We start from the raw sequence: 143,580 nt of genomic DNA on the forward strand, positions 1-143,580 counted from the left end.
AGCTGGAGAGGAACCCCCGCTCGGTGCCACCAGAGAAAAGTCAGGCAGCAAGAAGGGCTCTGCACAGCCAAAGGTAAATAAATAAATACAATGATCAAAATAAAAAAAGAATATAGCTGGGAAATCAGCACAATATGTATTGCTTGGTTTACAGATGAATGTAGCTTGTTTACTAAATACTTGCAATGTGGTCTGTTGCCTCAGGAGCAGGGCGAGAAGCAAAAGGTTACAGTTGGGAAAAGTGACTAAAAATTGGCAAAGAACTCAGCATATTTTATGACTGCCTCTCCAGCCAAGCCTCACAATTCATTCCTCTTCAGGTTTAGAAATGTCTTAACCACTCAAGAAAGGAGCTAATGGAACAGAGACATCCAGTGCCTCACTTGGTGAAGTGCTTGTTGAATGAATGAGCAAATGTTGCCACTGAAGTTCTGTCATCTCCTCTCCTCCCCCACCCCGTGTCTCAACCCTTCCTTTTTATATGGTAACTTCTTTTCCACAAGCACTCAGCCTTAGCATACTGTCTTACACATGAAAGTCGCTTAGTTCTGTCCGTCTCTTTGCGACACCATGGACTATACAGTTCATGGAATTCTCCAGCCAGAATACTGGAATGGGTTCCCTTCTGCAGGGGATCCTCCCATCCCAGGGATCAAACCCAGTTCTCCCGAAATGCAGGTAGATTCTTTACCAGCTGAGCCACCAGGAAGCCCACACTTAAGTCTTACACATAATCCCACACTTATGTCTTACACATAGTAGGCATTTAATGAGTACACTGAAATAACTGGATTGAACTGGATCTACAGCAGAATGAATACCAGGCAGTTGAGTGCTACCCACACTGAAATTCCTCATGCAGATCAAAGCAGACTTGTTGCCATGTTCAATTATCGCTCAACCCTTGGCAAGGATCTGAAGACAAACAGAAACATCTTGATCTATTTGTGCAAAAAGTCAGCTTGCAGCATCTGTACCAAATGTAAATTCTCATTTTAAAAACTGATGTCCCTGGCCTGGAGAAAATAAATTAGATTAATTTTTTTTTAACACCAAAGACAAAGGCTTCATTATCGCAAAAGGAGCTTGTTACCCATGTTGTTTAAGAAAAATATAATTGAAAATACAGCTTTATCTTGGATATATTGGACTGATTTGACACCAGACATTTTTTAAAAGGTATAAGGGATTTTTATCTTCATTATTGGAAGTACCTATGTTTCCAGTGTTTCTCAAAAAGACTGTTATTTGCAGAAATATCACCGGGTTGCTTTTCAAGAGGAAGTGAGGGCAATTTAACTCCTGATTGGAAAGGATCACCTCTGAAGTTGACATTTCCCAATTATCCTTCCCTCAGCTGGCTCACTGGGCTTCCCTGGTGGCCCAGACAGTAAAGAATCCACCTGCAATGCAGGAGACACAGGAGACACGGGTTCGATCCGTTGGTCGGGAGGATCCCCTGGAGAAGGGAATGGTTACCCATGCCACTATTCTTGCCTGGAGAATTCCATGGACAAAGGAGCCTGGAGGGCTAGAGTCCATGGGATCCCAAAGAGTTGGACAGGACTGAGCAACTAACGCTTCCACTTTTTCACTTTCAGCTGGCTCACTGGGTCTCAGGATACCAGCAAGGGCCTCCTGGGTAGCGGCTGCAACCATCAAGGGGGTGAGTGGGGGGCTGCAGTCTTGGGAGGAGGTTGGAGAGCAGGTTCCCTCCCAGTCTCCCAGGTGGAAGGTGGGATTAGTGTTCAGCCTGCCAAGAGCTCTGGTGATGCAGCCAGTGGCAGGCAGCCAAGCAATTAATGTCTCCAGGAAAGAAAGGGACCTACAAGGGACTTGGACCCGCCTGCTATTCTGAGACCCAGGGTGCCAGCCCAGGGTTCAAAGTACACACTGAACCCAAACCTGCGGTAGAATGGCTCTTTCACTCTTTAACACGTTTATTTTGGCAAATATATATATATATATATATTTTTCCTTCCAAATGACTAAGCATCACAAAATGATTTCCTCTCCCTAAACTCCAATGGGCAGCTGATACCCTCCCAACCCTACTTCCTAGGCTTAGGATTTGAGCGGATTCTAGTCCCTCCAGCCTGCATCCTGGATGGGTCAGATCTGAACATCGTGGGCAACGATAGGTCACCAGCTGGTTCCAGGACTCCTCTTTCCGATGGGGGAGGGGAGTGCACCACCGTCTGTCCCAGGATTGGTGTCAGCTCCCGGAGAACTTGTTGGCCCGGGAGTATCAGCACCGAGGAATGGTCCCTGAGGTAGTGTGGAAGAGGCTTCCAGGCTGTTTGAGCAGCTACCACACCTTCCAGTCTTTTCCAGCCTTTAGCCTCTCTGAGAGTAATTTGCGATTTCTGACCAGAAAGGGTGAAATCTGGCCAAACTGGTCCCACCACTGGGAGGCGGGCGGTGGGTGGGGGTGTTGGAGAGGGGAGAAAGGAGGCTTAAAAGTCTCTGAAAAACTGCACTCACAGGAGGCTAGCAAGACTGAACCACCAAAGAATCTTAAGGGTACTCTGTTGTTATTATTTTTTGGTTTTTTAAAATTTATTCTTTTTGGCCCTGCTGCAGGTAGGAGCTTAGTTTCCTGACCAGGGATCAAACCCATGTCCCCTGCATTGGGAGCACAGTCTTAACCACTGAACTGCCAGGGAAGTCCCAGGAATCTTGAGTTTTGACAAGTTTTAAAAAGAAGTTTTTGTTTTCATTTTCATTCACTGTAAAATAAGATACATTCGTACGGTTCCAATTCAAAATCTACAGAATGGTATATGGGGGAAAATTTCCCAGTCACCATTTCCTTCTATGAAGGCAAACACTGTCCACAGTTCCTGTTTAATAAGATTTTTTTCAAACTTCTTTTTGAAACTTTTCAGATGCTTAGAGGCAATTTAGAGGCATTGACTTGGTTCTCCATTAGAGAAGTGATGAGTCTCTGACCACCTTTAAAGGAGGGATGCTCTGTGCCAAAAGCAGGCAGTGTATTAAAAAGCAGAGATATCACTTTGCTAAGAAAGGTCCATCTAGTCAAAGCTATGATTTTTCCAGTAGTCATGTACAGATGTGAGAGTTGGACCACAAAGAAGGCTGAGCACCAAAGAATTGATGCCTTTGAACTGTGGTGCTGAAGACTCTTGAGAGTCCCTTGGGCTTCAAGGAGATCAAACCAGTCAATCCTAGAGGAAATCAATCCTGAATATTTACTGGAAGGACTGATGCTAAAGCTGAAACCCCAATACTTTGGCCACTTGATGCGAAGAGCTGACTCATTGGAAAAGACCCTGATTCTGGAAAAGATTGAGGGCAGGAGGAGAAGGGGACGACAGAGGATGAGACGGCTAGATAGCATCACTGACTCAATGGACATGAATTTGAGCAAACTCCAGGAGATGGTGAAGGACAGGGAAGGCTTGTGTGCTTCAGTCCATGGGGTGGCAAAGAGTCAGACATGATTTAGCGACTGAACAACAACTGTTTGCCCTCTTCGTCACTGAGGAAAGGTGTCCTGTGATGGGGTAGGAGCGGAGCAGGGAGAAAAAGACAGGACAGTTGCTATGGTAACTTCAAGCCACAATGCTGCACACCTCATATGTGTTTGTTGAGGTCCTTTTCTGGTCTGGGTGCCTGGTCAGGCAAGCCCAAACAGCCGGTGCTGCCTCTGACATGGGCAGCCAAATATCTTATCACACTGCAATCGTGTTAGAAAATGAAAGCCCACCGTTCTGGGTTCCTTGGCTGTGGAGCCCGCACGGCTCATGCTGTGATGCTTCTCCCAGGAACATCTCTTTCTAGGGCTGCGCGAATGCTGAGGATCATATGTCAGCTTGCTGAAGCTGACAGCTAAAATGAGTGTGAAGAGGACGCAGAGTGCAGCGTCTTCGAATTTGACACAATTAGCTAGAGAACTGTCAGTTCACAGGAAAAGACAGCCAGTTTGCTGAAGATGAGACCACACCAAATTGAGCAGACTATAGGCTATGTATTTTTTTCCCCTCGTCAATGCAGATTTAACAAAGAGTGACTACTAAATCCAGACACTGTCACATACAGCATCTTTTCGCCACCCTGGCAGTCACCTTGTTGATAAGTAGGCATTAGGATTTACATTTTACAGTTGAGGAAATTTTAGCTCAGAGAGGTTAGGCTGCCTGTCTCAGTCACACAGCTCACGTTTCCTGGCGGCCTCTTAGCCAATTCTGAGGTCTCTTGCTGCGCCTATGTAAGTAATTAGGCCAAACTGCATGAGACTGCACTTACTTTGCAAACAAAATAGTCTTCTTTGATTATCTTTGATAGAAATGGGGGTGCTTATAGAGAGAAATTCTATGTTTCAACAACAATAAAAATCTCTAGCATATTGTTGTGGGTGGGTTGTGGAACTCCAGACACACTCACTGCCTCTGAACCTTTTGACCTCTTGGTAAACTGGCTTCTGACATGCGTGCATTTTAGCAATTAACATTTCCATTTTCTCTCTCTCCCTCCCAGCTTGGTGCCATTGGGAACTACCTGACTGCCTAGATCCTTGAGACTACCTTAAAAAGGAGAGAGACAGAGTAGCAGCGACAGGAGGAGGAGAAGCCCTGCAAGGTGCAGCTGGACACCTCCATGGGCTGCACTGAGAAATACTGGTGATAGTGATGCTGACGCAGACGCTCGCATCAGACACCGGAATTGCAGACTAGGCAATTTGTTGGCTTGGCCCTGCTATTCTCAGTCCACCATTTAAAAATGCCCTGAGCCCAACATCCAGAAGTCTTCTCACTGACGACCCTCTGGACTCAAAAACCAAGGTTACAGTTTGTTTCCCCTTCATTTTCTATAGAAATGTCCCTCATTGGATGCCTGGCTGCTGACACCACATAAAGGCTGGACTTAAGCAGGCCCCCTGCTTCCACCTGCAGCACAACTTCCTAAAACGAAGCACAACTGTTTGACCGAGTGACTCCTTCCCGGCTCTGAGAGACTGATTCGTTAAGACATGGGGCAAGAGACTTAGGTTTGTTCTTTCCCCTTCTTCCATTTAGGCTTTCCTCTGCCTCTGCAGATCTCTTATTTCGCTACTTCTCACTCCAATCTCTTTGCACAGCTGCCTTCTCAACTTTTAATATACGAAACTTAAGTTTCAAATGGGAAACAGAGTATTCCGCCCCAAAATATGCCAGCCTGGCATAAGGATTATTTTGAATTGAAGGCAATTAAGAAGGAACAGACACAAGAAAAGATGTCTGTCCTCCTCCTCTCTACCAGGAAGGACAGGACGATTCTTAATCACCAGAGACATCTCTAGACTCTTAGCCCAGAGACAACACCAGAGACATCAACACAACACACTGCTAAAACCTGTATTTTCCATTTGTTTCCCCCATATTCTTACCTTTCCACAATTTGCCACTCCTGGAAGCTCAGAGTACTTCTTTGTCTTGTCACCTCTCTACAAATTTAATGTTCTTTTTTGATGCTGTGTTCGCATCCTCTTAAATCTGCGGCTCTGAGACTGATGTACCCATAGGCTAGAATGGATGTGACACTGGGTCAGGTTCCAGGCCCAGGACTCGAGACACTGGCCTGATTCTGGGGGCACTTGCCCTGGGAACTCAGCCTCTAGGCTGTGAAGTCCAGAAAGCCCTGTGGAGTGAGCAGTCCGCGTGATGAGGAATCAAAGCTCCTAGCTGGTAGCCAGCACTAACTTGTCGGCTGTGTGATGCAGCATCTTGAAAGTGGATTCTAGTTGAGTCGCCCCGCAGAGGCCACACGGAGCACAGAGAAGCCGTCCCTGCCGAGTCCTGCTCAACTTAGGATTGTGGCAGAATACATGATTGTTCTTAAGTCATTAAGGTCTGGAATGGTTTGTCACACAGCCGTACCCCATCTCCCTCCTGCGCTTGGGTCTCCTGTCCAAGAGCGCGGGGGCCCACCTGGAGGTTCCCTCTCCCACCACTCTCCTTTGCTTCTGTTTTGTTGGCTGGTGACCTGCCCTGGGCTTAGAGCAGTGTGCATACGTTTTCATGCGTGCTCAGGCCCGTCTGACTCTTTGTGACCCATGGACTGTAGCCCGCCAGGCTCCTCTGTCCATGGGATTTTCCAGGCAAGAATACTGGAGTGGGTTGCCATTTCCTCCTCCAGAGGACCTGCCTGACCCAGGGATGGAACCCGAGTCTCCTGTGGCTCCTGCATTGCAGGTGGATTCTTTACTGCTGAGCCACTGAGCAGTCCCTGGCCAAGGTGGCCTCGACAGGGAACAGGTATTAGGAGGGTCACACAGAGGGGACTCAGGCTGCCTCAACAAGCACGGAACAGAACAAACTCTGGCCTCTGAGTCACCCACTGGCAGCTCAAAGCCTGACCTGCTGGAACATAAACACATAGAGAAGATGGAATGTGTTGAGCTCCTGTTGAACCTGTCTCAGTCAACAACTGGGCAATGAGAGCTTCAGCTGAACCAGGGGACAAGCTGCCAAAGCATTTAAACAACCTGATACCTCTTTTTTTCTGTGTATTTGTTTATTTAAAAAAGTATAGGAAATGAACAAAATGCTGCCTAAAAAGTATCTACAACAAATAAATTATTTTGAGTTAAGCATTGCAGATCCACACAAATCTGTCCTAACCTTCACCAAGGTTATGTCACATAGACTTCTGCTTTTCCCCCTTGGCTCTTCCTTGAGACACCCCCAATCTTGCAAAATGGCTGCAGCATTCATCAGTCCCGCCTGAGCCAGGCTTCGTCAGAGGATGGGCGTGAGGGCAGATGCGGTGTGGAGGGCACTCTGCTGGCACCAGCTAGGCTTCAACAAATGTGTTTGGTTTTCAGTGACCCTGAAATACGTTACAGAAATGGGGCCTGAGCTTTAAAGGGAAGAGCCAGAGGTACATCGGTCCGACCCCTTCAAGGAGGCATGTTTTTGGAGAACTTTAGATCAACTTGAGGTCTCTGGAAGATAGTAATGTGGCCTGGAGCTTTGAGCTCTCGGTTACAAGGAAATGGCCACATGGGGCCCCTGCAAGTAAAGATGACGTGTGTGATGACAGCCATGCTTTGGGGACGGAATTCAGAGCGCTGAGTGACCCTCAGAAGAGGCCAAGAGGTCGGAGAAGGCAGAGAATGGAGGAGCAGGGCTCCAACGATGATTTTAAATAGTGATACAATTTCAGCGGAAGGAAAGGAGCCACAGACCTCCTCTGGTCCTTCCTGGAGGGTCTTTGCCAGCATCTCAGGCCAAGACAATGAGCCTGGCAGAGCCAGCCTTTCAGAGTAAAGGTGTCACAGGCAGCACCAAAGGCACAATAATAATAGTAATACTCCTCTTTCTGGAAAGAATTCAAGAGACCTTGGACCTCACAGCATTTAGATGATTGCAAAACTTTTCATGGAGGCAAAGTAGCAAGGGGACAAGTCCAGGCGGTGCATTTCCAAGGTGAAGTCACTGAATTCGACAACCCGCATCTATTTTTTAAAGGAGGTTTTGCCACAGAAATATTGACCTCAGGACTGTGCTGACAAGCCACAACACAATCCTTTTCCTCCTGGATGAGAGCAGGGGCCACGAAGGCAAACGCCTGCAAGAGCTGGGTTGGTAATTAGTATAAATGAAGGATGTGGGCTGGGTGTAAAAAAACAACTTTCCTGAAGCACACATCAACCTCAAGGCTTGTTTTTTTTATGTCACTTGAGGTGTGGGTCCCGAACTTTCCAGTTCATCACGAGAGAAGCAACCCTGAAGGGCACTCACCCACAGCAACAGACCCTCAGCCTCTGTGTGGGGAGGCGACAGGGACAGGTGTGGCCTGCAGTGAATGGGTGAACAGAGGAGCTCTGCTTCAACTCCAGCTGGCTGTTTTTTGATGAGCATGCAAGTCCCAGCATGGGCAGATCTTCTGATCCAGATTTGTTATGTAAACATTTGATCATTTCAAATGTTGGTGAGTAATTCTTTAAAAAGATGCTGCAGTCTAAACAAAACACATCTGTAGGCTGGAACATTCTGTAGTCTCTCCTGGGGCGGGTAAAGTGTGGTAGGCAGGAGAAAGGTCCATGTGCTAATCCCTGGAACCTGTGGATATGTTGTTACCTTACAGGGCAAAGGGGATCTTCAATATAAGTAAAGATCCTGTGACAGGGAGATGACCCTGGATTACCTGGGTGAGGTTTGTAAGTGAAAGGTCCTTGTTGGTAGAAGAGGGATGCAAACTGTGGGAGACAGTGGAGGCCAGAGGAGCCTGGTGTGCTGCAGTCCATTGGGTCGTGAAGAGTCAGACATGACTGAGCAACTGAGCAACAGCAGTGTCACAATGCCACGATCGGAGGCAACGAAAGTTGAGACGCCTCTATAAGCTGGAAAAGGCACGGATTCGCCCCGGAGCCTCCAAAGGAGCATAGCTCTGCTGACGTGGATTTTAGCTCAGGGAAACCCGTTTTGCATTTCTGATCTTGTCAGATAGGAAACTTGTGTTGTTTCAAGCCACCATGCGTGCAGTAATGTGTTGCAGTAGCCTTAGGAACTTATACAAGTGGCCACTCCTGTACCTTTCAATGTTATTTTTCTAGTATATAATTTTATTTTCTTTTATCTTTTTGGCTGTGCTGGGTCTTTGTTGCTGGGCAGACTTTTCTCTAGTTGCGGTGCTCGGGCTTCTCTTCTTGCTGTAGCGTGCAGTAGTTGCGTCTCCCAGGCTCTAGACAGCTGGCTCAGTAGTGGTGCATGGGCTCAGTGGACCCAAGGCATGTGGGATCTTCACAGATCAGGGATCGAACCTGTGTCTCGTGCACTGGCAGACAGACTCCCCACCACTGAGCCACCACCGAAATCCTCTTTCAGTGTTTCTAGAGGATGAAAATACTCTCTATACTTCTGTTTAAATGTTAAAGTGTTGCTGCAGCTGGGTGGAGCCACACATTGTAATTCCAGGACATTTGTCTTATTCCTAGATCCAAGGACAATGGGACTCAAGACAGATTTTTGCAGCGAGAGAACCACACGCAGAGCAAGACAACCAGCAAGTCTCTCATCAAAGACATGCGTCATTGCCCTCAAACACACACACATTGTTTTCCGGCTGGACAGACTGCAAATTATTCCCACCTCCCAGAGGACAGGCACATGTTTATCTAGTGGCGGGCAGAAGTCAAAACCCAGCCATCTAACCAGTGAGTGTGAGCTGCCACTGTGTCAGGTGAGAAGAGCTGCATGGCAATCCATTTGACTTCTTAAATACCTGGGACCACCCAATAAATAATGATAGTTTAAAAAGCACACTGACATTTTCATCCAGGGGTTCCCAGTGAGAGCAGGGACCTCAGTGGGCTCCTAGGGATCGACACTGTCAACCTGAAGAGGTCTAAACCCAAATGTGGGGCTTGCTGCAGCCCTGTCCTGGGTGATTCAGCCACTTCCCTCTCATTATGGGCTGGTTACAACCCAACCTGAGTTTAGAAGGACATGCCCGGAGATGACAGCATCTGGATCACAAATCATCATTTTCACTGTCTCAGCGGAGGAGTGAGTCCATGTGGAAATCAGAAGTTGGTGGCATTCAGGAAAACCTCCTCTTGTCCTTCCACACAATTCCTTGTCTTCAGGATATCTGGGTGGGAACCCTAAAGGGCGTCTCAGTGCCCTGCTGTATGCCAAGTCTTTGGGTGGGTCCCTGTTATTCCCCGGGCTCCGTGGGCTCGTGGGCGTCCAGCAAAGGAGTGTCTGTGCTCCCGTTGCTGACCTTCCCGTCTTTGGGGTGGGAGAAGGTGTACGGTTCGCTGTCAGACTCAGGAGGGGAGCCAGGGGGCGGCTCATCTGTGGCCAGCTTGACGGTCGGGGCCCTGGAGTTTGTGGGGGGTGGGGAGGGAGGGAAGTCCCCCGTGGGCCCCTGGAAGGGCCGGTAGGTGTCCACCTCTGCCTGGAGGAAGGACCCGCTGGCATCCTGCAGCAGATGCCCGTATACCATGGTGTCATCGATGACAGCATACACGTGCGAGTCGTTGTCCTTGCGCCGTTTCTGAAACTTCTTCGGCTGCATCGGCATCTGGGTGTTGACGTTCCCGTTGTAGATGCCTACAGCCGGGCCCTTGGTGATCTTCTTTTTCTTACTGAGGGAGGGAAAGAGACAGAAGTCAGGAAGAATGTGACCTTAGAGGCCCATCAACTGTATGTCTCTACTGGAATGTATAATAGATCCTTCAGGGTCTATTATACCCAGGTCTCCCCGAGTCCCAGGTGGCTTTAGCATTTGAAACGGAAACTGCTGTCCTCAGAGAACATTTAGGGGGGACCAGCTCTGTCTCCAGTTTTTAAGGTGGAAACTTAAGGAGCAGAGAGTGGTGTGGAGAGGGCACTGTCCACACCATCTGTGCCTCAATTTGCTTTGATTACCTGCATGGAGTCCAAAGTTGGAGGGTCTGATAATACCCTTTCCTAGCAGAAATGGGTGTGACTAGGCCAGCCTCCCAGGACTTTGAATTCTTTCCTGAAGCTAACACTTTAGCTCACTTTTGCACAGTTACAAGCTACGTTCATCTCGATTCTAAATGACAGCACACGAGACTCAGGATGGAAGGCTGCCTCTTAGTTTTTAGTTGGAGTTGGGGACAGTTTGGACTCAGAAGGAGCAGAGGGAGCCAGTCTCTCAGCAGTAACCTCCAACAGAGGAAAGAGCAAGAAATAAGACAAAAGTCAGCCCAGGGTGCCCGACTTCCTTCCCCAACACCAGAGATGCTTGGTTTGTAACATTCTTTGGCACTTGGACGTGGACGGGCATTAGCACTCCCTTCCTCGAAAACAAAGCCTCGCTCTCCATCTCCACCAGTGAAAAGCAGGGTAGGCTGACTTTTTAGCCAATCAGAGATTCAAATGGAGGACATCAGCTCAATCAGCATAAGGGACCACATAACGCAGTTCGCTGGCTGGCGGTTCACTAATTATGAACCCGGACTTTTCTGAGATAAAAATAAATCCAGTGCATGTAGCTTGTAACGCTAGGTTCCCCGGCCAGGATGACAGGCTGCCAGGGCTCCAGCCTGAAGCCCTGTAATGATGCTCCTCCCATGTGCTCCCACAGTGCCGTTCTTGTCCCCACTAAGCTCTCCTGTCTCCTGTGTATCCCCAACACCTCATTTGGTCCCTAAGGCCCAGAAGACCCTCAGGAAATACATGCTTTAAAAAAAAAATTTTATTTGGCTGTGCCAAGTCTTCATTGCAGCACACGGAATCTTTAATTGTGGCATGCGGGATCTAGGTCCCTGACTAGGGATCGAACCCGGGGCCCCTGCATTGGGAGCATGGACTCTTAAGCACTGTACCACCAGGGAAGTCCCAGGAAATACATGCTTAAGGAACAAGTTCAATGGCACTGTCTGCCTGTCTTCTCCCTTACAGAACCCATGTTCCCTCCCACCCTAACTTGGGGATGGAGGAGCCTTATGTAAGTCTGCCAGCCAGTAGCCTCCTCCACAGCAAGGAGGGGGCTGGCAATTTTCAGGCCGGGACTAGGGCACTTTAGGGATGGAGGCAAGTGCGGGCCCCTCCCCTCCCCACCCAATTCCCTCCTGAGCAGGGAATGCTCTCAGTATTAATGACATGCTTTCCCATCTAGGTTGAACATACTATGCACCCCAGACAGGAAAGTTTCCTGAGAGAAACCAGACAATGACGTGTCATTAAAAGAAGTCCTTTCCCCTCCTGCAAGACGTGTGCAATCCCATTTCACCAAGGAGACATCTCCCCCTGGACGTGCCAGCCCGTCCGCATCAGCAGACACATTTCTAGACAGTCTCACTGATGATCAGGAATTTCAACTGTTTGCTTGTGGCCCCAGTGAATAAAAAATTGTTTTTAGATTTTTGCTAAGGAAAATAGATGCACCCCCCGCCACCCAGGGCTTTAATCAGAAATATGAACAGAACTGATGAAATCTGGTAGCAGCGTGGACTAAGGTCAACCTCTAAAAAGGTCAACCCTGTCCTCTCATAAAACAAAGCTGTCATCCCGAGCGGGTGGAAGGTGAGACTGAGTCAGTTAACTGGTTCTTCCTTCCTCTCACCCACAGGGCTGGCTTTCTGGTGCTCATCTGGAGGCCAACAAACAAGCATAAAACAGTTTGTTTAAGAAATTGGAGGAGAACAAGCTGGGCAGCGTGCATGTGTGCCTCAAGGTGACGGGTGAGTGGGCTCACAGGCCTGGTCTGGCGGGGCTTACGTGAGCTTTTTCTGCCAACATCATCCCCATGATTCACAGGGAGCTTGTGCTGAGGCAGCTGCCTAAAAACTGCAGGCTAAAATGTCACCACATGTGTGTTTTCGTTGCTTTTTCCTGCTAGGTAGGGGATTTCTGCGCCCCACCGCCCCCAAATAATTCACATCTGGCACTATTGTTTATTTTCCTTTTTTTTTGGCCATGCCAGACAGCTTGTGGTATCTTAGTTCTCTGACCAGGGATCAAACCTGTGCCCGAGGTAGGGAAAGCTCGGAGTCCTAACTGCTGGACTTCCAGGGAATTCCCCCCCAGCAATAGCATTTAAGATTGATCTTTGGGGGGACAATGGAAAGCAAGGGAAAAAAGTCAATAATTAATGACAGCTCTGGTTTGTGTGATGTAAGGAGGTGTCAGCTCAGGAGATGAGTTTGAGAAATTCCACCTACTTCTTTTTCACGAAGCATATGATGAATCCGAGGGCAAACAGCAGTAAGGCGCCACCTCCCACCACCGCGAGGACGATGACAGTCAGGTCTGTGATCAGAGACACAAGGGAGAGAGATGAGGAGACGTGTGGGGTTAGTTTAGCCTGGTGATGAACTTCAGCAGACAGTCTTCAAAGATGGCCGCCATCCATTCCTTCCCTCCCCACAAGCCCATGCTGCTCCTTTCATATTCAGGGAAATCTGCTTCCTTTCCTCTTGAATATGAGGAAAGCTGGTGTGTGCCTAACCTTTTAGAAATGTGGAAACTTCTCGTGTTTCCTGAGGAAAATCCAGCTACCATGTAAGAAGTCTGACTATGCTGAGACCACCATGCTGTGAGGAAGCTCAAGCGGCCATGTTGAGATTCCAGAAGGGGAAAAAAAAAAAAACAACCCAAGGGTCCCAGACGTGAAAGTGAACAAAGGTGAACCATCCCAGCCCACCCCCTGCAGCTGTTCAAGGCATCCCAATATCTTAGAGCAGAAATGAGCCACCTGTTATACCCTGTCTGAATTCCTGACCCATGCCTGCATGCATGCATGCTGAGTCACTTCAGTCATGTCTGACTCTTTGTGACCTTATGGACTGTAGCCCGCCAGGCTCCTCTGTCCATGGGATTTCCCAGGCAAGAATACTGGAGTGGGTTGGTATGCCCTCCTCTGGGGGAACTTCCAGACCCAGAGATGGAACCCGCGTCTCTTTACTTCTCCTGCATTGGCAGGTGGATTCTTTACCAGTAGTGCTACCTGGGAAGTCCTCCTGACCCATGGAGTGTGGGCATAAAAAAATGGTGACTATCAAAGCCATTAAATCTTGGGGTAGTTACGCAGTGGACTGCAGGACCTACCAGATCTACTCCAAAGGCTACTTCTGGCCTATCCCAGCTGTGCTCCCCCAATTGGCACCGCCCAAGTTGGAGGAGAGAAGAGTGTAGAAGAAAGCAGGGAGTCAAAAGTCAGAGGTGAAGGAGTTAGGAGAGAGTTGTTTCATGTGTGCTGTCCTTCTCCTACAGTTGTACAGAGGAAAAAGAAAAGAAGTCAGAGAGAGAGCCCTGCACCAAATTGGGATTTAGACTTTCTGGCTTGCTCAACAAGAAAACGAAAGGTGAGATGAGAGAAAAAGAGGACTAGAAATAAATGACAGAAAATGAATGGAAGAGAAGAAAAAACCCAGGCGCTAATCTGAGAGTGTGGGAGAGCTTTTCACATGTGGTTTCCGGTCTCTGTCAGTTTTCTTGCTGCTGACCACCTGTGTGGCCTGGGTGGTCACAATCTATCCACCTGGGTGGATACACAATCTGACCATCAAAAAGGGAAGGGGTCAGGGAACAAATCTCCATGGTTCCAACACTCTGTGATGCTCTGTGACTATCTTGGAATAAAGCACAAACATGGCCCCAGCACAGATTACCTGAAACTCTCCGGTGGATGCTGCCACTCTGGGCATAAAAGCATTAAAATCCTCATCGTGGCTCTGAGGCTCACGACCGAGGGCACTCAAGGATTCTGACGTTTCACTGGACTGGATAAAAAGTGCCAGTGTCATGTATCTGTGTCCCACTTTCCAGGTCCTCACATTTGAATCACCAACTCTGAAAGCCCAGTGAAAATTTTACAGGGTAGTTACAGTCATCTATTCTCTACAGAAGGAGGACGAGGAAGGTCAGAGGGGAAAAGAGACTTTCTCTATGTCAGAAAGAGATTAGTAGTAGATTGACTACAAAAAATGCCCTATTTCTGCCCCCCTCCCTGAACCATGTCCTTTACTGTGTGATTCTGCAGCTCCTCCCACCAAGAGGTGGAGTCCACCTGTCCACCCCTTGAATCTGGGTTGACCAAACCAATGCTGTCACAGGGATGGGGTATGAGTTTCTAATCTAAGCGTCAGGCAACCTAGCATGCTTCCCCCAGCCTGTCTTGGATCTCTCTGGCTTTGCCATGAGAAGGGGCCCGGGTTGCAGGCTAAGAGACCACGTGGAGGAGAGCCCAGGAATCCCAGTTGGCCCTGCTGATCTTTTCTGGGCCCCAGAAGGTAAGAGTGTTTGGTCAAGACTGATAAAGTTCTCTAGCTCACCGGCAGCTGCCCACAGGTGCTTGGGTGAATGAATCAGACAAGCCCAGCTCAGACCAGATATGCCCAGCCAACACGTGAGCCATTACAAACGGCTGTTTTTAAACCACTGCGTTCTGGAGCGGTTTGTTATGCAGCATTACTGATTCAATAGCTAACTGATAGATGGACAGCCAGGGCTCAAATCCGTGCTTTTTGACTTGCCTTCCAGGCTTGCTCCTGACTCTTGAGCCACCCATTTGCTGTCCACCCTCCCCTGCCCCTGCAAAAGACCTTACCCGTGGTCCTCGGGGAAAGTGAGACCCAGAACAGAAGATCTAGCTGCTTCCCGCTCATGGGGCTGCAGTTGGAGATGTTGACCCAGAAGCTGTGATAGCGGAAGCTTGGCTTGGGCAGCACCTCCTCCTCCAGGCTGAAGATCTCCTCCGCGTGGGCCCGCTGCTCTTGGATGATCATGAATGCACGCCCGGTCTGACAGACCACTCCCGTTCGCTCTTTGAGGAAGGTCAGGCAAGCCACCTGGTTGCGGGGAACGCTGATGTTCCAGGACACCGAGGCGAGGGATGGCAGGCCCCGGTCCCAGTTAGGGGTCCGCAGGTAGACCTTGTTTTTCGTGTCTGAGGTCACTGTGAAGACACTTTCTTCTGCAGGAAAAGGAAGAGAATCCACTCAGATGTTGTTCCACTCAATCAGGATGGAGAGAATGCAGGACTTCCTTGGTGCTACAGTGGATAAGAATCTGCCTGCCAAAGCAGGGGACACGGGTTCTATCCCTGGTCCGGGAAGATTCCACATGTCTCAGAGCGACTAAGCTCCACACTACTGAACCCATGTGCTGCAACTACTGAAGCCCGAGCTCCTAAAGGCTGTCCTCCGCAACAAGAGAAGCCACCACAATGAGAAGCCCGAGCATCGCAACAAAGAGTAGCCCCTGCTCGCCACAACTAGAGAAAGCCCGCAGGCAGCAACGAAGACCCAGTGCAACCAAAAATAGATAAAATAAATTATTTTTTAAAAAGATGGAGAGAACAGGAAGGTGGAGGAGATGATGTTACAGTGTCCAGACCACAGAGCATCCCGCCACAACGGAGAGGCTTTGGATCAGCACTGGCCAGGAGAGTGGTCACAGCCACAGGTGTCTGCTGCCAGACTTGGAAGGTACTTGGTGTGACTGAGGAACTGAGTTTTTAATTTCATTTACTATTAATTTAAATGTAAACTGCCACACGTGGCCTGTGGCTACCATATCGGTCAGCAAAAGAATAGTCTCCAAGTAGGTTCTCAGGCCTTTTGAAAAAACCAAAACCAACCAAACACAAAACAGGCCAGTTTGCCAAACTGGTGGTTATCTCAGGTTCTTTTCAGAAATGCCCTCAGGATTTCCCTGGTGGTCGAGTAAGAGAATCGCCTTACAATGCAAGGGACGAAGGTTTGATTCCTGGTTGGGGAACTAAAATCCCACATGCCACACGGCACAGCCAAAAAAGTTAAAAATAGAAAGAAAGAAAGAAATATGCCCTCAGCGGAGCTAACATTCATCTAATGCTCTGCACCAGGGTGGGACTGGTATATACTGATTTCTATTTTGGAGATTTAGAAAACTTCAGGTTCTGGGAGGAATTCTAGAATGGCAAAGCTGAAAGGGTCTCTAGTTCACTCCTTACTTTCAGGGGAGATAAAACCCCAACCCTCCACACTGAGGACGGTGTGTCTTATTTTCAAAGACTCCCCAGAAGGAGTTTCTCTGGACACCTAGAAGATGCCAGGCAGCCTGGACTGACCTTAATCTCACCGGCCAAAGATTCATCTCCCTCCCACTCATGGCTCTGAGAACAAAACTATGGAGTAAACCTTGAATTAAACTCTTGGTCAATACAAAACTGAACTGAAAACTTTGTAACGGAGACTGTGAATTTCAAAATCAGCCATATAGAGTTCACCCATTGTGACTGATTTAAACCTCATTTACTGCCTGAGAAGATCATGCACTGGCCTCCCAGGAGGGCTCTGCTCCCCCATGCAAGAGAATGCTCCAAAGATTCATCTCTCTCCCCATATTCCTTCCTCTGTGTCCTCTGAGCCACATTCTGAACTGTCAAAGCAGAATCATAAAAATGTCTGCATAAGGATTTTTATGTTACCACCTCAAGAATCCAGGACTTGAGACTATGGTTAGTTCTCATTTATGCCCTGTCTGCTTCCAAAAAAGGCTCGAGACCTGATTATTTGTTCTGCTGCCTACCAGCTATCACCTCCTGTTGTCAGAGAGTGATGTCAGAGACTTATTTCTAACTCCTGGAATTGTCCTCACTAGCCTAATGGTAAAGTCAGGATTAGGATTCCTCACCTTGCAAAAGGAACAGCCACTCAGGTACCCCTTTCTCTTCAAATCGACAATTAAGTCGATCACAAAAGCAAAGTGAGTTCTCCAACAAGAAAGGCTACGGGGCATGGAGAGGGGGAGAGAGTGAAAGACGCCCTTACCTTTGAAGTGGGGGATAAAGGACACAGTCAGGTCCTGCTTAGAGCTCTCTTGTTGGAAGTTGGGGGCAAAGGTGCGGAGGGTCACCGAGATGTTCTCCTTCACCTGGATCTGCTCGATGGACCCTCCGGAGCAGAAGGAGCCGAAGTAAAGGTCCTGGCCCGGCACGGCGCTGGCCACCAGGTAGCTGAAGCTGGTGTTGCAGACTCTCTCGTGCGTGTGCTGCTGCAGCTTCTGGGCCGGCACCAGCGCCAGGCTGAGCCTGTCCTTGGGCACCAGCAGCTTCCAGGTGAAGTCGTGCAGCTGCAGGGGCAGCTGGAGGATGGACTGCGGCAGCTGGAGCGAGTAGCTCGTCCTGCGGCAGTACCGGTGGTCCAGGCAGCCTGCGGAAGAGGGGCGGGTGGTTCTCGGCTGGGAGGAGACCGGAAGCGCATCCTCTCCAGCTCTCAAGTTAGCCCGAGGCGTTCTCGCTCTTCCCTTTGGTCTCTCCTCTTCCTTCATTCCTGCCTCCCTGGTGCTCCTTTCCTAGCTCACCTCCTGCTCGCGTTTTCCTACTCTGCACCAAACTGGCAGACCACCTTCTGGGGAGGAGCCAAGGTTGAAAATGTCTCTTCTTGTTTGCTCCAGTTCTCATCTCTCAGACAACCTGTATCTTAGATGCTAAGTGCCACGTGGGCCGAGTATAGATTTTTTCCCTCCACCCAACTGTGCTGCCTAGCGTCCCTGCCAGTGGGGAAGCAGTTCTGCTCAGTGACTAGAGCTCTAGAGAGTGGAGCTGGGGAGATCTCAGCTGGCGTTTCAGCTCTGCTGCTTCCTATCAGGGTGGCCTCGGGCTAGCTGCTTCACCTCTCCTGGCCCCAGCTAATGCCTCGGTGGAGACCCTAAGAGCATCCATGTGAGAGATGATGGTTGCCCAGGAGGGAGGTGCCTCTAGGTTTTGCTGCTCTCCACTGATGGAACATTTCTTATGTGACGAGCACACGTCCGGCACGGCTAGTAACTAAAGGGGTTTTAAAAAATGGGAGAAGCCAAAGTTTTCGACCTCAAGACTTGCTCTTATGCAAGAGAAGAAAAGCGGGCATTAGAGTGGAAGCAGGGGGCGTGCAGATGGGGGAGGTTAGGGAAGGCTACAAGGACTTCAAAAGAGGGAGACTGGAGGCTGGGCAGGGGAGACGTGAGCATGGACATGGGGGATGCTACCTGCTTCTGAAGGAAGCCTGTCCGCACTGAGGCCGCTGGTCCTAAAAGGAGGTGTGTCTCTACCTCACTCTGTGCTTCCTGGTTGCCCTTGCTCACCCTGCCCTGCTGGTGATCAGATCACTTACAACCCACCCAGCGGACCCCACTGAGACAGGGCAGGATCATACTTATGGTTTTCTCGGCGTTGATCCACAGGCGTGTCAGATCATCACAAAGGAAGGAGATACTGTGTTTGGAGCCAGCTGTCAGGGTGAGGTTGGTGCTGCAGGTCCGAGAGTTCAGACACACGAAGCAGCCGGGGACAAACTCGCGTTTCAGTTTGCTGGGCCGTGGCTCGATGGACAGAGACATGGTTCGCTCCTTACTCAAGTCAACCACGTAGGTTTTATCTGGAACCACAAGTACAAAACAGGCGTGAAGAATGGTCAGGACCATCTCTGTGTGAAGGCAAAAATGAGCACAGAACCTCTCATGGCTGGGGAATGCCGGGAAGTTTGTTTATTAGTAAGATGACATTATAACACCTTGAAACAAAATTTAAAAAGAAAATGAGTGGACTGCATTTCTACCACTCTCATGGAAGTACTTCATTTCTTCAAATTCATTTTAGTCCTTGTTCATCTACATGCATATTACAGTGTATATAAAATTTTTTTTTATATAAAATTTTATACTCAGCTTTTACTTTATTATTTTGTACAGATATACCTACTTTACTATACAGTTTTCATACTCACTAATCTTTTAAAATATTCATTAAATCTTAGTCAACCAAGTGAGATGTAGCATCACCTATTTAAATATTCTCCTACTATGAACAGTAATTAATTGGTATTAGTACAGGGAGAGAGGATTCATAGACAGGATAGAATCACAGATATAATTTAGTCTCTAATAAATGCTACATTTCAAATAAATGACAAAAAGATGAACTACTTCATAGGCTAGGCCAAGAGAATGGTGTTTCCCATGAGTAAAAGAGTAATGTTACGCTGGTGCCTCAGAGCAGTCACCAAAATAAAAACAAAGAGATTATCTTTTTAAATGTGGAATAAACACAAATTATAAAAGCAAAAAAAAAAAAAAGATTAAAATGTCTATCTGGCTTAGGTACCATAAATAATGTTTGAAGGACAAGGCACACACTAGGAGAAAATATTTGTAACAGAATGATTGAGCAATTCGCAGTACAGGAAATATAAATGTCCAAATATCCAAAATGTGAAGGGTTCTTAGTATCACTTATAATACTGCCTGTAATTAGAGAAAAGCAAATTAAAATAAAATATAGTGGGACTTTCCTGGTGGTCCAGTGGTTAAGACTCCAGGCTCCTAATGCAGGGGCCGGGGTTCAATCCCTGGTCAGGGAACTAGATCCCACATGCCATAACAAAAGATTCTGCACATGTCAGCAAAGATCCCACATACCGCAATTAAGACCATGTGGCGCAGCCACAAAAAAAGTATAGTATAAAAAAAAAAACTCTTCACCCCTATAAATCCAGCAGTGTAACATGGGGATATATGCCCACATTTTTTTTTTCAACCATATTTAACAAATCTTTATTGGGTTGCTACGGTATGCCAGGCACTGTTGTAGACATTGGGATAATGAACAAAACATACAAAAAAAATCTCTGCCCTCATGGAGCTAATATTCTAATGTGTAGTGGTCAAATCAGACAAAAAAAGAAAATCATGAATCATATTAGATGATTAGTGATATGGAGAAAGATAATTGGTGGGGGGAAGGTGTGGATATGTGGGGTTTTTTTGAGGCGGGGGAGGGTTGCCATTTGAAATGAAGTTTGGTTTGGGCAGGTCCTGCCCAAGTTGGATGAGCTAGCCTTTATGCCCACATTTGTATACCAGTGATAGTCAGCGGAATAATACTGGAATGGTTAAACAGACCAGGAAACTCATCAGTGGAATATCACACAGCAGTTAAAAAGATACAGTATGAGGCAAAACAGCAAGCTGTAGAACCATATTTAGACTGACATTATTTGATTGTAAAGTCTCTATGTAAAATGAAATAGCTGTTTCTACATATACATACTTATATACATTTCTTTTTAAACGAAAAGAAAAAAATTTGGAGAGAAATATAACAAATTCATAATGGTGGTTACGGGCTTCCCTGATGTCTCAGATGGTAAAGAATCCGCCTGCAATGCGGGAGACCTGGGTTCCATCCCTGGGTTGGGACGATCCCCTGGAGGAGGACATGGCAACCCACAGCAGTATTCTTGCCTGGAGAATCCCATGGACAGAGGAGTCTGGCGGGCTACACTCCATGGGGTCACAAAGAGTTGGACATGAGTGAGTGACTAAGCACACACATGATTGTGGCTACCCTGGGAGGCGGTCTTGGCAGTAGGGACAATACAGATAGTCAGGCGGATTCTAGCTTTGTCTGTGATGTTTGAATTTTTAGAGCAGGAGTTACCCAATAAAAAATAAAAGCAAAGCCAACATTTAGTTAAGGGCTCCAGGTGGCTTCTGGTGGATATGAAAGCTGAAAAAGCAGCAGTGTAACTGCTTCTGCAACCAGCGTTTACCCAGATGAGTCACTGGAAGCATGTGATATACAATGCTGGAAACTCACGTCCATTTACCTTATTTGAATCGTGATAACTTGGAAACCCACAGGGCTTGAAGATACACTTAGTCTGTTGGTATTTTCAGAGCAAGTCAATGTATCTTCCAGAAGGTAGAAAATGTTAGTTGCTCAGTCGTGTCCAACTCTTTGCAACCCCATGGACTGTAGCCTGCCAGGCTCACCTGTCCTTCACTATCTCCCAGAGTTTGTTCAAACTCATGTCCATTGAGTTAGTGATTGGGGTAGATAAATGTGAATCAAGCTCTCTGGCAATCTCAGACATGGTTAAGCTGCAGGTTTGGGGCAATATAGGCTATCTGTGCTCACACATCTGGTCACAACTGGCTAGATCAGTCATTCTTCAAGTCCGGGGCAGCTTGTACATTACTCATCTTAACACACAGGATGCTTGTGGTCAAGTCATGGAAAGATAATCTCTGCAGGAGCTGTCTGGGTCTAGTGTGAGCCTAGTTCATATTTTCAGCAAAGTAGAGAGGTTGAGAGAAGGGCTTTGAGGGGACAGTCAGGTTCAATGTAGTGCTGCCTACTGTCCAAACTCATAAGCTGGGTTTTTATTTTGGCAGTCTGAGCCCACTGTAGTCAGGTCCTACTGGATGGACGGATGGTAAGGGTCTGGGGGCCTCTGACAGCTGCCTCTGCCCTTGCTGAGGCTCTGCCTTTGCAAGGTGGCTGTGACTATGGCCACCCTATGACTCAGGCCGCCCTGTGTGGCCTGAGAAGGTCTCCCAGCTCTGCCTCTGCTCCTTTTCTATGCTCTTGCCCTCGTCCAGCTTCCCTGCAGCCAGGCTCCTGCTGCCACCACTGGACGCCACCCTTGCCCCTTCTGAGGGGTGGTGCCTTTGGAGCATGCATCTGGGTCTTGAACCACTTTGGACAAGAGGCGGCCTGTTGAAAGTAGTGCAACAGAGTTTTTGGAGGGCCTGGAATGTGCTGGAAACTGCTGAGAGTAGGAAGATAGAGGAATAAGACAAGATGCCCGATGGGGAGTTTAGCAGGACCCAGACATGGACAGATGGATGATCAGATGGATGATCAGATGGATGATCGGGACATGGTGTATGATGAGCGCAAACCACTCGCATGGGGCTCCTGGCGTGGTGGTCTGGGCACTTGCTTCCTTCTGCTGGGACAAAGCAAGGTCAAGGCTCTTGAAGTCCGCCCCACCAAAACCTCCAGCTTCTTTCTCATCTCCAAGATTGAGAAAGAGCAGAGGGACTTCCCTGGCAGCTGATGGTAAAGACCCTCTGCTTTCAATGCAGAGGGTGCAGGTTCAATCCCTAGTTGGGAAACTAAGATCCCACATGCTGCCTGGTGCAGCCAAAAAAAGTAAATTAAAAAAAAGAAACAGCATAAACAGCACATTTGTGTTTCTTTCCTGTGGCCACAAGGGGTACATCTTGTCTGGGGCCTCCTGGGCAGGAGGGCCAGGCTCTGTCACGAGTCTCCTCTTTGTATCCCCCCCAAGCCTGAGGCACACTCCCTGCTCTAAATCACGTTACATGCCCCTGAAACTGCTTCTGGGGGGTTCCTGGGTAGGTGAACATGTGGAGATTTGGGGAGAGGGCCTGGGAGCTCTGCCCTCCTTCCCACATATGCATGCATCTCTTCCATCTGGCTGTTCCCAAGTTAGCATGTGAGTGTGCTAAGTCACTTCAGTTGTGTCCGACTTTTGCCACCCCACGGACTGTCCATGGATTCTCAGGCAAGAATACTGGAGTGGGTTGCCATGCCCTGCTCCAGGAGATCTTCCTGACCCAGGAATCGAACTCACGTCTCTTGGGTCTCCTGCATTGGGAGGCAGATTCTTTACCACTGTGCCACCTGGGAGGCCCTCTTCATTGCCTAGGAGAAGGTATATGTAGGGAGATCAGGAACCCTGGCACGGACACAATGGGAGGCTCCAGCATGGCTGAAGTTACTGGCAATCCATAAGAGTTTAACACAGATATGAACTGGCCAACCATGGGTACAGAACAACCACAAGTGTGGAATAACCAGCTCCTAGCACCGAACAGCCAACCACAAGCAGGGAATAGCTGACCACCAGCACTCAGGAAAGGATGGAGACGAGGACCCCTCTGCCAATACAAGTGCAGAGACAGTGCCAAGGTGGGGAAGACAGCCAAGTGGGTAGAGATGCCAGCCAAAATTTCCTCTGAAACGTCTATCATCTGTGCAAGAAAGTGAGAAACAAGACCAACCGGCATTTGTTACCACCAGCTGACACTGAGAGGGCATGAAAATAACAGACAGAATTGGCTGGAGCAGAACCAAGAGACCCAGCCCTGAAGATTCTTCGCCCATCCCAGTGCTGCAGTGTACCGGGGGTCCTGGGCCCCTATGGCGATCCACTGCAGCCCCAGAGGAGCCTGTGGAGAAACGGCCACCCACACGGTGACCATACGTTATACCAACAGGGCACAAAGACTGCAATTATTACAATAAAATCAACAAGACATGAAAAGAAAATAGAAGAACCTCCTCTGGGAAGGGACCAACAGCACCCTACAAATCTCGTCTGCCTTCTGGATTGCCCGCTAACCTCTAAGGACAAGTGCTGTGTCTTATTCGACTCTGCCTCCCTTCCCTGACCTGGCACCCGGCAAGATAACATTCAGACAGTGCTTACGACCTGCCAGGCAGTGCCGCCTCATTGCATCTCACAGCGCCCCTACGAGGGCAGGCCTACGAGCTCCACTGGAAGATGGACTGAGTCACACAGGAGTGAGGTGACTTCCCCGGGCTCACATAGTTAGTAGGGGAGCCAGGATTTTAACTTCTCGGAGGCCAACTCCAGAGTGAGTGCCCTTGACCATCGGGCTATGCTGCCTGCAAGACAAGCTGTCTTTAGACATATTTATAGAACCTGACAAATGTGTGAGTGCACACAGCTGGCTGCCTTACATAATGTCCTGAAATTTAGGGTCCACGTTGGGTTTCAAAGATGGAGATGTCCAGAAACTCAGAGCGCTCAAGGCACCCAGCCTCAACTAATTTTATCTCTAAAGATACTTCTGCTGGACATCTCTGATGGTACAGTGGGTAAGAGTTCATTTGCCAACGGAGGGAACACAGGTGTGATTCCAGGTCTGGGAAGATCACACATGCCGAGGGGCAACTAAATCCATGAGCCACAACTACTAAGCCTGTGCTCTAGGGCCCAGGAGCCGCAACTACCGAAGCCTGCGTGCCCTAGAGCCCGTGCTCCAAAACAGGAGAAGTCACCGCAGTGAGAAGCCCATGCGCCGCAACCAAGAGTAGCCCCCGCTCGCCGCAACTAGAGAAAAGCCCGCCCAAAGCAGTGAAGACCCAGCGCAACCAAAAATAATCAAATCAAATAAAAAAGGTACTTCTGCCAGCCAGGTTCACTCAGTCGTCTAGAAAAACGCAAACCCTGCTTGATGTAAAGCCTTGACGCGGCTAAACACATCTAAAGTGCAGTTAACCACTATTTACCTCAAAACTAAAGCCGTATCCTTCTTGATGCTGGTAGCAGCATGCTTAATGATTTGATCAGATGTAGCTTTCAACCTAGCTGATGTCACAGGAAATAGAATTCATCAGCGGCACTTCACCAAGACTGAGATGGTAAACAAATCCCTCCGTCTTCTACAACTCAAACCCAGTCCATTTCTGATTCCTCTGATGGCTGTTTTCAACATTCTGCTAACATTGTGACAATGGGGTCATCAATGGACATACACACACGTATATATAACGTAATGCCTTGTACACGGTTCTTGTGAATTAGAAGGAATCTCGGGTCAAGATATGATGGAACTGAAGCTTCTCCAGGAGCCGGGCTCCAAGTGGGTGCTAAGCGGGCACTCCCAAGACAGCATCAGATGGGCAAATCTGGGAGTGGATCCCGTGTGGTCACTTGGCAGATATTTACCAGGCCTGCCAGTCCAGACTCCGACTTCATTTTCTCTGCCTACTTCCCGAAGCAAATACTGATAAAAATAAGGATGAGAAGCAGCCTGTGAGCAGGATCCATCCTTAGCACATGTCACAGAGGTCCTGGTTCAAGGCCACTTGTCACAACTCACTATGTTGTGACTCCAGCTCATAGACAACCCCCCAGAAGAGCCCCTCTGAACTCATCCTATACCTTTTTCTCAACATCCACGCCACTCCCCTCCTATGAGGCAAGGGAACCCAGGGAGCAAGTATTAAGGAGGTGCTTGCTGTCAGGGGCTGACCTCATACCGATACAAGGGTAGGGGCTCTGTGAGAGTGTGCTCCTCAGAGCTGGGGCCTCCTCCAATGCTGTGCCCTGGGCACATTGCCTTGCTGTAGTTTCGGCCCTGACAGCCCTTTTCTAGGTTCACGGCATCTCAGTAAATGTCTGTGGAATGATACACAACCTCACTGACCTGGGGTTCTGTGTGGTCCAGAAGCACAGGCTTCAGGCTCTGAGCCTGCTCTGCTCCTGGCAAGCTGTGTGATGTTGGGCTAGTGTCATAACCTCTCTGAACCGTCTGGTTTGTCATCAATAAATGAAGATAACTCTTGGGACTTCCCTGCAGGTAAAGCAGGTAAGAATCCGTCTCCCATGGATTGCAAGAATCCAATGCAAGGGACACAGGCTCGATCCCTCTTCCAGGAAGAGCTTGGGTGCCACTACTCATGAGCAACTACTGAAGCCCGTGCCCCTGAAGCCTGCACTCCCCAGCAAGAGAAGCCCTCACTGTGAGAAGCCGGTGCGCCACAATGGAGGGTAACCCCCACTCACTGAAACTTAGGGAAAGCCTGCTTGTAACAGTGAAGACCCGCGTAGCCAAAAATACACAAACAATTTCAAGTGTTACTAGCACTGATTCACTGGAGGGTCAGTCAAGATATGAGCTCTAGAAGGTAACCTTCCAATGTCTTCATTAAAAACAACTCAGCACCCTGAACGCAGGATCGTCTCAGCTTGTTGTGCTGAAATGGCGGCATGCTCCGCGTTCACCCAGTGACCTGGTGTCACTGCCTTAGCAACGCACTTCCTGAAAGTCTTACAGGGTCCGGAGTCCAAGTGTGACTGACTTACAGACGAGAAGTAGGAAGGAACCTCACCCCAGGCAGAGATTCCAGGAAGGAACGAAGGAGGAGGGGGCGGGGAAGGAAGGTGGGGCTCACTTACTGCTACCATTCTGTGGATGTTGGATGGAAACTTGAAACTGCAGCCGGAGGATGCCTGGATTCTGGGCATCCTGGTCACAGCCCTGCAGAGAGAGGTTGAAGTTCCCGGCCATGTTCCCGGGCTGCTGGTCCTCCAGCTTGAACACCTCGGGGTTGGTGGTGGAGCCCGGGATGTAGTACTCCACCCGCTCCTCCTTCTTCACGCAGTTGGAGACGCTGAACTGGAGGAAGGAGACGCTGGCCCGCAGAGGCGCGGGGATGACGAACTGCCACGTCATGAGCTCGTCCTCTGGGAAGCCGTCTGGGTAGTTGGCGGACATCAGAGTGGCCGAGCCCTCACCCTCAAACACAGACTCGATGATGCACAGGCCTGTGGGGGAGGAACCCAAACGAGAGAATAGGAGGTGATTACACTCTGCCTTGGTCATTCATGGCTGGAGGGACCAGGGTTAGAGAAGAGGTGAAGGGCAAGGTCTCAGATCTTGAGCACTGGGTCTGGATATGGCATGTTTATACTCAAGGTAGAGGAGATCAAATCAGTCAGTCTTAAAGGAAATCAACCCTGAAGATTCATTGTGAGGACTGATGCTGAATGAAGCTCTAATACTTTGGTCATCTTTCATTGGAAAAGACCCTGATGCTGGGAAGGATTGAGGGCAAGAGGAGAAGGGGATGACAGAGGATGAGATGGTTGGATGGCATCACCGACTCGATGGACATGAGTTTGAGCAAACTCTGGGAGTGATGGATAGGGAAGCCTGGCGTGCTACAGTCCATGGGGTCGCAAAGAGTCGGACACAACTAAGCAACTGAACAAGAGAGTGAGAATGAGGATACATCAGCATGTGTGAGTAAATGTTTAATAACCAGCCCAGCAGGGGCAAAAAATAAAGCCCTAATTTGTGGTGTCTGCCCACTTCCTTGGTGTAAAGACTCCCACTATTGCTGTTTTCAAACTGCCAACAGAAGATGGATGAACGTGGAGGTGGGAGGTGATGGACAGCCTCTCCCATAACACAGGGTTTTTACCATACAGATCCAATCGGCATACTCCCCCTCAGAGCATAGAGAAGAGTAAACTGCAGTACATTAACTAAGAAGGGATGAGCTTCAAGTTCTTATCACCTTTGGTCCTAATTTATCTAGTTAGAAGTTTATATAGTTTTAGTAATTGCTCTGTTTACTACCAGCTCACGAAATTACAGAACACTTAGCAACTTGCACTCAGAGCTGCTGTGAGCCAGCTTTGGCACACCACCACCGATATGATTCTAGAAAATAGGAAAGAGACAGAAGACAGGACAAAGACAGGAGAAGCAGAGTCACGGAGCGGTAGGTCTGTGCAGCCAGTCCCGTTCTATTTCTTGAACACAAGTCTCACATACCGAGGACAAAGGAAAGAGTCACCACCTGGTCTGTGTAATAGAGAAGGGTGGGTTCACTCCAGGCGGCCTGCGTGCTCACAAAAGAGTGGGATGTGCTTTAAGGGCTCAGATGGAACCACAAAACTGCCACCATCAGACCGTTTCTGATGGAGAGCGAGGCTGATTTTGTAGGTTTCAACCTCAACCACTAGTGGGGGAGACGGGGGTGGGCCAACTCACGTTTTATCGACAAGCGGTTTGCGATGCTGAAGCCAGAGACGTTTCTGTTGTGGAACCACGGTAGGTCTAAGGCCAGGTTCACCCCCTCTTGCATCTTGATCCGGGACACAGTGCCGTTGCCGCAGAAGGTCCCGATCTTGACCATCGTGCTGGCGTCGACGCGGCCGCTGATGCGGTGAGTGACTCCATCCGGGCAGCCCTCCGCCGGCCCGATCTGCCTCAGGCGTGACAGGGAGAACTGCAGCTCGAGACTGACGTTCTTGCTTGCCTTGATGTCCCAGATGAAGGTTCTGTTGAGGGTGGGCAACACCGACGTGGAAGGCTGAAGATGAACCTCCCCAAAGGGACACTGGCCCGACACGCAGTCTGAAACACAGTCACAAAACGGCCTGGTCACAAATGCTACTGGGCCCCCCTCACTGCCCTCCTCTTCAGCCCCTGCAGTGCAGGGGTCCCCAACCTCTGGGATCTAACGCCTGATGATCTGAGGTGGCGCTGATTTGGTAATAGTAGAAATATTCATGTTGTGTAGCAGGGAAAAAAAAAACCCTGATGCTGGGAAAGATTGAGGGCAGGAGGAGAAGGGGGCGGCAGAAGATGAGACGGTTGGATGGCATCACCGACTCAATGGCCATGAGTTTGAGCACATCTGGGGAGATGGTAAAGGACAGGGAAGGAAGCCTGGCATGCCGCAGTCCATGGGGTTGCAAAGAGCCAGACGCAACTGAGCGACTGAACAACAAATGGCAGAAGCCAACACTACGCTGTAAAGCAATCATCCTCCAATTAAAAATAAATACTTTTTTAAAAGATAAAAAAATCAAAATAAAGGCTAAAAAAATAATAGAAGTAAGGTGCACAATAAATGTAATGCCCTTGAATCATCCCCAAACCATTCCCCCACCGCCCCCAGTCTCCTGGCTATGTGAATGTTGCCTGCCAATAGCTCAGGAGGGTGTCCCTCTCTGGGGAAGTGCCTTGGCTGGAGGGAACTGCTCCTGAGAGATTTCCCTGTCCCCAGACTCGCATCCCCTCAGAGGGTGGCAGCCCAGAGATCTTCAGTTGTGTCCGACTCTGTGACGCTGTGAACCACAGCTCACCAGGCTCCCCTGTCCATGGGATTCTACAGACAAGAACACTGGAGTGGGTTGCCATGCCCTCCTCCAGGGGATCTTCCCGATCCAGGGATCAAACTTGCGTTTCCAACGTCAGCAGGTGTGTTCTTTATCACAGGGCCACAGGGGAAGCCCCAGTCACCACCCAGCCCGAGTGAAAAGCCTGATTCTCTGCCCCTTTTCACATGACCCAGCCTGGCAATTGCCACTCAAGCTCCAGTTCAGCCTGCAGCTAAAACCACAAGTATCCCTCACTTTATACATTTTATCCTGTTTCCTCACTTTTTCACAGGCTTCTTCCAAGGGGAACTCTCCTTTTTTTAAGAGGTTTTTTTTTTTTTTTTTCTGGACCTTTTATTTTTTAAAGTCTTTATTGAATTTGTTACAATATTGCTTCTGTTTTATGTTATGGTCCTTTTTTTTTTTTTTTTTTTTTTTTTTAAGCTGAGAGGCATGTGGAACCTTAGCTCTCCAACCAGGGATCAAACCTGTACCCCCTGCCCTGGAAAGGGAAGCCTTGACCACTGGACTGCTAGGAGAGTCCCTCCCCCAGGGAACTCTCTTGATACTGACTTAAAGACAAGAATCCCCATGTCAGGCTTTGCTTCCAGTGGACCAGACCAAAGTCACCACCTAACTACATGTCTCCCCCACTTTTTTGCAAGTTCGCTTTATACCACTTCACTTTTATGAAAGACTCACATTAGTAGGTGTTTCCACGAACCAAAATAAATCCAAAGAGAATTTTTGCTTTTATGAAAAAAGGTGGAAAGCGAGGACAGCGTTTGGCATTTATTTTGCAGGGAGCCATTAGAGAGGCAGTGGGCATGGGCATTGCTCTCTCTCCCCTGGAATGACACTCAGCCTCTCAGCATCAAGCCGTCACAGCTCTGTACTGTATCTGTGAGCATCTGTGCTTTATTTCAAATTACTCTGTGCCTCCATGAGCAAAATATGTCCTATGGTAATTGCTGCTTCCAGTTACACCATTCCAGCTTGTGAAAAAAGTGTCACAGGAACTCTGCTTTTGAAGAGCAGAAGAAACCAGCATTGTTTTCCAGATTAAGTTAGTGGAGTCCAGCTCGTGGCTCCATTATCAGCCCCCCAGAGGGGGGCTTGTGCTTGGGGATGTCCTACCTCCTTGATCCCGAAGGAGTCATTACTTCATAATTTTTCAGGCATTGCGCCAAGCTCTACCCTTTAAAACTGGTTTTGCCATGAGTGCAGTCATCAACAGATGGAGCATGCCCTGAGTGTACAAGCCCTTAACGGCTGGAACCCAGAGGCCAGGTCATCTTCTGGCCTCCTGGATTTAATGCTGGTATGTTATTACCACTGCTGTTGAATCCTTTCCCCCAAGGCTAATGCCTAATGACATCCTTTGATGTACTTTGTTTCATAAACCTTTTTAAAACAAAGGGAGAATTTTCAGTGAGGTGGATTTAACTAGACTCTGTCTTTACAGAGTAAGTCAGAAAGAGGAAAAACAAATATCGTATATTAACGCATATATATGGAATCTAAAAAAATGATACTGATGAACCTATTTGCAGGACAGCAGATAGAGACGCTGTCAGAAATAGAGAGTGAGGGACAGGAAGGCCTGACGTGCTGCAGGCCATGGGGTAGCAAAGAGTCAGACACGACTGAGTGACTGAACCACAATAGAGATGCAGACACCGAGAACGGACTTGCGGACACAGCGGGGGAAGGAGAAGGTGGATGAACTGATAGAGGAGCATTGACATGTACACACGGCCGTGTGCAAAATACATAGCTAGCAGGGAGCTCAGCTCGGGGCTCTGTGATGGCTGAGAGGGGTGCGAGGGAGGCTCAAGAGGGAGGGGGTGTATGTATACACACGGCTGATTCACGTTGTCGCCCGGCAGAAAGTAAGACAACAGGTAAAGCAATCAAACTCCAGTTAAAAGAAATTAGAAACAAAAGCAAACAACGGGAGAAAGGTTGTCTCAGGGAGGCGTCGAGGAAAAGCAGGCAGTGTGGCTTTTCTTGTCTCGGAGCACAGGCAATCTGAAAGGTGCAAAGCACTCTGGCCACTGTAACAATCATCGGCAAGTTTTTATTGCTGCTCTGGGGGAGTATGTGAAACTACTGCCAACTCGAAAAGGACTTACGGGAGAATTTCAGAGCTGTCAAGGACCTCTGCGGTCACACATCAAGCCTCTCATTTTTTGCAAAGAGCCCTGGAGTCCGGGTGGCTTGTGTGGTGCTTGCAGTGCGCACGCTCCCAGGATGAAAGCCCAGACTGTTGTTTGTTACTTGTGCTCCTGCCTGTGCTCTGCACTGCTCAAGTGATAAAGCAAGGTTAGATAACGAGGTGATGAATGCAGCTAAAATTAGGTTTTGTGTGTACGCAAAGACAGTATCAACGTTTTGGAGCTCACAGAAACGTCACTGTTTGCATTAAGCCAGGTCTACTTTTCAGCTACACCTCCCATGTGGCTTGGAGTGGCTCCTACTGGCTTCTATGTTCTTATGGCATCACTTAACCCAACTAAGGCAGTGATTCTGACTTAATTCCATACCAAGTACCTGGAGCAAAAAAGCTCCATCTCTCAGCCGCAGCTCTGCCACCAGTCATGTGACCCTGCGGGTGTCAGGTTGTGTGGACATTTTTTAATGTGTTGCTAAGAGCTTTGTTTTCAGAATGGACACACAAGTTCAGTTCAGTTCAGTGGCTCAGTTGTGTCCGACTCTTTGCGACCCCATGAGCTGCAGCACACCAGGCCTCCCTGTCCATCACCAACTCCTGGAGTCCACCCAAATCCATGTCTATTGAGTCAGTGATGCCATCCAACCATCTCATCCTCTGTCGTCCCCTTCTCCTCCTGCCCTCAATCTTTCCCAGCATCAGGGTCTTTTCAAATGAGTCAGTTCTTCGCATCTGGAGGTCAAAGTATTGGAGTTTCAGCTTCAACATCAGTCCTTCCAATGAACACCCAGGACTGATCTCCTTTAGGAGGGACTGGTTGGATCTCCTTGCAGTCCAAGGGACTCTCAAGAGTCTTCTCCAACACCACAGTTCAAAAGCATCAATTCTTCTCTGCTTAGCTTTCTTTATAGTCCAACTGTTACATCCATACATGACTACTGGAAAAACCATAGCCCTGACTAGATGGACCTTTGTTGACAAAGTAATGTCTCTGCTTTTTAATATGCTGTCTAGGTTGGTCATAACTTTCCTTCCAAGGAGTAAGCATCTTTTAATTTCATGGCTGCAGTCACCATCTGCAGTGATTTTGGAGCTTCCAAGTCTTCAGTTCCCCATCCAGTGTAAAAAGGTTTAAATAACTCAAATGATTCCTTATCCAGAGGATGGAGAAGCGTCATTTCTGAAGTGAGTCACACCTCAGTTACCCAGCACAGACCTCTACTTTCATTAGCTTTAATGGAGTCATTCAAGAAGGGACGACATTGTAAATCAGTTATATCTAATATAAAATAAAATTTAAATTTCTTTTTTTAAAAAGAAGGGATGACAGCAGAGGGGCTAAAATTTGAAACTTTCAGAATGTTTATTCAGAAGGGTTTTTAAAAACCAGAGGTAAGCAGAACACTGAACTTGATTCCAGTGTGTAGATTTATAATTCTAAAAATGTTATTTTCATATCATTTTCAAAAATTGCGAGCATGGGTTTTTATTATTCAGGAAACTGTGTGTGGTCTCTGTGTTAGACGGGTCTCATGAGATGTGTCTTGTGAGATGTGATTGTGGAATCTTTTTCCTTTTTCAAGATGGCAGTCATTTTCTTAACTGATTATAAAAGCAATGTCTGCTTGTAAAAAAATGACATTACAGAAGAACAGAAAGAAGACAATGGATGTCACCTGTTCCCCTCCCCTACTCACTAGAGAAACAATATAAGGATAGCATTTTGGTGTTTAACTGTCCAAACTTGAGGCTCTGTATGATTCTATGTATTTAATTAAGTAAAATTAAACTATACAAGGGCTTCCTTGTATAGTTTAGTGGTAAAGAATCTGCCTGTCAAGCAGGAGACCCAGGTTCAATCCCTGGTTTGAGAAGATCCCCTGGAATAGGAAGCGGCAACCCACTCCAGTATTCTAGCCTGGAAAATCCCATGGACAGAGGAGATTGGCGGTCTACAGTCCATGGGGTCCAAAATGAGTCAGATACAACCTAGTGACTAAATAACAATAAACTATATGAACTATTCTACTGAAAGTTGCATTGTTTTGCATGAGACAAAACGACCAGGGGTATCTTTCCATGTCAAACATTAATACATAGATTTCCTTCATTCTTTTAATAGCAATACACCATTCCTTTGAATTCTAAGTATATCAATAGTCTCCTCACCTATGCAAAAGCTTCATTGACATTTTAATTGTAATTGACTTAAACTCATAACTTAATTTTAGAGAGACATGACACAAAAAAATACTGAGATTTTCATCAGGTACCATGGGAACATCTTTCCATTTACTTACGTTTTCTCTTTGGTCTTTCAGCAAAATTGTATATTTTGCTACATATACATCCTATGTATTTGTTAAGATTATCTCTAAATACTTAAACAGAACTTTTGAATACTGGTGACCAAAAGCATGCACAGTGGGAATCCTTATGTTGTTCCCTGTTTTATTGGTAACGCTTCTATGTCTGACAGTTAAATATACTTGTTATTGGTTTTTTTTGGCCACATTGTGCAGCAAGCGGAACTTCCCCTATCAGGGATCAAATCCATGCCCTCTGCAGTCGAAGCATGGAGTCTTAACCACTGGATCGCCAGGGAAGTCTCTGCTGTTGGTTTTTGATGGATACAATTTATTAGATTAAGAAAACATTCCTCTATTTCTGGGTTACTAAGAGTGTTTTTGGGCTTCCCTGGTGGCTCAGCGGTAAAGAAGCCTGCAATGCAGGAGATGCGGGTTTGATCACTGGGTTGGGAAGACCCCCTGGAGGAAGGCATGGCAACCCACTTCAGTATTCTTGCCTGGAGAATCCCATAGACAGAGGAGCCTGGTGGGTTATAGTCTATAGCGTTGCAAAGAGTCGGACATGACTGAAGTGACTGAGCATGCACGCCAGAGCATTTTATTAAAATCATTTAAAATCATCTATTAAGATGATCAAGTGTGGGCCTCCCTGGTGGTCCAGTGGTTAAGAATCCATCTGCCAATGCAGGGGACACGGGTTCAATCCCTGGTCTGGGAAGATTCCACATGCCACAAGGCAACTAAGCCCATGAGCCAAAACTACTAAGCCCATGTGCCTACAGCCTGTGCTCCACAACAAGAGAAGACACTGCAATGAGAAGCCCGAACACCGCAATCAAGAGTGACCCCCACGCTCTGAAATGAGATAGCCCATGCTCAGCAACGAAGACCCAGCACAGCCAAAAATAAACAAACACAATTGAGAAAAAAAAAAAAATCAAGTGCAATTCTTCCCTTTCACATACTCACATGCTGCAGTACATTGAGTTGATTGGCTAATGGTTAGAACGATCCTGTTTTCCAACAAGTCCTCCTGCTCTTGTTGCTTTGGTCTTTCTATGCAATTTTTGGATTTGATATACTTCTATTTTACTTAGGATTTTGGTGGCAAAGCATATTCATAAGAGATGAGTCTATTTTCTTTTTATGCAGTGAAAGAGTTTGACATCAGGGTTTTAAGGACCTTAGAAAATGAACTGTGAAACTTCGCCTCTTTCATTGTTCTAGATAGGGGTTTGACAAACCACAGCTCATAGGCCCAATCCAGTCAAACATCTGTTCTTGTAAATAAACACAGGATGTTCATTGCCCATTTGTTTATCTATTGTCTACGGTTGGTTTTGTGCTATCATAGCAGAGTGGAGGAGTTGTGACAGACACCATCTGGCATATAACGTCTAAGATATTTACTCTCTGGCCTTTTACAAAAAAGGTTTGTCAACCTTCCTCTGGAATTGTTTAAATAACACAGAAATTATCTGCTACTTGGAGTTTTATAGGACACATCTGTGAAATCATCTCTGACAAACCCAAACCCTTTCTCCTTCACATTGGACATTTTTTCCAGTCTCCTCCTTGATTATATACGTATTCACGTTTCCTCCCTTTCTTTGAGTCAATGTGGCCCAGTAAATTTTCCCTGGAAATCATTTTGTCATTCAAATTTTCACAGTTATTATCAGTCTCTATTATAGTTTCAGCAATCTGCTTTCTATATGTCATTAAATCCACATGTATACATTCATTGTTAAATATTTGCAATTTCTCTTTCTTCTTTCCTGGAGACTAGTCAGAGATTTGTCTATTTAATGGGCCTTTACAAAGAACCAGGTTTTGGCTTTAGTTATAAACACTTTTTTTTTGCTGCACTGGGTCTTCATTGCTGTGTGTGGATTTTCTTTAGTTGTGTTGAGTGGGGGCTACCCTCTAGTTGCAGCACATAAGCTTCTCACTGCAGTGTCTTCTCCTGTGGTGGAGCACAGCCTCAGTAGTTGTGACGCATGGGCTCAATTGAACTAGAGATTGAACCCATGGCCCCTGCATTGGCAGGCAGATTCTTAACCACTGGACCACCAGGGAAGTCCATAAACATAGTTTTTAAAACTGCTTTTAAGTACTTTAATTTCTCTTTTTATTTTTATGAATTCCTTCTTCTCAAGGTTTCTTTTATTCTTCCTCTTCCTTCATGATCTATTCCAATTCATCTATTTTCAGTTAAAGGTGAAGAAATTTTCTGCGTATGACTTTGATTACGTCAAAATAGTGTTCTCGTTGTTGTTAATATATCTATTAGTTCCTCACTGGCATACCACCTTAAAATAATTGGGAAAGTATACCTTTAATTCTTTCTGCCTGATTAGTATTTCTTACGCCAATCTCCCATCCCAAACTCAAGTTATCATTAATAATGCCAAGTATCTGTAGTTTATTGAATGCCAGTATGTCATACACCTCAATCCAGGATTTTATTTCATCCCGAAAACATCCCTATTGGTTGGTACAATGACTCTTGTTTTACAGACTAGAAAACTAAATCGCAAAGCAGGTAAGAAACTTATATGAAGCCATGCAATCAAGGCACATGATCAGTCGCCCTGGTACTTGAAGTCAAACCAGGTCCCTCAGCCTGCAAAGCTGCTGTTTTTTTCCCCCACTGTAACTAGTGGATCCACCGTCCCACTCTTATCTCCTCAATCTTCCAATTCTTCTGTCCTCCAGCTCCCTTGACTTCCACTCCTGCTCAAGCCAGATGTTTTTAGCACATCAGACAGAGCATCACCCGAGGATCCAAAGCTCTGCCATGAGACAGTGTGGCACAGTGGCCACAGGCAGACACTCTGGATCCAGAATTCCAGAATGCTTGGGGTTCCTGTCTTGCTGAGACACACCAGCTGTGCCATCTTAGGCAAGTGACTTCCTTTGAGAACTTCTCTTAGGGCTGCTTTAAGGATTAAAAGGAAAAAAAAAAACCAAACCTGAAACCATGCAAAACGCTTAGGACTGTGACTGGCCACATAAAAGCTAAAGAGAGTGCAGAATTTCAACAGGTCTCACCTCTCTAGCAGTAGAGGCTGGGTTAGCTTGGAAAGAAGAGACAGGCAGGCCAAAGAGTCCACGAGTGAGTACTTACCGATATTCTTCTGGATCTCAATAACGAAGTAATTATATGGATCCTGGCAGCTAAAGGAAAAGACCTTTTTCTCTCCGGCTTTGATGGACAGGGTGGTTTCCCATCTTTTAGAAATGATGTAACAAAGTTTCATTGGCAGAGTCTGGGTCCCGGGCTTCAGGAGGACTGTGATGCCGCTTCCACGTGGCAGATCAATCTCATAAGCTTCAGAAGGAAAGAAGGGAGAAAAATAATAGAGTGAAGAGGATGAATTAGGGCCACCTACCTGCTGCCATCCCCTCAGCTGGTCCAGGAGGATGGTCTCCTGAACGCTTTTATTCCTTCCTCCAGGTCTGAGAAGCGGGGTGATGCCAAATGACAGTATCATCCTTACCTGTGGACAAGAACCTGGCCACTCTGGGCTAGGCCCTGATGTGCATCTCTGATATGGCTTATTCATTTCTCGAAAGATTAAAAGCATTATATGATGTTCTAGATGTCCAGAACAGTATGTGTTCAGATACCCCTATCTGTGCAATATTAAATAGAAACTGCCATATCTCTTCACAGTGCGACTGTAGGTAAAGTCCACACATAGAAACTGTCTTTCTGTAGAGACACATGTTTATGTGTAAAAAGCTGCTGTCCACTGCCCAGGATGCCTCATATGCCCTGTGCACACATATATGCAGTAGGGGAGGCTGGGTAAACTTGCACAAATTAGATACAAACATACTGATCGATGAACTTGGCAAGTCAGAACCAAACACTGCTCAGACCTCAGACTGGCGCTCAGCAAAATTATGTGAGCAAACTGTAGCAAGCAAGACAGATGAGGGTTCGTTACTAAACAGAGAAGTGGGTGCATCCGGGTCAAGATGAACCAGTCCCATCTCCTTCCCATTCCCTCTGCTTGAGGGATTTTTAGGTCCTCCCAGGCCAAAAAGAAGAGGTGTTTTTCTCCTTAGTGATCCCTGTTCCTTCCTGGACTTGGGTGCTGACTGTGGTCTCTGGGTGGCTGACGGGCTGGGTACAGAGAATGGGGGGACAGTCTTCTGGAGGAGGGAACCATGGGGCTCGTCAGTCCTCTGCCCCACCATGTTTGGCACAAATAGCCGCTTGGCGCCTGTTATGGCACCTTGTTCACAGAGGTGCTCCCACCTTGTTCACAGAGGTGCTCCATAACCGTTTAGCCAGTGAATAGCAGTTTAACCAAAACCTTTCCTTTCCCCTTCCCTTTAAAAAATTTTTAGAATCAAATTTATTGAGATATAATTTACAGACATTAAGAAGGACCTAAAAGACTTTTGACACATGAGTATACATGTGTATACCACCACGATCAAGATATAAAAATGTTCATCATCCACAAAAGCTCCCTCAGCGCACTTAGCCACCGACCTCCACTCCTGGCCCCAGAAAACTATCAATTAGTTTTCCCTGACTTAGACCTTCCTGCAAAACAGCAGCTAGCTGCTTTTGCTCAGCATGTGTGAGGGTCACCCACATTACTGCATGGATCTGCGGTTTGTTCCTTTTCATTGCTGCATAGTATTCCATTGCCTGGAGAGACTGCAATCTATTGATCTGGGCACCCATTCAGTGACAACTGAGTTCTTTCCAGTTTTTGACCAACCACGTGACTTCATTTTTCCAGAACTGCAAGCCTGCTCAAGAGCTGTACTCACTTCTCCCACTCAAGGCACACATGTGCCCGTGTTCCCACCTCCCAGTTGCTGTGTGCTGTCAAACATCTGGATTTTTGTCAACCTCCTCTGAACCCCCTCCCCCTCATTCACTCTATGCCAGCCCCACCTGCCAGCCGCTCCTTATACGGGGGTGGAAATTGATCTCTCAACCTGAGATAATGAAACAGAGCAGGACCATATGGTCCTTGTGCCACACCCCCCACCATGTCCTCTGCCTGCCTTTTGCCTTTCGTCAGACTTCAGTCGAAGAACAAGTTTAATCAGAGAAGTGAAAAGTGTGGAAACAAAGGGAAACAGTCAAAGACGACTAAATAATAATAATGTAGTCATTAAGCACAGTCAAGGACCTTTAGTTCTTTCTCAAGGGCTGTAGATAATATTCTGAGTGTATCCTGTGAGCTGTCTTATAGATGCCAAAACTCCAGGTGGAGAACTTAATTACATGATGAACAGACTACACCCAGGGCTTGAGCTGCCACAGTTCCGAGAACTGACCACAAAGAAATGGGAACAAGTACAACCCGCAACTGAAGATTAACTGTACCTAAAACAACCAAGATGATGCTGGTCAGACCACTGATGACCAATTTGAAGCTATTAGAGATGACTGAGCTGTTTCTGCATGAAGCCCCCCACCCCCGACTCTTGTCTATTAATGCTCTCACCCCCCGCCTGTCGGTGGTGGGAGGAGTTGGCCTTTGCACAGATGTCTGCCACCCTCCCCCTACAGTTGCTGCCACCTGAAATAAAACAAACTTTCCTTTCCACCAACCTGGCCTGTTTATTGGCTTTTGAGCAACAAGCAGCCAGACTACCCCCCCGGCCCTGCCCCAACTCCTTTCGGTAACAATAATGAACTGCAAATATTTCCTCCAGGTTATGAGGGAAGAACTTTACCCTCTGGGCCTCTGTTCCTTCCTTTGTAAAATGAGGAGGTTGGGCTAGACTAGCTCTACCTTCCCAGGCAGCTCATCTATGATCAGTATCCAAGGATATAAGAGAGTGATTCTGCCAATGTAAGCATTCCCAACTACCACCCAGCGGTGACACCTCTCAAAGCATAGGGGGGCCGGCAGAGCTGGCTTCGTTACTTTGTTTCCAAGAGGGCTCAGATTTTGCATGTTTTGGAGCAGGACTTCTTATCTCTCTACCCTCAGCTTGTATCCCTCTCCACCTTGGTCACTGAGCATGGGCTACCTTTGCCCTTTTTCCTGAACTCGTCAAGTCTCTTTGCTACCTCAGGGCCTTTGCATGTGCTGGTCCTGATTTTTATAATGCTTTTACTCTAGCAAAAGCTGGTTCCTTTTTGTTTTTTCAGGTCTCAGCTCAAAGATCACCTCCTCAGAGCTGTCCTCCCTGACCAGTTACCCAAAGTGTTCGCCCCACCCCTAACCCAGCTGTCCTGCCCCTGCTTTTTGTTCATCCTCTGAGAGGACCCATGTTACTCATTCCCACCTCCCAAGACCAGAATGCGAGCTGCTGCCCACAAGAAGGCAGCCGGAGTTTACCTGTCTTCCTCGGTGATAGCCTTAGGACCCAAACGGTGCCTGTTGGGTGCCCTCATGGACGCAGAATTGATGACTCGCCTGACAGCACCATATAAAATCTCCACATTCTTGTCTTTGCACCATTTAGTTTCTCATAGACTTATCACCATTTCTGTGTTTCAGTTTGGGCTATCAATCTTAGTGGGACTCTTTAGTTCCTTATAAATCAGGGACTCTGAGCTTTATAATTAATAGCTTCAGAAAGAGAAAACATCCTCTGAGGCAGAAGTTTCTTTACTTACTGCTTCATCTTCAAGCAGCATGGCCTTTGAGAATCTTCTGAGAGAGGGGGGAAGGCCCAGGGGTTCTTTAAGATACTAGATTAAAAATGAATCCAGGGACTTGCCTGGTGATCCAGTGGCTAGGGCTCCATGCTCCCAACGCAGGGGGTCTGGGTTCAACCCCTGGTTGGGGAACTAGATCCCACAAGCCACAGTGAAGTTCTGGTAGAGCCAAATAAATAAAATTTTTAAAAAGAAATATTTACAAAAATGAGTCCAGATGCATGAACAGAAACCCAGGGGGCAGATGTATATCTGAACTGAATATGTAAACCCTTGCCTTCTTTTTCTGTAATCACCAAAAAAGGTTTCACCACGTTATTTGTTTAAAAAAAAAAAAAAAAATTTGACACCCAGTCTTTGTGGCCCCCAACCCTGGGCCTCCAGGGGGGCTAACTCATTGTCCAGTGAAGCTGCAATTTGTCTCAGGGCTGCAGCCTGGCTGGCTAGGTTACCAATTTCTTTCTCATTTCTCCTCTTCGGTAAAAATATTCAAAAATTCTTGACTCTTACAATTACTGTATTTTGGGGTTTGTTTTTTTTTTTGACCATGCCTTGAAGTTTGTGGGATCTCAGTTCCCTGACCAGGGATTGAACTTGGGGCTCCCTGCAGTGGAAGGGCAGTGTCCTAACCACTGGACCTCCAGGAAATTCCTGATTACTGTTATTAATTGACTGTTAGACCCTAAGTAGATCAGTGGTTCCCTAAGATTGGAGGTGGGAGGAGGGGATGGAAACAAAGAAGGCAGAGGAGACTGTGTAGGATGAAATAACCATTCTGTATCTTGACCACGATGGTGATTATAGGCGGCACACAAATGCCGAAAGTCATCAAACTGGGCATTTGAAACTGGTAGTTTACTATGCATAAGCTACGCCTTAATAAATTAAAAAAAGAGGGAAAACTTGTGTTAGAAAGACTGTGTTTCTGCACAAAGTAGGCACTTAATAAACGAAAAGAAAAATAATCTTGACCACAGTTAAAATATGGTTTAATAATATTTTGAGGTAGGCTGAGTTTCTCCCAAGGTAAGTGTAATAATTTCATATAGCTTTAAATTAGATCTTGAGAAGAAAAGGCTGATCTCACTAACATTTCTCTACTCAAATGTTCTCTCCTGCTTTCCAGCAGTACCCCAAATAATTCTGCATGTATGACTCTATCCCATTATCAACGACAGCCAAAGAAAAATGTATGAGCTCTTTCAGAAGTTCACTGTTTTTTCTTTTCTCTTTTTGTTTTTTCTTTTAATTCTTTGAAGTCACCTATTCATTCGAACATTTTCTAGGGTCATATGACAAAGGCCCATATAGTCAAAGCTATGGTTTTTCCATTAGTCATGTACGGATGTGAGAGTTGGACCATAAAGAAGGCTTAAAACCAAAGAATAGATGCTTTCGAACCGTGGTGTCGGAGAAAACCCTTGAGAGTCCCTTGGACTGCAAGATCAAACCAGTCAATCCTAAAGGAAATCAACCCTGAATATTCACTGGAAGGACTGATGCTGAAGCTGAAACTCCAATACTTTGGCCACCTGATGCGAAGAGCCAACTCACTGGGAAAAACCCTGATGCTGGGAAAGATTGAGGGCAGGAAGAGAAGGGGGCGACAGAGGACGAGATGACTGGATGGCATCACCAACTCAATGGACATGAGTTTGACCAAGCTCCAGGAGATAGTGAAGGACAGAAAAGCCTGGAATGCTGCAGTCCATGGGGTGGCAAAGAGTCAGACATGATTGAGCAACTGAATAACAACAACAGCTATGTTCCAGGGACCATCCTTGGTGCAAATGATTTGATAAAAGCAGCCAGAGTCCAAGTCCTCTGGGGGTTAATAGTCTAGACTAAATGATCTGTGAAGGGCTTTAAAAATGATAAAGTTCTAAGTCAGAATAGGCCCCTGTGGGACCTGGGAGTCTGAACTGGAAACTTTTTTTTTTTTTTAAATCTCTCCAGTAGGAGGAAGGGATTCCCTTTTATTTATTTTTTTCTCCAGATGGAAAGCCAAATGTCCCAACGCTAATGACTGAGTATGCCAGTTCTTCTACTTCTGTTGTTTTATTTTGAGGTCTAAATAACCCAGGTTTTCATCCAAACTCATTTTGGAAATAAAGCAGATGAAGCCTTGTCAGATGAGTTAAATGATTCACTTGGGTGGACTTCTAACATCTAACCGTGTTTCTTCACTCTGACTTTGAGATGAACAACCTGGAATGCTCTATGGTCAGGCCCTAGTTCATCTCTCTCCTTGAGTGCCCCAGACCAGAGGATCCCCCCTGGTCCAGAGCCCAGTTCAGTTCAGTTCAGTTGCTCAGTTGTGTCCAACTCTTTGCGACCCCATGGACTGCAGCACGCCACGCTTCCCTGCCCATCACCTATTCCTAGAGCTTACTCAAACTCATGTCCATCGAGACAGTGATGCCATCCGACCATGGGTCTGGAGCCCAGGCAACACTGAAGGCCTTACCTGCCTTTGCAGCAGGAGGGGATCTTTTATTACATGCTCTTCTCATGTGGCCAAGGCCACATCACCCACTGGCCTGTCATTGTCAAGTACTTCCCCCTCATCCTCAGTGATTACCATACCAGCTGGAGGGGGACAGCCAGAGGGAGAAGATAATGATTCAACCATGTATATACTTGAAACCTGGACACTCTTTACCCAGCCCCCCACCAACGCTAACCCCTTGTGTGTGTGCTCAATTGCTCAGCTGTCTCCGACTCTTTGCCACTCTTTGGACTGTAACCCGCCAGGCTCCTCTGTCCATGGCATTTTTAATGGCAACCAATTCCAGTACTCTTGCCTGGAGAATTCCATGGACAGAGGAGCCAGGCAGGCTACAGTCCATGGGATCGCAGAGTCGGACAGGACTGTGCAGCTAACTTTCAATTTTCACTTTTATTTCACCATAATAAAAGTAGCAGAGAGACCCCCACTGCTTGAGTAAAATAACTTATAACTCGTTTATCACAAATGCTTGGAGTTTGAGAAGGACACCTTGCTTGCACATCTTCCCTCTTGCCCGCTCTTCACCATTCGTCACCCCTTGAAATGAAAATTTCAACCCTGTAGAAGCAATCTCAACCTCCTACCACGACCCCCCACCCCATCCCCACCAGTCACGCTGGCACATCTGAGTGCTTGATAAATGTGTTGCGATTTAAAGAAAACGGGTGGGCGTCTCTTTCTTTTGTCTCCCCAGGAACTTGGTATTTCGTTGGTCTGGTTATTTTTGAAGATCTATTACCCAAGTTCACAGGAACCCAGACAAAGCTCCAGATTCCGGCGCGATTTCGAGAGCTCACGGGTTGAAAGAAATCCAAGGCGATCCTTACGTTAGCAGTGTGTGGGCTGCGGGCTGGAGAGCTTGCAGGCGCCACACGTGGGCACGTGAGTCACAGCTCTCATCCTCAGCTCCCCTGCCTTCTGACCTCTCCTTATTAGGATGCCTTGCTGAGTTCCTGCCTCACCAGCGGCTCCTCGGGCGGGAATTTCCAATTGTTTTAATCACCACCATTCATTATTCACCATATTCATTAATCACCTATCACAGAGTATTATACAGAGGCCCCTGTTACTCCTTCTCCCTGCCAGCCTCCATCTTTGTAAGGCAGATGCAAGGAAGGGGATTCACCAGGGAAACACCAGGAAGTTATCTGTTCCCAGATGTGGCCAGTTCAGTTAAAACACCGCCAAATGTGATTTACAATTTTTCAGACGAGTCAGAATCTGCTGCCTCTGGGTGTGGTTTCCGGGGAGACTGCTCTCATCAACTCTCTCTGTCCAACGATGATGAACAGAATGGCTCCCAGCCAGGGTCTGGGCTCAGCCCGGGCGCCAGGAGACACATACGAAGACCCCTGGGACAAATGCCCAGGAGGTCGAGAACTCGGACACAGGAGCCAAGAGGTGTGACTGTGAATCAGCGTGACTGGTCAGTTGCAGCTTGCGTGGGAGTCAGATTCCCAGGCAAGCCCATAAGGAGATAATCGCTTCTGGGGAAACAGCCCTGTCCTCTCTCAGGAAGACCTCCCACGGCAGACCCACATCCTTCTCTCAGTGAGTCCACGGGGCCGGTGGCTGGAGATTGCTCCCCGACAGAGCAGACCCCTGCTTTGCCGGCTGAGCATCAAATAAAGCAGTGATTTGATTTTAGGGTCCAGGTTTGCAAAATTCAGCTTGTTAGACTGTAGATGCTCATAACACAAGAGGCAGAGGAAGAGACACCAGCAGAAGGGAGGGTGATTCACCCTCCCACCCCGCACTCACCCCGCAGGTCACACCATTGCCACGATTCCTCCCACCTATACTCCTCAGGGCCGCAGTCCCCAACCTTTCTCCACACGGGGGACCGGCTTCGTGGAAGACAGTTTTCCTACGGCTGAGGGTGAGGGGAGGGGGGATGGTTTGGGGATACTTCTGGTGCGTTACATTTACTGTGCACTTTATTACTATTACTATTACATCAGCTCCCCCCGGGTCCTCAGGCGTTAGATACTGGAGGTTGAGGACCCCTGCCTTATGGGAGGCAATTGCTGAATTCACACAACTGAGTGTACGTTTGCCTGTCTGCCCCGTGTGACCCCACCGGATAGTCAGCAACTTGAGGGCACCAAGGAAGGTCAAGGTACTCTGAAGATGCTGAGGTCAGCTATGAACTGCATGGGGGTGGTCAAGGAAGACTTCACAGAGCAGACTTAAGAGCGGGGTCTAAAAAATGAGGAAGGGGTTTGCCTGCAGAGAAACAGGTGTCAGGAAAGATAGGCAGAGGGAACGGCAGGTGCAACGTCACAGGTGTGAAGAAGACCTTCCTTGCAGCCACTCCAGGGAGTCTGGTTTGGCTAGAGAGCAGGTCGAGGAGGCTGGAGACAGAGGCAGAGGCCAGGCTGGGAAGGGCTTGGCTGTTGCCATGGAGTTCGGGCTTCACCCAGTGGGACGAGGATACCTTGGCAGCTGTGTGTAGTGGTAAAAAGCTTGGATGCTAGAATCTGACTGCCTGGGATCAATTCCTGGCTTGGTACCACTTACCAGCTGCATCCCGCTAGACAAATTCCTTACATTCTCTGTGTCATACTTTTCCTACCCGCGAAAGAGTGTAAAAATGGCATAGTTGTAAGAACTAAATGACAAAGTACCTGTGAATTGCTTAGAACGGTGCCAGGTAGTCAATCAATGTTATCTGTTATTGTTGATATTAGTAATGACAGACAGCACATCATAACCTCTGGGGCAGTACTTGTGGGGCGTTGCTGAGGGTGTTAAGTAGAGAAACAACTGTCGCAGCAGCTTGGCTCTCAATCTAGTGCCCAGAGTCCTGGTTGGGCTGGGCCGGCAGAGGGCAGGGCAGGTAAGGTGCCTGGGGGCAAACCATCACACTCAGGGTTGTGCAAGGGTGAGTGCTTCCTTATATTTTCCGTGCCTCCCCTGCCCTGGCCTAGCCCTGCCCAGCTATTAATGTCCTTCCACGTGTGCTGATTCATTCGAATTCAGCATCCCTTTGAGGCTCAGAGAAGTGACCTCATGTCCCTGTCTGCTGAGCTCAGGAGGCAACTGGGAGATTCTGGTTTGACCTCCGCACACTTGCCCTCCCCACCTGCCAGGGTACTACACTGAGCTGCCCTCCCGGAAGTTGCCAAAGCTGGTGGAATCAACCAGCAGGAGAGGAGGAAGTGCTGCCATTGTGATCAAGTACGTGGAGTCGTTGGCTGACACCGAGGGCCTGGGCATGGGTACCAACATAACCCATCAGAACGGGGCCTGTTTTAGGAGTGAGTACCAGACTCTCACACCACCAAAGTTAAAGTGTTATTAATCCAGTGGATCTGGGGCCGCACGGTCTGCAGGCATCTCTTTGGCATGGCCTTGGCCAGGTCTGTTCATGGACTGGCAAACCAAGAGGAAATTCTCACCAGTGGCGGGAAGACCAACCATCTTCCAGCCTGGAAATAGTTAATTTCCCATATTCATATCCAGAATGACTGCAAGGCAAGTTGCTATTTCACAAACTAACCAGTCTTTCTTGAATGAGAAGCCTTTGGAGTAAAGATACCAGGCCAGCCTTCAGAATAACCCTGAGTACTTAATACGTGCAGGGTCTGTGCCTGCCCTTGATAAAATGCCCACGGCCACCCCACAGAGCAGGTTCTAACGTTAATCCGCATTTTAAAGATGACAAAGCCGAGACTCAGAGAGGTCAAGAAACTTGCCCAGGCACATGTGATTAGTAAGAGGCAGGGCCAGGCTGGAGCCGGAGCAGTCTGACACTGGAGCCCAGCACACGAACACGGGCTCATGGCAGCCCCAGCCCTGCCCAGAGAACTCCACACGCGGCCAGCCAGGAGCCTGGTGATGGGAACCGTCTACTCTCCCCAACAGTCAAGCGAAACGGAATGAAACGTTTTTCAGCGGCTGGCTTGCTAGGGACTCTTCAGGCTATCAAAAGGGACAGGCGTTTGTTTAAAATAGTTAAACAGGCACTTTGCTTCAAAATTATTTGCAAATGTGGTTCTGAATTTAAACTGAAGATTGACAGTTTCCCAGGAATTCAAAACGTTTGGGGTGTGGTTCTTCTGTTTGATTTTTTTTTTTTTTTTTGGCAGTAACTCCGGGCAAGGACCTGAGAAAAGGGAACCTGGCGTGTGGAGACGTGGGTGGCTTTGTGAGGCTTGCCCGGGGGCTGTGGGTGTGGGAGGCAAGTGGCTGAGTTGGTGGCAGACAAAAAGCAGCCATCATTCTAGAGCGAAGCACTGGGTGTAAAGGGCCAGCGCCAAGTCTTGGAAGAAAAGCATCTCCAGAAATCCGGGCTGGAGAGGCTCACTTCTGAAGGCCACGGTCAGTGGGCCTCATGGGCGAAATCACACCTATGTTTAAGGAGAATTCCCCAAACCCCCTCTACCGAACCTCCTTCCTCTTTACCTGAGCTTCGAGAATCTCAACCCAGACCTCTGGTTAGCTGGGGAGGAAACACGTTCTCCTGGTAGGAGACTCCCACCTGCCCTTCCAGGTATCAGAGATGTAAAGTTGCTCCCTCATTCACTGGTTCGGAAATCAGGCAGGGCCTGACTGGGAAGGCACACCTCCCCCCGCCCCAACCCTGTCCCCCTCGCCACTCCACCCACTTTATTCCCTGGGTTGGTGTGGGAAAAGCAGCCTTTCGCAGTAGAGGGCAAATCTTTTCTCATTCTCTTTCTTGGGAGTAAAAAAGAAGTGCCCCCCCACACACAGCATCCCTACAAAGAAGCTGAGTGGGTCCTCCCAGGTGGCGCAGCAGTAGAGAATCTGCCTGTCATGCAGGAGATATGGGTTCGATCCCTGGGTTGGGAAGATCCCCTGGAGAAGGCAATGGCAACACAAGCCAGTACTCTTGCCTGAAAAATCCCATGGACAGAGGAGCCTGATGGGCTACAGTCCATGGGGGTGGCAGAGTCAGACACAAATAAGCGGCTGAGCACACACGTGGTGGTTGGGCCAGGGCTGGGGCATGCGAAGCGTTTGTCGGAAGTCTGGAGGGACAGGAGGCCACGGGACAGGGCCTCATTTCAGCCCCCAAAAGCAACTGGAGAATTTGCCAGTCATCCTGACAGGGACAGAGTGAAGGGACAAAATAGGTGATTAAATAGTTACTCCCACTAGGGGATTATAAGTAGGAAAAATATGGAGACCCCTGTGAGTTAATGATGACTCAAGAGAGTTGGTTTGCTTAACCACAAAACCAAGCAGGCTTGCTTGGCAGCAGAACTATACAGCAGAAGCACAAGACGTGCCCCCAAACAATGAAACAATGGCGCCATGGAGACCCACATCCTGCCCAGTGAACTCAGTAAGTTAGGACACGCTCTCTGCACAGACACACACAAACAATTTGTGGACCTAGCTTGACCATGTAGGGACAAGAAAATTCCCCTGCTCAACTTGGAGGAGGAGCTGATGATGGAAGCATCACGCCTACTCAAGAAAGATAAAGAAGTTTTTCTCTCCCTCCCCACTTTTCCTTTGATTATAAAAAACTGTAGCCCGATAAGTTCTCAGGGCACAGCATTTCTCGCCCATCCCCTTGTAAACCTCACATCCTGTTCTGATAAATCACTGCTTATCCATCACTTTTTGTGCTTCGCTGGTGGCTCAGGTGGTAAAGAATCTGCCTACAATGCAAGAGACCCCGGTTTGATCCCTGCGTTGAGAAGATCTCCTGGAGGAGGGAACGGCTACCCACTCCAGTATTCTGGCCTGGAGAATTCCATGGACAAAGGAGCCTGGAGGGTTACAGTCCGTAGAGTCGCAAAGAGTCGGACACAACTGAGCACCTAAGACTTTCACTCATCTATCACTTTGCTCTCCCCGAATTCTTCTCTGCGATGAAACATAAAGGACTATGGAACTGGAGCTCTCTGGAGCTCCTGGAAATGAGACAGTTGGTTTCAATGCTAGCACAGGAGCTTCACAGACTCCTTAAAGAACAGGGCCACACTTTAAGCCCATACACTAAACACTGCAATCATCAGTCAACACACCAGGAAGGAGTGGACATCGACCACAGTTACAAACAAAGGGCCTGGGGGTGACCAAGTACAACCTCACACCAGGGTAGAACTGGGACCCAGACCTGCCCTGGGTGGGCGGGGGCAGGGGGCAGGGCAATGCAGAAGCCACAGGAGGAGGACCAGGGCACGCACAAGAGAAGCGGAAGGCCCAAAGACAACTGGGTGCTGCAACTGTTTTGTTTTTTGACAGGTCCTGCCTCAGGTTTATTTGCACAAATGGCAGAGGACACCGGCCCCATGCAGACAGCAGCAGCGGAGGGGTCACACCAGCCCTCCTGTCCTCACACTGGCAGATAGAGGCCTCTGTGCTGGGCTGTGTTGCTTCCGTTGTGCCCGACTCTTTGTGACCCCAGAGGAGCCCGCCAGGCTCCTGTGTCCATGGGATTCTCTGGGCAAGCATACTGAGCGGGTTGCCGTCTCCTTCTCCAGGCCTCTGCTCTGGAGCCTTTGTGGGCACCTGGGCACCTTTGGGAACCAGAGTACGAGCCGCAGCTGCAGCGGCCGGTGACTGGGCGTTGGTGTGAGCCTCGGCCCGGGACTCTGGCCGGCAGAGTCTGAGACTCTTGGCGATACGGGCACAAGCATGTTTCCTGGGCTAGGGGTGAGCAGTGTAGGTACTCTGACTGAGCGTGCAGCAGCCGCCCTTTGGGATCTTGGGCTTGACCTCTTGGACTTTGAGAGCCTCCACAGCCTCAGCACGTGCACTCATGGCCTTGGCACTGTGGACCAGCTTCTTCCTCAGGCCCTTCTTCCTGTGCTTCTTGGCCAAGTGCATGTTCCTCAGGAAGCTGGGGTCCTCCCCCTTAACAGATTCATATCATTGTGATCGGGGTTTCTTGATGCCATTTCTGTGCCATTTTCAGGACTGGTTGTGAGTGGTATAGTTCTTAGACTTGGCCACGTCTGCACAGGGGCCCATGGATCCCAAAGCGCCTGGGACTGGAAGGGCGGTGCTGCCATCGTAAGAAGGCTGACTGTGGCCACGTGTCTCCAGGGAATGGTGAGCTCGGACCAGGCCAGGCGCTGGCATACAGAGATGCACAAGGCTGGGCCCAGCCTGTGGAGTCACATCGACAGACTTCAGAGCTCAAAGGACATCATGTTCTCACCTGCTCAGTGAAAGAGACCCACGGTTCCCATTAGAAACTACTTTACTCTTTTCATAGCTCTTAGAACAATCATGGAGACAATAAAATAAACTTCCAAGAGCAAGGTTAGAAGGAACCTTGTGCATTCTCAATCAATCCGACTTGTTGAATTGTTTAACAACACAGAGGACCATTGTGGCCATGCATTCATTTCCTACTCTTAATTTCCGAATTCCTTAGGCGAGAAGTTTATATGCAGTGATGCAGTCATTTTCTAAAGTAACTAAATGATTCTCCAATGTAGATACTCGCAATAGGCTGTTTCCAGGACTTTTGCTTTGAATTATTTATGTTTTTAAGTGGGGATGGGTTTGCAGGGAGCCATCTAAATCCTTCTGTTGTGTCTTTCCCTTTTATGATCAAAGACACACACCGTATCGAAGATGTATCTTAGAGACACATAACTAGGCAGTGAGCTGTTTGGACATCGTACATGCTCAGTCTTGTCCGACTCTGTGACCCCATGGACTGGAGCCCACCAGGCTGCTCTGTCCATGAAATTCTCCAGGCAAGGATACTGGAGTGGGTTGCCATGCCCTTCTCCAGGTGATCTTATCAACCCAGGGATCAAAGCCCAGGTCTCCTGGGTTCTTTACCGCGGATTCTTTACCACTGAGCCACCAGGAAAGCGTTTGGACCACAGTCTGGAGTAAACGAACACATCTATGTGTAAACCCCTCTGAGACTGTGGCCATTTTAAGGCTTCTTGCCACCCTAAGACCTGGGCTTTTAACATTTAACTCCAGATTGAATGGAACTGTACTGAGTGGAAGGAGGATTTCAAACAAGTTTACACAGGGAGAGAAAGGTGCATTGCAGAATTAAACAAATATACTGAGTTCATGACCACTGTACATAATTCATGATGATATGCTAAAGTGCCACAGGGCCAATGTAAATCACATTAACATCTTATGAAATATTAAAAAGATTCATTTTGCCAGACCTTGAGGTGTTGGTCACGATGACCTTAAAAGTCACTGAGGATCACAAGGACAGATGGGGAAGAATCAAAGGAGCAGAGTTAAAAAAAAAAAACCCATTTGGGGAGTTCCCTAGTGGAGGAGTGGTTAACAGTCTTCCACTGCAGGAGGTGTGGGTTCAGTCTCCAGTGGGGGGCCCCCACGTGACGCGTGGTGTGGCCAAAAACACAGAACACAAACCCATCTGTGTGTGCGCTCAGGGGCGCCAGCAGGAGGGGGGCCTTTCTCTGCCCTGCCATCCAGAAGTTCGGAAGTTACTGAAATTCCCATTTCTTTCGTGTTCCCTGGAGTCCTTTGCCAATGGTCTCACCTTGCCATCAGAGACCAGTTGCTTTAGTTCCTCTGATAAAGAGCTAGTAGGGAGATGGTTAAATAAGAATCTACACACACCAGGTCTATCTGTTTCTTAACTGCAGAGACGCAACCTCTTGATCAGTTGCGGGACAGAACTGGGGAATGTGGGTGTATCATATTCCAGGGGTCAGGGCTGCAGCCAACTTGAAAAACATCCTTTTGTCTAAACCTCCTGTTTTAGGGACTACGGATTAGTACCTTTTGTTGGTGGTGTTTCCAGTGATTTTTTTAGTAATTTTTTTTTTTTTGGCGTTTTATTGAGATCTCATAGGCTGAAGCGACTTAGCAGCAGCAGCAGCATTGACAAATAGCACCGTGTGAGTTTAAGGTGTACAGCATAATGATTTGACTTATATACATCATGAAATGACCACCACGGTTATTGTAGTTACTACTGTTTCCAGCAGTCTTAAAGGCAAGGGGAGGGGGAGGGGAGATCCACCCACACAGCCTGACTTGGAAAATGTCTTTGAAACAAAGCTCCCTCAAATGAACACGGGTCAGGTCAACACAGCTGACTCCTGTGGCAAACCAGGTAGCCCCAAGGTAAAGCAGGTCAGCAGAGGAAGGCTACACACTCCAGGAACACTTTGGGGCCAGACGGACACATGCTTTCCTCATCCAGAGGGGTTGGGACAGCCCCCAGGAGGTGTCGCATTGATGGGGAGTGCCATTATGGAAGGTGTTTGTCCGCGAGGATGGCTGTTATGAAAGGTATTGATATAGGAGGTGTCAAATCAACAAGAATGGACATGCTAGGTGTTCAGCCATCATGGATGAAATGGTATCAACAAGGATAGTCGTTATGGAGGGTGTTACACCAACTAGGGTGGCTGCATTGGTACCTGGCCTGTACCAGGGGTGTAGCCAGCTAATCGTCTTAAGATAATTATGCCATACATTCAGGGAGGTGAAAGACTGAGTGGAAGGACCAAGAGTGCCGAGATGCGGGTTTTCAGGAGCCTGGATCCCAAGCACACAGCATTGGCAGGTGGAAGAACGAGCAGATGGTTATTCCTGGAAGGGGGAGAGGCTGTGGTTCAGAGCACTTTCCCCTTCATGACCTGTATTCCTTCCTCACAGTAGGAGCTGGTCCTGCTGCTAAGTGCTACTGCCAAGAAAGGAAGAGGAGGATGGGAACAAAATTCAGCGAGGAAATCCCACAGTAATGAGGCCTTTAATCATCATTCAAACTACATTCTGCCTTGCTCCTGTAGCTGGTCTCCAATCGGAAGTCATACATTGAAGGATGATTCTTCATGACATTCAGTTAAAGGATCACTTCCTAAGCTGTTTTTTCAGAGATGGTGAGAGAACACTTTTAAAATAGCGAAACAACACTGGTGATTACTGGTGATGAAAGACCGTGCCATACTTCTGCCCCAGGGCCTGTCTTAGGGTTTTGCTGTGACGTCCCACAGACCTCAGGCACAGAAGACCTCCGCCTCCTCCTCTTTTCCCTCCTGAAGAAGGTGTTCACCATCCCCAGCCTTTACTGCAGTTCTTACACATACATCTTTTGCTGTACTTACCACACTGAGTCTCAAACTCAAATGCTTTCGGGGCCCTAGCAGATAATATAAATGAGAAAAGCCAACATAGTAAGGGGGCTCTTTGTTGAATCGGAGGGAACGTGCTCTACTAAGCACGTTGTAATTCAGCTTTTTTTCCAAAACACATCAAACAGAACTGGCCAAGGCCCCCAGGCCACCTGTTTGTAGCTCCTGGTTTACATGTGTGAATCCCTTCTGGAAGGTGAGCCCCCAGAGAGCAAGGGACTAGGATTTTCTACCTCTGAGTGTCCAGTACAATGGGCCTCCAACATCTGTGGAATGAATGGGATCTGTTACCAAATGACCTAAGACTAGGCCAGGGCTTTTAAAGACATTCTAGGCAAAAATAAAATTCTCTAGGTCTGCTCAATGCTAGTACTTAACAGTGGTTAGGAGGTGGGAAAAGCAGCAAATTGCTCTTCAAAAACAGTTGTTCTGGGTGGACAAATCAGTTTTGGTCATTTTTCCCTGATTCCTAGTGATTTAATACTTCTACTCCATCCCTTCCATACAACCAAATTCCTGCAGGAAGCATCTGTAGACTTCTGAAGACAGAATCACTGAGATATTCATTACCTGGCTTTAAATCCTTTTTAATTTATTTTTGCTTATTTGTTTGGCTGAGTCTTAGTTACAGCACACAGAATCTTCATTGCATCATGCGGGAACTTTTGTTGCGGTGTGTGGATTCTAGTTGTGGCACATGGGCTCAGTAGTTGTGGCTAAGTAGACTTAGTTGCCCTGTGGCATGTGGGATCTTAGATCCCTGTCAGAGATTGAACCTGGGTCCCCCACATTGCAAGGCGGACTCTTAACCACTGGACCACCAGGGAAGTCTCCAAATTCTTTTTTAATTTAAAACTATTTTTAAGGCAAAACTGTGTTGATAGACGGCAGACAAATGGTTGCCAGGGGCCAAGGGGCAGGGACTGTCTGCAAAGGGATCTGGAGGAACGTCACAGGGGGATTGAAACGTATCATGCACCCGATGGGACTCATCAAACAGTGCAGTTGAGAGGTGAATTTTATGGTATGCACATTAAATCTCAATAAAGCTGAAAAATATACTTTTAGATAAATGATACATGGAGCACAAAATAAAATACATATGCATAAGGCACTCCTGTTTTATTTCATTTTGCCAAAAGGTAGCATACCATCTCACTGTTCTGAATCTTGTGTTTTCCCCTCCAGAATATATCTTGGTCGGGAGGATCCTCTCCAAGTCTGTACATCTCATTCTTTTAAATGGTGGTGTAGCATTCCCCTGTGTAAATGCACCATCATTAATGTAACCAGTCTTCTAATGATGGATATTTGGGTTGTTTCCAGTCTCCAGTGACCAGGGGAAGGAGCAGAAGATGTTTATCTGGAGTTTCAAGGTGCCAGCGGGACACACCTTCCTGGGTGTGCCAGGTTCCTGGCTGGAACTTGAATTGTATTCCCACAGAGGCTGAGATCAGGCAGGCTGGAAGACATTATTTCTAGGGTTTGTTCACGTTGACATGGGCTTCTGCAAAATGACCCGAGCACTGTTTACTACTTGAAAAACGTCTTCCTTGTCGTGGTAAGTTGAGAACTTGCTCCTGACAGCCTACGGCTGAAGTCCCTGATAAGACTGTCAGCAACTTCAGAGCAGTTGGGCAACCTTCCACCTGTCAGCAGTGGTGAAAGGTGGCGGCCCTGCCAGGTTCCACGGAATACCTGGCTCTGGTTTCATGGCCTGGCACACTGCGGCTCAGGCTTGGTTTAGTTTTGACACCTGCTCACAAGGACAGTTGTAAACTTCAGAAGCCCACTGGGGCATTCTCTTCATTTTTCACGTGTAACTGGGTATGATGTTTACATTATATAAAACCGGTCTGGTCAGTTCCTTGGTTAAAAGAAAATATGTATGCTTTATGTGTATGCACATGTGTATGTGTGTGTGTGTGTGTGTGCGCGCGCGTGCGTGCACGCGCGCAACTGCTCACTTGCAAACAATTTTTTAAAAAATGTTCTAGGACCCCCCTGGCGGCACAGTGGCTAGGAATCCGCCTGCCAATGCAGGGGACACAGGTATGATCCCTGGTCTGGGAAGATTCCACATGCCGTGGGGCAACTCAGCCACAACTACTGAGCCTGTGTGCTGCAGCTACTGAAGCCCGCACACCTAGAGCCTGAGCTCCACAACAAGAGAAGTCACCGCAATGAGAAGCCCACGCACCTCCAGCTGGAGATTAGTCCCCACGCATTGCAACAAGAGAAAGCCTGCGTGCAGCAATGAAGATGCAGCGCAAGCAAAACAAAAATTTAAAAAACACATGATGAAAATACACACACACACACAAAAGCAAAACATGTTCTTGTGTCACTGATTTCTTGCAGATTTTAATCCAGGAGCTTCCCCAGATGTCCTCATAAGGGCCCAAAGCTGACTACTGCGATACTGCCTGAGTCACACTGTGTAGTTACAGAGGCTGAAACAACTAAAACATCTCCGCAAAGCAACCTGGTTACATAGACAAGGCCTGGCAGTTTGGTCCAGATGGTCTGCTGCTAAAAAAAATCTCAGTGTTCTTTTCGGGCTCAATTTAGATAATCAAAGTAGTATCAATTCTTAAGCGAGGAATGCGTTCGAGGGTGGACACTGTGCTGAGTGATTTACAGATGTTCCTTTCACTGGGTCCATGCCTGGAAGATGCCCCGAGGTCCTGCTCTCCAGTGAGACTTGTCAGCCAGGTGGTTGGTGGTGAAGATGACCCATTGCCCCAAACTGACTCCTCCTGAGACAGTGTCTCCTGCTGCCCTGGACTTCCAGCAGGAGCAGCAACATATGGTAACTTCACCCTCTGTGCTGCTGACTCGTCGCCTCCCGGCCGTGGCCGGTGTGCCATTCTGCACCAGGGTCAAGCATCTGTCTGGGTCCAGGAGATGCCCTGAGCCCATCCCATGCAGGGGCTTCATCTCACCACCTCTGCATCCTCCATGATGTCTCTTTGCAACCCCATGGACTGTAGCCCACCAGGCTCCTCTGCCCATGGGATTCTCCAGGCAAGAATACTAGAGGGGGTTGCCATGCCCTTCTCCAGGCGATCTTACCAACCCAGGGATTGAACCCGGGTCTCCCTCACTGCAGGCGGATCCTTTACCATCTGAGCCGTCACGGAAGCCCGATGTCCTGAGACCTCTCACAAATGCTTATGAGTTGTCTTCAGGTTAAAAAATGTTTTTGCCATACATCCTTGTTGGAAATAGCTTGATGTCCCCATGACCAGCTCAGTGATGGAAGATAAAGCATCTGCTTGAAGGAATCCAACACACGCCTGGACATACACCATCCTAGCCCAGCTCCGGCTGGACCACACATTGTCAAGTATTGAGAAGTCGCCCTCATGGCTCCAAGCATTGTGTGACACCGAACATGGCCAAGTGGGCAGACCTCAAAACAAAAACAACAGCTTGACTTGAATTCCATGTGATTTTTGGACTTGGAAAGTTGATGAACTTAATCTTAAAGATTGTCTTTCATTGTCCCAGCCAAAAGCAGCAGGTTGGCACCCATTCGTTGTTGCAGAAATGTCACATTTTCCCCAGAAGGCTTTGATTTTCTGTCACTGAGGGTAGGGAATATTTACACTTCATTAAAAACAAAGAAAGCTTACCATTTGTGCTCATGGAACAGTTATAATTTTTTTCAAAATATTCCAAAATATTTTCCAAATATTAAATATTATTTAAAGATCTTCAGACTCTCAGGGGAGGTGGTTAATGGCCTCAGAGAATATTGTGCTCGGTCGCTCAGTCATGTCTGACTCTTTGTGGCCCTTTGGACTGTAGCCTCCCAGGCTCCCCCGTCCATGGGATTTTTCAGGCAAGAATACTGGAGTGGGTTGCCATTTCCTTCTCCAGGGGATCTTCCTGGCCAGGGATTGAACCTGCATCTCCTGCACTGCAGGTGAATTCTTTATCACTGAACCACTGAGGAAACCCACAAAGAATATTGTATTTCCCTCTGGCAGAACGGATGGCCCCTTCAAGAGGACAGCCCCTCCCAGCCAAAGTCAGACCAACAAGGCCTTCAGTGGTGCCCTTGGCTTGGGCTGTACTCAGGAGAGAAGTGAAAAGTGCAGATATTTTTTACGTACAGCATCTGAAGAAACAACTTAAAGTTTTACAAATGTTTGTGTGAAGTGCAAGTCAGTAAAACAAATTCTGATTTTCTACTGCATTCTATCACAAATTCGGTATTACTGTTTAGAAAATTCCAAACCAAACAAACGAGGCTGGGATACTGTGAAGCCATGTGGTTCACAGCGGGGAACGTGCAGGACAATAGAGGGTCCTTGTCATGACCATAGGTTTGATATGGATGAACAGATAGGCCACACTTCTTGAAGATGATAGAGTTAGAAAGTGGAAGAAGCCTGGGTCTCCATATCACTGCTTGGAGGAGATCCCATTGAGGGCCTTTTTATTTATTTATGTAATTTTTAAAATTATTACTTTTTATTGGAGGATAACTGATTTATAATGCTGTGGTGGTCTTTGCCATACATCAACGTGCATCAGTCCTAATTACACATATATCTCCTCCCTCTTGGGCCTCCCGGCCCTGCCTATCCCACCTTCTAGGTCATCCCAGAGTCCCTGGCTGGGCTCCCAATGTTATACAGCAGCTTCCCGCCAATTATCTATTTTACACATGGTAGTGTATATATGTCACAGAGTGAAGTAAGTCAGAAAGAGAAAAACAAATATCATATACTAATGCATATATATGGGATCTAGAAAAATAGTACTGAGAAACCTGTTTCCAGAGAAGAAATGGAAATGCAGGTGTAGAGAGCAGACTGGTGTTTACAGCTGCCTATGAGCAGGAAATAAACATCTATTGTGTTTGAACCATTAGACACATCTGGGTTTGTGTTACAGCAGCTGGAAGTGCGTCACACCTTTACTATTATACTTATCAAGGTAAAAAGTCACTAAGGATCCATCAGCCCTCCGTGCAAACACCTCACCTGGGAGCTGTCAGAGCCCAGGCGCATCTTCAGCCTTCTTGATACACCGTGCTCATGGCATTCTGATCACAAAACCAGAAGTGAGTATTTGAAAGGAGATTCAAAATATTTCCCTTGTCTAAAGTTTATAATTAGTTTCAACTGGAAAGAATACGAAAAGGAGTAAATTGCAGCCTAGTAGTTAAGAGCTTGTCTTCTGAAGTTAAAGTGCCCAGATTCACAGGTGGCACTACCACTTATTAACTTATTCCACTGTTACTCACTTTCTTCCACCTGCTCTGACATTTTCTAGATCCGCTGGTAAAGAATCCGCCTGCAATGCAGGAGACCCTGGTTCAATTCCTGGGTCGGGAAGATTCCCTGGAGAAGGGATAGGCTACCCATTCCAGTATTCTTGGGCTTCCCTGGTGGTTCAGCTGGTAAAGAATCTGCTTGCAATGTGGGAGACCTGGGTTTGATCCCTGGGTTGGGAAGATCCCCTGGAGAAGGGAACGGCTATGCACTCCAGTATTCCGATTTGGAGAATTCCACGGACTGTATAGTCCATGGGGTTGCAAAGACCTGGACATGACTGAGCGACTTTCACTTTCTGTACAAACCCCAGTAGCCCTTCATCCAGGAATTTCAACTATAAACTTGTCCATATATCCAACCAAGTCAACTGCAAAGATGGTCACTGAGGCTCAATGTGTAGCAACAAAAGATTGGGAACAATCCATTATAAGCTGCTGATTAAATATAATATGGCGTTCTCGTGATGAGGACCTTTGTACAGCTGTCAAAAAGCACATGATAACTCTGTATGTTTTGGTATATAATGAACACCAAGATGGATTGCTCAGTGAAAAAAATTAGGAAACATATGGAATACATCCTCCACTATATACTATATTTATGCTCCTCTTTGTGTAAAGAAGGGTGGTATATACATTCATTAACTTGTACATGCTCAGGAACAACGCATAAGAAATCACAACTGCCTCTGGGAGAAGGCCTGGGGTCAGACGTAGAAGGGGACATACTTCTTTCCTCCCACAGACCATTTTGTGCTATTTGAAATTATGTTAACACGAACAGATATTTTTCTAAGCATAGCTTTTAAATTATTTAAATATTAAAAGTAATACACATTACCATATGATACAGCTATTCCACTTCTGGGTATTTATCCAAAGAATACAAACACAGTAATTTGACACATGTACCCAAATGTTTATGGCAGCATTATTAACAATAGCTAAGATACAGAAACAACCCAAGGGCCCATCCATGGATGAACGGATAAAGAAGTGAGACAGACAGACAGACACACACACACAATGGAATACTACTCAACCACAAAAAAGATGAAACATTTTGCCATTTGTGATAACATGGATGGATCTTGAGGATATTATACTAAGTGAAATAAGTCAGATGAAGGAAGACAAATACTCTATGGTTTCATGCATATATGGAATATAAAAAACAAACAAAAAACCAAAATAAATGAACAAATCAAACGAAAACATACATTCAAAGAACAGGGTAGTGGTTACCAGAGAGGAAGGGATGGGGGGTGGGGACACAAATGTGGAAAAGGGGATCGATTTTACAAGGAGGGATGGAAAATAAATTTTTAGTGGTGAGCATGCTGTAGCGTGGGCTTCCCTGGTGTCTCAGCTGGTAAAGAATCTGCCTGCAACACGTGAGACCTGGGTTCAATCCCTGGTTGGGAAGATCCCCTAGAGAAGGGAAAGGCTACCCACTCTAGTATTCTGGCCTGGAGAATTCCATAGACTATATAGTCCACGGGGTCTCAAACAGTCAGACATGACTGAGTGACTTTTACATGCTATAGGATATACAGAAGTTGAAATACAATGCTGTATACATGAAATTTATATGTTATAAACAAATGTGATCTCAATTAAAAAAAAAACCACATACACATTTCTAGAACAGATATGAACACAGCACTCAGTAAGTGCTGATGTTTTAAAAAATGAAAAAGGGACTTCCCTGGTGATCCATTGGCTAAGACTCCATGCTCCATATGCAGGGGACCCCAGTTCAAACCCTGGTTAGGGAACTAGATCCTACATGTTGTAACTAAGACCTAGCACAGCCAAATAAAGAAATATGTACATTTTTTAAAAATGTCTGGCGTGCAGACACTGTCTCTAAGATGACCAGCAAATGCTGTTTTTAGGAGCCCCACTGCACACAGGGGGCATGGTGATGTAGCATCTCAGCATCACTACATACCTGCTGGGTAACCCTGGGCAAGTTACTTCACGTCTCTCTGCTCCTCTATTTCCAGGGTTATAGGAGTACATGCTTGAGGACCGAGAGCTTAATGACTCTTGATTTACATTTTCTCAAGAGGAAACAGCTGAGCTGTCATTACTCAAACACTGTGCCATCCATCATAGTTATTTTTGGCCAGTGTCTATCTATGAAACATTTATGTTTACATCTCCAAACACAACACAACACTTTAAACAAAATGTATGTTGTACATACAGAGGCAGAATGTCAGGATCTAGTGGAGATGCTCCGAGTGCCAACAAAAAGGGGTGCAGGAAGTTACTACACATAAAGTAACTGTCTACAAAGAGCCACATAAACATCTTGCAATGCGGGTCCTGCAATTCGGAAGGGATGTCTTACATTTAATAGAATTGGCTGTTAATTATATATTGGTACCTCTTGGTGTTTCATTATGCTTTTAGAAACTGTTGGGGGTTTGCGTTTTGTGCAATGGGTTGTTACAGTTTGTCCCACAAGAAATAATGAGACATAGGGTATCAGTTAGTGTTTTCATGCAGAATGTCTGGTTTTTAGGGATGAATTACTGATGTTAAGTGGGAGATGCTTACATATAAAATACTGAGAAGAATGACCAGCACAGAGCAGAAGCTCAATGTGTGTTAGCTACTACAAGTAGCACTTAGTAATTAAAAAAAGAAAAACAACACTGATGTACTGAATACAAACCCAAGGTTACAAAGAGGTGAGGGAGGGAACTTGGCTCTCCTTGCCTGTTTCTCTGGAATACTGCCAGCTGCCCCGGAGAAAGTGATGGGTTAATTACAAGGTGGTAGGAAGAGGTTTGAAATAATTTGATTGTGGAATAATTTTTATAATTTAGAATGATAATGAAAGGGTGTGAACTTTTCTTAATTGCCCAGGTGGAGAGCCTTAGCACTGTATCATCCCCTAGCAGTCCAGCCATCTTGACCTCAATCATGGGTCCTTCCGACCAGCAAACTCCCCTTCTCCTCCATCCAAACCAAAGCCAGCCCCACTGAGCAAAATCAAAGCTGAGGCATGGTGTATAAGAATCTGCCTACCAAGCAGGAGACACGGGTTCGACCCCTGAGTTGGGAAGGTCCCCTAAAGAAGCAAATGGCAACCCATTCCAGTATTCTTACTTGGAAAATCCCATGGACAGAGGAGCCTGGTGGGCTATTACAGTTCATGGAGTCTCCAAGAGTTGGACACAACTTATTGACTAAACAATAACAACAATATATATAGTACTTAAAATACATAAATAATTTCAACTTCCTTCCCCCACATTGATAGCTTGGGAGAACCCCTAGAAGAATGTTGAGGAGCACGGTCCAGTCATCACAGACAAGATGCTGGCACCTGAAGTGAACCTGGAGGCTGAGGTGAGCACCCGGGCACATCGTACAACCAGCAGAGCAGCGGTCTCTGACTGTCTCACACAAGGCTGTGTGGGTGTTGGGGAGGCTGGGGGGAGGACCCAGAAGTTCTGCCAGTTGCACATTCCAGACAACAGGCACCAGCTCCTCATCTGAATCTGAAGAATGACGAACTCACACACTCACCCAGGTAAGCGAACACATCATTTGATGTCTACTCATACTTTTGGAAGAAACAATGGTAGCCAGAATGGGGTCACTGACCCAGACTCTGGTACCTGAGTAATTCTTAGAAAGCCACTAAGTTGAGGTTTTAACAAGATTATTTTAACTTTATCAGTCCTTCATTCTTAGAAGTGGGGGAGCTGGTAGGAATACCAAACTCAAACACACCCCACAACGATGTCAACTTTCCTTTACATTTCCATCTGTGCAGTAACACCAACTTCATTTTCATTCAGAAGACTATTGAGAGAGTTCAGGGATTTATAAAATAAATCTAATGTGCCAGGCTCTCTGGTTTTCTCCATCTTTTCAGGACAGGCTCTAGAAACTTCTGGGCAAAGCAAATGTACTCTGTGACTGCTTCAACCAAAAAGGCGCAACCATTAGTTCAGCCCAGTGATGTGGCCTCACAGGTCTAGTTCCTAAGAACACAGAAGGGATTTAAGAAAGTGAAAGGGGCAAGTTCCTGGGCTTCCTTGTATTTAGACAATGAACCGGTGACACACGGCTCCAACAGTTAGTAACTTCCTGGAAAGGACAGGCTCCACTGGAGACCAAAATGGCAGCCTCCCCAGGCCACAAGGAGGAATCAGACAGGGAACACAAGCCAGTTCAGGACAGGCTGTCATTCTGATCAGTAATGTACGGATGCTTTGATTTACATCATATTCTTACTGGAGTTCTCAACTGTTATCACACACAACCGGGAACATCTCAGACACTTCCCGGAGTTTCAAGACAGCTCCCAAGTCTGGTGGGCACACTTTTTTCTCATACACACATTTACACCTATTCATTTGCTAAGTTACTTTTTCTTAAGCTGACTTTTTTCTTCAAGGGAAATCTTGAAAACTCAGTCTTAACTTACAATAAATACAGTAAATACGCCCACAGTATGTCCAATATCCCATCTACTGTGCAGCAATATGTCGCCTGACGCTGCTGAGGAAAAGAACCAGGAAGCTTTCCCGTCTCAGATTTGTCATGATGGCAGTTGCCGGAACGCCCAAGTTCAACTCATCCGCTTCGTTTCCTTCTTTTTAATATCCTCTAATTTGTCTGTCTGCCAAACACAAACGTCCCCTTAGATGCAGCAAAGGGTAATAATCAAAGATCGCTTCCTGGGTAGTTCTTTCCAAAGGAAAAAAAAAAAAATCACCACACAAGACCTGTAGTAGTCTCAGGGAAGGCTTCAAATCAGGTTCTTACGTGAGGAGACCAGGTGACCTGTGGTTTTAATACTTCCAGGGCCCGCAGGGTATCTCCTCGGGGGCAGCCGGGATGGGGGGGGGGGTCCCTGCGCGCCCCGCCCCGCCCCCACCGGAACCCCGGATTCCCACACAGCCCGGCCCCTGCCCTCCGCCGGCCCCCTTCCGCCGTCAGGGTCCACCGCCCGCAGGTGCGAGGGCCCGGGGCTGCCGTGCCTCCGCGGCGCAGGAGCGCTTTCCTTGTGGAATGACTGTTCCCGAACATCCGGACAGCGAGAAAAGAGCGGGCGGACAGGGGGGAAAGGTGAGGAGAAAGCTAGGACGTGGAGACGCTAAACCACGGTTTCCTCGCCCCCGTCTCTGGCCGGGGCGCTGAGGTAAGAGGGTGCACCCGAGAGGGAAGTTTCCCTCCTCACGGCCCGCCCGGCGCCACCAACAAGCCAGGTAGAGCGCCCGAGCGCGCGGCGCGCCGCCTCAGCGAGGTCCCCGGGCCCGGTTTCCGCGCGCCCTTCCCTCCTCCTTCTCCCTCGGCGCCCGATTCAGGCGCCCGACCGCGGGGCTCCCCGCGTGCCAAGCAAGGCCTGCGTCCTGGGCGAGGTGTCGCGGAATCCAGGAGGGCACGGTCACCGCGCCCCCCCACCCCCGGCGCCGGGCAGTCCCGGGGACCCCCCGGACTGCGCCGCTCCCGCCCCACCCTGCACCCTCGGCAACCCGCGCCCCTCTCCGCCAGGCGTCGACTGGCGGGCGGTCGCGACCCTCAGCGCCCAGCGTCCCCTCAGCCCCGCACTCACCCATTCCGCGGGGCAGGCGCGCAGCGCCCAGCAGTAAGACCCCCAGCAGTGCGACCGTGACCCCGCAGTTGAGGCTGGCCATGGCTCCGGGGCGCCTGGGCCTCGGCGGGGAAAGCGACTGTGGCCCGTGGTGCAGAGTGGCGGCCGCGGGCCCCCGAGCCTGGCATCCGAGGCGCTGCGCTCCACCCCGGCTCGCTCACCTGCGCGCGGGGCGGGCCCGCCCTGGCTCCGCCCAGCGCCGGGGGAGCACGAGCTGGCCGGCTCAGTCCCCTCCTCCCTGTCCTCCTCCCCTTCCTGCCTCCACTCCCGCCTCTCGCCTGGAGCACTGTGACCGGCAACCACCTTCCCGCGGTCTAGCCGCCGTCCCTCTCATGACTTTCTCTACAGGGGCCAAAGTCTCCCTTGGGGAAGACACTTGCCCTCCTTTCACTGTCTGGGAGACAAAGGAGGCCACTGTGCAGCCCTTTTTCCGGGGAAATCAAGTCTGTGGAACACCCAAGCCCTGGCTTCCGCCTCTGCTTCCTGATTTGGGCTGCAGGCTTTGGACTTTTAAGGCCGATGCTACTGGTACTCTTTTCAGAATGATGAGCCCGCAACCAACCCCAGGCACTTCATGGACAGTGTTTCTAATGCTCACAGTAACCCTTCCGCAGAACAGATGAAACAGACTTATCGAGTTGCGAAACCTTCCGAAGGTCCCCGGGCCAGTTAGTAACTTGCGGAGGCAGGATTTGATAGCCCTGAAAGGGGTTTGCACAACCGGAGTTGCTTTGTTTCATTTTTGAAGAGTGAAAGAAATGAGTGAATAAATACATGAGGCTGGAGAGGGCCAAGAGAAGAAACCTGAACAGGTCCACAGGGGCCCCCCTTCCTTGAATTCTGAATAGTATGTATGGCACTGGCCTGAGGCATTTATTCCAATCTTTGGGCTGTAAATGAATGACCCTGGGCCTCTTTCCCTCCTCCCAGCTGCCTTTCTCTGGTTTCTGAGGTCCTGTGGATTCTCCTTCCCCCTCTGCAGGCCACACAAGTCCAGGGTCACAGTGTCACAAGGAGAGACAGTGGATGGTTCAGGGACTCCCGGCTAGCAGACCAGGGTTCTATCAGAATGACTCCAAAGGCCCCCTTGGGTCTGCCTCTGCCAGTGGGCAGCTAGCAACTGGGCCAGGGTCACCCAGAATAACCTGGAAGCAGAGTACATGCAAGAGCATTGGTCTGTGTCCTGTTCTCACTTTTTTATTTTTGGGGAACTGAGCTTCTCCAGGCTGCTCCCACTCTTATCAGGAACAGGGGTGAGAAACCATCTCTTAGGAGAGTCATCCCTTTCCTTCTGTGTGTCTTCAGTGATGAGAATAAAGCAGCCTCTGTCTACAGGAAGCCCACAGTTGATGAGGGATGAAGGGCCGTCCTGGCTGTGGACATGACCGCCCCGCCCCTCCTCCACCAATGGACTGTGAGCTGAGGGAACATCAGTTTACCTTCCAGTTACTTGGAAGACAAATGAGGAAGCTGAGGCCTAGAGGGAAGGAAGAGGATGAGAAAAGTAGGCAGGCTCTTGGTTCTCCCCTAGAAATTGAGGGCAGATTAATCAAGAGAAAATAATTATCAGAAAATCTAAACATCCTTCAAATATGTTTATGCTGACAGGAGAGTAAAGCAGATTTTGTCTGTTTTCCTAATTGTAAGCAGGCATATATACCCCAGCATTTTTTGCTAGCATCCATAACTCCATTGTTTTCTACATATGATGATGGTGATGATGATGATAATAATAATGGAGTGGCAATGAGTTGAATTGAAAATACTAGAAATATTTTGTGATAAATTTAAGCCTAAGGAACAAGTTATCTTTTTACTATCTCATGTCTCTGAAGTGTGCTTAACTGGACTCTCTGGAAGAGTGAAACTGGCTGCGCTGGGTCTTTGTTGCTGCTCATGGACTTTTTTCCTTTGAGGCAAGAGGGGGCTACTCTCCAGTTGTGGCCGGTGGGCTCAGTAGTTGTAACTCACGGGCTCTAGCGTGTGGGCTTAGTAGTTGTGGCACACCAACTTAGTTCTGAGGCATGTGGAATCCTCCCAGATCAGGGACTGGATACATGTTGCCTACATCGACAGGCAGATTTTTAACCACTGGACCACCAGGGAAGTCCTAAATGAACCTTCCATAAATGACACAAAAGTCACAAAGTCTCAGATGTGGAGGGTTGGTAGTAGTTCCAGACAATGGCAACAGTGAGAAAGAGTCAAGGAAATGAGGAAGCATTTCAGCATCCTTTGCAAGACAACCCACCTCTCTAGTTGAAATCAAGATGTCTTGAGGTAATGGCTTGCTTCATGGAAGAATGTAAACAAAGCTTTGCCAAATTTTGGAAATGTCTTCTCTTTACAAACTTGCCTGAATGGAAAGAGTCAATTTTTAAAAGTTATTTCTGAACTGAAAGAAATCCAGGCAGCTGCAGTCTCCCGCCTTCAGTCTTTCCCAGCATCAGGGTTTTTTCTAATGAGTCAGTTCTTTGCATGAGGTGGCCAAAGTATTGGAGCTTCAGCTACAGCATCAGTCCTTCAGATGAATATTCAGGACTGATTTCCTTTAGGGTAGACTGATTGGATCTCCTTGCAGTCCAAGGAACTCTAAAGAGTCTTCTCCAACACCACAGTTCAAAAGCATCAATTCTTTGGCACTCAGTTTTCTATGTGGTCCAACTCTCACATCCATACATGACTACCGGAAAAACCATAGCTTTGACTAGACGGACCTTTTTGGGCAAAGTAATGTCTCTGTTTTTTAATATGCTGTGTAGGTTGTTCATAGCTTTTCTTCCAAGGAGCAAGCATCTTTTAAGCATTTTTGACCCCTCTGAAAACCCTACAAAAGCTACAAAGCGGGGATTTTTTTTTTTTTTTTGTAAAAGACGTAAACCTGCAAAGATGAGGGGAGCAGGCAGAAGACAACAGCCTCTTAGAAACTGGAAAGCAGATGGGTAAGTGAAAACTGTAAGCCAATAGAGGGGAAAATTGGGAAATAGCATGATTTATACCATAGAGTTTCTCAAAAAGAAACAAAAACAAACAAAAAAACCACCACTAAGGAACTGGCAGCACAAGGTATTCTGTAATGGGAGAGTGAAGAAGGGGCTAAAACAATGAAACCTGGAAGAAAGCTGAAAAACTATAGTTCGATCTCTGGAAGCTGTCCTCCATTTCTCCTGGCTGGGCAACTGACCCTAAGCAGAAGTCTGAAGCATTGTTTTCTGAAGAGGTTACAAGTGAGAAAACTGGGCTGAGAAGTGCTAGGCATAGCTGTAGGCTTAGGAAACATTCTGGAAAATAGGTAGATAAAAGGAACAAATATATTCCTTATGCTTAGCTCCCTAGGTGCCTGGCCCCAGTTTTCCCCTCAAACTCCAGTAGTCTCAATTCGTACTAGGGATGGAAGGAGTGTTCTTCTGGAGAATCTGACAAGCTCAAGAAGAAAGACCTAAAGATACAGGCATTTATCCCCGTCAAGAGGCTAACCAGATTCTTCCCATGACATTCACAGTTGATCGGCCCTACAAGTTAAACTTTTTGATCTCTCATTTTTAAATATGACCAGACAATAGGATTTCATGACATCTGAGGAAAGCAGCCAACATGATAGAGTCAAAATCAACCAACTAACCAAACAGAAAAAGGCACTTGGAGAAAAGAGAGTGAATAAAACAAAACAATTTCTAACTTCTTTAGAAAAATAACAGACAACAGTGTATTTATGCTGTAGGGATGGGGAGTAATAAAAAAATGAATATTCAGGGACCCACGAGAATTCTTGGACAATTTTTTAAATGATAGTAAATATTAAAAAATAAATAGAAAAATTGAAAGATTTCCCAGAAAGTAAAGCAAAAAGATAAAGATAAAAAATAGGAGAGAAGAGGTAAGGAAATTAGAGGTCTAGTTCAGGGGATCTGACATGTGGCTAGTGGGTTTCGAAAATAGAGATAGCAGATTAAGCAGAGAAATCATCATTAGTAATATAATTCAAGAAATTCACCAGGCCTGGAATGACATGAGTTCCAGATTTAAAGACTCATGGTGTGTCCAGCACAATGGATAAAACAGGCTCACATCAAGGCACCTCACAGCAAAATTTCAGGAGCCTATAAACAAAGAGAACATTTTATAATTTCAAGGGTCTTATGCAAAGAAACAAAAATCAAACTGGCTTTGGATTTCCAGCAGCAGCACTGGAAGCTGGAAGACAGTGAAGCAATACCTTCAAAATTGTGACAGTATAATAATTTCCAACTGAGAATTCTATATCCAAGCTACCAATTAAGTGATAAAGTAGAAAAAGAGCACTTTTAGACATTGAAAATCTAAAACAGAAAGAAAACCAGTAAAACCTCCAAACAACAAACTCCCACACACCTTTTCTCAGACAAATACTGGAGAATGTATTCCATTAAAACAGGGAATGCATGAGACACAGAGAGGAGTGGATACAGGTTTGTGGGGCTGAACTTAATTACCTTAAGAAAAAGAATACAGAATTACAAATAGAAAATCAAATGTGAAAAGTGAGTATTTATAATAAGGAAAGAAATGACAACAAATCACAAACTTGAAACAATTGAAAAATACCCTAAATGTCACCAAGTCTAGAAAGCAGTGTGATATCTTTAATATTAGTTCACTGGTCCTGTATTCTTGCCTGAGGAATTCCATGGACCGAGGAGCCTGTAGGACCACAGTCCAGAGGGTGGCAAAGAGTTGAACACAACGGAGCAACTAACGCTTTGACTTTTCCCAGTGCTATATCATTCATTCATTCATTTCTTCAGGTCATATTTTGTCACTGATGTGTGTATCATTTCTTCTGGAACTGTCAGATTTCATCATGACAAGATGCATCAGATAAGGTAAGATACAATCTTGATTTGTTGTGATGTATTAGACATATGAATTCACACACAGAAATGCTCAGTGTTTCTAGAAACATAGTGTTGTACCATACAAAGTACAGAAGTTCTTACAAATTCTATATGTGTGATTCTTATTAAAGAGCAAAGTAGTGTGATACATTTATAATTTTATATGCTGCATTATTCATTTCTTTCTGACAGGAAAAAATCCTTCATTTTTTATAAGACATGCGAACTGCATGTTATGCTTAATATTTTAGTTTTGATAGTTGAAAGAATTTTCCAGACTAGCTTCTTTGATTCTTCCTCCTCCACTATCCGCACACTTTTTGTTGGGTACTGCAGGACAGAATCGTCGTATGATACCACTTCTGACCTTGCTCCTTTTGGTCACCTCATCTGATGAGTCAGCCCAGTGGGTTGGAGGAGTATTTCTAGAAGACGCTACTAGTGCATGAGTGCAAGCAATGACCCAAAAGTAACTATGAATTATGTCCCACTAAGATATCCCACTAACTCCCAATTAAATGTATCTCCAGTTCAGCTTCTCCTTAGCCGGATCCCAAATTGCTCATAGCCACTCAGTGCTGCATTGCATAAGGGGAGGTAGGATGGGGAGGTGGAGGAAAAACTCTTTTCCAATTGAAATACATGCCTTTGGGACCATTACAAAAAACATGAGTAGATGAGCACGTGCCTTTAGAAGGATTGCAGTGTTATTTAAACTTTCTTATCTTCATGATTTATTTGCTTCTGGACACAAGAAACACAAAATCCAGCTCAAGGGAGAGGTAAGGAATGCCCAGGCTGACGTGCAGTATGCTTAAAGAGACAGGAGTCCAGGTTGAGTCAAGTTGTAAAATGCATGGCCAAGGATTATGGGCGCCCCTTCCAGGTGAACCGATGGACAGAATAAAATCAAATGGAGTCATTAATTTTGTTGATGAAATCCTCAGCGGTGTTTGGCCAAAATGTGCATAACCTACACCTCAGCACACCTGTGTTCTTCAGATGCATTTGAGCCACACACGGCTGAGCAACTAGAGACAAGGAGCCCGACCATGGAGTGACACACCAGCCTCAAGGAACATACTCCGTTTTCAAGCTTCTGTGATTTGCAGCTTCCAGTCACTTGTAACAGAACCTCATCCTTAGGCCAGCACTAGAGATTTTTCTGGTGCCGTGGAATGTTAAGGGAAAGCAGACCCAGTGATTCGCTGCGAAAAGGAATTTGACCTAAATGAGCATGGTGGAATGGCTCAGTGACTACGACTGTGATTCTGCAGTCAGATGTCCTAGATTCAAATACTGGCTCTGCAACTTACCAGCTTGTGCAACTCTATATGTGCCTTGGTTTTCTCAGCCACAAGCCAGGGCTATGAGAGGATGACCTTCAGAGGGTGTTGTAGAGATTCATGAGATAATATGTGTAACAGATAATATGTGAATAGTGCTTGGCACGTAGTAAATGTACAATAAATGTGGCCAAGATTGCCTTTGCTATGGGTGTTGGTGTGAAATGAGAGGGTTTCAGCTTGGTTGGGGTGGCGGGGAGAACTCTGGAGAGGTCTGGAGACCAACATCTTCATGATTTCATTCATGCATGAAAGCGTCAGTTCCCCAAGACAGGAAGTTGCCTCTGCTTTACTCATCGGGATGTTCTCAGTGCTAAAAACGGTGCTTGGTACACAGTCACTGCTCAGCAGATAGTTGAGCAATGAATGGATTCATCAAGCTGATGAATGTGTGGATAGCCCTGCTAATCCAGCCAGCTGAGCCTGGGGATCTTTTTAAAGCTTGGGACCCTGAAAAGATGAATGCAAGTTGTTCATTTTTAAAAGGGGGGGCAGCTTCTAGAAAGAGGTTATTATGGCCCAGGCCAGGTGTCTGGCAGCAACCCTGGTCTTATGGGACTGGCCAGTGTCTGGTGGGCCAAGACTTCATCTGGTTTGAACAGAGGGGTGGAAAGAATCTGTCTTCATCAGGCAGCTTCTCTGAGACTTTGCTTTGCAGGCGATTAAGCAAGTTAACAAAGTGGAGATTCTTTGGGAGCACAAACAGCCCTTAACTGTCGCTTTAACGCCAACCACTGTTTCAGAGAGAAAACCTCCCAGTCACAGCTGGGGCAGAGGCCCCTTTGTGAGCGTTGAAACAGAGGAGCTGGCTGTGGTCTGGGGATAAGATAGGTGTTCCTGGTTTGCCAAGTCATTTGCCCAAAGTGGGAGCCACGTGGTACAATTTCAGTCCTGAGATGACAAAATAAGGAAAATCCTCCAGGAGCAGCTAGTCAGCTGCTGCGGTCCGGGGCTGAGTGAATTTGAATCCGGGTGACTCAGAAAGTCTCCCTCAAGCCGCCAAGCACCTTTGTGCTCGCCCCACGGTGCCTTGAAGCCATGGAGTTCCGACGCTCCATCACCTCCCCAGATCATGGCACCTAGGAGGTCAAGGTAGGACGACAGAGGGAGAAAACGAGGGAATGAGGAGCAGGAGACAGAGCTCTCCCCTCCTGCCTCTTCTAGTCTGTGCAGTCGGCTCCCTGTAAGTCTGGCCCACAGGGTGAAGAAATCCAGACCCTGCCCCTCCCTGGATATGACCCATATCCACATCAGGCCTGAGCCTGCCAGCCTTGCTTCTTTCTTTCCTATATTTTCGCTTGGAGTGTGGGAGGAAGATGGTCTTAAGAATGCCTTCAGAGATTGTTCTTCCCCCAGGAGCGGGAATTGAGTCATAACATTGAGCTGGAGGCTTGGAGCTCATCTTGTTGTTACCTCTTGATAGATGGAGTCACAGAGAGGGGACGTGACAACATCAAGCCACCCAGCAAGTGGTGTTCAGGGCGGAAGGAAGCCAGGCGTCCAGCCAGGAGCCCGTGAACTCTCCTTCCTAAGAAATCCTGGTCCAGCTCTGCTAGCATCCTCATTCCCACCGGCCATTCACCCCCTCTGACCCTCTTCCTTGGCCACTTGGCCTCCATTCTCAGTGCTCTGCTGAAATGTTTCTCCCCAGAATAGCCAAAGCCCTTCCCTGTGGTCACACCAGGTCTGGTGATGGGAAGATGGCTTCAGAAGGAGGAGGCGATGGGGAAGCGGTGTGGGCTAAGGCTCTGAGACTCCCCTAGTCCAGGACTGGTTTGGGAGCTGAATGGGCAAAGACACAACTAACTCAGCAAGCCTGGAGCCATGGGTCACAGACTTTGCCTGCGGTGCCCTCCCACATCACTGAAAATACAATCCATATCCTCAGGAGACTCACGCTTCACTTGTGCAACCATCATTACCATCTGCCACCAGAGCATTTTCATCTTCCCAAACTGAAACTCTGTTCAGTAAGTCCCCTACATAAGAACAAGTTCTGCTCCAACAGTGTGTTTATAAGTCCCAGTGGTTCGTAAGTCCACCAAAGTTAGCCAAGGTACCCAACTCACACAGTTGACTATGTAGTAGTGTACCGTAATAGGTTTATAATACTTTTCACACAAATAATACATAGGAGGCAAACACACACAAAATAAAACATTTGAAATCCTATAGTACAGTACCTTGAAAAGTACAAGAACTGGCATACAGGGGCTGGAATTGAATAGGCAAGAAGAGTCACTGATTGGAGGAGGGAGAGAAAGTGGGAGATGGTAGAGCTGAAGGAACGTCAGCAATAGGAGGCGAAAGGCAAGCTGCAGCGTCACTCATGCCTGACGTTGATGTCACAGGTTCTGGTGCCTTGCCGGATTCAATTCTATCTACCCTCTTGAAAAAACAATCCAGTGATGTCTGGATAGTATTAATAGCTCTTTTCTTTCTCTTCATGTCAGTACCTGCTACACCACCACTGCTTTTATGCTTGCTTCCAGACATCCTGGGCTTGAAATTAAAATACTACCCTACGGTACTCTATATAGTACTCTACAGGAAAGAACACAAAAGTGTAACCCCTTGTAGGGAATGCCCGCATGTGACAGTGTACGCCAGACACCGGAACTTGCTCACGTGATTGGACCCGTGAAGGCACGATCGTGTCTTTGAAGCTTGCAACTTGAAGGTTCACATGTAAGGTACTTATTGTACTCACTAAACAGCTTCCTGGTCTCCCTCCCCCCAGCCCCTGAGCAACCATTATTCTACTTTCTGTCTCTGTGACTTTATTATTTTAGGTACCTCATATAAAGGGGATCATACAACATTTGTCTTTTTGTGTCTGGCTTATTCCACTTAGCATAATGTCTCCAAAGTCAATCTATGTTGTAGCATGTGTCAGAGTTTCCTTCCTTTTTATAGTTGACCAATAAAACACCACATTTTGTTTATCCCTTCATTCATCAATGGACATTTGTACTGTTTCTGCCATTTAGTTACAGTGAATAATGCTGCTGTGAAAATGGGGGTACAAGTATGGGGGTATAAGTACCTATTTGGATCTGTTTTCAGTCCTTTTGTTTATATACCCAGAGCAAAATTGCTGGATTGTAAGGGGCTTCCCTGGTGACTCAGCTGGTAAAGAATCTGCCTCCAACGCGGGAGACCTATGTTCGATCCCTGGGTTGGGAAGATCCCCTGGAGAAGGGAAAAGCTACCCACTCCAGTATTCTGGCCTGGAGAATTCCATGGACTGTATAGTCCATGCAATCTCATAGAGTTGGACATGACTGAGCAACTTTCATTTTCACTTTCAAGGCAACAACAGCGCCTCTCTGGTGGCTCAGTGGTAAATAATCTACCTGCTAATGCAGGAAATGCGGGTTAGATCCCTGGGTCAGGACGATCCCCCTAGAGAAGCAAAAGGCAACCCACTCCAGTATCCTTGCCTGGGAAGTCCCATGGACAGAGGAACTAGCGGGCTATAGTCCAGGGGGTGGCAAATAGTCAGGACATGACTGAGTGCCTAAACAACAACAACAACAAAGACAACGACAATGCCATCATCACACCTCCAACTAAATGGATGATGGTGCCTTAATAGCATCAAATATCTAGTCAGAGTTCAAATTTACAATTGTCTCATCAAAATCATTTTTACTATTTTAGTTTGACTCAAAGTCAAAACATGGTTCATGTTGGTTCATGTATTGCAAGTGATCAGTATGCCTTTTTTTTTTTTAATAAAATAAACTTTATTTTGGAATAATTTTATATTTACAGAAAAGTTGCAAAGTCAGTACATGAGACATCCCATACACTCTTCACCTAGGTAGCTCTAACATTAACGTTTTTCATTACATGAGACATTGGTCAAAACTAAGAAATGAACACTGATACTTTACTAGTAACTAAACTCTCGACTTTACTGGGATTTCCCCAGGTTTCTCACTAATACCCTTTTTCTGTTACCAGATTCCATCTTGGATACCACATTGTATGTATTTAGTCATCATGTCTTCTTAGGCTCCTTTGCTCTGTGATGTTTTTCAATTTTCCCTGTTTCATGACCTGGACAGTCTTGAGGAGTGCTGGCCAGGTATCCTGTAGTGGGTCTCCTAGTCTGGGTTTGTCTGAGGTTTGTCTCATGATTAGACTGGGGATGTGGGTTTGATATAGACAGCATGGAGGCAGAGTGCTCCATTACACCTCATCAGAGGTGGGAAACATCCATAGGACATCCCTGGTGATGCATGCTCGCCTTCCTATCTCGGGCAAGTCGTGTCTCTTGGCTTCTGCACCATGAAGTTACTATCTTCCCCTTTTATTGCTCTGTTCCTTGCAAGTGAACCAACATTAAGCCCATGGTATGTCTTTGAAACTCATTTGAATCAAGATTCCCTTATGTCTTATTTTTTCTCAAAATGTATTTGTTGAAAAAACTGGGCTGTTTGTCCTGTTTCCTTTGCCCTATGTGGTTCCTATAAGTAGGATCTCAAGGTCTGATCTGCCTCATGCTTGATTTTTTTCAGCAGGGCCGCCGTGGGGATGGGGCTGTGGGCTTCAGTCAGGAGGCAAGGATTGTCTCCTTTTTGTCATGTTAGCAGCTACTAATGCCCAGGGTGTCATCTCAGTTCTAATGCCTTTAGAGTCCTCAAAACTAAGCTTATCATGAAGCTAACCTTTCCTACAGAAAGATAGTTCCTTTTCCTCCTTCATGACACACAGCAGATTTTAGTAAATCAAAGATAGTACCCATGGTAAGAAACATTATTGTTTATGTACAACTAAGAAAGAAAAAACGCTGAGAACAAAATAGTGCTTTCCTTTTCCACTAACCTCATAATTTGATTCTTTCCTTGGGGAATCCTCCTGCAATGCAGGAGACCCTGGTTCAAATCCTGGGTCGGGAAGATCTGCTAGAGAAGGGAACAGCTACCCACTCCCGTATTCTGGCCTGGAGAATTCCATGGACTGTATAGTCCATGGGGTCGCAAAGAGTTGGACACAACTGAGCAGCTTTCACTTTCTTTCACTTTCAGGTGAATTGCACTTGTTAGAAGTTCAGCTAAAGGCAGCAGTTGCCTGGTGGCTGGATGTTTGGGCAGCCGTGGCTACCGGGCATCGCTCACACCAGCGTTTGTGGTCAAGGTGTCGCACTGCCTTCATCCTTCCCTGGGACTCAGTTTCCTCTAAGCTCCCTTGTGTTGTTGCTTGGTGTGTGGTCTGCCGTCCTTTGGACACTTCTCAGTGACAACACAGCTGAATGGAATTCTGCTTCTTTGACATCCTTTCTTAACTACTATAAGCACTTTGTTATAGCTTTGCAGGAAAATACAGAATTGAGGTCATTCCTCTCAAGACTGATAATTGCTACTCTGCTGTTATATTCGTGCCCCACTGCCCTATTTCCCTGCCTTCCTGTGCCCGTACTGTTTGTTTCCATACTGAGTCAGATTGTCATCTTTTTGACGATATTTTAAATGATAATTAGACCTTGTATGCATAGAACCAACCATGTATATAATTCAGTGGAAGGTGATGCAGTATGAACATGATCGCCAAGTGGGATTTGTCTAGGATGGTGACCGTGCTGCCACTTGTGAGCAACAACTGTGAGAAGTGCCCACGTTACACAGATGCTAAAAGTTTTTAAGACATGTGTCTCAGAATTGATGAAACACAGTTTGTGGATTCTAGGCTGGCAAGATTCCTGATTTTTTTAATCTGGGTGACCTCCCCAGGCCTTCGCTTAGTGTTTGCAATATTTCAAAAATATTTGTGGGAGAAATCAAGTCAACAGTAATCAATAAATATTTGTTGTGCATTTACCAGGATCAAGGTCTAGTTGGGGTAAATATTTGAGAACCCACACCAGTTCCCTTTCTTAAGTGCTAATTTGCTTTTCTCCATTTCCATCAGAGTTTTGCAGCTGTTCTTGGCCAAGTTGAAATCTCTCACTGCTACCTCGGCAGCCTATTTGTTTCTTTTCCGCTTGAGTAATAAACACACCCAACTGTCTATCCTAGATTTTCTATAAGAGTCCTGATTCCTGTCTTCAGGTCCCTTGAATGAATTTGGGGATCAGAAAACATGGTCATGTTCATGACCACCCTCTAGTTCATTTTGCTCCACAGACTTCTGACAACTCAGCGGAAGATTTGCCTGAATCACGAAAGGTCTACGTCAGGATGAACGATTCTCAGTTTCGTTCAAGCAGCACTGTCCTTTCTTTTTTTCCCCACACGGCAGGTAATCGTCTCACTGGATTCTTTCCTTCTTTCTTTTCTTTTATTAATAGGCTTTATTTTTTACAACAGTTTTGATTCACAGAAAAATTGAGCAGATAGTACAGTGAATTTCCATGTATCCCCCTCACCCCCTGACAGTTCCCCTATTCACATCTTACGTTGTTAGTGTGGAACATGTATTACAGATAATGAAGCGACACCAATACATCATTATTAACTAAAGCCCATGTTCAGACATCCTTGGTTTTTACTAAGGAGACAGGATCCCATGTTACAGTCAGTTATCATGTCTCTGGAGAAGGAAATGGCAACCCACTCCAGTATTCTTGCCTGGAAAATCCCATGGACAGAGGGGCCTGGTACGCTACAGTCCATGGGGTCGCAAGAGTCAGGCCTGACTTAGCGACTAAACCACCACCACCATCACGTCTCTTGGGCTCCTCTTGGCTGATACAATCTCCCGTCCTGCCTTGTTTTTGATGATTTTGACAGTTTTGTTGTTGTTTCTTGCCGAGATGTGCTCAGCATGCAGGATTTTAGTTCCCTGCCCAAGGATTGAACTTGTGCCCTCTGCATAGAAGCATGGAGCCCTAGCCCCTGGACCACCAGAAAAATCTCGATATTGACAATTTTGAGGATTCTAGTCAGGTATATGGGCTTCCCTAGTGGCTCAATGGTAAAGAATCTGCCTGCCAGTGCGGAAGACATGCGTTTGATCCTTGGGTCAGGAAGATCCCCTGGAAAAGGAAACGGCAACCCACTCTAGTATTCTTGCCTGGGAAATCCCATGGACAGAGGAGCCTGGCAAGTTACAATCCATGGAGTCGCAAAAGGGTCGGACACGACTTAGCGACTAAACTGCAACAACAGTCAGGTATATAGTAAGATGCTCCTGTATTGGGATTTGTCCAATGTTTTTCTCATGGTTAGACTGGGATTATGAGTCTGAGGAAGAATCATCACAAAGGGAAATGACATTTTCATCATATCTCATCAAGAGTGGAAAATACCAATATGACTCATCACTGTTGATATTAATCTTGGTCACATGGCTGGGGTGGTGCTTGTCAGGCTTCTCTCCCTGCCCCAACTTTTCCATATAGGACTCTCTGGGAGGGGGTCCCAGGCCAGCCCCACATTGGGGGATGGAGTTACAGTCCCTCTCAGTTAGGGTGGAGCTTGGATTTCTTTTTAAGAACCAGCCCCCTGTGTTTCTCTCATCTTTTCTTCCTTCCCTTACCCTCACCTCAGTTGCCTCCCAAAGTCTTCTTCCGAGGTCTTTCTTTCAATGTCTGTTTGATCTTTTTTCTCTTCAGATTTAGATATTCCTGGGTTTTGTTCAGTCCCCACATGCTCCTCTTTTCCTTAAAGGAGGTTTTCTGAGTTGGCTCTGCAGATGGCCCCTTCTCTGGCACACTCTGGGAGAGAAGGTTCTTTGGACCAACACCCATGGGAAACGCTCATTACTTACCCCTTCTTAGAGACTCAGAGCTCATATGAGCATAATAAAAGGTCTGGCAATAAAGAGGCCTGTTTAACTCAAAGTTTTCCCAAGCCCATTTCACCCTGAAACCTTTTTACCATAATTCATTGATTCAGAGACATTTGTTTCTTTTCTCACATATTCCTGTTTTTGAAATTGGGATGCACCTTACAGATGATGAGGAAAGAGTATGTTTCTTTTTCTTAGAGATACCTGCAATAATGGTGTCAGCTACACTGATGCTATTTGAGATTTGAGGAAATACAGTATCGTGGCACATCTATAGATATTTTTCAGAACCAGTGGAAAGTGGAAACTGAATTAAGAAACTCAGCCTCCCAGGTCCTCATATTTCCCCTCTTCCTACTTGGATGAGCTGCCTCCTTGATTTCAGGTATTCTTTCGTTTGGGTTACAGGTTTCCTCTGCTCGCTCTGTGAGATGTGCTCTAGGGCCCCCTCCCCACCCCCTCTGACATGACTGGCTAGGCCAGTCTAATTTCAGAATGGGGCATTAAGGAGTCTCTTGGCCACAGATCTAGACTGTGTCCTCGTGATCAACTTTTTCATTAATGAGATGCATTACTGTCCTTAAGGAAACACATTTCTAGTCTGCCTGTCTAGCCTGCTGTGTGATTTTGTGCAAGTCATTCAACCTCTCTGGGCCTATTTCCTCACCAGTACACCAGGGATACATAATTGCGTCTACCTGATAGGGTCATTGTGAGGATCAGATGGGGTATTACCCGTAAAGCACTGAACCTGGGGCCTGGCACTTGGCAAGCTACTCTAAAGCATCGGCTGTTACTAGAAAGGCAACATTTTAATCTCTGGTTCCTGGGTCATTTTTCAGGAATAAAAAAGACTTGGAGGGACTTCCTTGATGATCCGGTGGTCAAGCATCTGCTTTCTAATGCAGGGGAGACGGGTTTGATCTCTGGTTGGGGTCCCACATGCCTCAGGGCAACTAAGCATATGCGCCACAGCTACTGACCCTACATCATAATTAGGACCTGACACAGCCAAAAATAAAAATATAAATATGAAAAAAAAAAAAAAAGACTTGGAGACAGTGACTAGCTCAGGTCCTAATGGTGGCAGGAGGCAGTAGGCAGGAAGGCAGAAGAGAACTTTTCTGTAGCAAATCATGGCCTGTGATCAAGCCAACCTTGGCCTGCTGCTCAGAGTTCCTGACTCCAGCTGGAAAGTGGAGGGGAGAGAGCAAGAAAGCAGCTCTCTTCTAACCAGCCTCTTGAATAGAAGAGCCTGACAAAGTACCAGCCAGAAGATTCAAAAGCAGTGAGTGGCATTCAAGTTCCAGGAGACTGGTTGTCTTCTAGGGTCCCCTCTGCCTCCTGCCTTGGGCGGGACTCTGCGCACTCCATGCAGTCCCCGAAGTTCCCTCTGCCTCCCCGTATTATTCTGGACACCTGCTTCATATCCATTCCCCACGTGTTCTGTGCAGTTTAATTGCTCTGTCACTGAAGATTAATCCAGACAGATAAGAAAAAGACATCTGGAAATATTGACTCTGCTCCTTCTTATCTTCCGTCCCAGGGCTTCACTCCAAAGCCTTGTCTGGTTGTTGAAGTGGCTCATTTCAGGGGGTGAGCTCTCTCGGGGGCTGGTGGCTGGCAGAGTCTGGCCGCCCGTTGCTATGCTGGAAGGATAGGGCTGGGCCTGGGGGCTGGGTCAACTGGGACCCCAGGTCCTATCCCACACAGGCATAGTCCCTCACCTTTCTGAGTTGCTAAGAGACAGAAAGACATCCGGAAGGCAGGCTGCTTTAAAGAATATCATTTTTAAAGGCTCATTGTAAATGGAACATCATTAAAACTTTGCCAAGTTCTTCCTGGTTGTTAAGACGATGATCACTTTTCTTTCTTTTTCTTACTCCCTGCCTTCTGTATCCCTACCCCTTCTCTCTCTATCCATCTCTCTTTTTAGCTGTAGTTTCTGATGGTTCAGCCTTTGCTGGTCTGTTGGTGAGGCTGAACAGGGGTCGGGGTGAAGAGGTAGGAGGGGAGGTCTCAGCTACAGTTCAGTCCAGGGGCCTGGGAAGCGTTTGGGAAAAGTAGCTCCACTTCATCCAGCCATGTCTGTGTCATTCACCAGGTGGCCTCTTCAATGAACAAACTCTTACCTGTGTGTAAAATAAAGTGATTATCTGGGAAGTAAGCATCCACACTTTTTGTGATTGCCACTGGTCACCGTGTAGCCCTTTGCTGCCCACTGTGTCCCCAGCTCTTTATATATTTTTCATACACGTGTCTGGCTCTCTATTTTATTTTTATACAAATAATAACATTATCATCTTGTTCTACCCCTCAGGATTTTTTTCCCCTTCATCCTAACAAGAGTTTTGATTATCTCAGAGTGTCTGTACATAGGAAGCAACATCAATCGTTTTTAATGGTTAATCAAACACACTTCTGTTCGAAGGCACTGCTGCCAGCCACCCTGGAGCCTGCAGACTGTACAGTGCATGCCCCCAGGTTGCTCTGTGACTCAGTGAGGCAGGAAGCAGGTGACAACTGAAACCTGGTGACTGAGGAGCCTTAATGAGGGCGCCATTTCCAAAGGTGTGGGCTCAGGACGAGGAACCAGCCTAGGTCGTGGGCATCAGGGCCAGTATCATCTAGCTTGCTCATTTTATCCAGTCCCGAGGGGCTGTGTAACTTGCCCAGGGTCACACAGCAAGAGGCAAAGCCATTGGAAAACCAAGTGTCTCAGGTTCCAATGAATGGAACAACACAAGAACTTCCCTGGAGGTCCACTGGCTAAGACTCCAAACTCCCAATGCATGGGGCCCAGGTTTGATTCCTGGTTGGGGAACTAGGTCATGCATGCCACTACTAAAGATCTTGTGTGCTGCGACTAAGAACTGGCACAGCCAAATAAATAAAAATAAAATTTTTTAAAAGTTAAAAATGAAAGAAAAACCCAAAACACCCTTGGTTATTTAAATTCCAATCGTGAGTCTAGAAAAGCATTTTTAAATTAATCTGTTCCACAATCAAGACCAATTGGTCAACTCTTCTATCACGAGTTTCCATAATTTTTCAATTTTCCTAACTTACAAATTGCTTTTTAGATCATAATTTGCAAATTTATTCATGAAAAATGTTTTTAAAAGCAAAAATTTGATGTCAGTTACAGTGTCCCCAAATAGGATAATGGGCAAGTTAATGAGGATCCATCTACCTTGTGGGAAATGATGCATTTCTTAAACTTGATACTTATGAAGAGTGAGCAATAAACTGGAAAATGCTTAGCTGTAATGCTCAAGGAGAACTGTCATCTCCAATTTATTTAGAGTATCATCAGAATTAGGTTATTTCACACATGCACTGAAACAAACCAAAAAAACCTTTAAGGTTACATAAAGAAAAATAAATACTGGAAAGGAATATACCAATATGTTACTGATAATGATTGTCCTTAGCTGAGTGAAATATGGGTGGTTCTGATTTGCTTCCCTCCAGATTTTCTACATCTGTCAACTAATATGTCCATAATAACAATAGCAGCTATTACAATCACAATTCCAAATTTTTAAAAGTCACTGTGATCAGTTGACAAAGGATGCACATCCAGAACCATAAATACCCATACCGTTTGTCCCAGTTATTTCTCTCCCAGAACTCTGTCCTGAGAAAGCAGTTCTGCTTATGGGCAGATCTCTAAGCAGGAAGAAGTTTACTGCAAAGAAAAGCTGGAAACCACCTAAATGCCAGACAGCGGAGTAACAATTACAGAAAATGTGGTTCAATTACTCAGTGCTGCTATGTGTTCATTAGGAAAAAATAATTACGACAAAAGCATGTGCTGCGACATTCAAAATTAAATGGAAAACATGACTCTTAACAGGTTTGTTTTTTTTAAAGGTATAGGTTTGGGGGAAAAACACAAAGATGAGCAGAATGAGCTGGCAGGGCAGGGCGTTGGAGTTGCGAGTAATTTTTTCTTGCTTTTCCAACATTTTCTGTAATGTAGTTGTCTTGCCTTCATAACTTAAAAAACACAGGAAGTATTAGTAGCTGTTCATCTAGGAAGTTGTTTCTTGCTAAGCCACCATCTCACAGGGAAGGCAGGTGGAAACACAGCCCTGATATTAGCAGGAGGACAAGCGGGAAGCATTCATCAGTGAGGGGGCTGCTGAAGTCGGAGTCATTTACTCCAGGGCTGTTGAAGCGCTGAGTAGGTGAAAGGAATTGCTGGCCCCTGCAGGGTTGCAGGTGGGGAATGAGCTGGATACTAAGAGAGAAGGAGTGCTCTGATGGGCAAGAGGCTTCCTCTGTCCTGTCCAGAACCCTCCACCGGCTCTGGCAGCTACGGAGCATTTAGAATGCTCCAGACACTGTGCTTGGCTGTGTGTCATCCAGAAGTGGCTTCGTCTATCATCCGGGGACGGGGTCTGTGTGTTCGGGCCACTTACCTATTATTGCACAGCAAACCGTTCTGATACTTGGAGGCTAAAACAGCAACTGCCTCTATTTTGCTCTACTTTATGGTGACAGCTGGGGCAGTGAGAGGCTGGGGCAGGAGAGGAATTGTCTGAAGGACCCTCACTCGCACGCTGGCTGTTGATACTGGCTTTTGGTGGGACCGTGGCTGGGGCTGTTGGTTCATGGGTGGCCTCCTTCTGTATGGCCTGGGCCTCCTCACAGCCAGGTGGCGGGGAGACAGAGAGAGAGAGGAAGGAGGAAGCTGTATGCCTTTTATGACCTGACCTCAGAAGTCACAGTGTCATCCCCACAGTACTTTACTGATTGTGCGTGCTAAGTCACTTCAGTCGTGATCCCATGGACTATAGCCTGCAAGGCTCCTCTGTCCATGGGATTCCCCAGGCAAGAATACTGGAGTGGGTTGCCATTTCCTTCTCTAGCAGATCTTCCCGACCCAGGAATCAAACCTGTGTCTCTTACATCTCCTGCCTTGGCAGGGGGATTCTTTGTCACCAGTGCTACCTAGGAAGTCCGTTTTACTGATTAGAACCTTGTAACTAAAGGGACCCAAACACAAGGGAAGGGGAGTTAGAATTCACCATTGATGTGAGGAAATGTCCAAGAACATGCATGTATGTTTTCTAACCTCTGCTCTTGGCCTTTCCTTGTACCCCCTCCTCCTTGGACCTGACACAGAGCCTTGAACTAAACATTAGCCAAACTTGTTGGGAGAGCCAAATTCCTTTCAGGTTGCTGCAGGCCTGGGTGCAGAGGATAGTTTGGGGTGAACACACTTGCTTCCCTTTTGTGTTGTTCAGAAATACAGGACACTTTGAGAAGTAATGGATTTACTCCAAGCTTGGCATCTGGGTGGGTCAAGGCTGCTGCCTGTCATCTGGCCCATTTTCCCACCCAGCCTTTCCCCCACTGCTCCATAAAGTCCATCCCATGCTTTCATCAGACAGGCCTCCTCACTCTGTCCCAGGGTGTTGTGGACAGCCTCTGCTCAGGTGGGTTCGCCTGCTGGGATGCCCTTTCTTCTTTCTACTTTTGAACTATGCCAACTTTCACAAGCCACCTCAAGGAATCTTCTTGACATTTCTCTCTCACCACCACCAACTCCTTCCCCCACCACTGCCTCAGCAACAGAAGTGAAACTAATTCCCAAAACTGCAATCCTGAGTCCTTTTTAAGGAAGCCCAAGAGCAGCAAGGGCTAAGCTTTGACATCAGGTGGGCAAAGTGGCTGAGAGAGGCAGGCTGGAAGCCATCTAGACCACAGGAAGGACCCCGGCCATCTGGTCTACTAAAGGGGAGCAGCAGCTCCTTCTTGCCTCAGAAAGCTGTTACTGGGGGAACTGAAGGATAGATCATCTGATCTTTCTTGAGAAGCAGGGAAAAAATGGATTTTTATGTGGTATTTCTTAATTTGTAATTATGTTTAAGAATTTAGAACATAGGCTAATTCCATGAGCTGCATTTGCTCCACCTCTACTGACAACTTTCAGTGGAAAACATTTGGAGCTGGGAGAAGGAGGCTGGAAAGGACTGCCCAGAGTGGGACAGAGTTGAGGTGGGTGTTGGGGATGGAACTTCCGGAGGGTCGTCCAGAAAGGACCTGGGCACAGTCTGAGACCCTGAACTTGGACCTCACAGCGGGGGAAGCATCCAGAACTCAGCAGAATGGGACTTCTTTGGAAGTTGGATTAAGTTGTAGAAAAATAAAACCCTACTTCTTGCTCCCCTGAGCTTGGGGTGAGATTCATACTCGGAAGCCTTCAGCAGAGCCTGGCTGAAGGAGGATCCCTGTCTCAAGTCAGCCCCCCAGGGGAAACAGATTGGCATCGTTTTGTCTGCAAAATCCAGGCTCAAGGGAGAGAGGTCTTGGGATCAAGACCTCTAGGGGGTGAAGAGAGCAGGCTTGGCCGGAGGGCGAGGTTGAACATGATTCAGTCTTGACAAAGGCCTCGGTCCAGCTGAGGAAATGGAGAAGGAAATGGCAACCCAGTCCAGAACTCTTGCCTGGGGAATTCCATGGACAGAGGAGCTGGGCAGGCTACAGTCCATGGGATCGCAGAGAGCTGGACACAACTGTGCAACTAGCTTTCACCTTTCGGTCCAGCCAGTGCAGAGCTCTGGTTCCAAGTGGACCTGTATGGGCATGAGGCTGCTCGGTCACCGTGACCAGGCTCTAGATGCAGGCAGCCCTTCTGAACACACCTCGGCCTTGGATGAGGGTGTCACTGCAGTAGAAGGAGGGTCCCAGAGAGACTAGAGTGAGCCACCGGCAGGTGGAGAGCGAGTCTCTTGTCCTGGAGGAAGGAGATATCTGAGCAGTTCACTCAGTGTCCACCATCCCTCACACTGCTCAGAGTCATTAGTTTTGTTTGTTTTTTAATTAATTATTTATTTTAATTGGAGGATAATTACTTTACAACATTGTGATGGTTTTTGCCATAAATCAAAATTTGTGCCATTGGCCACATTTGTGAATGTTCATGTGTGAATCAGCCATAGGCATACATGTGACCCCTCCCTCCTGACCCCCCCACCCCACATCCCTCCCCATCCCATCCCTACAGGTTGTCACGCAGCACTGGCTCTGGGTTCCCTGCGTCATACATCAAACTCCCACTGGCTACGGATTTTACATGTCGTAATGTATATGTTTCAATGCTATTCTCTCAAATCATCCCACCCTCTCCTCCCACTGAGTCCCAAAGTCTGTTCTTTATGTCTGTGTCTCCTTTGCTGCCCTGCACCTAGGATCATCGGTACCATCTTTCTAGATTCCATATCAGTTCAGTTCAGTTCAGTCGCTCAGTCGTGTCCGACTCTTTGCAACCCCATCAATCGTAGCACGCCAGGCCTCCCTGTCCATCACCAACTCCCAGAGTTTACTCAAATTCAGGCCCATCGAGTCGGTGATGCCATCCAGCCATCTCATCCTCTGTCTTCCCCTTCTCCTCCTGCCTCCAATCCCTCCCAGCATTAGGGTCTTTTCCAATGAGTCAATTCTTCGCATGAGGTAGCCAAAGTATTGGAGTTTCAGCTGTAGCATCAGTCCTTCCAATGAACACCCAGGGCTGATCTCCTTTAGGATGAACTGGTTGGATCTCCTTGCAGTCCAAGGGACTCTCAAGAGTCTTCTCCAACACCATAGTTCAAAAGCATCAGTTTTTTTGGTGCTCAGCTTTCCTCACAGTCCAAATCTCCCATCCATACATGACCACTGGAAAAACCATAGCCTTGACCAGACGGACCATTGTTGGCAAAGTAATGTCTCTGCTTTTTAATATGCTATCTAGGTTGGTCATAACTTTCCTTCCAAGGAGTAAGGGTCTTTAAATTTCATGGCTGTAATCACCATCTGCAGTGATTTTGGCGCACTCATCTCACACGCTAGTAAAGTAATGCTCAAAATTCTCCAAGCCAGGCTTCAGCAATACGTGAACTGTGAACTTTCAGATGTTCAAGCTGGTTTTAGAAAAGGCAGAGGAACCAGAGATCAAATAGCCAACATCCTCTGGATCATCGAAAAAGCAAGAGAGTTCCAGAAAAACATCTATTTCTGCTTTATTGACTACGCCAAAGCCTTCGACTGTGTGGATCACAATAAACAGTGGAAAATTCTGAAAGAGATTCCATATATATGCGTCAATATACGATTTTTATCTTTCTCTTCCTGATTTACTTCACTCAGTATAATAGACTCTAGGTTCGGCCACCTCATTGGAACTGATTCAAATGCGTTCCTTTTTGTGTGTTTTTTTAACGTAATTTTATCTATATATGGCTGTGCTTGGTCTCTGATGCTGTGGAGACTTTTCTCCAGTTGCAGCGAGCAGGGGCTTCTCTCTAGTTGCGGTGCGAGGGCTTCTCATTGAGGTGGCTTCTCTTGTTGTGGAACATGGGTTCTAGGCACACAGACTTCAGTAGCTGGGGTGCACAGGCTCCGCAGTTGCAGCTCCCAGGCTCTAGAGCACAGACTCAGTAGTTGTAACACATGGGCTTAATTGGCCCACAGCATATGGAATCCTCCTGGATCAGGGATCAAACCCATGTTTCTTGCATTAGCAAGTGGATTCTTGACCGCTGAGCAGGGAAGCCCAGATTCACCAGTTTTATATGGTAAGTTTTGGGAAGCATCTCTTCCAGTCTGCACTGGGCCTGTTTTCTCGGGACTCTTGTGGGGGAAGCTTCGAGGTCTAGAATTCAGCTCCCTCCTCCCTGCAGCTGGTCTTGAGGGTATAACTGACACCCTCACCTTCTCCGGCACCACCTCCTTGTGCCCCTGCACCTCGAGCTGGCACCCCCACTGGTTAGGTGGCTTGGATGGGAGTGGTGGTGAGTGAGACCCTCATCCTGGAGAGGTCTGCACGCCTCATTACCAGGCCCTTTTTCGTCCATGCACTTCTTTATTTCCTGTTGAAACTGGGGACAAGGGAATTGAGAGCTGTCCCAGTGAACCACTTGGGTGCTAAACCTCTTCTTCCCTGCCCCTACTGTGTCTCAGCAGCCAGACTGTCTCCTGATGATCAAAGTCTATTACGCAGTCGGGGAGGGGACTCCTGTCCTTCCCTGCCGGTGTCTCGGCATGAGGAGCCCAAAGTGACTGGACAGCTTGGGGTCTGGTGGAATCCTTACTCACCAGTGGAAGTGTTTCCTCCTCTGGTTGCTGGGATTTCTAAACCCACAGCTTAGGGGTGGGACATGAACTTTCCATCTGGGTTCCCAGAAGTGACAGTGACTGGAACCACTCTGTTCCCCTGACTTGGTTTCCAGACTACGTAACTCCTCTAATGGGGACATAGCTCCATGCAATGCCCACTGACTTAGGGCACCAGGGTATATGCTGCCTCTTGCAGAATGGCACCCCATCCTCTCAGGCAACTCTCCCCATTAATTTTCCAGTATGTTCTTTATGTCAGAGGGGATGTTCTGGTGTGTCCCCACACCCCTAAACACTTGCTCTATCTGGTAGGTACCTGAGTCCGCCTAGGATTTATCCCTTACCTTCTCGAGTGCGTGTGTCTGATTAACATCTCTCACATACCTGTCACCTCTCGATCCTCTCTTCTGATGACATGATCTCAAAATGCAGTGGACCAGCAGTGCTCTGGGGCATATACGGGTGAGACAGAGCCCTTTGGGTGTTACGTGATGACAGAGGACAGGAGAGGTGACCTAGCCCTTGGCAGGCTCAGCAGTGTGTACTGCTGTTCATCCCCAGAGAAAGTGAATTTTCTTCTGATAAGGATGGTTCTTCTTGTGTTAGTCCCAGTCGTGTCTGACTCTTTGCGACCCCATGGACTGCAGCCCACCAGGCTCCTCTGTCCACGGGATTCTCCAGGCAAGAGTACTGGAGTGGGTTGCCATTTTCTTCTCCAAGGGATCTTGCTGACCCAGTGATTGAACCCAGGTCTCCTACCTTGTAGACGGATTCTTTCCCATCTGAGCTATCCAATATAAAATGCATTTGCCAGATTAATAGCTGCATACTGTGTATACAAAGTCTTGTTAATCTGCTCTAGCAAAGATACTGCATTTGGTAACAGCTGTTGGGGCTACTAGGTGGCTTTTCTTTTTTTTTTTTCACTCTATATATTTTTAAAATTTTATTTGTTTTATTTATTTTTGGTTGTGCTGGGTCTTCATTGCTGCACGCGGGCTTTCTGTAGTTGCAGTGAGCGAGAGATAATCTTTGTTGCGGTGTGCAGGCTTCTCACCGCAGTGGCCTCTCTCGTTGCGGAGCACAGGCTCTAGGGCGCTCAGGCCTCAGTAGTTGTGGCGCACAGGCTCAGTAATTTCAGCACGTGGGCTTAGTTGCATGGTTATGTTTGGGATAGTTCACTGCCATCTTCCAGTACCCTGTGGCTTAGATAGGGGGCTACAGTCCTTGTATCTTTTACATACAAGAGAGCACTTGTAGATACTGAGAGAGCACTAGTCTCCGCCATTCTCTTAAGGATATGACACGGGTGGGGGGAGCTTCAGAATCTTCCCCTTTTCCACCATCCTAGCTCCCACCCCACAGTCCAAGGACCTGAGGTGTGGTTTTTACTCCCAAGCGTATCCACTCAGTATGTTACACATCTGAGAACTAGAGACATGACCACCAGTTGGCTCCATGGATGCACCACCATGAGCTGGACCTGGGCCAGGGACATTTATCTCAGATGCTGACATTAAGGTCAAATAAGATAATGTTAGAGAGGAAGACTGGGTAACATGCAATGGGTGACAGTTATTTCCACTTTGGAACCAGCTCCTCTGGGTTGCAATCCTGGCACCTCTGGTAATGGACTGTGTGAACCTTTGGGCAGGTAGCCACACCTCTGAGCTTTACTTTCCTTACCTATAAAATGGGTACAATGACATCTTCTTTGCAAAGTTGTCATAAGTGTAAATGAGCTTCTACAAAACATGTAAGTGTCTGGCATAGTTCCACGCTCAGCGTTTCTTGAATGAAAGCTTTATTTTTATTTTTCCTGCAGCCTGCAACATGTGAGATCTTAGTTCCCCAACTAGGAACCAAACCCATGCCCCCTGCAGTGGAAGCGTAGATCTTAACCACTGGATGACTAGAGAAGTCCCAATGAAAGCTTTATTTTATTAAGAACTCTTCATTCTGAATGCCCAACTTCTACAGTGTTCTTTGCCTGTAGGGGTGATGGCTCCTTGGCTGGGCCCAGAATGGCTTTATGTGAGACTGTCAAAGCTGGATCCCCCAGAACTTGCAGGTCATCTGCTTCTAAAGGCAGCTCCTTTTCTGTCCTGCATATGCGTGAGATGTCACCATTAGAAAGCCGTACTTTTGCCCCTGTTTCATCTCCAGGAAGCCCCTTTTTGGCACCAATATCTCCCATTTGTGTGGCAATTGTTTTGTACTGTCCAAAACACTTATCTGTCCTTCCAGTAGCCCTGAAAAGTAAATCGGAGCCTTTCCCAAATTTCCTCAGCTAGAAAGGGAGGGACTGGGGTTTGAACCCCACACTGTTGGTGAAGAGGGTGTCAACTGGAGGCAGTCTGAGTGATTAATGCCAACACTGTGTAGTCCCTCTGTCTCCCAAAGCACCTTCTGCCACTCTAGGTGAGGTACAGTGAGTCAGGCCATAGCAACTAAAGTTAAACGTTAGGCGTCCACTCTGCTTCTCAAGGGCCCTGTCTATAGACCATCTACCGAGAACTTTATGATGAGAGCTATAGAGAAGGTGAGTAACTCACTCCCATTCACGTGTTTGTTCCGCAGCAGAGCCGAACCTGGAGCAGAGCCCAGACCAGAGGCTCTCAGAACCTGATCCCAAGCGCTTCACCACTGTGCCACACTGGCATGCAATAATAGATGGTTTAAGATTATTTACAGAGTGAAGCCTGCATGACGAGGGCGCTGTAGGTAAGGGGACCAGCCCAAGCCAAGGCCCAGAGGGGTGGGGCAGCCCTGTGTTCAGGGTCACTGGGAGAGCGGTCATGAAGATGAGAATAGGGTGGACCAAGATGCTCTGGGGAAGGTGGGGTGACACTGAGAAGTCTCAGCTCGTCCCCCCAAGTCATCTCCAGTGCCCCCAGTGGAGAGCCTCTCCTTTGGGTGTCTGAAACTGGGACTTGCCGCTTCCTTTGAAAGTGTGGTTCTCTGCCTTGATGGGGCCTTTGGGGCACGGTGTTCAACCATCCACGGTCACCACCAGCCACATCGTAACCCCGGGCTCGACTGCAGCCTTGCTTCCACTACTCTGTGTGGAATCCTGGTTTGGAATCTGGTTCGGAATTCTGGCACTGCCATTGATGGGCGAGCTCTGAGAGGTGCATATGCTTTGGAGCATGTGTGTCTCAGTGGTAATTGGATAAGTGGGTCTGCGTTTGTGGGTTAAAAAGACAAACATGTAGAAACACCCTAAGCAGCCCAGATTGGGGAGGCGGTGAGGTCCAACCAGGAGCGTGGCTTTGGAGGAACAGGTCTGAGTCCTAGTTCTTTTCTTTGCCATGAACCTTGGGCCAGTCTCTTAGACTTCCGGATGCCCAATTTCTCCAGATGTGATTTGGCACCCAAAATACTCCTCTTGACCTCTGGCTCTGAAGATGGAGGGCACATCCCAACTCCTAAGTGTGTGTCCAATGATGATAACTCTTGCATGACTCTTGGAAGGTCCTGTGTTTTCACAGTCTCGGGTCAGAGTCTTCTAGAACCTGGTCAAGAACCTGATGCCAGCAGTTTCTGAAGGGAGTATTCTCAGGAGAACCTGGTCAGGAAGTGGGGAAAGCAGGAGAGGGATGGGAAGGAGACACCTCCCCAACACCACCCTCCCTCCGCCCAAGGGGGAGCACAGTCTCAGCCTGATCCTGGATATCAGGGAGCCCTGGGCTTGTTCTCACCTCGAGGCAAAGGAGCTGGTGTCTGCCCTCCCACTAGGGAGTTCCTGGTCACAGGCTGCCGGGGAGCCGGAGGGAGCGCCCAGCTCTCTGTAAGGACAAGGTGGCCCCAGTGCCATCTTCTTAGAGCCAGGGGCCAGCCCCCAGGAACAGGGCATGCAGAAGCTAGGGGAGGGATGTACAGAGCTGGTGAAGAGGTTGAGGAGCTCTGCATTATCTTGAATGTCCTCACGTGTGCTCTAAGGGCTTTCCCAAGCCAGCCTGCTGGGACCAGGACCCATTCCCTTGCCAGAGAACAAAGCTGACAACAAGTTGACTTTTAAGTCTGAAAGCCTTTGTCTGGTGTAAGACAGAAGATGTTTGGAAGGAAATGTGATTGTGTTCCTTTCCCTAAGGCTGGGAATGCCCCTCGCCTGCCCTTAGGGCATCCCAGCTGGTCACAGCTGACTCCAGGTTGGTGTTTTCTCTGGGATGTAGGGATCTGCCCAAGGGCACAGAGTTGCTATTTGAACTTGCAGCTGCAGTGCTTATATTTGTTACCTAATGCTGCATAATAAATCACCCCAAAACTTAGTGGCTTAGAACAACAAACATGGGACTTCCCTAGTGGTCCAGTGGCTAAGATTCCCCACTCCCAATGCAGGGGGCCCAGATTCGATGCCTGGTCAGGGAACTAGAATTAGATATCACATGCCACAACTAAGATCCCACATGCCACAATGAAGATTAAAGATCCTGCATGCCACAACTAAGACCAGATGCATCCAAATAAAGAAATACTGCTTTAAAAGAGAGAAACAACAAACCTTTATTATTATCTCAGCATTTCTGTGGGTCAGGAATCTGGCAGCCGCTTAGCTGGGTGGTTCTGACTCAGGGTCTCTGGTGAGGTGGTACTCCAGCTGTTGGCTGGGGCTGCGGTCATCTGAACGCTCAAGCAGGGCTGGAGGATCCAGTACCAAGCGGGCTCGCTCACATTGCTGGTGACTGGAGGTCTCGGTTCCTTACCGCTGGGCTTTGCATAGGGCTGCCGGCGTATACCCTGACACAGCAGCTGGCTTCGCCCAGAGCAAGCAGTTCAAGAGGGAAAGCAAGGAGGAAGCCACGTCTTTTATGCCTGTACCATCACACACCATCACTTCTGCCACATCTTATTTGTTGAGAGCAACTCACTGAGTACCTCCATACTTAATTGAAGGAGAAGCGCCTTTTGTTGATAGTTTTAAAAATATATTTATTTTAAAACTTATTTTACTATCTATATCTATATTTAATTTTAATATATCTTTATTTGGCCATGCCAGGTCTTAGTTGCACACAGGATCTTTAGTTGCATCATGCAAACTCTTAGTTGTGGCCTGTAGGATCTAGCTGCCCAACCAGGGATCGAACCCAGGTCCCCTGTATTGGAAGCATGGAGTCCTAGCCACTGGACCCTCAGGGAACTCCGGAAGTGCCTTTTAGAGGGAGAAATATCAGAGAACCTAGGGATGTGACTTACAAGCACAGTGGTGCTGTAGAGCTGCTCCCCACCTTGCAGGGGTGCTTGGAGATTGCTGCCCTTAATCAGCTCCCCGGCTGATGAACTTTGTGTCATTCTGCCCCGGGGGGTGGGGGTGCTCTCTGCCACCGGTTGCTGCACCCACCCTTCCCCAGACCTGCAACACTTGTGGTTCTTCCCACCGTCTCCCCACTTCTTCTCCAGGCATCTCAGTTCTGCTTTCCCAGAGACGGACCTGAGATGCTCTCAGACCCATGATTTCACCTTTGTGGAAAAGGGGTGTTCAATGTGCTCATATCTGCCAAGGGTGCTGGGTGGGGGTAGTCTCTGTGGGGCTGAGGCAGCATGTCCCAGTGCCCAGGTGAGATCTGAGCCTGGATGAAGCCTGGTCTACTCAGCACACACCCACCCTTTGATCTGAGGATGAAGAAGTACTTAGCCACATCACCCATTTTTCTTTCCAGTGTACCTGTGGGGCAGGGCAGGGAGGGAGGGTGGAGGAACTGAGGCAGAGATGTTTCTTCTTGACCTCATTACAAGGCAGTTGAGCCGGGTCTGGAAGACAGGTGTCCAGTGGCAGCTGCTGCTGACCCCTCAGCCACTGTAGGCTTTGTATTGGGATGTGGCGGCCATGAGCATGTGCTTTGAAGACCTCCCACTACAGAGAACTTAACTAACCCAGAGCCCCAGATCCTGGACTCTGGATTCTGGTTCCACCCCTCTTTTGTGTTGAGGCCATGGCACTCCCCACGACCTGTCAATAGTGCAGAAGGAATACCATTCTGGGAGACGCCTAGATGTCCCATAACTTTGGCTCAAGGACTTGCTGGTGGCCTTGCAGAACCTCCTTAGACAGCCCAGCAATTTAGGATGCTTCCAGTAAACCTACCTTTCTCCTTTCTTTGGAGTTAGGGCTGCTGGATAAACTATAGGACACCACCCCCCCCACCCCCACCCCCACCCCCCCGCCAAAAAAAGCTATAGGACATTCAAGTGAATGTAATTTCAAATAAACAACAAACGATTCTTACATAAGCATGTCCCCAGTCCTGCATGAGACTTGCTGATACTAAAAAATTTATTTGTTGTTTATCTGAAATTCACATTGGGCATTGTAGCTGTGTATTTGCTACCTCCAATAACCCTACCTGAGGTCAGGTTCAACTTAAAGCCTCTTCTGATCCCTCTCTTATTTCCTGTCACACATGCATTTCCTCTGATAAAATCCTTTCATGTTTAATCCCTCTTGGCATTTACTTCTCAGCCAGCAGGGTGGGGCTGGGAGTGGTGAGCACAAGTGTGCAAGCTTGGCTGACAAACATCTCAGCTGGTATTGTCCAGGGAGTGGGGCCATCTTTTGTTGCTCAGAGCTATACTTGTGAGGGAGGAGGAAGTCCTCTTTGGTCCAAATTGTAACGCACTTTCCAAGTATTTGTTGTTGTTTAGTTGCTAAATTGTGTCCAACTCTTGCCGCCCCATGCACTGTAGCCCACCAGGTTCCTCTGTCCATGAGATTTCTCAGGCAAGAATACTGGAGTGGGTTGACATTTCCTTCTCCAGGGGATCTTCCCGACCTAGGGATTGAACCCATGTCTCTTGCATTGGCAGGCATATTCTTTACCCCTGAGTCACCTGGGAAGCCCCTTTCCAAGTATATGGAACTCTAAATCAGTTATCCAATTTCAGGGTGCTTTTAAGAGTCACATGGGGGAATACAAGGGAAATGGAGGTTCCTAGGTTCCTCCCTTCAGATATTCCAATTCTATGGGTCTAGGGTTGGGATCACAAGTGTGCATTTTTGCAGGCTTCATAGTAGATTTTGAAATTGCATCAGGAAGATAACTTGGTAAATTTTGTAACACTTTCCACAAATGCTTCTGCCCGTGCTTATTCCATACTCTCTCCCAGCGATAATTAATTACCATTTAGTAATCAAGGCATCAAGGCTGGGAGTAAGTTTGCTTTTTTCTTTCCCTCCCTCCTTATTTTTCCAAGGCCCTCTCTGGGTTAGAAAAATTTGCCAAGAGTCTGGGTCTCTGAGCAGACATGGTATACTTTTTTTTGTTTGATAATAAGAGCAGCATCAATCACTTTTCCCCTTGTCTGCTAGGAGGCTCTGAGCAAGATTTCTGTGTAAGTTGCAGTACTCCTCCTATGTCAGGATTTCTGATACAACAGATTCCCGCCCCCTGCCAAGTAAAGGGGAGGGATTTTGTTACACTGTTACTGTGGTTTCATTCCTGGCAGTAACAGTGGCCTTGTCTGTTTCTCACGGTAAACAGCGGCACCCAGAAGTATGCAGAGTACAAACCAGCCTTGACTTACCTGACTCCTAAGAAACTGGAAGTGCCACCCAGGGGCCAGGATCATGTGTTTCTGTGCTTCTGTAGGAGGGTTAAAGTAGAGGGTAAAACTGCAGAGAGGGTGTGGGCCTCCGAGAAACAGCAAGCCAGGCGCCACCCTTAAAGGCACAGCTGGGTGGGTATCAGCATGAGGTTGGCCGGTGTAACCAGTGAGTTTGCGATGGGTGTTGGCTGATTCTGATCCCAGGCAGTCTGGGTGAGTCGGCAAGGGAAGAATGTCCTGACTCACTCCTGTCTCGGTTTCTCTTAGGGTGGAGGGCTAAGCTACCCCTAGGGGCTGGGGAATCTAGAAAGAAAGAGATGGACAGTGGGGCTTCATATGAAGCCTGTGGGAATAGGAGTCCTGACCACAAGGAATCAAGGCCTCTTTCATTCCGACATTCCACCACCCACTGCTTTCTGAAGACCTACTCTGTACCAAGGGCTGGATGAGGGGCCACCAGGAGATCTCCTACCCCAGAGACTCGGGCTGCCAAGTACTTGTTTTCGGATCATGTTTAGTATTCCTCCCAGCCCTAGTTGGGTGACATGGGGCTCCAGTGAGCCCCATCTGTTAAATGGGTGCGTGGTGTTGGAGTCGAGTGCAGGGGGCTTAGAGTCCCAGTGTCTTCCCTCCTGTGTGCCGGCATCAGTTCCTCCTCCCTGGTACTGCGATGGCAAGACATGCTGATGGAAGCCTGGTGGGGACAGACACTGCCCAGGCATCTCTCCATGTGCCCAGCCCTGGGTGGCTGGCTCAGAGCCACCCCCACGAGGGGTTAGCTGCCCAGGTATGGGGCTGGAGTGACCTGTGTTGCATCCAAGCTCCTGCCTTTCATCATGGAAGTCCCAAGGCCAATGTTCTCACCAGCCCCAGGGACACACACCACCTCTTTTAAACAGAGCTCCAAATCTAGGGCTGGGGAAGCAGAGGTTCAGTTCTGAGCAGCTTCATTTGGTCCATTTTCCAGACAGGCTTCAAATGAAGATTTACCTCCTGAAAGGAAAAGAGCTGAGCTGGTCGCTCAGTTGTGTCCAACTCTTTCCGACCCCATGCACTGTAGCCCCCCAGGCCCCTCGGTCCATGGGATTTTCCGGGCGTGAATATTGGAGTGGGTTGCCATTTCCTTCTCCAGGGGATCTTCCTGACCCAGGGATCGAACCCGGGTCTCCCTCACTGTAGGTAGACACTTTACCGTCTGAGCTACCAGGGAAGCAGAAGCAGGCCTCCAATCCTAGGCTTCTAAATGTAAGACAGGAATGATGAAACTACAGATAAGTTTTTACATCCAAACCTCAGGTGGACAGAGGACGCTGCTGGCAAAGCCAGGCCCTGGCCAGTGGCTCTGCAGGTGGGGGATGAGGCAAAATCTGACTGGTGACCCTGGGAGTTGCTGTGCATCTTGGAGCTTCACGTCCTCCCAGTAACAGACGGACATTCTCTCTTCCATGGAGTTATCTGTCCCAAGGTCTGGGGTGATTCGGCTGGGAGTGTACCAGGCACCAGGTACTGGGGCTCTCACTGTGATTAACTCTTCTCTGCCTGCCAGGAAGATGAAGATCAGGATCTAGGAATTCCACTCTGCAGTGGGGTGCAGAACCATTTTGGGCCCTGCTAGGTGCATTTTGGGAAATTAAGTCATATCACAAACACTCCTCAAAAGGTACCGCTTCAAGACTTCACTGGTGGTTCGGTGGATTCGAACCTGCCTTGCAACGCAGGAGACACAGGTTCCATCCCTGATCCAGTAAGATCCCACGTGCCACGGGGCACGCAGCACAACTACTAAAACCTGCTCGCCTAGAGACCGTGCTCTGCAACGAAAGAAGCCACAGCAATGAGAAGCCTGTGCATCGCAGTGAAGAATAGCTCCTGCTCGCCACAACTAGAGAAAGCCCGAGCGCACCAGTGAAGACCCAGTGCAGCCAAATGATAATAATAAATAAAATAAATACATTTTATTTTTTGGTAGAATTTATTTGTTGGTAGAATGAAAGGACCCCTAATTCCACCATGTTGGTGTTTTCCCAGACACTGCTCCACCCCTGGAGGGCAGACAATTTCCTGTCCTTTTATGAAGTGAGCTGCACTGAACAGGCCCCTGCAGAAAAGAGCTCGCACTCTGTAATTACCGATGAGTGTACAATCTGTGGACAGTGAGGACAATTATTAGCTGATAATGCCCGATGACAGGGAGGCCATTAAGTACAGGCCTTGTGCAAGGGAAGGAATAGATGGAAGGGTGATGGGGCTCTTCAGGGTGGGGGTCTCAGGGGTGTCTGCTGGTGGCAGGTAGTACACTCGAGGGGACGGGGACTAGTGAGCTTTGGTAAGTGGGTGCCCACAGACCCCGTCTCTGCCACGTCACTACTTCATTCACGAGCCCACAGTGCAAGCACTCAGGGGTCGGCAGTAGAGACTGACTTATCTAATGGCTAAGTCATCCTGTTCACTTAGGCATTCAGTGCCTCTTCTGGAGCAGATCTTCACGGCGGGCGCTAACAAATGGCACAGAAATCCTTCACCCATTGGCCTACCATAGGCCTCTTCCCCAGGCCTTTTTGTTGGTGATCTTCCAGTCTTGCCCCTCCCAGGCCTCTGATCAACTGGCGAAGTCTTTTTTAAAAAAATTAGTTTTTATGGGAGTATAGCTGCTTTATAATACTGTGTTAGTTTCCACTGTACAGCAAAATGAATCAGCCGTACGTATACATCTATCTCCTCTTTTTTAGATTTCCTTCCCGTTTAGGTCACCACAGAACATGGAGTTCCCTCTGCCATACAGTAGGTTCTCAGGTTCTTGTTAGTTATCTGTTTCATACATAGTAGTATATATATGTCAGTCCCAACCTCCCAGTTCATCCCACGCCCCCTTCCTTCCTTGGTATCCATGTTTGTTCTCTATATCTGTGTCTCGATGGAAGCAACCTAAATGTCCATCCACAGAGGGATGGATAAAGAAGGTATGGTACATATACACAATGGAATATTACTCAGCCATAAAAAGGAACAAAAGAGCGCCACTTGCAGAAATGTGGACGGAACTGAGACTGTCATACAGAGGGAAGTTTGAAAGAGAAAAGAGAAAGAGAAAAACAAATATCATAAAATATCACTCATGTGGAATTTAGGAAAATGGTACAGATGCACTTATTTGCAAAACTTGCTAAGTCTTTTATCACCGCTCACGCATCTGTGTCTATTCTTACCTCAAGCCCCTCTCTTTCCATGCAGGGTGGATGGATGACCAGGTGCCCTTTGCCCCAAAGCCCCGCCCATCAGGGACATTCCCTCACTCTCCTGTCTTCTCCTTCCTGTCCGTGTGTGTCAGCACCACAGCGGTCCCTTCCATTTGGTACCCACACCCTGAGTTAATCAGCCCGCAGCCAAGCTCAGGCCTTTTCCTCTGTCAGCGGGCCATGGGGACCCCACATGGGGCCAGCAGGGTGAGCTGAAGGAGAGACTTCCATGCCACAGTGATAGGTGGCTTGAAGGTCTGTACCACCTGGTCATGCAGCTTAGTCGTCCCTTCCGGCCCAATTTACGTCTGATCCTGCTTGTCCCTCTCCCATCGTGTGAAGATTGCTCTTCACTCTGCCCGCTTAATGAACTAGCGGATCTGACGTTGTGTACCTCATGATGGCCAGTCCTGCCAGATGGTCACCTGGTCAGTCTCTACTTAGGTACAATAATATGCTTGGTGCGTCTTTTTGAGTGGCAGGTAGATCTTTCCTGCAGGAAAGACCTTGTATGACCTTGTTCCTGACACCACGGGTTTGTGCTGCACATCTCTTTTTGTGTATGCTTTTGTTTTTGTTTTCAATAGTTTTATGTATTTATTTATTTTATTTTTGGCTTTGCTGTGGAGGCTTTTCTGCAGTGGCAGAGACCAGGGGCTCCTCTCTAGCTGTGGTGCTCGGGCTCAATAGTTGTGTCATACGGGCTTAGTTGCTCCTCGGCACGTGGGATCTTCCCAGATCAGGGATCGAGCCGGTGTCTCCTGCACTGGCAGGTGCATTCTTTACCCTGGAGCCAGCGGGGAGGCCCGTTTGGTTTTGCTTTAATATTTATTTGTTTTTGGCTGTGTCGGGTCTTGGTCGCAGCATGAGGGACCTTATACACAGCTTGCTGGCATGCAGGCTCTGTAGTTGCGGTGGACAGGCTTGGTTGCCCCCTGGCATGGGGGGTATTAGTTCCCCCACCAGGGATGGAACCCGAGTCCCCTGCATTAGAAGGTGCATTCTTTTCAAGTTTCTTTTCTTTTTTTCCTGTTATTTTTGGTTGCCCTGGGTCTTAGTTGCTGCGTGAAGGCTACTCTCTTTGTGGTGCACAGGTTTCTCATTGTAGTGGCTTTTCTTGTTTCAGAGCACAAGCTTTAGCTTCAATAGTTGTGACACATGGGCTTAGTTGCTCTGCAACATGTGGAATCTTCTTGGACCAAGGATCAAATCCACATCCCAGTGTCCCCTGCATTGGCAGGCAGTTTCTTATCCACTGCCCCACCAGGGAAGTCCAGAAGGCAAATTCTTAACCACTGAACCACCAGGGCAGTCCCCGTGCTGTGCGTCTCTTTTGGGGACGTGCAGAGGCTCTGCATGGCATCTTTTCCTACCTCAGACAACTCTGGCAGCATGGGATCTTACAGGTCACAGGACCCAAGGACAACATTTCATCTTTTACTTTGAACAGAATGTCTCCCTATGTCCCAGAACCTCTGCACCCATGAGTCTTTGTGTGAGCCATTCTTTGCAGTGACTGGGAATCCTATGTACTTCCATTGCTTTTGCACATCTGATCCAATTTATATAATGTCATCTACAGAGTAGAACAGGACTTCCCAGGTGGCTCAGTAATAAAGAATCCACCTGCCAATGCAGGAGACGCCAGAGATGCAGATTGAATCCCTCGGTCGGGAAGATTCCCTGGAGGAGGAAATGGCAACCCACTTCAGTATTCTTGCCTGGAAAATCCCATGGACAGAGGCGCCTGCTGGGCTACAGTTTATGGGGTTGCAAAGAGACTGACGTGAGTAGTGACTGAGCACGCATGCCCATAGAGTAGAACAGTATGATATTCTCAGGAATATCTTGCTGGTCTAGGTGTCTTTAGACCCTATTGTGGCAGAGAGGTGAATTAACATAGCTCAGGTGACACACAACGGGAAAAGAGAAATGCCTAGATCTTTCGGCACCAAAGAGCCATCATGCTCCCGCTGTGAGACTGAGGCTTGTAGGATCAGCTAATAAATGAAGCTGCAGCCCAGGTTCATCTCACAGTGGGTCCACTGGGTCCATGGACCTAGCCAGTAGTCATTCTCCAGCTTCCGGTTGTTTAATTGACTTGAAAATAAATCTTCTCATTGGTTCCTTGATCAGTAGAGAAAGAGGAATAAGAGCTATGTTTTGTAGCAAAGGCTAAGTGAAAACTTACAGCCTCTCCTGCCAAGTCAGTAAGTCACAAATGATATCACATTTCAGAAGGAGGACAGAGATTAGGCCACCCACAGAGACTGGAAGGTCATCCCCAACCTATCTCTGTTTAATTCAGTGGCCTGGCCTCTGCAAAAGCCAGACTGACCATGGTCTGATGACAGTAGTCTTCTGCAAAATTTTTAAGCAATAGCCCCATTGTAACTGCCAAACCTGATACGGTATCTTTATTTGAATAGATTGCAGATTACATAGCCGCTGGTAAGGAGTGTGGCAAATGCATTGTGTTCCATACAGATTAGTTTATATTCAATTGGGACAGACAACAGTGTACACTCATAGTCTTGCTCTGGGGCTATGTTTATTCACCTCTCTGCCACAATAGAGTCTAAATAAACCTAGACAGCTAGATATTCCTGAGAAACATCGTATCATTCTCCTCTGTGTGTGTGCGTGCTCAGTTGCTAAGTCACGTCTGACTCTTTGCAACCCCATAAACTGTAGCCCACTAGGCTCCTCTGTCCATGGAATTTTCCAGGCAAGAACACTGGAGTGGGGTTGCCATTTCCTCCTCCAGGGAATCTTCCTGACCCAGGGGTCCAATCTGCGTCTGCTGCATTGGCAAGTGGGTTCTTTACCACTGAGCCACCTGGGAAGCCCATTTACTATACTGGGTATTACTTTTTCCAGCTTCCAAGGGTCATCTTGTTACCAATCAGGGTTCTTGGCCTCCTTAATAAATAGAAATTGACAAGAGGCCAGATAAAAAATTCAAGCAAGGCTTTACTGGGGCCCCTGCTCTAGCAATGGGGAGCGAAAACAAGCAACAGGTTCCCTTGCTCACTCCCCAAGGTGGGTGGAGCTGGTTCCTTTGTATGTGGTGTGTCCAGGGGTCAGGATGGAGGGGTATCTTCAGTGCTTTGCCCACCCTTTGGTGATGTTGAGTGCAGGGGACATGTGCAGTAAGCTGCTTTTGCCCAACACCCTATTTTTGCTCCCAGCTCTTCAGAAGTGACAGTTGGGTCTCTTTGTATCTTGTTCTTTTCTTCATAATTTGCCCCAACTGTGCATGCATATTTCCTCATAGTTTCTTTCTATTCTGTTGCTCGAGGAGATGTTTTCCCAGGTGCAAGCACTGCAGCCCCAGGTCCCAGGAAACCCCCACATGTCTCAGTCTCAAGCCGGGTATCAGAACAAGATCCTAGGCCCTTCTCTGGGTGTTACTGTGTCATGGGAGAGGGTGCTCATATCAACAAACTCTTCCTTACTTACTTTAGATTCTGGCCCCCTTGATCCAGCACCAGGAGGATCCCTTTCAGGCATATTCTCCCAGATCCTGCTCATACGTATTAGGCAAGAACTGCAGGTCCTTCCACACATAATCTGTCTCCTTCCTTAGCATGGCCAGAACTTCCCCATCCAAACAAGCTAGCTATGCTAAGATTCAAGAGAGGCTGAAAGTTAACCCTAGTTGTCGGTCTAGTGGCCAGGAGGGGAGGAAGGGCAGGTTCTGAGGAGGGCAAGCATTGTCTTGTGTGGCCTCTGTCTCATATGAAGCTTCTGCTTAGTCACGGAGAAAGCAGAGGTGCTTCCTCTATCGAGGGACAGAGTCACTCCTGAGGCCGCAGAGGTTTCCAGAGAATCAGAGGTTGAGTTTTCCAAGCGCCTCTACCTAGAGATTCCCATCCGGAGTCTCAGAGTCCCACTCCTTCCCTACCAGAGCTTTGACGAGGCTCAGAAATCAACTTCTCTCAAGTTCTGCTACTCTTATAATCAGGGCCTAAGGCTGCCCTTCACAAGGAAAGCCCACGACTCGGTGGTAAAAAATCCGCCTGCCAGTGTAGGAGACTTGGGTTTGATCCCTCAGTCAGGAAGATTCCCTGGAGAAGGAAATGGCAACCCACTCCAGTATTCTTACCTGGAAAATTCCATGGACAGAGGAGCCTGGTGGGCTGCAGTCCATAGGGTCGCAAAGAGTCAAACATGACTGAGTGACTAAACAATAACAAAGGATGCTCCTCATCTGCCTTTTAGCTACAGGAGATGTGGATTTCCTTAACCACTGCCAACGAGGCCCTTTGACTTTCATATTTTTAATTGACTACTTGCCCTAAGTATATTGGGCTTCCCAGGTGGTGCTAGTGGTAAAGAACGTGCTTGCCAGTGCAGGAGACATAGCTACTTGGGTTCGAACCCAGGGTAGGGAAGATCTCCTGGAGAAGGAAATAGCAACCCACTCCAATATTCTTGCCTGGGAAATCCCATGGACAGAGGAGTCTGGCGGGCTATACAGTCCGTGAGGTCGCGGAGTCGGACACGACTGGTCATGTGCACAAACAGCAACCACCTCCGTGTATTATTTTTTCTCTCTAGAGCAGCAATGGTGTCAGTAGCAGTCTTACAGTCATCTTCTCTCTCCCTGTATGTTTCACATGCCTGAGATGTAATATGAGCCAGTGCACCCCCTTCCACCCAAATTCCATCCCAGTGAACCACACCCGAAAATCTTAGCATTTGTGCAGCCACAGCCAACCAGGCAGAGGGAAAGAGGAAGTGACTTGCCCAGTTCAGCCAGTGAGTGGATAGCCAAGCCAGGACTAGTGTTATTCTTCAGGCTAGACCGCCTCACAGGGTTGGGGGAGAGGCAGGCTTCCTGGATTCCAAGAAAAGGAAACTACCCCACCCCCCACCCCCCCAGTGACGTCGACCAAGGGCAAGTATAGTTACTGTAGGGATTCCTGAGCTCAGAAAGCCAGAGAAGGAACCTCTCTGTCAGTTCAGTGGCTAAGACTCCACGCTCCCAGTGCAGGGGGCCTGAGTTTCATCCCAGGTCTGGGAACTAGATTCTGCATGCCACATCTAAAGATCCTACATTCCACAGCTGAAAGATCCCACATGCTGCAAGGAAGACTGAAGATCCTGGGTACCACAACTAAGACCCAGTGCAGCCAAATAAATACTTTTAAAAAAAAGAAGAAAGAAAGAAAGCTAGGGAAACCCAAGATCCAGTCCTTAAAAAAACCCATGGAATTGGGTCTACTGAGGCCGGAATCCATGTAAGTGCCTTTGAGAGTACAGCAGGAGGAGCTGAGATCTCCACCTGAGAGCAAGAACCGGGTACTTGCTCAGGGCCTGCCCTCTCCTCTTCTCTCTACTCATTGGCCTTTACTGCCCATATTTGAGAGCTAGGAAAATCTGATTGGCACAACTGATAACTGTTACCCTGCTGGGAAGACATTTGCCATCAGATCACATCCTGGGCTGTTGACCACACTGGGCTTCAGCTGCCATTTGACCTCTCAGAAGGCGACCGTGAATGGTGAATGTGAGCAGAATCTGGAGCTGGCCTGCCTGTTTCGAATCCTGGCTCCACTGCCCATGGGCTGTGTGTCTTTGGCCAACTAATGCCACCATTCTGTGCCCCATTTCTCATGTATAATACAGAGGTGAGAATAGGGCCTGTCTCCAAGGGTTGTTGGGAGAGTTCCATGGGCGAATATTATTTAAAGCCCTTAGAAAGAGTGCCTGACACGTAGTCCGTGCTCTTTGTCTGTTAGAGAAGAAATATGGCAGAGTGGGGTCAGAAGGCTCAGAGAGGAAAACAGAAAACCCAAGCAGGAAGAAATCTGTGGAGGGAAGGATGGGCCCTTGGAATTGCATTGATTACCTAGTCTCCCATTTTCAGTTTAGTCCATGTACTTCTTGTAGGAAAACTCTTTTCATGAAGTTAACTGAGTTGGTTTTTTGTCCTTGCTACCAAAAAATTGGTCTAGAACAACCCTCTTTCCCCTGTCCATGCAGTGAAGCCCCTCCCTCTCTTTAAAGTCTCTTTGAGCCTTTCCTCCTCCATGAAGTCTTCCAAGGTTTCTTGTCAGATGTCTCCATCTCTAAGCACCCAGAGCAGGATCTGAATCTCCCTTAAGCCTCTTCCCACTGTCTGCCTCATTCTGAGGGTGCTTGTGCACGTGCCTTACCTCCCTGGCTAAACTGCATACGTGTGTAGAGTCAGGAAGCCCAGTGACCAGATACAGCATTAGGAACTGTTCAGTGTGAAAAATAATGAGACAAAATCTACACCTCTGACATCCTGGTGGCACCAAAGGTGTTCCTAGGGCATAGGAACCTGCATTATTCCATCTCGAGGGCACCCTTGCAAGACGCTGTATGCCTGTCACTGGGAGAGGGTTCTTTCTAGACTTTTCCCCGTCAAGCTCCTCCCACGAGAGGAAGTATTGGCAGAATGGTTGGTCAGAGCCTGAGAATCCATCGAGCAATGTTTTACTGGTGGGCAGACTCATGGGTGTTAGAGGTAAGGGCACGTTAATGAACTTCCTCTTGCCCTTCCCGTCTCCGAGTGATGAGTATGCCAAAGAAAACCCCGTTTTCTCAGGGCGGGTCCAGCCACCCTCTTTCACTTTCTGTTCCATGTAGTCCTCACACCTGGCAAGGTCTGCCTCTCTTTCTGGTCCACTTTCTCCACCTAAGGGTGGAGGCTGCAGATCCAGGTACCTGAGATTCGGGGGTTTGGAGTGGGAGGTGAGTGAGAACAAAGGGACCGCCTAGTGACCACAAACCTGAACTGCCTTCTCCAAACCAGCTTGTCCTTGAGGCTGGGAGTCCCATATGGACCACCATGTAATCCATCTTCCAAGTCAGACATTTTGACAATGAAAGGGGAGGTTATTAATACTGACCCTGGGGAAAGTCACAAACAGGGCATTTCCAGGCAACTAGGGTCTCTGGTCCCCCTTGTTTTCAGGCTTTTGCTCCATATTCACGCAGCAGTACTTTGTTTTCCATTTGGTTCTCATTTCTGAGCTCCTTTGATGAGAAGTCCCAGAGGGAGAGGAGAGGAAAGTCAGGATCTGGAAACCAAAACCCAACCTTGAATACCTTACATGTAACAGACTCTTGATTAATCTGGGGGAAAGAATAATGAATGAAACTGAATTATTGCCTGACGACAATAAAACCAGAAGACAATATTGTGGCAATACCGGTACTTAAAAAATTGAAGTCATGTTTCTTTACTTTGTGGATCTGAGTTAGAACAGGCTTGGAGTCCCGGCTCATCTCTTACTGACTGTATCATTCTGAGCACTGGGCTTAAACTCAAGGCTATGTGTGATCTGAGTCTATGGAGACTTGGCACATGTAATTTAAACATCCTGTGGTGTGGATTAGGTAATTCCAGAGTTTTCCTCATTGTTTCTGGAAATTTCGATCCCTAATACTTTTTTTTAAAAGAAAAACATTTTTCTTTATGTTGCACTCTGTCCCCACGCTCCACATCTGTCTGTTGCCTCACATCAAACCCAGATGTGAACTTTAGCCTCATCGCTCTTTTCCACAGGAAACACAACCTTTCTCAACACCTCCTGAGTTTGGAAACTTCACGGGTTTGAGGGTTTATATGAAGGAGGCCTTCCTTGGTGGCTTGGTGGTAAAGAGCCAGTGTAGGTTCTTTCCCTGGGTCGGGAAGGTCCCCTGAAGAAGGAAATGGCAACCCACTCCAGTGTTCTTGCCTGAGAAATCCCATGGACAGAGGAGACTGGCAGGCTACAGTCCGTGGGGTCATGAAGAGTCGGATACAACTGAAGCGACTCAACAACAGAGGAGCTCATCATACAACCATCTGCCGTCTGGGTGGTTCCAGATCCTCTTCTCCTTTCCACTTGGTTGTCATTCAGAGTTCCCCTCTCCTCTCCCCACTTCCCCTTCGATCCCACAGACATTTGGAGAATACACTCTGATCTATGACTTTCCTCACTAGAGCCATACTTCCCTACCCTGGCCCCAACTCACTGCTCTGTTTTAAAGCCTTCTCCTGAATTCTGGTGAAGAAAATGCTCTCCATTTCATTTCTTAAGAAAAAAATGTCTAGAACGATCTGGACTTGCAGCACTGTAGCCATTCTTTGGGCTGTAGAGGTTCTTTCTGAAGCCTCTTTGAACGCTTTAGCATGTGGGCATTGTGTGTGGGCATGTGCACCTTTCTCTGCTGCTGCTGCTTCTCTCTTATCAGATTTCCCCAAATATCTTTGACCTCTGCAATTGGAACCAATGCTTTGGAACTTGATGTCTCATTTCACTGCACAACTTTAGAGTCTCTATTTGTATGATACAGGTGCAAGGTTGAACTGTCTCTTAAGCTTCACAGCAATGATCAGAGCTGTCTTTGGGTTCACATAAAGAAAGAGGATGAAGTGGTTGGATGACATCACTGACTCAATGGACATGAATTTGAGCAAGCTCTGGGAGCTAGTGAAGGACAGGGAAGCCTGGCATGCTGCAGTCCACACGGTCGCAGAGAGTCAGATATGACCAAGTGACTGAACAACAACAACAAAGAATTAAAAAGGAAAAATGAGATTGAGTATCCTTAACCCCCTTTCCCAAAGGCTACAAGGCACAGACAGGTAGAAGGAATGAAAGTGGAAGAAAGTTAAGTGTTATGTCAGTATATTTCCAAACACAAGTAATAGAAATACCAACTGGAAATGAATTCAGTTATAAAAATACCCAGGGGCTTCCCTGATGGCTCAGCGGTAAAGGACTCTGAGATGCAATTGATGTAGGAGATGCGGATTCGATCCCTGGGTGGGGGATGACCCCCTGGAGAAAGAAATGGCAACTCCAGTACTCTTGCCTGAGAAATCCCATGGACAGAGGAGCCTGGCAGGCTACAATCCATAGGGTTGCACAGAGTTAGACATGACTGAGTGACTGAGCACACATGGATGTATAAAAATACCCAAGCTTGGGTGTCTCCAAGGTTGATAACTCTGCAGCTCAATAACGTTATCAAAACCTCGGGTTCTTCTCATCCTCAGCTCCTCTTAGTCCCAGGCTGGTGGCCTCAGTTCCAAGCATCATCAGCAGACCCAGCAACGTCCAGTGAGAAAAGGTCAGCATCACCCCTGTGTATCTCTTTTCCTCAAAGAAATAGTTCCCCAGGGCCCCTCACTAATATCTCATTAGACAGAATTGTCTTATCATATGTTCCTGCCTAAAGGAATCACAGGCAAGGCAATAGTACCACTGACTTTGGCTTAGACTAATTAGGACACACTCCTGGGAATAAGGATGGACTCAACCCTCACAAATCATGTAACTGCCACGAGGAGGGTGGATACCAGGATAAACCTGGGTTTGTTGGGTGAGCGTCTGGGTTCACAGCCATGTGTCTGCCACATGAATTAATTGATCTTCCAGTCGTGGAGGACAGAGGGGAAGGAGGGCACAGCCAAAGAAGGATGGCACTTCCCTGCTGGGGGAGGAAAGAGACGGTGGGTTAGAGTCCTCGGCTGGGATGATGGACTGCTGTCAATGGGGACATTTCTGTGGTTTCCTATAAAACCTCAGGGCAGATAGCGGCTGTGGAAGGTATTGTCTGAGTGCCCCTGAGAATAAATTCTGTTGAATATGCTGCTCCTCAAGGGAGCCTCAGATGAGATCTCATTTGCAGGCTGTGATCACACTCGTTTCTGCCGCAACACTTGTACTCCAATTCCTTGTCCATTGACTTCCTCTCACACTGGGCATGTCTCTCCTTGTCTCAGAATCTCCAGCTTTTCTTTTCTCTCTCTCTTTTGTTGTTGTTCAGTCACTCAGCTGTGTCCGACTCTTTTTGACCCCATGGACTGCAGCACACCAGGCTTCCTTGTCCTTCACCATCTCCCAGAGTTTGTTCAAACTCATGTCCATTGAGTCGATGATGCCATCCAACCATCTCATTCTCTCTTGCCGTTTTCTCCTCCTGCCCTCAATCTTTCCCAGCAACAGGGGCTTTTCCAGTGAGTCGGCTTTTTGCATCAGATAGCCAAAGTATTGGAGCTTCAGCTTCAGCATCAGGCCTTCCAATGAATATTCAGGGTTGATCTCCTTTAGGATAGACTGGTTTGATTTCCTTACTGTCCAAGGGACTCTCAAGAGTCTTCTCCGGCACCACAGTTTGAAAGCATCAATTTTTTTTTTTTTAACTACATCTTTAATTTTCACAAAGTCTCAAGAAATAGTTTCCTCATCTTTAGTGTTTTGTCTGGACACTCCAAGTAGGGAAACGGATGGAGATTTCAGCTCAGATTCTGTTCTGCACAGTTCTAAAAATGTTCAGTCCAACCACAACACTTTCAGACCTCCAGGGCCTGCATGGAAATACCTTTCTACTAACGGATTCAACTAATCCTGTATAGATCTTGTCTCTGATAAGAGACAGCTTTTAGCCAGCTTCCAATCTACAGTATAAAGTCATCTCTGTTGGTGTGGTGTGATTTAAACGCATTTTTAAATCAAGTGAGTGTGAAGTGAAAGTCACTCCATCGTGTCTGACTCTTGCGACCCCATGGACTAGCCTGCCAGGCTGCTCTGTCCATGGGATTCTCCAGGCAAGAATACTGGAGTGGGTTTCCATTTCCTTCTCCAGGGGATCTTCCCAACCCAGGAATAGAACCTGAGTCCCCTGCATTGCAGGCAGATTCTTTACTGACTGAGCTATGAGGGAAGCCCTCTTTTTAAATCAAAGTGTCTCGCAAAGAACTCTGCTGTTATATGTTCCCATGATGGCACTGGTGTCTGCTCACGTCTCGAATGAAACTTGCAGTGAGGCTCCCACCACATCCACCGGGAGAGATTCTCGTAACTGAAACAGGTTTATTGCCAGTAGCTTTTGTGTCTCCATTCCTTCACTCCCATTTCACTAAAACTCAGTTTAAATAGTCCTCTTCTTAATTTCTGGCTCTTCAAAGATCTGATGTACACTGTGGAGAGGAGGGCATTGGTTGAGATGATTCCAGTTAAGAGAGCGGTTTTTCTGGGCTGCTTGGGGCCTCGATGTATAAACACTCTTCTGCCCCCACCCAGCATCTCTTTGGATACATAAGAGCTTTTGATCTGTATTGAGAGGAGGAAGCATGAGGTTTATTTGGGGGATGGGCTGGAGGAGACAGAAGGACTCCAGGAGGAATGTTATGTAACCTGTTCTTTGAACCAGTATTCTTGCCTGGAGAATTCGCTGGACAGAGGAGCCTGGTGGACTACAGCCCATGGGGTCTCAAAGAGTCGGACATGACTGAGCACACACACGCTCGCAAGCAGAGAAGGGGATGTGGGACTATAGCTGCTCAAGTGAGAGCTTTTAAGACCCTGGATACAAGCACAACTGCCTGAGGGTTCAGGGAAGACAACGGGAAGCTGGCTGTGGGGAAGATTGGTCACCTTGTCTCTGTCCCAGAGCCACTGAAGGCAAACCCCTGGTCTGCATCTTAGTGTTTGACATTGATGGCCATTAGATGGCCTTGTGGGCAGCGATTCCTGACCAGGAAGAGTGGGAGCTAGGGTAGAAAGTGGGGCCGTGGTGGATAGAAATTGAAGTAGTATTAGCAAGACTGAGACGACACCCCTCTGGGACTCCTAGAAGGAGCAGGCTGGACCACGGTGTTGCTGATAACCAGCGGTTAGGCTGCTGGAGCTTGGTCCCTCACCATCTGGCTGTAATAACTTAGGTTAGCATCATTTTGAAGTCATAGTCTCATAATGATTCTGGAAATTTAATTTAATGAAAAGTCCAGGAAAGACAGGCAAGCATTTCTTTCCTCAAATGATTTGCGGTGACGTCACTGTCCTGCCACTTCGTTTCCTGTCTAATCCGAACTTGGCCAGAACCACTGTTCCAGCTATCGAGTGCTGTGTAACAAATCACCACACAACCTAGTGCCTTAGGAGAGTAAATCATTTTGTAACCTGCCATGATTTCTGTAGGTGAAGAGCTTGGGAAAGGTTCATCTGGGCCGTTGCAGCTTGCGTCTCCTATGTGGTTGTGGTCAGATAGTGGCCAGAGCTCGGAGAGCCGGGCGGAAGCAGCAGGTGGCTGGCCAGGCACCTCCATCTCTTGATGGGCTGTTGGGGCCTCTGTGTGGCCTCTCCATGTGGCCTAGTTTAGGCTTTCTCACAGCATGGAGGCCTCAAGAAGCTGAAATGCTTCAGGAGGGCTGAGGGCTTCACAAGCGAGGCCTGGAGATGAATGTGAATTTCTATGGTGGAGCCTCCCAAGTGTCATATAGCAGTCACTTCAAGGGTTCACTGCTAATTCAGTCTCTAAAACTCACTTCACATCAAGGGCAAAGGGAATTAGACCCACTGTTTTGTTTTGTTTTAACTTTTTATTACATATTAGAGTATAGCCGATTAACAATTTCAGGTGTCCAGCAGAGGGACTCAGCCATACATATACATGGATCCGTTCTCCCCCAGACTCCCCTCCCATGCAGGCTGCCATAGAACATTGAGCAGAGTTCCCTGTGCTATAGGGTAGGTCCTTGTTATCCATTTTTAAAAAATAATTTTATTTATTTTTGACTGTGCAGGGTCTTCATTGCTGTGTGGGCTTTTCTTTAGTTGTGCACACACTTCTCATTCTGATGGCTTCTCTCGTTGCAGAGCAGGGACTCTAGGGTGTGTGGGCTCCAGCAGTTGTGGCTCCTGGGCTCTAGTTCAGTTCAGTTCAGTCGCTCAGTCATGTCCGACTCTTTGCGACCCCATGAATCTCAGCACGCCAGGCCTCCCTGTCCATCACCAACTCCCGGAGTTTACTCAAACTCATGTCCATCAAGTTGGCATTGCCATCCAGCCATCTCATTCTCTGTCATCCCCTTCTCCTCTTGCCCTCAATCCCTCCCAGCATCAGGGTCTTCTCCAATGAGTCAACTCTTCGCATGAGGTGGCCGCTGGGCTGGAAGAAGCACAAGCTGGAATCAAGATCGCCCGGAGAAATATCAATAACCTCAGATATGCAGATGACACCACCCTTACGGCAGAAAGTGAAGAGGAACTAAAAAGCCTCTTGATGAAAGTGAAAGAGGAGAGTGAAAAAGTTGGCTGAAAGCCCAACATTCAGGAAAATAAGATCATGGCATCTGGTCCCATCACTTCAAGGGAAATAGATGGGGAAACAGTATCAGACTTTTTTGGGGGGGTTCCAAAATTACTGCAGATTATAGCCATGAAATTAAAAGCTGCTTACTCCTTGGAAGGAAAGTTATGACCAACCTAGATAGCATATTAAAAAGCAGAGACATTACTTTGCCAACAACGGTCTGTCTAGTCAAGGCTATGGTTTTTCCAGTGGTCATGTATGGATGTGAGAGTTGGACTGTGAAGAAAGCTGAGCGCCAAAAAATTGATGCTTTTGAACTGTGGTGTTGGAGAAGACTCTTGAGAGTCCCTTGGACTGCAAGGAGATCCAACCAGTCCATCCTAAAGGAGATCAGTCCTGGGTGTTCACTGGAAGGACTGATGCTGAAGCTGAAACTCCAGTACTTTGGCCACCTGGGCTCTAGAGCATGGGCTAAACACTTGCAGCACACTGGCTTAGTTGCCCCAAGGCATGTGGGATCTTCCTGGCCCAGGGATCGAACCCGTGTCTCTTGCATCGGCAGTTGGATTCTTAACCACTGAACCACCGGGGAAGCCCTGGGTGTGCGTGCATGTGTGTGCTCAGTCACTTCAGTCGTGTCCAACTCTTTGCGACCGCCAGGCTCCTCTGTCCATGGGATTCTCCAGGCAAGAATACTGAAGTGGGTGGCCATGCTCTCCTCCAGGGGATTTTTCGACCCAGGGATTGAACCTGGGTCTCCTGCACTGCAGGCGGATTCTCTAGCACTGAGCACCAGGAAAGCCCTGGTTATCCATTTTAAATTCAGCAGTGTGTATAAGATCCCAGACTCCCTACCTGTCCCTTCCCCCTAGCAACCATAAGTTCCTTCTCTAAGTCTGTGAGTCTGTTTCTGTCTTGTAAATAAGTTTGTTTGTATCATTTCTTTTTAGATTCCTCTCTTTCTGTTGGACCCCACTCCTTCATGGGGGAGTGGCAAGCTTCTGGAAGAGTATTGGGGGCAGAGAGGGAGGGCGACTTTGCTGCACTCATGTCTGGAAAATGCACCCACATCCACCCTCTCCACACTGGGTGAAATCATTCTTCCAAGTCTCCCTCCCTCCAGGCTGGCTTCCTTTACAACTGCCTTGATCTGGATCACCTTTCCACCACCTTTTCTACGTGCTTGAATCTCTGCTCTGTCTCCTCTTCTCCCAGCTCCTCAGTCATGTTGGTTCATCTCCTCCCAAGCCCTGCTTAACAGTCAGGGCCTTGGATAGAAACCTCTCCAGGTCTCCTGCTTTCCTGCTGAGGAATCTTTTCCTAAAAAGGCGCTGAACTAACAGTTCTTGTGAGCAGAGAAGAGTGTGGAAATCCATCAGATCACTGACTGCGGAAATCCATCAGAACGCTGACTGTGAGGCAGGGCGGCTGTGGGACAGCATGCTGACTGAGACATCCCTGTGTTCTTTGATCTAAGCTAGGCACACACCAGTGAGAGGTTTCATTATGGGGGGCTGGGCGGGCTGGAAGGATCCAGGGAGTGTAGGGCCCGGGGAGAATGCCAGGAAGATAAATGCACTTGGAGACCGGGAAAGGCTCTCAGGGAATATTTTCCAAGCTTGCAGGCATGGAAGGACACTCCCAAATCGCCAATACATGAATCATCACCAATGATCAGGCAACCCAGTTAAGGATAATGGCATACTCTAGGCCTAGAATCAAAGCCTTAAAATAATAATAATAATTATTTTATAATTGAGGATTTTTTTAATGTGGACAATTTTTAAAGTCCTTATTGAATTTGTTACAATATTGCTTCTGTTTTATGTCTTTTGGTTTCCTGGCCGCAAGGCACCCCCTGCACTGGAATGCAAAAATCTTAACCACTGGACTGCCAGGGAAGTCCCATTATTATTATTTTTATTTTTTATAATTTAAGAAATGTCTTCATTTTTGACTGTGCTTGGGTCTTTGTTGCTGCGGGGGCTTTTTCCTAGCTGTGATGAGCGGGGGCTCCTCTCTAGTTGTGGTGTGCAGTCTTCTCTTGTTGCAGAGCCTGGGCTCTGGGGCACCGACTCAATAGTTGTGGTGCATGGGCTTACTTGCGCCTTGGCACGTGGGATCTTTCCGAATCAGGAGGCAAACCTATGTCTCCTGCATTGGCAGGCAGATTCTTTACCACTGAGCCATCAGCAAAGCCCTATTTTTAAGTCAAGAGAAAAGAGAATCTATTTAGAAGCCTGGAGGATGATCTAAAAGAAGAGGTCAAGATGGGAACCCTCAGAGGCAGGACCACAGAAATACAGGGGTGTTCCTATGTGGCTGAGGAAGGGAGCCTCCTGGAGAAGCATGGAGCTCTGGCCACAAGAGACCTGATCATAGAATCAGCTAGGTCCCCGGCAGTCACACTTAACTGCTGCCCTCTCCTGCTGGGGGTATGTGTCCTTTTTCACATGTCCATGAAATAACCAGGTCCCCTCACCCCCACATACCTTTCCATTTCTTTGTGGTAATTCTAGCCAGAGAAAGCGGGACTCAGACCCAAGTGTGAATTCTGACTCTGTCACTATTAATCTGTGCAACTTTGGGCTAGTCACTTAACATCTCTGAATCTCTGCTCATGAAAACTGTAAAATGGGGGCTATTATCCCCTACCTTTGTGTTATAATAATGAGAGAACAGGAATCAAGTGTTTAGAATAGCCTTGGACCCAATTAGTGCTTAACTAAGTCTGTTTTCTTCCTTTCTCTCTTATTTATCCAAAGGGTGCCATGTTTCATTTTGTAACCAGTCTTAAACTTGTTTCTTTTGAGTGGTGTGCATTATTGCCAGAAGGAAAAAAAAAAAAAGATTTATTTTTAAAATAATTTTATTTATTTTTAATTGAAGGATAATTGCTTTGCAGAATTGTGTTGGTTTCTGCCAAACATCAACATGAATCAGTCATAGGTATACATGTGTCCCCTCCCTCTTGAGCCCCCCTCCCCAACCCACCCCCTAGGTTGTTATAGAGCCGGGGTTTGAGTTCCCTGAGGCATACAGCCAATTCCCATGGCCTGTTTTACATATGATAATGTAAGTTCCCATGTTGGTCTCTCCATATATCCTACCCTCTCCTCACAAACCCCCACAGCGCTCCCCCCCCTCATCGCCCCCACTTTGTCCATTAGTCTGTTCTCTATGTCTGTGTCTCCATAAAGCAGGGCATTTAAAATCGAAACATAGTTATCCTAAATGGCAGGGGGTTATCATTCTGGGGGATTCAGCAAAGGAAGAGTCTTTCCCTGGTTTCCTTTACATGTGTGAGCCTTGCAAATGAATTTTTCTGCAAGTGGATCTTCTCCTGGTGAGTTGACAATCCATCTCCTCTTTAGAAGCGAGAAGTGCAGATCTAGGCAATGAGATGCTACCGAGCTGGGGGTGCAGCCCACGCTACATCCTGGCCTTGGGCCTTGGATCTAGGATCCCCAGTTGCTCAGCCCTTCACCTGTCACCATCACAGGTTTGGGAAGGGCTTTTGCTGTGAGTCTGTGAGGCACAGAGGCCTTGTAAGGCAGATCCATGTGCCCCTTTGAAATCCGTTGTTGTTTAGTCACTAAGTCAGACTCGACTCTGTGTGACCCCATGGACTGTAGCCTGCCAGGCTCCTCTGTCTATGGGATTCTCCAGGCAAGAATACTGGAGTAGGTTGCCATTTCCTTCTCCAGGGGATCTCCCCGACCCAGGGATCGAACCCATGAATCCTGTGTCCCCTCCATTGGCAGGCAGGTTCTTTACCACTGAGCCACCAGGGAAGCCCCCATTCAAGTCCAGCCCCTCACAAACACACACCACCGATCACCTATTCCCTCCCCCTGGGATAAAATGCCTTCCATTTCCTCTGAGAACTCCCCTCTCAAGCACTTTCTCCTTTGGGGCCACCTATCACCTGGGACCTGCCTCCACCGACTTGGGTGCCGAGGGCCCTCTCTGCCAGGCTCCTCCCAGACTCCTGATGCTCAATAGATATCTGTGGACCTGAATCAGACTGATGAAAGGCAAGACTTACAAGACTTCCCCAACCCTAATACTCCATGATTTCAAAAAGTGCTTCCCCGGGCTTCCCTGGTGGCTCAGGGGTAAAGAATCCGCCTGCAGTGCAGAATGTGCCTGCAGGGGATCAATCCCTGATCTGGAAATTTCCCACATGCGGGGAAGCACCTAAGCCCCTCTGCCACAGCTGCTGAAGCCCGTGAGCCCTGGAGCCCGTGTTTTACAACAAGAGAAGCCCCAGCAGTGAGAAGCCCGAGCATCACAGTTAGAGAGGAGCCCCCGCTCTCTGCAACCAGAGAAAAGCCCACGCAGCAGTGAGGACCGAACACAGCCAAAAATAAATAAATAAGTATTTTAAATTATTTTTTAAAAATGTGCCTCCTCCGTTAACTTCATTTTCAAAATCTAATTAGGTGGAAAATACATGTTATGGAGTTGGAAATTTCATGTTACGACTCAGAGGTACATAAAAATATTGCTTACATTTTTTTCCCTCTAAATGATTCATCCTGCTTTGAATGTTCAGTGTCTTCTTACTTAAAATTGCCTTTAAAATGAACAGTCTCTGAAATAGGATAAGATTTCTTAACTATAATGCAAAGAAAACACTAACCATAAGGGGAAATTTTAATTAATTGGACTATGTTAAAATGAAGAACTTCAGATAAGCAAAAAAAAAAAAAAAACACAAACACCCTTAAGAGTGTGAAAAAGAAGTTGCAGGCTTAGGGAAGACATTTGTAATAAATAAATTCAACAGAAGATTCAGAATATATGAAGAACTTCCTTGGATCGCTCTCAGAATGGCAGGTGGGGGAGCCAGAGGGAGGAGAGTGTTGGCTGTGAAGCTGGTTCTATCTTTGCGGAGAAAGCCAGGGAGCTGAGAGCAGCAGACACAAGGCACAGAGGGTTGTTCAGATCTCAGTTGTGTCTGACTCTTTGCAACCCCTTGGGCTGTAGCACGCCAGGCTTCCCTATCCTTCACTATCTCCAGACACAGAGGGAGATGCAGAGACGTGGGAGTGAACCTTGGCTCCCCTGAGGCTCTGCAGCAAGTCTCAGCTTCCTTTAGTTAGTTGGCCCTCTTTTGGCCCATGATGGTTTGAAATGGTTTTAGGTCTTCAACAATCAAAAAATTCCTGACTAATACATCTGTTAGGCTTCCCTGGCAGCTCCACAGTAAAGAATCATCCGCCTGCAGTGCAGGAGACGTAGGTTCAGTCCCTTCATCGGGAAGATCCCACAAGCCATGGAGCACCTGAGGCCTGGCACCACAACTGCCAAGCCTGTGCTCTGGAGTCTGGGAGTCGCAGTTACTGAGCCCACACGCCACAATGAGAGAAGCCCATATGCCCTAGAGCCTGTGCTCCACAACAAGAGAAATCTCTATAATGAGAAGCGCGCATACCGCACTTTCCAGGTGGCGCAGTGGTAAAGAATTCACCCGCCAATGCAGGAACTGCAGGAGACGTGGGTTTGATCCCCGGGTGGGGAAGATCCCCCGGAGAAGGCAATGGCACCCCACTCCAGTATTCTTGCCTGGAGAATCTTCACGCTCTTAAGGGTGTTTTTTGCTGATCTGAAGTTCTTCATCTTAATATAGTCCAATTAATTAAAATTTCCCCTTATGGTTACTCCATGGGGTCACACAGAGTTGGACATGACTTAGTGACTTATCAACAATGCATCTATTAAAGTTTTTTTTCCCCAGAGAAGTGGAATCTCTAAAACATCCAAGGTTGCAGAGGAAGTAACAGAAGAGAAACCACTCACCCCTCCTGTGAGAATGGCAGAGGATGTCAGAGCCTCGATCTAAAGCTGGCATCATTTGTGGGGGGCTGTCATTGTGGGGACTTGGGGAACCTGGGATTTCATCTTCCTTCCAAGATGAATTCAAACTCCTGGCTTGAGGAAAACAGAAAAAAAAAAATTGTTTCACATTTTAAAAGACTGAGTCAAAGTTGCACAGGGTTGTCAAAAATCTGGGCTCAGTCTCCCCGTTGGCACCACCCTCCACTAAGATTCAGGCCTAGAACTCAGCTGGTGCTTGACGAATAGGTGTTTACGCAATGAACAGATCAGATGAATGTGACATAGTAACACCAGGAAATAGGCTCACTGACCCAGGACATGTCACCTGAGGTGCTGGTTTATCTTAGGGGCATGATGAAACATTTCTGGGAACCTCACAGGCTGACAAAAATGCAGACATTGTCAGGAAAGCAGATTAAGTTGTTTTGATTGCTGGCCAGACCTAGCAACATTTCTCTGTGGTTTCAGCTCTGGATTTTGATGACCTGTCTGAGTGTTTGTTTATAGAAGCACAGCCTTTCCAGGAGCAGTCAAAAGGGTCTTTTTGGGAAGCCTGTGTCAAGAAGCCACTGTGACATGACTATCACCACAGGCAGTAATGTATCTGTTGGAAAGATGCGACACTTAGGTGGAATAAGTGAGGTCTCTTTAATGATGAAGTTTAGGGAAATGGCAACCCACTCCAGTATTCTTGCCTAGAGAATCCCATGGACAGAGAAGCCTGGCAGGCTGCAGTCTGTGGGGTTGCAAAGAATCAGACATGATTGAGTGACTGAACACACACATGGAAACATGTGGAAATGGTTACAGAAAGCTGGAGGCAACCCAGCCTGCTTCCGGGGAGAGATCAGGCTTCCCACATTCCCCCAGTCCCCACAATGACAGGCCCCCACGAGTGATGCCAGCTTTAGATCGAGGCTCTGCCAGGGCACCGCCAGTTGCCCTCTGCCATTCTCCCAGGAGGGGTGAGTGGTTTCTCTTCTGTGACTTCCTCTGCAACCTTGGATGTTTTAGAGATTCTATCTACTTAACCTGCCTACTCACTGGGTGCAAGGGCTTTGATAGAATAACACATTCCTGAGTGTTCACTGAAAATAAATCATAGATGAAGTAAAAGCCTATTTTCCAGGAATATCCATTCCTGCCAAGGGCATTTGTCCTACTGGAAGGGGCTTGATCGTGAGGTATATTTCCAAATCAAAGTCCAGGTTGCTTTCACCAACATGTACTGTCATCAGTGCCTGCATGAGGACATCCTCGCCTGTCAATTCAGTCACTCAGTTATGTCCAGCTCTTTGCAACCCCATGGACTGCAGTATACCAGGCTTCCCTGTCCCTCACCAACTCCCAGAGCTTGCTCAAACTGATCAAACTCGCCAGCATTAGATGTTAAGGTTTTGTAAAAACATCTTCCTCATTTGACAGTTATAAAGTAATATTTAGGGTTGGCTTTTGTTTGCATTTATCTCTATTTTTAAATAATGCAGTGGGATAATGCTTTAAATATCATCTAATAGATATTCTTTCTCCATAACCCATTCCTCTCCACTCTCACAGCCTATGCCAGTGAGCCTAGGCTAGGGACAGAGGAAAACTTCTCTGAGGAAGTGGAAAGTGGCTAGAGTCTGAGTCAAAGACGTCATTTCTCCACCTTGAGTTTCGAGGTAGTCTTAAAATCTCATAGCAGGACAATGGTCTTTAAAGCCAGACATTAAACAAAACAACAAAAAAAAAAAAAGCCAGACATTTTGAGAAGAAAGGGTTTTCTTAAACCTCCCAAGGCCGGAGTTTTCACACATCAAGAAATCAAAACTGCGAGAAGTTGAGTGATATTGAGTGAATCATAGGGGATGGCAGAATGCAGATATGACAAAAGAGAGGTTTCTATTCTACAAGGCATACAGTTATTTGGGGACTTGGGGAAAGACTCAAGAATCAGGGCAAGAAAAGGCAGGCAGGGATCAGGCTGTGAATGTTCTGATTCTTCCCTCCCTCTCATCGGGTTCAAACCCGAGATGTAAGGGAGGATAGAAACTCCCAAGGACTCCAAGAACACCAGGCTGGGGTCCCCACTTTCCTGGTGTCCCCTGAGGAGGCTTGACCTTTCTCATGGGACCATCGGGTCAGCCTGATACCGCATCCAACATGGTGACCAAGCCATGGAGTAGAGCTGACTGTGGCGGGGGCGGGGGGCGCTCAGGTGGGTTGAGATGGCAGCCCTGGTTCATAATGTCTGGTCCAGTACGAGATGTGGAGGCAGTCCAGAAGCTTCTGTATGCCACAGGAGGACCCAAATAGTAGCTGGGGTGCTGGCTGGTGCGTTCACTAGGGTGTCACCATGGCAAAAAGCAAAGTGACATTTAACAGAGAGCAACATGATGGATTTCTCAAACCACAGATCAGATGGCTTTCCCAGTCAGGCCCTGGGCAACCAGAAGCCTCAGTGAGAACCAGGTGACACGTAGATGGCAAGACACTCCTCCAGCCTTGAAGGCAGCATAGAATTGTGCCACAGACCTGACGACATGTCAGCTTCCCCTGAAACCAGCTGTTTTCTTAGAATGAAGAGGAAGAAGGAGAACCCTTGTAGTGATGGAGAGACCAAAGACAAAGTCATTGCCCAAAGGAGGTCATTTTAAGCCAGAAAAGTCTGAGATACTGTAACGGCATGAGCAAGAGGTTTTTGCCTACAGTGGAAACAGGAGCTTCGTGAGCTGCTGGGGATCTTACTGACAGTTGACAGTTGTGTTTTGCACATCTGAGTACCTGCCACCTTCATGACTTCTATAATAACATACTTTATTTTTTTCCAGTTGGTGGCAATATTATTTCATTTCAGAAAATATGGAGAGCAACAATATAAAAAAGAAAAATCATTCTTTTATCTCGCCAACCACAGATAACCATTGTGCTCTCTTGGTGTATTTCCCTCCAGTCTTTTTTCTATGTATACATGTTTGTGTGTGTGTGTGTGTGTGTGTGTTACTGTGATTGTGCTCTGGTGCATCTTGTTTGTTGACTAGAATCTCTAACGTCTGAGGCACTTTTGTTTGCAGAAAAGAATACCCACCACTTTGTGTACTTTATTTATTATCTTTAAATAATCAACAATTCTAAAAGTTCATAGCACTCATGATTGCCAGATTGAAAATTTAAGAAATCATCCAATCTAATTTCCCCAGATGCTTAGACATTGATGAAAGTGTGATAAATTAAACTTCCTGAAACATTTGATTACAAACCTCCAATATTATCAGAGTCTCTCATGTGCTGTAAATGCCTTAAAATGCAGACAGAAGAGGCCCACAATGACAATGATTTCTAACCTGAGGAGCAGTTACAAAAGCACTCATCTCATCATCTCATCCTTACTCTTGTACGTATTTCTCTCTCCTTCCCTCAGTCCAGAGAGTTGGCTGCCTCTTCGCCGGCTGAGATGGGAGAAAGGGCTGTGGATCAGGGACTGCTCAGATTATCGGCTCTGGCGTCTCAGATATGATTTGGTTTTTTGTTTAGTTCCCTGGTGGCTCAGAGGTTAAAGCGTCTGCCTGCAATGCAGGAGACCCAGGTTCAATCCCTGGGTTGGGAAGATCCCCTGGAGAAGGAAATGGCAACCCACTCCAGTATTCTTGCCTGGAGAATCCCATGGACGGAGGAGTCTGGTTGGCTACAGTCCACGGGATCACAGAGTCGGACACGACTGAGCGACTTCACTTCTATCAGATGTGGGGGACTGACCTGGTTTAGATAAAACCCTGTCACACTGTAATTATAACTTCTTTTTCTCATTGATTATTTTGACCTATATTGTTGACACTTTTTTCCTCTTCACATCATTTCCTGAGCATTTCATGAATGATTAAATTTTCTTCAAAAACAACTTTTAATAGTTGTCTGACATTTACTGGGATGTACCATCATTTATTTAACTTGGTTACTTAACTGTTACTTAACTGTTGGGCATTTATGTAATGTTCAGTTTGTTTTCCATTAAACTCATCTCCATTTAAACAATGCATGCTCATGAATCTCAACGTGGCTTTCTAGTTTCTTGGATTAAATTCGTAGAAGGGAACTTCCCATATCAATGGTTATGAAAATATTTAAGGCTTTAGATTCATAATGCAAAATTGCTTTCCAGAGTGGCTCTGTAAGCTTCATTTCTGGTGTGATCCCATGTAGGATAGGTGAAGACATTGCTACCTTCTTTTAAAGCCAGGGAAATCAAGACATGGCAGAACTAATTGTCTGAAGAGCGTGTCACTACTGGAGGTTCTGATGAAGGAAGGTCCAAGCCAGGTTTCCAAATACTTCCCGGGCTACTCACATTTGGGAACTGTACTTTTCAAACTAACAATCCAGGCTCAACCTGACAAGGCCAACTGTACTTAAGGGACAGTGGGAAAGAATATTTGGAATTAGGACTGTTGCAGAAAAGCTGGAACATACTATCATTAGCTATTCATCCCTGCATTGTCCATTATGGCAGCCATCAGCCACCTGTGGGTGTTGAGCTGATGTGACTAAGGAATGGAATTTTAAATTCTAATTCAATTAATTTGAATTTAAAAGCTGATACTTGAGAATTCCCTGGCAGTCCAGTGGTTAGGATTCTGTGCTTTCATTGCCAAGAACTTGGGTTCCATATCTGGTTGGGGACCTAGGATCCTGCAAGCCAAGCAGCAAGGTAAAGAAAAACAATAAAAGCTGATATTTGATTCAGTTATGGAAAAAACTTTTAAGTGTGATTGGAACAACCTGGATATGTGAATCTATTTTTGACTCTTAACTTTTATGAAACCTAACTAAATAGATCAATATTTCCAATGAAAATGTAGCACCCAAATTGAGATGTGCTGTAAGTGTAAAATGCCCAGTGAATTTAAAAGACTTAGTATGAAAAAAGAACATAAGCTATTCCATTAGAGAATGTTTTATATTGATCACAGGTTGTAATGATAATATTTGGAATGTGTGCATGCTTAGTCACTCAGTTGTATCCAACTCTTTGTGACCCCATGGACTATAGCCCGCTAGACTCCTCTGTCCATGGAATTTTCCAGGCAAGAATACTGGAGTGGGTTGCCATTTCCTCCTCCAATATTTTGGATGTATGGAGTTAAATAAAATATGTCATTAAAGTTAATTTCACCTAGATCTCCTTTTTAAAAATAAAATTTTAATTTTAGAATACTTTCAGATTTACAGAAAAATTTCTAAGATAATATAGAGAAGTCTCATATGCCCCACATCCAATTTTCCAATTATTAACATCTTAATATTCAGCTCAGTCGTGTCAGACTCTCTGTGGCCCCATGAACTGCAGCACGCCAGGCCTCCTTGTCCATCACCAACTCCCGGAGTCCACCCAAACCCATGTCCCTTGAGTCGGTGATGCCATCCAACAATCTTATCCTCTGTCATCCACTTTTCCTCCTGCCCTCGATCTTTCCCAGCATCAGGGTCTTTTCCAATGAGTCAGCTCTTCGCATCAGGTAGTCAAAGTATTGGAGTTTCAGCTTCAACATCAGTCCTTCCAATGAACACCTGGGACTGATCTTTAGGATGAACTGGTTGGATCTCCTTGCAGTCCAAGGGACTCTCAAGAGTCTTCTCCAACACCACAATTCAAAAGCATCAATTCTTCGGTGCTCAGCTCTCTTTATGGTCCAACTCTCACATCCATACATGACCACTGGAAAAACCATAGCCTTAACTAAATAGACCTTTGTTGACAAAGGAATGTCTCTGCTTTTTAATATGCTATCTAGGTTGGTCACAACTTTCCTTCCAAGGAGTAAGCGTCTTTTAATTTCATGGCTGCGATCACCATCTGCAGTGCTTTTGGAGCCCAGAAAAATAAAATCAGCCACTGTTTCCACTGTTTCCCCATCTATTTGCCATGAAATGATGGATCGGATGCCATGATCTTAGTTTTCTGAATGTTGAGCTTTCAGCCAACTTTTTCACTCTCCTCTTTCACTTTCATCAAGAGGCTCTTTAGTTCTTCTTCACTTTCGGCCATAAGGGTGGTGTCATCTGCATATCTGAGGTTATTGATATTTCTCCCAGCAATCTTGGTTCCAGCTTGTGCTTCCTCCAGCCCAGTGTTTTTCATGATGTACTCTGCATATAAGTTAAATAAGCAGGGTGACAATATACAGCCTTGACATACTCCTTTTTCTATTTGGAACCAGTCTATTGTTCCATATCCAGTTTTAACTGTTGCTTCCTGACCTGCATACAGATTTCTCAAGAGGCAGGTCAGGTGGTCTGGTATTTCCATCTCTTGAAGAATTTTCCACAGTTTATTGTGATCCACACAGTCAAAGGCTTTGGCATATTCAATAAAGCCGAAATAGATGTTTTTCTGGAACTCTCTTGCTTTTTCGATGATCCAGCAGATGTTGGCAATTTGATCTCTGGTCCCTCTGCCTTTTCTAAAATCAGCTTGAACATCTGGAAGTTCACAGTTCACGTATTGCTGAAGCCTGGCTTGGAGAATTTTGAGCATTACTTTACTAGCGTGTGAGATGAGTGCAATTGTGTGGTAGTTTGAGCATTCTTTGGCATTGCCTTTCTTTGGGATTGGGATGAAAACTGACATTTTCCAGTCCTGTGGCCACTGCTGAGTTTTCCAAATTTGCTGGCATCTTAATATTAGTAGAATATAATTACCAACGAGGACCTACTGTATAGCACAAGGACCTATACTAGATATTTTGTAATAATCTATAAGGGAAAAGAATCTGAAAAAGAATATACATATATATAATTGAATCTCTCTGCTGTATACCTGAAGCTAACATGATATTGTAAATCAACTCTACTTCAATAAAAAGTTTTTCAAAATAAAAATGTATTCATAGGATATATTTTTTACAATTAATGAGCCAGTATTGATATATTATTATTATCTGAATTTTATTCAGATTTCCCTAGTTTTTATCTAATGTTTTCTTTTCTGTTCCAGGATCCCTATAGGTCACCATGTCACACCACATCTCCCTAGACTCCTCCTGGCTATGACCATTTATCACACTGACCTTGGTTTTGATGATCTTGACGGTTTTTGAGGACTACCGGTGAGGTGTGTTGTAGAATGCTCCTCAATTAGAATTAGAATTTTCTGATGTTTTCTCATAATTAGACTGGGGTTATAGGTTTGGGGAAGAAAGACCCTAAAGGTAAGATGCCCTTGTCATCACAGCATGTCAAGGGTATCTACTGTCAACATGACTATCCCTGTTGATGTAAACCTCAGTCAACTCGCCGAGGTGGCCTCTGCCATGGTTCTCCACTGTAAAGTGACTCTCAGCCCACACTTATGAGTGAAAGTTGTATTTCACCCCCTTGCGAGTGGAGACCTACATAGATTATTTGGAATGCTTCTGTAAAGGAGATTTGTTTCTTCTCTCCATTTATTTATTTATTCAGTCACTTATTTATATCAGTATGGAGTCTTAGATACTTATTTTTTAATAAATTTATTTATTTTAAATATTTATGTTTTTACTTGGTTGCACCAGGGTCATGCAGGATATTTTAGTTGTGACATTTGAAGTCTTGGTTGCAGCATGTGGGATCCAGTTCCCTGACTAGGGATCGAACCCAGGCCCCCTGCACTGGAAGCATAGAATCTTAACACTGGACCACCAGGAAAGTCCCTTTAATTTATTTTTTATTGGAGTATAATTGCTTTTGCAATGTTGTGTTAATTTCTTCCAAGTAGCTGGGTCAGAACTATTGACCAGTTACTTGCAGAATCTAGGGTGTCTGCAGAGCCAGCCTTGGCCTCCTAGAAAGGGCGCCACCTGGCGGCGAGCACTCTAGGGATGAGCGTGCATTCTATCTCATACTAGTGTGTGTGGAGGTGGGGACTAACCGGAGGTGAAGGCGTGGAGACTGGCCTCTTGCTGCCTCAGACTTACCTGGCAAGTCACTGCCTGGGATACAGTTGCTGGAGAGATGTGATTGAGAGCTTCCTGGGGCAGTGGAGCCAGATGCTGGAATTCAAGTCCCAGCTTCAACGGGGAGAACTTAGGCAAGGAATGCGATCTCTCCAAGCCTCAGTTTCTTATCTGTAAAAGGGAGATCAAAGGACCTGTCTCCCTGAGTTCCTCCTAAAGTTTAGATTAGATTAGGCATGATCTGAGTTTGGGTTCTCCAAAAGCAGATCCTAAAATTCAGATGTAAGTAATTTATTTGGAGGTGATCTCAGGAAATACCACCTGGGGAGGACATGAGACAGGTGAGGCAAAGAAAACAGCAAGAGTGACTTATCCAGAAAGTGTGCTGCCCCCAGGGGCACCTAGTACTTAATCCGTCTCAGCATTACCCTGGCCTGAGGGCATAGAGCCAGGTATTTCCACAGATTCCCAGCAGTTGCTGATGGGGGCTCCTCTTGGAGTGCCTTAATTCCTCAACATTGCTGGCCTATTCAATACAAGCACATAGTGGGGTGCAGCAACCAGTGTCTTAAGAGTCCGAAATGACAGTATTTGGAAGCTGGGCCAACATGCATAAAAACAGGGGTTTCCCCGGTGGCTCAGCAGTAAAGAATCTGCCTGCAGTGAAGGAGATGCTGAAGACAAGGGTTCAATCCCTGAGTCAGGAAGATCCCCTGGAGGAGGGAATGGCAACCCACTCCAGTATTCTTGCCTGGAGAATCCCATGGACAGAGGAGCTTGGCAGGCTACAGTCCATACGATCGCTGAGAGTCCAACACAACTGTGCGACTTTCACTTCATTTTCGTGGGGAGCACAGGTGTCAACAACGCTACCAGCAGTGGCTTGCTGTCCCCCACATTATAGATAAGGAAGCTGGGGCTCACGGAGTGTCAGAGCCTCGTCTGGTTCTGGGGCAGATGACGTCCATGTCAGTGTCCCGTGGGTAGGTACGCCTGATCCCGCCAGGGCCCGGATTGTAAAGAATGTTCATCCTGTGCTTGAATAAAAATGTTCTCTCTCTCTATTTCTGAGCCCGATCATGACTGCCCACAAGTGTGTTTCCTTCTGTAAAATGTCAAGGCTGAATCTTTTGTGTTCTGCCCTGGGTCTGCACCCAGTAATGAAATCCATTCAAGCCCCACGGCTACCTGCAGTCCCTGAGACTCATTGATAGTCTTGGAATATTAACACAAGGAATAATTCTCAATGGTTGGAGACAGCGTGGGAATGGTTTCATCTTACTTTTCCTGCACCACTTAGACCTGAGAGAGAAGAGGGATTTGGTGGAAACAGGAAAAGGCTGTGGGCCCACTCTTTCCCTCTCTTCCAGTTGTGTCCACATGGGACATTGGAGCCTGCCTGCCCACGGAGCCTCCCTTCTGTCCACCAGGAACCCAGGATTTCATTACTGGCCTCGTAGCCGGAAATAGCAGGTCTGCTCAGCTCTCCTTTGTAAGTGTCAGTCACATCTGTTAGTGCTGGTGACAAGGCTCATTCAGGGCCAGCAGGAGGGCTCCCGGGAATGGGCTGGGCAGGGCTGCCGTAGAGAACATCAGGCTTCGGGGCAAGGAACCGTTTCCGGGTCAAGCCACTGAACAGAGGATAAAACCCATCTTTTGTGGTCAGCTCTTGGTTGGAGCCAGGATTATGATTATTTTCTCAAAATATGTTATTCTTCAATTATGCTTATTAAAGAAATTTTTATTGTGGTAAAATGTATGTAACCTAAAACTTGCCATTTTAACTCTTTTTATTTTTTAAATTTGAATTTTATTTATTTATGGCTGGGCTGGATCTCTCTTGCTGCAAGTGGGCTTTATTTAACTCCAGCGATCAGGGGCTGCTCTCTAGCTGTGGAGCTTGGGCTCCAGGCATTGCAGCCCATGGGCTCGGTAGTTGGGGTGCATGGGCTTAGTTGCCCCGTGGCATGTGGAATCTTCCTGGACCAGGAATTGAACCCATGCCCCTGCATTGGCAGGTGGATTCTTATCCACTGGACCAGCAGGGAAGTCCCGATTTTAACTATTTTTAGATGTGTGATTCAGTGGCATTAATTACATTCACAATGTTTTGAAACTATCTTCACTGTTTTACCCTGTCTCCATTAAGCAACAACTCACCATTCTTTCCTCCTCCCAGCCCCTGTGACCACCATTTTACTTTCTGTCTCTGTGGTTTTGACTACTCTAGGGACCTCATAATACTAGTGGATACTTGTCCTTTAGTGACTGGCTTGTTTCACTTAGCATAATGTCTTCAAATGCCAGGCCTCCCTGTCCATCATCAACTCCCAGAGTCTACCCAAACTCATGTCCATCGAGTTGGTGATGCCATCCAGCCATCTCATCCTCTGTCGTCCCGTTCTCCTCCTGCCCTCAATCGTTCCCAGCATCAAGGTCTTTTCCAGTGAGTCAACTCTTTGCATGAGGTGGCCAAAGTATTGGAGTTTCAGCTGCAGTATCAGTCCTTCCAATGAATACCCAGGACTGATCTTCTTTAGGATGGACTGGTTGGATCCCCTTGCAGTCCAAGGAACTCTCAAGAGTCTTCTCCAACACAGTTCAAAAGCATCAATTCTTCAGTGCTCAGCTTTATTCACCGTCCAACTCTCACATCCATACATGACCACAGGAAAAACCATAGCCTTGACTAGACGGACCTTTGTTGGCAAAGTAATGTCTCTGCTTTTAAATATGCTGTCTAGGTTGGTCATAACTTTCCTTCCAAGGAGTAAGCGTCTTTTAATTTCATGGCTGCAATCACCATCTGCAGTGATTTTGGAACCCAAAAAAATAAAGTATGACACAGTTGCCACTGTTTCCCCATCTATTTGCCATGAAGTGATGGGACCGGATGCCATGATCTTAGTTTTCCAAGCCAGGCTTCAGCAATACGTGAACTGTGAACTTCCAGATGTTCAAGCTGGTTTTAGAAAAGGCAGAGGAACCAGAAATCAAATTGCCAACATCCGCTGGATCATCGAAAAAGCAAGAGAGTTCCAGAAAAACATCTATTTCTGCTTTATTGACTATGCCAAAGCCTTTGACTGTGTGGATCACAATAAACTGTGGAAAATTCTGAAAGAGATGGGAATACCAGACCACCTGACCTGCCTCTTGAGAAATCTGTATGCAGGTCAGGAAGCAACAGTTAGAACTGGATATGGAACAATAGACTGGTTCCAAATAGGAAAAGGAGTAGTCAAGGCTCCTATTGTCACCCTGCTTATTTAACTTATATGCAGAGTACATCATGAGCAACGCTGGACTGGAAGAAGCACAAGCTGGAACCAAGATTGCCGGGAGAAATACCAATAACCTCAGCTATGCACACGACACCATCCTTATGGCAGAGAGTGAAGAGGAACTAAAAAGCCTCTTGATGGAAGTGAAGGAGGAGAGTGAAAAAGTTGGCTGAAAGCTCAACATTCAGAAAACTAAGATCATGGCATTGTATGTATAGACCACATCATGTTATCTCTTGATGGAGGCAAGTCTTTCTTTTACATCTCTACCTGATCGTGCACTTAAAAAGGGAAAGAATGCTTTTAAAAGGAACAAAGAAGGCACCCAGCACAAATGACCCTCTCACAGCGCTGGCCAGACTTGCCCAGCCACCAGCGACACCAATGGTGATCAACACTCTTTGGTGATGCTTCTGAGAACAGAAACTAATAGTAAGAACAACATACACATTTCAGTCAATTACCCATAAGCATGGATTTAATATTTTGGTCTTTGGAAGTGATTAGGCTGGACTTCCTGTTCTATGAGGGAGGAAGGTTCAGGCCCATTTGATCTCCACTCTGTACCCAGGGTTCATCGTGACCTGCCTAGCATGCAGTAGTACTAAACGAATTTTCTGAACATGGAATGAGGTAGCTGATCTGCAGGGCTGGAGTGGATTGCTGCCCTGGAATGATAACACTGCCGGGACCATTCATTGAGCACCTACATATGCCTAGTGCTGCATGTTCACTCTTCCTCCCATCAGCCCTCCAAGGGTAGGCATCATCATGCCCATTTTACAGCTGAGGAAGCTGAGGCTAAGTATGTAACCCAAGGGAGTACAAGGCAGGGCCATGTCCCAGTTAGAATCAGTGTTCCTGGACAGGTGTGGAGAGGAAGTAGGCATTTTGCTTGGTAATTTTAAAATTAATTAAAATTTTTAATTTTTAAAAAATTAATTAATTTGCCTACGAGGGTCCTAGTTGCCATCCGTGGGGTCCTTGATCTTCATTGTGATATGCAGGATCTTCTGGTTGTGCATCATGTGGAATCTAGTTCCCTGACCAGGGATCAAACCCAGGCACCCTGCGTTTGGAGCACAGAGGCCCCCAGCCACTGGACGACTGGGGACATCCCTAGGTTATCTTTTATAATCTGTACAACAATACCTATGGAAAGGTACTGTTACCACTGCCATTTTACAGAGGAGAAAGCTGAGACCTGGAAAGCAGCTAGCAAGTGCTGGGGCCAATATAGGAACCTGACCAGTCTGGCCTGACTGCCCACTGCCTCTGCCCCACCAGACTGGCTCCATTTCTCACTCCATTCTGCTGGAGTCACCCCCGCAAGCTGAAATGTCAGGCATTGCTGGGGCTTTGGCTTCCCTCTGAATGCAACTGGTAGGCTGAAGTGAGCCTGAAGGAATTTTGCCATCTCATCTGGCTAATTAAGTGTGATTTGGGGGCTCCTGAATGAGGCGGATGTGAGTCATAATCAACACAGGCTCATTTGAACTTAATAACCCCGCTAGTCACAGATCTATGTTTAGAAGGGATTAGGGAGCTGCATGGGCCAGGGCTGGGACATTCCTGGAGGACCCCATGTCTGTTCGCTGCCTTCCACACAGGACAAGTGCTTGTCATCAGGAGAGAACTATTTGTTGCTCAGTTTAAATAACTAAATTTTATTAAAAAAACAAACAAACAAACCATGGTGTGCCAGATAAATTCTGCATGGATTCTTTTTAACATTTATTTATTTATTTAGCTGCATTGGGTCTTAGTTGCAGGACGTGGGGTGTTTGTTGCACCACGGGGGATCTTTCGTTGTGGTTCAGGAACTCTCCGGTTGTAGCACTGTGGGCTTAGTTGCCCCACTGCACGTGGGATCTTAGTTCCCTGACCAGGGATGGAACCTTTGTCCCCTGCATTGCAAGGCGGATTCTTTTGTTGCTGTTGTTATATTTTATTGTTTACATTTATTGATTTTTAATTGGAGGATAATTGCTTTATAAATGTTGTGTTGCTTTCTGCGGTGCAACGTGAATCAGCCATAGGTATACACATGTGCCCTCCCTCTGGAGCCTCCCTCCCACCTCCCACGCCATCCCACCCCTCTAGATTGTCACAGAGCATGAGGCTGAGCTCACAAGGTGAATTCTTAGCCACAGGAAGTTCCAGCATGAATTTCTAAAATAAAACATAATACTTTTAAAAATTGACCCTTGCAAGAGGCAGCATTAGATAACAACCTCAGCATCTCCAAGGTGGAGGGGTGTTCTCCACTGTGACCAGGAGGCTTTTGCAGAGGAGTCTGAGAAGTCATTTACTGCCTCATTATCCCATCAGGCCAGTGTGTCTGGCTGCCAGCTGCTGCCGCTCCAGGCTCTAGTCTGATGCTCAGGGTCAGGCACACCTGGTGCCTATCCTTAGTGTAGTCGTGGGGTAGGTAGTTCAATCTGCCGTGTTCCCTCTTATAATCTACCACATGGACAGAAAAGCTTTCAGATGATATTGTAGGGTCTATCAACTTGGAGAACCAGAATTTTGATTCTTTCCATGTCCATGAGATGAAATTTTCCTGGAAGGGTCAGAAGGTTTCCCGACGGTCTTTATCGCTCATCAGATGCCGTGTGTAGACACTCCTTTCCACACCGCTTCCAGCTGTCTATCTACTTGGTGATGGCTTTCTCCTACCATCTGAGCCTGGGAGATGGAAAATGTAGAGCAGCGTCTGCAAACTGTGGCAAAGGACCCTGAGCCTGTTTTTGTATGATCTGTGAGCTAAGAATAATTTTTACACTTAGTGATTGAAAAGAGTCCAAAGAGGAATAATTTGTGGTGTATGGCTTCCAGGTGGTGGCAGTCATGGCAAAGAACCTGCCTACCAGTGCAGAAGACAGAAGAGAAACGGGTTCGATCCCTAAGTCAGGAAGATCCCCTGGAGGAGGGCACGGCAACCCACTCCAGTATTCTTGCCTGGAGAATCCCATGGGCAGGTTTGGTGGGCTACATACAGTCCACAGGGTCGCGAAGAGTCAGACATGACTGAAGCCACTTAGCATGCACAAATGCATGGAATTTAAGCAAAATTCAAGTTTTTGTGTAGATATTTTGAATAAATGTATACAGATTTCAAATTTCCGTGTCCATAAATAAAGTTATAAATATCAGTATATAACTTATATAACTTTATAATACATACATTCAGTCACACCTATTCATTTACATACTCTTTTTCTTATCATTGGCCGCACTGGGTCTTCGTTGCTACACGTGAGCTTTCTCTAGTTGTGACAAGCAGGAGCTACTCTTCTTTGAGGTATGCAAGCTTCTCGTTGTGGCGGCTTCTCTTTTGGGGGAGTATGGGCTCTAGGCGCAGGGACTTCAGTAGTTGTGGTGCACAGGCTTACTTGCTCTGTGGTATGTGGGATCTTCCTGGACCGAGATCGAACCGGTGCCTCATGCATTGGCAGATGAATTCTTTACCACTGAGCCACCAGGGAAGCCCTCATTTATATACTTCTTGTAGCTGTCTTTGAGCTATACCAGCCCAGCTGAGTAGCTTTGATAGTCTGCATGGCCCACAAACCTGAAAATAGTTACTGCTTGGCCCTTTACAGGAAAACCTTGCCAACTTCTGGGCGTCTTGCCCAGAGCCCGCAGGGCCCCTGCAGGGGGATAGTCAGGATGACCCAGGAGCAATGTCTAAGGCAAGCGCTCTCTCCTCCCTCAGCATACTGTGGATGCTGCCCCCAAATTCCACTTCCATGGCACTGGTGGCCTCTCCCCCAGTGGGGAAGGCTGGCTATGACCTCACTGTTCCCAAGTCTACAGATTCTAGGCAGCCAGCTCTCCCAGGATTCTCCTGGACATCTTGCACCCAAACTTGGAATCTTATTTGGCACATGGTAGGATGGCCTTGTCCCCCATGGGCCACATATTATTAAACTGGTGCCAAATATTCTGATTTAAAAAATAAAACAATTTCCCTGACTACTTAATTTGGAAAAACATGCATAAAATATGCTCTGGTTATCGTAAGTAAAAACATGCCTGGTTAGATCTAAATCTTCTAAATCTTCTAAATCTGGTTTACTGGGGGAGAAAAGAAAGAAAACAAAGGGGTGCAGGTGTTGGATGAATTCACATTTGTTTTATTTGTTTTTCTTTATTTTTAATTGAGGGTAATTGCAATATTGTGCTGGTTTCTGCCACACATCAACATGGATCAGCCATCGGTATACATGTGTCCCCTCCCTCTTGAGCCTCTCTCCCACCTCCCACCACATCCTCTAGGGTGTCACAGAGCCCCGGGTTGAGTTCCCTGCATTTTACAGCAAATTCCCACTGGCTATCTATTTTATATATGTTAATATATATGTTTCCATGCGATGCATGGAATGTTTGTTTTTTTTAAAATAACTTCCGGTGGAGTTACTGAACCGAGTAAACCTTAGCCAAAAGCCTTGGATTTGCAGGGGTCGGGTGGGCTTTGTGACATTTTCCTGTGTCTGAGCTGTGAACTTGGGTAAGTTATTTTGCCTTCCAAAGCCTGAGTCTGTCCATAAATCATTAAAGTAGTGAAAATGCTGTCTCTCTCCTAAGATTGCCGTGATGATTTGGAGAGTCAAGTTCCCGGCATGTAGTAGGTACATAACCCGTGATAACTTCTCCTGTTCCTTGTCTCATGTAGACCCTGCCATAGAGTCTGATACCCAGTGTTAACCCACAAAGGCAAAGAAGATGTTTTTTTACTGTGAAAAATTTCTCACATTTTGTTTGCTTCATTGGCTTGAAAAACCTTTATTGCATGGCTCTGAGCATTTGAATAGAGGAAAGTAAAATCATAATTTTATAGATTATTAGACCCACACAAGCAACCAGTGTAGATAATCCAGTGGTTAGAAATCACTCTAATAAAACCCCTCTTCTCTTATTTGTACTATACTTTTCTGCTTCAAGTCACCCAGAAAAATGAGTGGGCTTGGCCTCTGTTTCAGTCTGCCTGAAGAAATGCTTGAGGGGTGTGTCTTTGTAGCTGGTGTGTTCTGACTAGCCTGGGAGATAGGAAGGGAAAAAAAGAACATGATACTGCAGGCCTGGAAGGACCAAGGCATCTCCTCGTCCAACAGCCTTGTACTGTAAACGGGGAAACCAAGGCCAAACAGCTCATTAATGGCAAGGCTGGTACCCTAAGCAGGTGGCCCAGTGCCCTGTCTCATGTTACTGCCAGTCTGCTGGAAGTCTCAGGGATGCTAACACTGTATCTGATGCTGATACTAATACTGTGGGACTTCCCTTATAACGCAAGGATTGGGCAGCTATGGCTTTGAACACAGATGGGTGGCAGGACTTTAGGCTTCATCAGGGAGGCCCAGCACACCAGAGCCGGCTGCACTTCAGTTGGTACAAGTGCAGGACTCCCAGAGGCAAGGCCAGCTAGCTGGACGTCATCTGAGACAGGCCAAAGGCCTGGGGGTCAGCTCCTGAGCGGGATGGAGAGTTTAAAGTTCACCCGGTGCTGGGACTTCCCTGGTGGTTCAGCGGATGAGAATCTGCCTGCCAATGCAGGGGACACGGGTTCGATCCCTGGTTGGGGAAGATCCTGCATGCCGGGGAGCAACTACTGCACTGTAACTACTGAAGCCCGTGGTCCTAGAGCCTGTACTCTGCAACAAGAAAAGCCACTGCAGTGAGAAGCCTGTGTGCTGCCGTGAAGAGTACCCCCACTTGCCGCAACTAGAGAAAGCTGGTGTGCAGCAACAAAGACCCAGCATAGGCAAAAATAAAGAAAGAATTTTTTGTTTAAAGAAAAAAAATAAACTTCACCTGGTGCCTTTCAGCTTTATTCCCCGCTCGCCACTACTGGGAATGGAACTCAAGAGTGAGGCGAGGTCTGCAGTGAATCCTGAGGGTGTCCCACGTAGATCCCCTTTACGGGCCTGTACACCATCTGCCGCTGCTGGGACTGTTTGTATGTGTTAGTCACTCAGTTGTGTCCGACCCTGCGACCCTGTGGACTGTAGCCCAACAGCTCCTCTGTCCATGAGATTCTCCAGGCAAGAATACTGGAGTGGGTTGCCATTTCCTTCTCCAGGGCATCTTCCCAACCCAGGGATCTCCTGGGTCTCCTGCATTGCAGGCAGATTTTTTTTTACCGTCTGAGCCACTAGGGAAGACCTGCTGGAAGTGTGCTGGCTTCTAATATCTCCCAGCTCCCTCTGTCTATGGAGAACTGGGCCCAGTTAAATGGGAACTGCCAGGGAGGCCATGCAGCCCCTCTCTGCGCCCCCAGACCCAACTTTGACCAGTGATTGAAATGGGAGTACAGAAGCCCAGCCTTTGGCATCAAGTGGTGCGATTCCCTCTCCAGAGACCCTCGTGGGGTCAGCTGAAGCTGACTCCAGCTGACACCACATCCTTGCTTTGCTCCTTTCCTGGCCCCATCCTGCTTCCCCTGCTCCCTTCCTCCTGAGAGCACCCCTCAATCAACCCCTTGTGTGAGTCTTCCCATCTCAGACTCCACTTCCAGGGACCCCAGTCCTAGACAGGATCACTCCTAGAAGGCCTTAACACTGTCCATTTATTGTGATTGGTGCTGAATATATTTTGACTCAGTGATAGTTCCTGTCCTTGGTGGATTCCCCCACCTCTGGCCCCATCTCCTTCTTCTCTCTGAGGAGGTTCTGTCTTTACTCCCTACCCCTGACAGCAGAGGTTTCTGAATGCAGCTGCTCCTTGGCTATGTGGAGCTGTGACAGCTTTAGGGGCAGCATTGTATAGGAGCAATATCCTTTCTGATTATTGAATCTCAGAATTCATGTCACACCAAGACATCAAATAAAACCAGACAATACAAGGCAGCTCCGTGGTTATGACTGGAAGAGAAGAATCTCATTGTTCATCCTCTAAAGTTGTGTTCTGTTCCTTATCAACCTCATCTGAAACCTCAAGAGTAGAGATGTTTCTCCAGGAAGAGTAGAAGGTTTGGGCTGGCTTTGATTCGTGTTGGAGATGATAGACTTGCAATGGGAAAGATAGAAGACCTCCCCAGCCCACTCTCTGCCAAAAATCTTCATCAAGCCTTTGGTCCTCAGATAGGTTTCAATATCCTGTTGCAGCTGGACCTCTGACCCACATTGAGAATACAGCCTTTAAACACTCACTGCCCTGAGAAGCCTTCCATAACCCTCTGCAGAGGGAGGGACCCCTCAAGAGCTCCTGAGTGGAGACAGCAGGGCTCAGAGAAGCAGGTGCCCGCTGGGGTTTTTATACGTAGAATATATGCATGAATGTTTATCGATAAAAATGAGCCATGGTCACTGACTGTGCTGGTGGTGTTGCTGCCATTGATTCCTTTATCTTATGATGAGTATTTTCTCAGTTATCTATGATGTTGCACTTGTATAACAAAGTTTTCAGAACAGTTAGGTACAGAACAATTCCATTTTTAGTGTAAATAACTTCTCATGGACACATATACATGTGTAGAAATAGACTGGAAGTGTGTGCACCAAAACTCTGGCCGGGCTAGCCTTTGGGTAGTAGAAAGATGAGTTCTCCTCTCCTTCTACGCCTGTGTGTCATCATTCCTAATACTTCTACAGTGGATAGATAGCATTCATGTTCAAGCCAGAGTACAAGGATGATGCTGGGTAGCAAAGTGTCATTTCTGAGCCGCGTTAACCCCTGCAGGGACATGGTGAGAATCTGGAGTCGGCACCATGGGCTCTGCCTCTCAGGCTAGGGGAGACACGGTTTGGAAATCAATGATTCTAGCCTTCCAGGGCCAAAGGAGGAAACTGTTTCAGAGCAGAGCAGAGAGTTGGTGGGGCTGTCCACTCAGGGGTAGCACTTATAAGAGGGGGGCCCGCAGAACCTGTTCCCAGCTCTTGCCCTCGCGTGCCCCTGTCAGAGCGCATCCTGTTGTGGGTCCCCAGGGGCCCTTCACCTGCCTCAGGCGATGGCTCCAGGTCAACCACTCCATTTTAATGTCCTTTGTGCCTTTGTGTGGGGTCTTTCATTGTGTGTGAGGGGAAGGGGAAGGGATGATGAGGTGGGGGGTAATCTTTCTAGTCTTAAAGCTGATTTTAAAAAAAAATCTTTTTATTAAATTATGGTTGACTTACAAAATTGTGTTAATTTCTGTTGTACGGCAAAGTGATCCAGTTACACACACACACACACACTGTTTTTTATGTTCTTTTCCACTATGGTTTGTCACAGGATATTGAGTATAGTTCCCTGTGCTATAGAGTAAAGCCTTGTTGTCTATCCATTCTATGAATAATAGTTTGCATCTGCTAACCCCAAAGTCCCACTCCATCTTTGGCCCACCTCACCCCCTTGGCAACCACAGGTCTGTTCTCTATGTCTGTGTGTCTGTTTCTGTTTCGGAGATAAGTTCATTTGTGTCACATTTTAGATTCCACGTAAGTGATATGGTGTTTCTCTTTCTTTGTCTGACTTACTTCACTTAGTATAGCAATCTCTGCTGCTGCTGCTGCTGCTAAGTCGCTTCAGTCGTGTCCGGCTCTGTGCGACCCCATAGATGACAGCTCACCAGGCTCCACCATCCCTGGGATTCTTCAGGAAAGAACACTGGAGTGGGTTGCCATTTCCTTCTCCAATGAGTGAAAGTGAAAAGTGAAAGTGAAGTTGCTCAGTCGTGTCCGACTCTCCGCAACCCCATGGACTGCAGCCTACTAGGCTCCTCCATCCATGAGATCTTCCAGGCAAGAGTACTGGAGTGGGGTGCCATTGCCTTCTCAATAGTAATCTCTAGATCCATGTAAATGGCATTATTTCATTCTGGGTATTTTTTTGGCTGAGCAGTATTATATATACGTACTGCATCTTTATCCATCCATCTGTTGCTGGACATTGAAGTTGCTTCCATGCCTTGGCTATTGTGAATCGTGCTGCTGTGAACATAAGGGTGCATGGACTTTTTTGAATCGGAACTTTCTTCAGATAAATGCCCACCAGTGTGATTGCTGGATCTTATGGCAACTCTATTTTTAGTTTTCTGAGGAACTGCCATACTGTTTTCCATAGTGGCTGCACCAACTTACATTCCCACCAACAGTGTAGGAGGGTTCCCCTCTCTCCATGCCTTCTCCAGCATTTGTTATTTGCAGACTTTTAAAAAATATATTTATTTTTAATTGAAGGATAGTTGCTTTAGAATGTTGTGTTGGTTTCTGCCATACATCAACATGAATCAGCCATAGGTGTACATATGTCCCCTCCCTCTTGACCCTCCCTCCCACCTCCACCCCATCCCACCTGTCTGGGTTGTCACCGAGCACCTGGTTTGAATTTGCAGACTTTTAAATGATAGCCATTCTAACTGGTGTGAGGTGATACCTTGTTGCAGTTTTGATTTGCATTTCGATAGTAATTAGCGACTTTGAGCTATTTTCATGTGCCTTTTAGCCATTTGTATGTCTTCTTTGGAAAGATGTCTGATTAGGTCTTCTGCCCATTTTTCAGTTGGGTTATTTGTGGGGTTTTCTGTTCTTGTTGAGTTCTATGAACTGTTTGCATATTTTGAAAATTAAGCCCTGGTCGGTTGCATCATTTGCACATATTTTCTCCCATTCTGTAGGTGTCTTTTCATCTTGTTTATGGTTTTCTCTGCTGTGCAAAATTAAAGCTGGTGTTTTAAAGTCGGGCTTTCCTGGTGGCTCAGGTGGTAAATTCACTTCTCTCCTCTTAGTTACTGTTTTCCCTTCTACTCCCTCTCTAATCCAAAATAAGTTAATAACTATTTATGATGATGGTGATAATAATAATTATTATTATTTCCATTGTAAAGTGAAGTCGCTCAGTCATGTCCGACTCTTTGCGACCCTGTGGACTGTGCCTATGGGATTTTCCAGGCAAGATTACTGGAGTGGGTTGCCATTTCCTTCTCCAGGGTATCTTCCCAACCCAGGGATCGAACCCCAGTCTCCCACATTGTAGGCAGATGGTTTACCATCTGAGCTACCAGGGAAGTCTCTGTATTGCCATTGTAGTCCTCCTAAAGAGGTTGCAGAGTTACCTAGGAACACAGGAGGAGAGGTAGGGTATTAATATAATGATAAAGCTTTTAGGGGAAAACTCAGCATCTTTTTACCAAGAGAACCAATGAATGTGGAATTTAACTCCAGCCAAGGTAGTCCAATGATCACAGAATATTCTGAAATAAGATTCCAAGGTACTAACTATAATGATAAAGATCACAATTCTAGATCATTACACAGTGTGATTCATGATTTAAGTCCAGAGTGGAACTTACAAGGAAGCCTAAGAGCTAGGCTGGAATTCACAAGTGTATCCTCTGGGACAGAACAGTGTGGCGCCTTGGACTGCTGGGAAAGCTGCAGGGACAAGACTCCAAGGCACAGCCCCTAGGAGAGGCCAGAGGGCTCTCTTAGGTTCTGAACAAGGTTCAAACTTGCAGTCCAGGGTCAGACCCAGGGTGAAGTAGAGAGCTAGGGGGTCATCAGTCTTGCCCCGCCCCACCCCTTCCAACTGACCCTCAGGAAGTCTGACAGAACTTCCCAGGAGCCCAGGAAGGACTCTGGTCAAAGGGCAAAGTGGGTCCTGGTGGATAACCCTCCACAAGCAGGTTATTTCCTCAAGTGACAAAAAGCTTTCTGGGAGACAATTTGTATGAAGGGTCAAACTGAGGCCTTAGGGTGTGATCAGGATGCTAAGTATTTTGACTTTCATCATTGGCCCATGAAAGCACAAAAAATAATGGGTCCTCCCCAGCACGTTAGCTCACCCCAGTCCTTTAGGTAAGGAGACAGTTCTGGCAACACTCAGACAGTTGGAACACCAGAAAATGCTAAGGGTGAGAGGTGGAGAGAGTCCTGGGTGAGCCACAGCCGTGCCACCAGAGAACCACAGTAAATCCCCATCCTCCTCAAAATACCCTTGGACCCTGGCCCGTCCCCGGGCGTGGCAGAAATGACCACACGTCAGCACCCGTTGGGGGTTGTCAAACCCAGACTGGGGACTGTGAGATCCTGGTGGTTGCAGCTGAGCGGGGAGAGACAACAGATTGCAGGACCCCACCCCAGAGCTTCTGCGTCTGAAGTTCCTGGGCAGGGCCCCAGTTTTGCATTTCTAACAAATTCCCAGGTGCTATTGACGCTGCTGTCCCAGGGACCCTATGTTGAGAACTATCAAGAATAGTACCTACTATTCACCAGAACAGAATGCTCTAGCACACGTATTCACTCAGAAGTGGGGAGGGGATGGAGAAAGGGAAAGTAGCTTTAATACTTTTTTAAAGGTGTTTATTAGTTCATGAGACTTGAGAAAAAATCTTAATGCCAAAATACCCCACGTTTTAAAACCAGCTTTTGAAACGTATTCATATACTAAAGGTTACACATATGAAAAGGAAATCTACATGCCTTTTAAAATGAATCATTTTCATGAAAGACACTTGGCTCAGAAGACTTACTGATTTTACCATTTCAGCACTTTACTGGGTGTTTTGTGGGGCTTGCGGGAAGTGGGTAAAAAGATAAGTCACATAAAACTCTGTATGCCGCCATGACAAGTGGTAGTGAGGCTGAGGGGGGAGGGATGTTGTTTCAGGGGAGGGCAATGTGGTGCGGGGTGAAACAATGGGGCGAGGGCATTAGGGTCAGTAATTTGGTTTCCATCTCCCACCTCTCCCAGACAGGTAAGGGAGACAGAGTTAGCCCTTCTCTAACTTTTGGAGATTCCCTTTCTCACGTTTCAGTGGCTCATCTCGTAATTCTTGGATTCCTTTTCCGAATCAAATAAAGAAAAGGCACATACGCATCTCTGGAGGAAAATGTCTGTATTAAAAGCCAAAAAAACACAGAGTACAAGAAGAAACGCCCATCAGGCCACGTCACTGGATAGATCGACTTGGAAAAAGGTTCATAAAGTTCATTTTCAGCGGTAACAATATATCGGTGTTAAATCATTCCCGTGCCCCCCTTTTAAATAAATTAAAAAACAACAAATTTCAAATACTATGTTCAGATACAAAGAGCTTCTCTGACTACAGCAATAGCCATTTGATTTTTTTTTTTTACTAAAACTTTCATTTAAAACAGTTATTAAATATATAAAACAAATACACAGGATTTGGTCGTTTTCTGCCATGAATATAGGGCACGTGGGTGCGGGGAGGGAGGAGGGCAGGGTGCGCAAAAAAGGGGAAGGGGCCCCATTTCCATCTTCTCCGTCTTCCAAGCTGCGGGTCCCACCCTGCAGGGCGAAGGCTTGCATTTGCTTTTCGGAGCCAGAAGCGGGGCACAAACCTGGCTTTTCCCACATGCTGGGGCCTCTTCGGCGGCCCCCTCCCCCGAAGAAGAACTAACGGTCACTACAGCACGAAGCACACCGGCCGAGTCTCCCGGCGGGAAAGGCACCGAGAGCGCGGACACAGGACGGACACGGGAAGGAGCGGGGCGGGTCACTTGGTCGCCGTCCCCGAGGTGACAGCCGCGGCGGCGGCCGCGGCGGCTGCAGCGGCGGCGGCGGCGGCCGTGGTCCCCGCGGGCACGGCTGCGGGGGCGGCGGCGGCGGCGCTGGCGGTGGTCCGGCGCTGCTCCATGCCGTTGGGCAGGAAGCCGGCGATGATGGGCACCGGCCAGATGAGGGCGGCCACGCTCCACACGACGATGACCAGGGTCATGAAGCAGGCCACCAGCGTGGACTCGATGGGCTTGCGGTTCAGCCGCCAGCCCGGCTCGCCCTGCAGCTCCTCCAGGCTGAAGTCCAGGCAGCAGAAATGCAGCGGCTCGCCCTGCAACCACAGCGGCCCGGGGGGCTCGGCCGCGGGGTAGGCGGGCAGAGCGGTGGGCGCCCCGGCGGTGGCGCCGGTGGGCCGGAGGCGGCCCGGGCGGCGGCCGCGCACCCAGCCGCAACCCACGCAGAGGCGCAGGTCCTGCTGCGCGCCGCCCGCCGCCAGCCCCAGGTGCTCGATGAGCAGCGGCGGCCCGACTCGGTGGAAGGCGGCGGCGAAGAAGGCGCGGCCGTGCGCGTTGGTGGAGAAGAGCAGCAGGTCGCACTGGAAGCCCCGCGGGCGGCCCCAGCGCACAAGCAGCGAGCTCAGCATCTGCCGCTGCACGCTGATGTTGCACGGTGCCGCCGCCTCCTCCTCCGGGCGCTCGGGGGCCCCAGGCGCAGCCGAGGTCAGCAGCCGCGGGGCGGCCGGCTCGTCTGAGGAGGACGCGTTGACCGAGGCGTTGAGGGGCGCCCCGAGGAGGCCCGGCGCGTCCACGGCCCCGCCGCGAGCGGGCGGCAGCGGGCAGGCGGCGGCCAGCAGCGCGGCAAGCAGGGGCAGCATGGCCTGCGGCGGGCGCCTACGCGCGCGGGGCTGGCGGTGGCTGCATGGCGCGCTGGAGACGGGTCGGCGAGCGGACGGCGGGATCGCGGGGGCTGGCTGCGGGCGGAGTGAAGACGCGTCGGACCCCCAGTCAGGCCCGCGCCGGGGCGGCGCGGAGGCGGGGGCGGCGGCTCGCTTGGCGCGGGGCTCCCTCCCGGCCCGGCGGCGTCTGGGGTTCCCCTCCAACCCCCGCGCGGGGTCCCTCGGACGGCCGGGCAGCTCTACTGGGCCGGGCGCTCGAGGGGAGCAGGAATCCCCGACTCGGCTCCGCCTCCCGCGCGCCCCGCCCCGTAGCGCCCCGCCCACCGCCCGCGCCCCGCCCACCGCCCGCGCACCGCTCGGAGACTCCGGGGAGGGCGGGGTTGCACGCGCCGCGGCGGGGGCGGGGGCGTGGCCGGGGGCGTGGCCGGGGGGGGCCGAGACGGGTGCGGGCCGCGTGCGGGGGTGGGGCTCCGAGGCTTGCGCGCGGGCGCGGCCGCGGCGTCTGTGGAGAACGTCTGATAGTCGCGGTGGGGGTGGGCAGGGCCGGCGGATTTTGCGGACGCGCCCTAGCGGCCCGGCCACACCGCCGAAGTCCAGGTCCAAGCGGAGAAGGCACTCTGAGAGAATTGCGTTCTCTTGAGGGAGGCTCGAGGGCCCGGCGACCAGGTCACGCCTGAGGCGGCCGTGTGGTGTCTCACCTTAGTGCTCTCCGGACCCCGCTCCTTTCACAGAGGTAAAACTGAGGTGTCCCCAGATCACCGCAGGAACCAGAACCAGAACTCCTGGCCACCGTGTCTCCTCAAGTCTGGAGAGTTCGGCTGGTTTTTAATGTGCCTCCAACACAATAGATCCACTTGGTATTCTCACAGCAAGCAGACCCCAAGGAAAATTCCAAGAACTCTGTGGAGTTGAGGTGCAGAAATTCTGGTGGGAATGTGAGCCCCGTAGCGGTTCTGGGGTTCCCAGGAAAGAAGCCCTGTCTGGCAGGTCCGATGAGCACGGTATTTATGAAAGATTCTATGTAGAACGTGTTCAAGGAAAGATTCATCCCCGTTAGGGCATTAAGTGGAGGAAAGCCTGTCAAGAATAACGTGCCAAGATTAGATTTATGTGCTTAAAAAAAAAAAAAAAAAACCCCACTTTTCTAGCAATTTGGCCTTTTACACTTGTTAAGAAAAATTCCCTGATGCCCCTTCAAGAGAATAACCTTGTGGTTTGAAGCCAGTGTGCCCCCGGAGCACTGGCTATTCCTGAGTTTGAGAGGAAAGTAGTGTGGAGAGCAGAAACAGGCCCTCAGCGAAATGACGCTCGCTCTAAACCAGCTTCCTTTGCTAAAAACATTGCTAGACTTGGTGGCTGATTACATTTCTGGCAGGTTTATCCATTGTCTCTAACAGTGAGTCAAACCAGGTTGAGGAAGATGTAAAAACAGCTCCAAAATATAGGTCCCAAACCTACCTGGCTTCTTTCTAGCGGGGCAAGCTATTATTCTAACTTGGCCTTGGCTTCCCCATATGAACACTGGTGTCAGTGGTACCTGCCTTGCAGGGTTGGTGTGATCAGTGCGCTCACCCCAATGTCTGTCCATCAGTCCACAAAGGTGCTGGTGTGTGGCTCAAGAGATGTAGCTCCTATCAGTTCAGAACAGGCTAGCTGGAATGATCTTTGGTTTCTACAGAAATGATTAATATCCCCCAAGGAGCCGGGACCCCTTTTGTTTAAACCTTCATCACTTTTCTGCTGGGAAGCCAGCTATCAGAGAAGACAATGTGAACTTTCGTGCTTTTATTAAAAATTAGTTTTCCTTTTAACCTCGCATGTCAGGTACAGAATCTTCTGTCTGATCTGGCAGAGCTGTTTTAATCTGAGCCATGTGGCTGGTGAACAGCCCCAGAACAGGGGCCTTAGGTAATCCTGAAGGCTGAGAGTCACCCAGTTTTCAATGGGTGGGTTTTAAGTCCACTGTCTTTGGCAGCGAGGGATGCTCTCTAGGGTTTGACCAAGAGGTAGGAGCTGTCTGGCTTTGTCTGAGCAGGGAGGCAGCAGCAGAGGGAGATGACAAAGAACCAGTTGTGGAGCCAAACAGTAAAGTGCAAAGCTGTGCCACCAGTGCATCCTGGGAAGCCGAATTCTGCCCACTTTCCATCTTATGCTATGGACTCTAACACCGTGCCCTCATTCAGAGGGACAGCCATACAGTCCTAGAATGATTTGCTTTCTTTGGGGGCAATAGGAATTTGGGAAGATAAGATAGAATTATTTTCAGTTTTGTTTACTGGTGTGTTACCAGAAACAGAAGAAGCACCGAACACAGGGGAGAGAGGGCCTGTGGTGGGTTTTTGGGTTTTTTTTTCTTTTTCTTTCTGACGATTTATGTTTTGCTGTTTTTAGTCAGTGTTTGTTGATTGGACAAATTTGCCTGTTTGCTAATAGCTCTGACAAGCCACCATTTATTGAGTACTTTCCACATACCAGGTTTTACACATCATCTCTACTCTTTTCAACAATCCCATAGTGATACCTATTTTACAGTGAAAAAACTAAGGCTCAGAGACGGTGAGTAATTTACCTGAGGCCTCACAAAAGCTGGTGACAAATCCAGGATGTCAGTCTGGTCTTCATTGACTCAGAGTTTGTGCTTTTTAAAAAACTGGTTGTGTCTTGTCTTACGGAGGTTGGGTTCCAAAGTCTGTGCATAAGACTATATGGCATAATTTTCTTTTATCTTGAGAAAAATTTTTGGTTGAGTTTCTTTTTATTTTATTC

General features: G+C 47.3%; 2 protein-coding genes, 1 long non-coding RNA gene, 1 other non-coding gene and 1 pseudogene across 6 annotated transcripts; 2 read left to right on the forward strand and 3 right to left on the reverse strand.

The window, feature by feature from the left end:
* Positions 1–6,497: 6,497 nt before the first annotated feature.
* On the reverse strand, positions 6,498–63,745 carry CDCP1 (CUB domain containing protein 1). Its single transcript, XM_043442445.1, has 9 exons — positions 63,494–63,745; positions 36,516–36,719; positions 27,789–28,154; positions 26,186–26,554; positions 18,602–18,823; positions 17,237–17,617; positions 15,031–15,396; positions 12,644–12,731; positions 6,498–10,096 (listed from the first exon to the last, which is right to left on the reverse strand). Exons 1-9 carry the CDS (start codon positions 63,573–63,575, stop codon positions 9,664–9,666), a joined length of 2,511 nt encoding a protein of 836 aa, XP_043298380.1. The 5' UTR covers positions 63,576–63,745; the 3' UTR covers positions 6,498–9,663.
* LOC122424553 lies at positions 42,858–58,019 on the reverse strand (annotated as a pseudogene).
* On the forward strand, positions 62,851–72,563 carry LOC122424554. Of its 3 annotated transcripts, none has more exons than XR_006264472.1 (3): positions 62,851–63,079; positions 68,317–68,394; positions 71,176–72,563. It is a non-coding gene; the product is annotated as an uncharacterized LOC122424554 (long non-coding RNA). The 3 variants fall into 3 exon arrangements; XR_006264473.1 differs by having other exon boundaries at positions 62,851–63,006; XR_006264471.1 differs by lacking the exon at positions 71,176–72,563 and adding an exon at positions 69,409–69,891 and having other exon boundaries at positions 62,851–63,006.
* A 47,238-nt stretch (positions 72,564–119,801) lies between these two features.
* Positions 119,802–119,873, forward strand: TRNAC-GCA. Its single transcript has one exon. It is a non-coding gene; the product is annotated as a tRNA-Cys (tRNA).
* A 19,405-nt stretch (positions 119,874–139,278) lies between these two features.
* On the reverse strand, positions 139,279–141,103 carry TMEM158 (transmembrane protein 158). Its single transcript, XM_043443165.1, has one exon. The coding sequence runs from the start codon at positions 140,791–140,793 to the stop codon at positions 139,918–139,920; it is 876 nt and encodes a 291-aa protein (XP_043299100.1). The 5' UTR covers positions 140,794–141,103; the 3' UTR covers positions 139,279–139,917.
* Positions 141,104–143,580: the final 2,477 nt, after the last annotated feature.

The sequence above is a fragment of the Cervus canadensis genome, chromosome 22 (assembly GCF_019320065.1).
Source record: "Cervus canadensis isolate Bull #8, Minnesota chromosome 22, ASM1932006v1, whole genome shotgun sequence".
Lineage (NCBI taxonomy): Eukaryota > Metazoa > Chordata > Mammalia > Artiodactyla > Cervidae > Cervus > Cervus canadensis.

Bases quoted from the DNA above. Each gene is read 5' to 3' on its own strand.
- CDCP1 (XM_043442445.1), bottom strand. From the start codon at position 63,575: ATGGCCAGCCTCAACTGCGGGGTCACGGTCGCACTGCTGGGGGTCTTA. The intron at 12,732-15,030 runs GTAAGGTCTTTT...CTCTGATCACAG, and splicing joins ACTTTCCCCGAGGACCACGG to ACCTGACTGTCATCGTCCTC. The intron at 10,097-12,643 runs GTAGGTGGAATT...TCCCTCCCTCAG, and splicing joins ATATGCTTCGTGAAAAAGAA to TAAGAAAAAGAAGATCACCA.
- TMEM158 (XM_043443165.1), bottom strand. From the start codon at position 140,793: ATGCTGCCCCTGCTTGCCGCGCTGCTGGCCGCCGCCTGCCCGCTGCCG.